This window comes from Leucopleurus acutus (assembly GCF_964270905.1).
Source record: "Leucopleurus acutus genome assembly, chromosome: 16".
NCBI classification, from domain to species: Eukaryota; Metazoa; Chordata; class Mammalia; order Artiodactyla; family Delphinidae; genus Leucopleurus; species Leucopleurus acutus.
This window is the reverse complement of record NC_139158.1, coordinates 21,470,716-21,573,186: the sequence shown is the minus strand read 5'-3', so window position 1 is coordinate 21,573,186 and position 102,471 is coordinate 21,470,716. Positions and strand designations below refer to the sequence as shown.

The 102,471-nt window shown below is 48.8% G+C and overlaps 2 protein-coding genes and 1 pseudogene across 4 annotated transcripts; all 3 read left to right on the top strand.

Annotated features, from left to right (window-relative positions):
* Nucleotides 1–5,692: 5,692 nt before the first annotated feature.
* On the top strand, nucleotides 5,693–23,203 carry SDR42E2 (short chain dehydrogenase/reductase family 42E, member 2; the record flags this gene model as incomplete). The annotated part of the gene is made up of 12 exons (XM_082856791.1): nucleotides 5,693–5,747; nucleotides 6,684–6,868; nucleotides 7,348–7,443; nucleotides 8,715–8,772; nucleotides 9,442–9,560; nucleotides 10,256–10,331; nucleotides 14,244–14,326; nucleotides 15,908–16,045; nucleotides 16,561–16,626; nucleotides 18,242–18,305; nucleotides 19,828–19,901; nucleotides 22,964–23,203. 12 exons carry the CDS (start codon nucleotides 5,693–5,695, stop codon nucleotides 23,201–23,203), a joined length of 1,254 nt encoding a protein of 417 aa, XP_082712917.1.
* Nucleotides 23,204–30,471: 7,268 nt separating this feature from the next.
* On the top strand, nucleotides 30,472–30,934 carry LOC309973674 (large ribosomal subunit protein eL22-like; annotated as a pseudogene). Its single transcript has one exon. The product of its transcript is annotated as a large ribosomal subunit protein eL22-like (transcript).
* Nucleotides 30,935–37,754: 6,820 nt separating this feature from the next.
* EEF2K (eukaryotic elongation factor 2 kinase) lies at nucleotides 37,755–100,750 on the top strand. 2 transcript variants are annotated; one of them, XM_082858166.1, is made up of 18 exons: nucleotides 37,755–37,851; nucleotides 52,126–52,438; nucleotides 66,985–67,085; nucleotides 70,429–70,489; nucleotides 71,798–71,835; nucleotides 72,213–72,384; nucleotides 75,895–76,044; nucleotides 76,276–76,408; nucleotides 76,667–76,794; nucleotides 77,510–77,711; nucleotides 79,521–79,588; nucleotides 82,771–82,848; nucleotides 83,706–83,768; nucleotides 85,223–85,357; nucleotides 85,491–85,679; nucleotides 91,185–91,309; nucleotides 95,234–95,412; nucleotides 97,148–100,750. In XM_082858166.1, exons 2-18 carry the CDS (start codon nucleotides 52,202–52,204, stop codon nucleotides 97,255–97,257), a joined length of 2,169 nt encoding a protein of 722 aa, XP_082714292.1. In that variant the 5' UTR covers nucleotides 37,755–37,851; nucleotides 52,126–52,201; the 3' UTR covers nucleotides 97,258–100,750. The 2 variants fall into 2 exon arrangements, with proteins under 2 accessions (XP_082714292.1, XP_082714293.1); XM_082858167.1 differs by lacking the exon at nucleotides 37,755–37,851 and adding an exon at nucleotides 38,247–38,351.
* The last annotated feature ends 1,721 nt before the right edge of the window (nucleotides 100,751–102,471 follow it).

Sequence of the window (102,471 nt, the reverse complement as noted above, 5' to 3'; positions counted from 1 at the left end):
TGTCCCCAACACACCCTACACTCCAGTCACAAGATTGTCACTTGCTGGAAGTCCTGCACTGAGCCCCCTGCTTGGAACCTCCTTCTGCCACCCTCTGCCTGGTGACTGCTTCTCGTCCATGAAGACACAGTGCAAGTGGCATCAGCTCCACTGTGAAGATGCCCCTGGGACCCATCAAGAGCTGGGAGATTCCGGTCTTCCCCCCAAAGCATCCTGACCACGCATCCCTCTTTATAGAGGTGACACTTAACTACACTTAGCACTCCACTATGCTTCCTTGCCCCCTTGTCTCTCCTCCTTGACTGCGAGCTCACTCAGGATGAGGCTGGTGTCCTAACCATCTCTGGGTCCCAAGAATCTGCCACGTGGCAGACACATAGTAAACAGTGAGCATGAAGATTAGTTGTGAGAGCCCAGCTCTGGAGACCAGCCAGATAAGATTGTTTCTGCCTCAGTCCTCTTGTTCTGTGCTTCCCCACCACCCTGATCCACAGGTGCGACGCAGACTCACCATCAGCCCCTCTTGGAGGAAGAAGAAACAAGTGAGCCTCACCACCACCCACCGCCCCTGCTCATCTGAACTGAACTGAAGTCTGCTCTGGACCCCAGTCCAGAGCGAATGCTCAGCTCAAGCATGTGACAATCGGGCTGGAGCTGCTGGGCCAGCCCTACTGTGTACATATGGAATGACTGTGTCATGTGTTATGTCAGCTGGGGTCATTTCTAAGACAGGAAAAATTGCTTTTATTTAATTAATAGGATCAAAGTTACTTTTAAATGGATGTGATCATTGGGGTGTGTGTGTGTGTCTCTGTGTAAATTTTTGGTGTGATAAAACTTTATTAAAAGACTCGTAAAAAAAAAATTAAAAAAAATAAAAAATAAAAAAAAAAAGACTCGTATCTAGGTATACGAAGAACTCTGAATCAATAAGAAAATGATAAACATCCTATTTTTAAAAATGGACAAAAGGCTCAGACAGGTATAAATGAACAAGAGGTGTATGAAAATAGGCACTCAACAGCCTTACCCATCAGTGAAATGCTAATTAAAACTACAGTGAGAACCACTACACACCCACCAGAGCGGCTAAAAATAAAGACTGGCAATATGAAGATAGGCAGCAGCTGGAACCCTCACGCGTTGCTGGAGTGGAGGGTGGAGCGGTGTAACTTGGTGCATCCACGCTGGAAAACCGTCTGCCAATTTTCACCGAAGTAGAACGTGTGCCTTCTCTCTGCCAGCAGTTCCACTCCAAGAGGAATGAGCGCCCACGTTCGACAAAAGACATACACAAGAATGTTTACAGCAACTTTATTCGTAAGAGTCAGAAAATGGAAGCTACTTAAATGCCCATCAATGGTCGAATGGACAAATAAATTGTGATACATCTGTGCAGTGGAATTCTACGCATCAATTTAAAAGAATGAACTACAGCTATATTCAACAAGCTGCATCAACTTTGTGAGGAATGTTGGGCAGAAGAAACCAGACACAAAAGAGCACATGCAGTATGATTCCAGTTATATGAGGGCCAAGAATAGGCAAAACTATTGTTGGTGACAGAAGTCAGAAGGGTGATTACCTTGTGTGTTGGGGCCACTACGGGGCTATACCTTGATCTGGCGGTGGTTACACTGGTATATACACAGGTAAAAATTCATCAGATTGTTTAAAAACACAGTTTACTGAGACTTGACAAGCCAGGGCTTTGGCCAGGCTCTGTACTGGCCCAGGGAGACAGCAGTGACCACAGCCCCCTCCACAGTGAGTCTCAGTCTGGTCACTGTCTTGGACAGCTGCCCTCTGCATCATCTCTATCCACGCCTGTGGTCGCTGCAGTACGTCACTCAGGCTGTCATCACAAAGTACCACAGACTGAGTGGCCAAAATAACACAAGTGTATTGTCTCCAGCTCTGGAGGCTGGAAGTCCGAGATCAAAGTACAGACAGGCCCATGCTCCATCCAAAGGCACCAGGAAAGGTCTGTTCCAGGCCTCTCTCCTGGCTTCTAGCAGTTCCTTGCTTCTGGCAGCATAACTCCAATCTTCCCATGATGCTCTCCTTGTGCACATGTCTGTGTCCAAATTTCCCCTTTTTATAAGGATGTCAGTCATACCGGATTAGGGCTCTACTCTAATATGACCTTATCTTTAATTACATCTGCAACGACTCTATTCCCAGCTAAGGTCGCATGCTGAGGTACTGGGGCTTAGGACTTCAACATATGAACTTGAGGGGGGCACAATTCAGCTATAACACTTGTGTTGTAAACTATGCTTCTCCTAATTAGATGACACCAGCCAGATGATTCTTGGGCCTGGGGAACAAGAGTTCACCAGCCCTGCTGGTGGGAGAGGTAGAGGCTGGTCTTTGTGAATGGAAGGACAGACCAGAGACGTGGTTTGCAAAGCAGCGAATCACAGGTACTGGGTTTGAATCCCAACCTCCTCTCATATAACGATGATAACAGCTACCGTTGGTTGAGCACCAACTGGGCAGGCATAATACTCAGCATTCTGCATATGGTACCTTGTGAGCCACAAGGCTTGCAACATCACAACTGTAAAGTACACACCAGTTCCTTTTAATGGATGAGGAAACCAAGCCTTGTAGCTGCCCAAGACACACAACAAGAAAGTGGCAGCGCCGAGATTTAAACCCAGGGCTGACCCCACGGCCTTTTCCCACTACACTCTGAGCCCCTTTTTATCTCTCTGAACCTGCTTCACTGTCTCTAAAATTGGGCTAAAACAGAGTTGTGAGGATTAAGCGAGATACCTTACCACCTGGCACATCGCATGTGCTGGCTGAAGTTTTTCTCTTCCCCGCACCCACCTATGTCCACAGAGGAGGTTCATTTAGGTGAAGCCTTTCCAGTAGCCCTCTTCAAACCGAAGTAACCAGCCCTTGGTGCTCTGCAGCTGTGCCCACTGTTGGGCATATGCCTGCCCTCTGCCACTGGCACTTGCAAATGAATTTTCCAGGGATGGTGCGATCCATCTGGGTCCCCAGTGCAAGGGAAAGGACAGCACTGAAGAATCCCCTATTAAATGTGGAATGATGGCATTGGAGAATGGCTAACCCAGAGGTGGGTGGCAGGATGTAAGAAAGGAAGGGTAGATAGAAGGGTGGAAGGCGGGACAGAAAGGTATGAAATGAACTGGATGGATGGAAGGCTTGATGGATAGATAGGTGGAAAGACAGAATAACGGGTGAATAGATGAATGGACAAAAACATAGTTTAAAATTGGTGGAAGGATGGATGAATAGACAAAGAGATGGATGGAAAAATAGGTGGGATAATGAATAGATGAAAGAGAGGAAGGAGGGAGGGCAGGAGGGCAGGAGGAAAGAAGGCAAGAGGCAGGCTGAACAGACGGGACCACGTGGGAGGGGACATGGATGGGTAGGTGGGTGGAGAAAGAAACACCGTTTCTTGGGGTTCTAGGCCGTCTATGCGGGCAGGACCCAGACCAGCACGCAGGACCTTCGCGCCCTTTCCCCACTAGCATCGTGGCCCATTTCACCCTTCGACCGGCCTCAGTTTCCCCTCTGGGAGAGCGTGCGTGTCCCCGCCTTAGAGACAACGGTTGCGGCGGAGGGGGTAGTGGGTGCAGCCGGGACGCAGGAAACCGGCGCGGGGCGGGCGCGGGGCGGTGCCAGGAGCCCCGGTCGGCCCCGCCCCGAGGAGGGGGGCAGCCCCGTAGCGCCGGGCTCTGCGCGGAGACTGACTGACGCGGGGTTGCAGCCGGGATCGCGTAGCGCCGCGGGAGCCGGGCCGGGTGAGCGCAGCCAGGGCGTGAGGCTAGGGACGTGGGGCGGGGGGCGCACGCGGCAGCAGGGAGGACCCGCCCCCGAGCTGCCAGGCGGCCACTCTCAGCTTGGGGGTCCGCTCCTGCCGCCCCATCGAGGGGGGCGCGCCCGCGCCCGGAGGGATCCCCGACTATCTTCCACAGATTCCTTTCACCCAACCCCGCTTTGGGTCCCCAGCGACCTGGATCCAGGGCCAGCCAATCACTGAGACTCCATCAGAGTTCGCAAATGTTCTCTGAGCCTCAGTTTCCCTCCCCGGATGATGGGAACAGTAGCCCCCGCCCCTGCACAGGACCGCCAGGAGGATTAAATGTGGCAGTGCCGGGGGGGTCAGCCGGGTGCTTGGCCCTAGGCCCCCTCCTGCAGAACAGTCCTGAGTGGCTTCATTCACTCAGCGGCTGTTTACTGACGGCCTGCTTTGTGCCAGGGTGCCACGCACACTACAGTGATCCAAGCCTTCTTGGAGCGCGCATGCCAGTGGTCTGTGAGGACGCTGCCATCTGTGAGAGTTATGGGGGTTCAGTTGACAGACGTGGATACCGAGGTGCAGTGAGGTTATAAGGACCTTGCCCAAGGGCACACCCAGCAAATGGGACCTGAGGCAGGGTCCCAGCCTTTGTCGCTGGAAGCAGCCCCATAGGCTAGAAAGACACTTCTGGGGCCACAAACCCTTCCCCAGGACAGAGTCCCCTGGGCCTGGGTAGAGGAGGGCTCCACTCTGTGGTTGTATTCCCCCCTCCCAGTGGAGGAATTAGACCCATCCCCTGTGACGACTAACATCTGGGGTGTCTCCCCTCCCTGTCACACCCATGAGTGTCAGTGCTTGTATGGGGCATGACTATATCCCTCACTCAGAACTTCGGAGAGCAGGGCAGTGACAGAGGAGACTAGAAGATGCTGTACAGCTGTTCCGGCCCCTGCCCTGTGACCACCACCAGCAACACCTGTGGGGCTCGTTACTCAGTCATTCGGTCACCCAGTTGCACCTGTTCTTTTTTTACAGCCCCTGTGTGTCACGCAGGGCAGAGTTTACCTCTCTCTGTATCCACGGGGCCTGGCGCACGGCAGGCTGACAGTACACAGTCGCTGCTGTCATTAATGATGATGATGGTGATCCGGCCTCTGGGCCAGCCTTGTCCTCGGGTGGAGCAGGAAGTGGGAGGCTGGGGTGAGACGATGGTAACAGGGACTGACAGCCTGGCTCGCTTTAAGTCTAGAGTGAGCAGGACGAGATCCTCAGTGCTGGCCCCCGAGACCCACAGAGCTGATCCTGAAGCCCGCAGGGGGCTTGGTAGGCCTTGTGGTACCAGCCATCTGCACTGCTGGGGGACCTGGGAGGACCAGAGGCAGCAGTTGCCAGGGCAGAGGCGGTGCAGCACTTGTGCAAGTTTCCAAGGCCCTCTGGATCCCATGTGGATTCCTCCCTTCTCTCCTTCTCCAGGAAGCCCTCCCCATTTCCCCGTCAGAAAGCAGTCACCCCCAAGTCAGGTGGGGTTCCCCTTGGCACGATTTGATCTGTCTCCCTCTGGTACTACATGGGAACCGGGATTTTAAGGAACTGGTGGAGAAGTCAGGAATTCTTGGTGTAAATCTCAGCCATGCAGCGTGACTTTGGGCCTTGGGCTCCTGAGCTGTGAAACCCAAGGCCTGGCTGCTTTGTCTCTGACTCTGAGGAAGGCAGCGGCCACCTTGGAAGTTCTCAAGATTCTGAAAGGGACAGCTTTGGGAACTCAGAGGGTCTCTAATTCCCACCAGGAGGTCTCCTGAGCCCCCAGGGGTCTGATAATCCGCATGAGTTGAGACAACTCTAGAACATACGTTCTTCTGTTTTTTCCTACAGGTGGACAGATCCCGGGTCCACATGGCTCAGTAGAAGATGAAGCCCAACCTGGCAGGCTCCTCCCCAGAGGCCTGCAAAGCTGCAGGGCAGGGCGAGCAGAGCTGCCCTGTCTGCCAGGCCTGGGCTGGGGTCTCAAGCCTGGGGTCTGAGGCAGGGCCTGGGCCGGGGCCTGCTGCTGCGTCCAGACCTGGGCCGGGGCCTGGTGCTGGGTCAGGACCTGGACCTGGGCCTGGTACTGTTCCAGGGCCTGGGCCGAGTCCTGGTGCTGCTCCGGGGCCTGGTGTGGTTCTAGAACCTGGATCAAGGCCTGGTGCTGCTTCAGGAGCTGGGCCAGGGGCTGGAGCAGTGTCAGGGCCTGGGAAGGAGCCTAGTGCTGTTCTGGGACCCAGACAAGGGTCTGGCACAGTGTTGGGGTCTGGACCGGGGCCTGGTGCTGCCTCGGGGCCTGGACCAGGGCCTGGTGCTCCTTCGGGGCCTGGACCAGGGCCTGGTGCTCCCTCGGGGCCTGGACCAGGGCCTGGTGCTCCTTCGGGGCCTGGACCAGGGCCTGGTGCTGCCTCGGGGCCTGGACCAGGGCCTGGTGCTCCTTCGGGGCCTGGACCAGGGCCTGGTGCTGCCTCGGGGCCTGGACCGGGACCTGGTGCTGCTTCGGGGCCTGGACCGGGGCCTGGTGCTGCTTTGGGGCCTGGACCGGGGTCTGGTGCTGCTTCGGGGCCTGGACCGGGGCCTGGTGCTGCTTCGGGGCCTGGACCGGGGCCTGGTGCTGCTTCGGGGCCTGGACCGGGGCCTGGACCAGGGTCTGGTGCTTCTTCGGGGCCTGGACCAGGGCCTGGTGCTTCTTTGGGGCCTGGACCAGGGCCTGGTACTGCTTCAGCACCTGGACAAGCTCTGGGGCCTGGGCCAGGAGCTGGGTCAGTACCTGGTTCAGGAGCTGCACCTTTATCTGGGTCAGGGGTAGGGCCCGGGCCCAGACGGGAATCAGGGGCTGGGCAGAAACCCAGTGAGCCAGTGATAGCCCCAGTGCCAGTACTGCAGCAGAAGACTCAGGCCACACCTGTGCAGGCCTCTAAGCAGAAGGTTCTGGTGACTGGAGGAGGAGGCTACCTGGGCTTTAGCCTGGGTTCCAGCCTGGCCAAGAGCGGCACTTCTGTCATCCTGCTCGACCTCCGCAGACCCCAGTGGGTGCTGTGCCCGGGGACCGAGTTCATCCAGGTGCAGTGATGGCGGGGGGCAGGCTGGTGGTGGAGGTCAGGGGATGGTGTCTGATGTGTAACCGGTGCCTGGCGTTGAAGAGCACAGGCTTCGGAGTCAGACTGTTTAAGCTCCAACTCCAGCTCCCAGCTGGGCAGCCTTGGCCACAGGGTCCCGCACCTCTGAGCCTCGCGTCTTCATCCACAGAAAGGGGACACTAACAATATCTGCCTCGCAAGGGTCTCGTGGGGAGTTGAGAAGACAGTGCATGTAAAACACTGAGCACAGCCTCTGTGACTTAGCTCCATACATGGGGCCGATGAGGATGAAGACGCCCAGTGGGATCATCTAGTAAATCCTGCCCCACAGCCTGTCTGGGCCCTGCAGGTGCTGGGCCCGGGGTGGGGAGAGGGGCCCGGCCCCGGGACCCAGCACAGCTGTTACCTCTGATTGCCTTGGACCCAGACCTCCTACCTCCATGTATTCCTTCTCTGTTTCAGGCTGATGTCCGCGATGCAGAAGCCCTGCACCGTGCCTTCGAAGGCGTGGACTGTGTGTTCCACATGGCCTCCTGCGGAATGTCTGGTGCCGAGCAGGTGAGCGCCTCCTACGCAAGGCTTAGGCCCTGGCTCTGCCCGCCCCCTTCATGCCCGGTGTTCATCAGGCTCCTCACCTACTCCAGGGGGGATTTGGGCTACACCCATGGGACCACATGCCAGTTCTGCCGTGTTCTAGCTGCCTGGCTAGGAGAGTTAACCTCTTTGAGCCTTTGTTTCTTCACCTGTAGAGTGAGGACACTATTGGTACTTATGTCACGACCTCCCCAGAGAGCAGTATAACAGCATCTATCAAAGCACGCAATACCCTTTGACTCAGAAACTACACTTACTTATGTATTTGTAGCATTGTTTTTAATAACAAAACAGGAAATAACTGAAATGCCCATCCATTGGAGATTATATAAATAAATTGTGATATAGCTAAACGATGAAATTCCAGGCAGCCATTCAAAAGAATGAGGTAACTCGATATGTACTGATAACAGGACAATGTCCAAGGTACGAAAACAGTGTTTGACACTGTTTTTTTTTTTTTTTAAAAAAAGCTATATACTCACACATTGTGTGCGCTGATATTAATGTGTCGATTATCTCTAGAAATACAGAGACTGGTAACAGTCTGGGGAGGGAAAAGGGAGACTTGGAATCAGGATTGGGAGGGAAATTTCCTCTTCATTGCATTCTTGTTTTACTGTTTGAGTTATTTTTAACCTTGTGACTGTGTTACCTATTGAAAACAACCACAACAAGAATAAATATAGTTTGAAAATCAATAGGGAACCCACCTGTCATGTGGTTGTAGGGATTAAATGAGATGTAAAGCCTTCGCCCAATCCCTGGCGCACAAGCAGCTCTCACTGCAGCCCAGTTGTTTTTATTTTTCAAAGCCCAGCCCTCTCACTTGGGTAGGGACAGTATTACTTGTCCGTCTTACGGATAAGGAAGCTGAGATTTCTAGAGCCAGGAAACAATCCAACACATCTGAGGCTCTTCTCTGTGTCAAGCCCTGTACCGTGTCCTCTCATGGGGCTTATTCAATCCTGCTGACCACCCAAGGGGGTCTTCCCTCACTTCATAGATGAGGGAGCTGATGGCCAGAGGGGTGGGTAGAACCTCCCCTGTGGCCCAGGCATATGGGGACGGAAAAGGGCACTAGAGCCCAGGGCCCCCGCACTGCCCATGGGCCCCTCGGGGTCCCTGCCTCTGAGCTGCAGCCCCCCGCCCTGCCACCGAAGCCCAGCCTCATGGCCTCAGCTACAAGGCATGAGACAGCACCCCGACTCTCCCACCTACATCTTGTCTTTTAGCTGCAAAAAGAGCAGATTGAGTCTATAAATGTTGGAGGCACCAAACTAGTGATTGATGGTAGGCGCTCAGAGCAGAGTGTGACCTGCTGTGTGTTTGTGCTTCTCTCCTCACCCCTGCGCAGGCCCGGCTCTGGGGGACAGGGCAGGGGGACAAAGGTGGGAGCCTCCCCCCGACCCCCGCCCTCCCCAGTAGAGGGCCTGTGGGCAGCACATCCTTCCTGTTCTGCAGGCCTGCCCAGGCCCCGGCATGGGGCTCAGCGTGGCCTCAGTGTGTCTGGGGACGCGGGGAGTGGAGTTTGCACAGAGGGATTAGGGGTTGCGGGTGAGAAAAGTTGCTGGAGCACCAAATTAGAAAACTCACACCTGGGCTCTCTGGGCACGTCCTGCCTTGTCCTGCATTTTTCTCTTTGATTCTAGAGTGTGTTTTCCCTATGTCCCCACTGAGTGAGACTTTCTTCTGACCTGTCCCTGGCAAGATAGCTAAGGGGCCGCAGCCACACTGAGAAGGAAGAATGAGCCAGCCCGGCCCCCAAGGGCCCAGGGAGCGGGGACTTGACCCCTCCCCAAGTTAAGGGAAGGAGGCTCTTCCATCCCGAGCCAGGATGTGTGCAAGAGGCTGGGTGGAAGATTTGCCCAAGGAGGTCCCCATGGGTTCCTCCTCAACCAGCTCCCTGCTCACATCAACTGTGTGTGTGTGTGTGTGTTGCCGTGTGACCTGTCACTGTAGTTTGTGTCCACCGGCGGGTTCCAAGGCTTGTCTACACCAGCACCGTCAATGTCGCATTCGGCGGGAAGCCCATAGAACAGGGCGATGAGGACTCTGTGCCATATTTCCCACTGGAGAAGGTACCTGGCTTCCAGGAGAGGTGGGCGGGGCCAATGGACTTGGAACCCACAGTCCAAAGGGTAGGGATGGGAGGAGCCAGGGTCAATTTCACAATTCAGGGCGAGACCCAGGAAGAAAGGGTCCCCAAAACGGCGTGGCGCCAAAGCCTTCTCCTATTTTGGCTGGTCGTGCCAGTAGGAGCTTTGAAATCACATAGACCTGGCCTTGAACCAGCAAAGCCACTTTCTACTGTGGAACCCTGAGCAAACCGCTTCACTTGGAGGCTCCCCTTCTTTGTCTGGGTGTGATAGCACCACCCTATGGGGACGTGGAGACCAGGAAATGAGTTGATGTATGTGAAAATGCCCCGTGAGCGCTAAAGGCCTCCATGTGAAAAATCCATCCACTCACGTCCAGCATTCACATCCCAGAGCAGGCACTATGGCTCGCAGGAGCCTCCCCGAATCAGGGAGCCCCTGGTCGTTTTTACTGCTCTGAACTCTCCTGTTCCTGTGGCTCCCACCCAGAGGGAGAGGAAGGGGAGTGGGGCTCAGGGCCTGGCCATTTCCCAGTGGGGGTCCCAGAAGTGAACCCCCATGTGGTCTGAAGCAGAGGTACAGCCCTGGGGCCAGGAGGGCTGGGTGGGCCGGGCAGGTGTGGCCAGCAGTGTCTCTGACCCCCGTTCGGTGGCTCTGTGCTTCCTGTTCTCTGATAGCACGTGGACCACTACTCCCGAACCAAAGCCATTGCTGACCAGTTGATCCTCATGGCCAACGGGACGCCTCTCCCAGGTGAGTACTGGGAGTCCCTGCTCACAGCCAACGTGCATGCCCACTGCTCCCTCCCTGAAGCACATGTGCGATTCTAGCTTATAGCTGGTATGTTCCCAGCTTCCTTCCAAAGAACCCTTCCCCAGGGCCTTGGACATTCGTCATCCAACAGATTCTGAGCACTCACACTCCACCAGGGATACAGCCCGGAAAACGTCAGGCCCAATCTCTGCCCTCACATTGTTCATGTCCTGGTGGGGAGACACTTGAGCTAGTCCACGTCTAGCTCTCTTTTCTGCCATATAGGAGAGCATCCAGTTTTGGGGACCCTCTTTATAAGAGTACAAACTTATGAATATGCATGAAAGATAGCGCTTTGGAAGGGCTGTGCAAGTGAGGAGCCCTTCAGTAACTCCCAGAAAAATTGGCCTTGGCTGCCTTACTGGATTGCCTCTTCTTACTGTATTTTGATAGAGAAATAATAGTAGATTAAGGACAGGTGGCAGCATGGCACAGTGGCTAAGCACCCACGTACTGGCATCAGACTGAAATGAGTTCAAATCCAAGCTCCACCGCCTCTCAGCTATGTGATCTTGGGCAATGCACTTACCCTCTCCCAGCCTCAGATTCCTCACCTATGAAAAAACGGATAGTGGAATTTACCTCAAAGAGCTTGAGTGAGAACAAAATAATGATGGGCACTGTTAAAAAAAAAAAAAACACTAACATGGACATTTTGTGTTTATTGAGTGCTTACTACATGCCAAGCCCTATTTTACACACTGATTTTACCTGCAAAAGTCTCAATACATCTTCATAGCATCCATGTGAGGTAAGAACCTTAGCTACCCCTTGCTTTCCAAACTCAGGAGTCAAATATCAATAGATTCAGATAAATTCCTGCTATCTAAATTATCATTATTTGCTTTCTGAAATTCAGAAACTAAAAAGAAACAGAAAACCTGGTTTCCCTCACTGTCTAAACTCAGGAGCCAAGTGGATCTGGAGAACAAAGGTTGTTTGAAATTATAATCCCCAATTTTACAGGAAAGAAAACTGAGGCTAAGAGGTTAACTGACTTAGCTCAAGGTCACATAGCTCTTAGGTGGCAGAGGTGGGATTTGAAAACCCCCTCTCCCCCTAGGGGAGTCTAAAACCAGAGCCTGGGGCTTAACCATTGTGCTCCACTGTAGCTATGGCTGAGTGAGTCTCTGAGCATGAAATCTTTTCCCTAAAAGCCTCCCCACCCCACCCTCTCACCCTGGGCCTGTCAAGCCTCAACCCCTTATCCCAGTGGGAACATCCATCTGTGTTTCCCAGGAGTTTGACCCTCGGCAGTTGAATTCTCTTCTCTACCAGGGCCTCCCCTGGCTGGACCGGCAGCCTACAAGCCAGACACCTAATCCTCTGGCTGAGAATTATTTATACAAGCATCCCCAGCTTTCCATGGTCAGGAGAGTCATGGATACCCTGGGCGCAGTCCCTCTGTGACGTGGCCGCCCAGCGCCCCACTGGCCAGTGTCAGCTGTAGCCCAACCAACCTCCCCGCACCATGCCCAGGTGACCCAGAGTTTAAAATTAGCTGCAGGCTGTTTACAGAAAAGCTCACCTGATACCTGCCTTGCAGGAGCCCAGCCACGTCGCCCTGGGTGATTTCCAGTCCCTACTTACCCAAGCTGGTCCCTGAGACTCTGCCTCTAACCTGGCATGGAGCACCCTGGTCCCTGTAGCAGAGTCCTGAGGCATGCAGACCCCAGCTCCGTGTGAATGTGTCGTGTCCTCCTGTCTCTGGGTTCATTAGTGTCCTGGGGCCGCTGGCACAAATTACCACAAACCTGGTGGCTTAAAACAACAGAAATTTCTTCTCTCGCAGTTCCCACAGTTCGCAGTCAGATGTCTGAAATCAAAGTGTCATTTGGGCTGCGATCCCTCCAAAAGTGCGAGGGGAGAATCTTTCCTTGACTCTTGCGGCTTCTGATGGCCCCAGAAGCTTGGGGTCCTTCTTTGGTGTGTGGCTACGTCGCTCCAGTCTCCTCCTCTGTCTTCACATGGCCTCTCCTCTTCTCCATCTGTCTCTTCTCTGTGAGTCTCTTATAAGGATACCTGACATTGGATTTAGGGCTCGCCCAGATAACCCAGGATCATCTCGTTTTTAGGTCCTTAATTACATCCTCAAAGACCCCTTTTCCAAATAAAGTAGCATCCACGGGTTCCAGGACACCGACATATCTTTTGGGGGCCACTGTTCAACCCAATACACTGGGCCTCATTGTAAAGTGAGGGTTTTGGTGGGGGAGCAGTCAGGGTGTTTGGCTATGACCCGGAGACACTGACCCTGGCTAATTTATGGAGAAAATGGAATTTATACTGGGATAGCCTCTGGAAAATATATTCCAGAAAAATGACCACCAGGGCTTAGAAAGGACAGGGTCAGGGCAGTTCCAAGGACCTGGGAGACAGGAGCTGGTGATCAGTCTCTCAGGGTGAACCCACTCCTATGATTTTCGATCCCATGTCAGTAATGCACAGAGTCACATTCCTGGGTGAGAACGTGGCATTGGCCCAGCCTGGGTCCCGTGGCTGCCATCTCAGGGAAGAGAGGTGCATCTGGACTGACAGTCCCCCGCTAGACCTGGTGCAAAGGGGAAGGGGCCCCCAAAGGAAGGTGGGCTTCCGGTCCCAGAGGATGGCATACACTAGGCTCCCCAAACTGGAGGCACAGCTGCTTGGGAAACCTGAGCCTTGGAGGAGTGAAACATCTTCCAGGAGACTCCATCTCAGTTAAGGAGTTGGGGTTGGGGATCGAATAATTTACAAATAGTAATTTAAAAAAATTGTAATCTTAAACACAAATGAATTATGAGAATAAATTGAAATTTTGTAGGTCCTCTTAAGACTTAAAAAGAATATGTTTGGAGCAGCCCTTCAGGCTGTACCCCCAGACTTCCCCTGGGGAGACATGCTCCCACTTCCACCAGTGGGGGCCCCTCAGCAGAGAATTTGGGAAGCCCTGGACCAAGCTTTGTCTTGGTCTGGGGACTCTGCTGGCACAGAGCAGTGAGAGTTAGGGGAACAGACCCCCAGCTCTCATGCTGATGGCTCTAGTCTTTTCATTTCTCCATTGGTTGTCTGGAAAGTATAACTGCTACCACCAGTTACAAAGCACCCATTTTCCAGGTAAGGAGACCCAGGCTGAGAGAGCTGAGGGCCTGTTTGTTAGTACTTTATCACCAGAGGTATTAGTGGAAAGTGCCTGGACTTTGGTCCCCATCTCAGCTCCGCGAGGCTGAGCTGTGTGCCCTTAGGCAAATCACATCCCTTCTCTGAGCCTTGGTTCTTTTATCCATAAAACAGGAATAATAACAGCTCCCACCTCATAGGGTTGCTTTGAGGGAAAAATTCCAGGCTTACCAGAGCACCAGACACATAGTAGGACCTCTCTGAGAGCCATCGTGATCCTTATCTGATGACCAGAAAAAGTAAAGTACTATAGCTATTGGCAGGAGGACGTGTGGGTCTGTGCGCATCTGTAAAATGGACACAGTAGGACTCTGGGAGTTGAAGGAGATCATGTCTGTCAAGTGCTGGTTAGACTCTCACGGGCCATGCAGATACCTACATCTAGGTCTTGCCTCTGTTACTGGTCTGAGAGCACTGTGAGGGCAGGGACCATTTCTTGGTCATCCTTGGATTCTTCACAGCATCATCCCAGGGCCCAGTGCTGAGGGGGGTGGGGAATGTTTCTGAACAGTGTTTGTTGAATGACTGACTGATCGACTGAGAGAATAATTAATTGAATGAGGAAATCCCAAGGCCCTGCCTTCCCCACTAACCTTTCCGGGTAAGAACCAGGAGATGCGGACAGCATTTCTGTCCCTCTCCCTGCTCATCCACCCCTCCCCAGGCCCCTGACTGCCCTCCCCTGTGTTGTAGGAGGAGGCGCTCTGCGGACATGTGTGCTCCGGCCCCCAGGGATCTACGGCCCCGAAGAGCAGAGGCACCTGCCCCGTGTGGCGGTATGTTGTCCCAGCCCCAGGCTGGAGGCACAGGAGGAGCCTGGCTGATATGTGTGTGAATGGGGACCCACGGTCATCGCGTCAGTCTTAGGGCAGTGTCCCGAGCGGGGGACCCTCAGTTCTGGGAGAAGTTCTGCCCCCATGAGGCCCACCAGGAACAGAGCTCTCGGGGTGCGCCAGCCAGACCTGGGTACCGGTAGAGGAGACGTGGAGCTATGACCCCAAAGAAGCAGAGGAAACTATTGCCCTGCTCAGATGTGAGCTCCCTAAGGGCCAGATGGCTCATCTCATGCTGCCAGCCCCAGGCTTTTCACACAGAAAACCTGTCTCCAGAGAAGGCTGGTTGCCAGGGATATAGCTACAAGGGGCTCTAGATCCTGTCCTCAAATTTCTCACAGCCTAGTCAGGGAGACAGACTCCACAGTCACAGATTCAGGGTGGTAAGGGCTGTGTAGAGGTGAGAGGAAGAAGATGGGACCACAGCAGAGAGGGCCTGGCAGGGGAGGTCCAGGAGGGCTTCCTGGAGGAAGTGATGGCTGTGCTGTTTGGATACAGAAGGAGCTAACCAAGGAAATGGGGTGGTAGAGAGAAAGTGGTCCAAATAGAGGAGACAGCTTGGGCACAAAGCTGGAAATGAAAAACTGTTCCAGGTTTGGGGACAGGTCAGTGAACAAAACAGATGATTCCCGCCCCTGTGGGGTTTATATTCTCACAGGAGGAGAGAGAGAGAATAAACATGATACAATACAAGGAAAGTTTGAAGGTGGCAGGGACTATGGAGAAAGAGGAAAAGTGGAGTGGGGTTGGGGGAAGCTGGGGGTGCCGGCAGTCGGGGAGCCTCTTCAAGCAGGGATATTGAGCAACTTGAAGGAGGTGACCAGGTGCATCACACAGCTATCTGGAGGAAGATCCTTCCAGACAGAGGGAACGGCTAGTCCGAAGCCCTGAGGTGGGGCCCTGCTGGCCCGTTCCAGGAGGCCGAGTAGCTCGTGCAGAGTGAGCAAAAGGGTCAGTGGGAGACACGTCAGAGAGTAGCTGGGGCCAGAGCAGAAGGGGCCTCCTCTGCCACCCGGCGCCTGGAAGTTTCTGAGCAGAAGAGACACGATCTGACTTAGGATTCAAAAGGATCCCCCAGCTGCACGGAGAACAGGCCACAGCGGCGGGGGGGTGGAAGCAGGGGACCAGTTAGGAGGCTCTTTCAGTGTCCAGGTGAGAGATGAGGGTGGAAGTCAGTACAGTGAGGAGTGGCCGAATTCTGGACAGATTGTAATGGCTGAGACGACTGGGTTTGCAGACGGGTTGGGCGTGGAGAGTGAGAGAGGGGACAGCCAAAGCTGGCTGCAGGCTTTAGGCCTGAGCCCTGGGTGCTGTGGGCTGGGGGTGGGGGGCGGCCAAATGGGAATAAGGTGCTCACAGGACAGGACAAGTCTGCCTTGTCTATCGGGCAGCCAAGTGGAGACTTCCGGAAGGCATGTGGGGCTGGGACAGAGGAGTCTGGCCTGGGAGCCTTCTGCATGTGGATGGAATTTAAAGCCACTCCAGGCTAGGTCTGTGTTTCCCGCCCTCTCCCCCCACCACCAGAGCCACATCAAGAAGAGACTGTTCATGTTCCGATTTGGGGACCGCAGGACGAGGATGAACTGGGTCCACGTGTGCAACCTGGTGCAGGCACACGTGCTAGCAGCCGAGGCCCTCACCGCCAGCAAGGGCTACGTGGCCGTGAGTCTCCTGCAGTGCTCCCCCGACCTTACCCCTCGGGCTGCAGGCGGGTCCCCCATCCCTCGGGGATTCCTGGCTCACACACGACATAGCTCCCCAGTTCAAGCTGCCTGAGGGGGTGGGGGGAAAGCGGCCTTTCAGAGCATCCTTAGCTCCTTGAAATGACCCTGTGAGGTAGGTGTTGTTGAGCCCGGAACTACAGTCCCCGAATGCTAAGCGTTTTACATATATTGTCACCTGCACCTTTACAACAGCCCAAGGGGGAGATGCCATTATTATGCTCCCATTTCTCAGATGAGGAGACTGAGGTACAGAGAGGTTAAGTGACTCCACTGAGGTCATACAGCTAGTCAGTTGGCAGCCCCGGAACTCAGAGGGACTTGTTCAGGTCCGTCTCCAGGGCTGCTCAGCAGAAGTGGGGAGTTGGGGCAGCTGCTGGGAGCCATCGGAGAGGGTGGGGTCAGGCGGCGGCGGGCATGTGCCTGACCGTCCCCCTCCCCGCGTGTCCCCCTCAGAGTGGGCAGGCGTACTACATCAATGACGGGGAGAGTGTCAACATCTTCGAGTGGATGGCCCCACTGGTAGGTGCCCGGACACCGCCCCCATCCCAAGTGAGAATTCAGGGATCCCCATGTCTTCTTTCCCTGTCACCTTTTCCCAAAAAATCAGAGGATTTCACATTAAAAACCAGCTCTGGCAACAGTGTCCACTGAGCAACATTGGAACTGGCTGGAGCTGGGTAGTGGCTGCCCCTTTGGGGGGCTGTGCGCTTCCCCAGTTTGCCATAGTCCCTCCCAGCCTGCTTCCTGATTTATGTCGATGTCCTGCCCTGTGGGATTTTGCTTGTGGCCCCCGTACTATATGGCGAGGCCCTGAAAGAGGTAAGTAGAAGGTAGGCAAAGCACAAAGGGAGGTGTTTGCCCTCGGGCCCCTACGCTGCAGCCCCTCTGAGAGTCCTGGCCTCCTCTCGCAGCAGCCTACAGACTCCAGGAAGGGGTAGACCAGAAACCCCGCGCTGGAGGATACATCCTGGGGGCATTCAGGCCCTTTGCATGTCAACTCTTAACAGCTTTATTGAGATATAATTTATAGACCATACAGTTCACCTATTGAAAGTGTACAAGTCGATGGTTTTTAGTATGAGTTGTGCGACCATCAGTAAAACACATTTTAGAACATTTTGTCACCTTCCCAGAAAAGAACCTCCCCAAACCATACCTTTTAGCTGTCACTTCTATTTACCTCTCACCCCACCCCACCCCTAGCCATAGGCAACCACTAAGCTACTTCCTGCTTCTGTAGATTTGCCTGTTCCGGACATTTCCTATGAATGGAATCATACAGTATGTGGGCTTTGTGTTAAGTTTCTTTCATTTAGCATGTTTTCAAGGTTCATCCATGTTGTGGATGTGTCATAAAGTACTTCATTCTTTTTTATTGCCAGAAAGATATTTCATTCAATCACTGTGCCACATTTTATTAATCCGTTCATCAATTGATAGAAATTTGGGTTTTCCATTTTGGGCCTGTTATCAGTAATGCTGTATGAACATTCGTGTGTAAATAGTTGTGTGGACATATTTTCTCATTTCTGTTGGGTATATACCTAGGAGTGGAATTGCTGGATCATACAGTAACTCTATGTTTAACCTTTTGAGTTACTGCCAGACTGTTTTCCAAAATGGCTGCACTATTTTACATTCCCACCAGCAGTGTAAGAGGGTTCCAGTTTCTCCACATCCTGTCAACACTTGTTATCTTTTTGACCTGGAGGGTTTTCATACAAGTGAAGACCTCAGTTCATCCTATGCCAGCCCATCTCTTCACACTTCTCCCACCACCCTCCACACGTATGCTTTTTTTTTTTTAATTTAATAGCAGAAAAGCAGATTCTAGAAAATAATCAGAGTCTATATAAGTGCCTTAGAGTGTCTTTGGGTGTATGCAGATGTAAAAAATAACTAAATGATGGGACTGCACCCTATGCAGTCAGTTCCTACTTAGTTTTCCAGGTCACAGTGCGGGCTTCATTTAAAGACTGGTGTAAACTTGGGGCTGGCTGTGGGGTCTGCCCCCTTTGGTGGGCAGCTGAGGAGGGGCCAGGAGGTGCTCTGCTGGCCCTGGGGTAAAGGCAACACGTGGCCTATACCAGCCCCCCAAGGATCTTTTCTCACCTCAAGCCATGTTTCCTTGCAGTTTGAGAAGCTGGGGTACAGCAAGCCCTGGATCCAGGTTCCTACTTCCTGGGTTTACCTGTCAGGTGAGGAAAGGAGTGTGCATGTGAAAGCCCTCCATGTGCCAGATGTACACGCATTCCCTCATTTTAAACCCAGAGCCAGGACCTGGCTGAGGTGAGTGGGGCACTGAGAGCACAAAATTTAAGGAAACCCTCACTCGCAGGAGTCAAATGCTCCAAGCCCCACCTGCACTTGCCCAGCCCTGAGAGCAAGTGCCTCCTTAAATTTTGCACTCGAGGCACCTCACTCCCCTCACCCTAGTCCTGGCCCTGTTTAAACCCTATCCCACTTGCCAGGTGGGTGGGGTTAGGCCCATTGTAAAGATGAGGCAACTGAGGCTCTGAGAGGTTAGCTACCTGCCCATGGTGCCCCAGTGAGAAAGTGGGAGAGGCAGGATCCCCACTGGGCTCCGCTGACTGCGCAGCCCACGCCCAGTCCTGCTGCCTGTGCTGGAATGCCCCATCCCCCAAGGTCGCCCTGGAGTTAAGGCTGCTTTTGGACATGTGAGGGTTCTGTTTGACCCTAGAGTCTCCTCCTCACCCTGAAGGTCAGTCTCCACTCTCACACCCCAGCTTCCCTATGCTGGCCTCCTTCCAGCTGGAATGAGCACGGGCTTCAGGCTTGGAGTGATCAGCCCGAGGGGGCAGGTGGCCCCCAAGTCACAGATAACTGTGTTCCTGGAAAACCTCAGCTGGATCTCTTGCACTTTAAATGCATTGGGGGACTTCCCTGGTGGTCCGGTGGTTAAGACTCCGCATTTCCAATGCAGAGGATGTGGGATCGATCCCTGGTCTGGGAACTAAGATCCCACGTGCTGCACAGTGCAGGCAAAAAAAAATAATAATAAGGCATTGGGATGCCCGCCATTTAAAGCAGGGGTTTGCACATTTTTGTCCCCCAAGGTGCCCACACAGGATGACTTCCCCTGCACAGCATCACCACCAGGACTGATACTCCTTGACCCCCAGCTGAGAAAAGTTCAACCGCAGGTCCTGGCGGTTTTGGAGACTGTCTATAAATTCCCAATTCCCAGTGAGCTGACTGTAAACTCAGTGCTTCTTAACTTTAGCTGCACAGTAGAATCACCTGGGAGCTTTTAAAAATGCCTCAGCCACACCCCCAGACCAATTACCTCAGCATCCGCAGGAAGCAAGGGGGTGGGGGAAGAAGGAACATTTTAAAAAGTGCAGCCCAGGCTGGGTTGAACCACCGTTCCCACTTCTTTCTCCCTGACTCGAGAGAGCATATCGGGATAGAAGTGTGTGAGAGAGACGTGATTGTAGAGATCACTTTGAATCTGCTCAGATTTATTTTAAAATGTCAGTCTTTTAATATTAATAATAACTTACTTGTGACATATTTCACAGCCAAACAAGGCACCCCAGGACTGCTGATTTAAAGGAATCCAAGGACAGGAAAACTTGGCAACGTGAAGATTCCCCCTAGCAAAGCAAATAATGCCCCCAACTGACTTGTCTCTGACGACCTCCCTGGAGTTTGCCTAGAGCAGGCCCCCTGGTCACTGGTCCCTCTCTCCCCACACAGCCACGGTGATGGAGTATTTGCACCTGGCCCTGAAGCCCATCTGCAGCCTCCCGCCGCTGCTCACCCGGAGTGAGGTAAGTGGGCTGCTGTGAGGGGAGCCCCTGTGTCCTGGTGCCCCTCACTTGCCTTCCTGCCCCTTCTCCACTGCCACAAACCCTCACCTTTTGACCCGTAACTGGATGCTTGCCTGAGGTCTCAGAACCTACCATGTGGGCTCAAATCTAGGGCCAGCTCCTGTATAACATCCCAACCTCTGAGCTTCTGCTGAGGCTGTGCTCTCTTGGTCTTAAGGGCAACAGCTCCAAGCCCATCCTTTTTTTTTTTTTTTTTTTTTTTGTGGTACGCGGGCCTCTCACTGTTGTGGCCTCTCCCGTTGCGGAGCACAGGCTCCAGACGCGCAGGCTCAGCGGCCACGGCTCACGGGCCTAACCGCTCCGCGGCATGTGGGATCTTCCCGGACCGGGGCACGAACCCGTGTCCCCTGCATCGGCAGGCGGACTCTCAACCACTGCGCCACCAGGGAAGCCCAAGCCCATCCTTTATCACTGTCACTTCATTCATAAGCAGTTTGTCTTCCCAGCCAGACTGGAGGCTCCCAAAGGCAGGTTCCATGAAATTCACTTTTTGGAATGTCACTCCTCCCAATAACTGTCAATACACACACACACACACACACACACACACACACACACACACACACACACACACACACCCTGTTGATTCGAGGCTCACAGTTCCTGCTCACTGAATAATAAGTATATATTAAGTACCTACTGTGTTAAGAACACTGTTCTCAAATAATGATGATGCAGTTTTCTATTTGCATATACAGTTTAAAAGAGAGGGTGTTTTAATGCAGGTTGTAAACAGTAAAGCAACAAGTGGTGTTCGGTGTTATTTGCAAAATCCTTCCAGTCCACTCTCTCATTTGATTGTCCCTGATGCTCTGTTAAGTTAGGAGGGGCAAAAAGATTATGATCTCATTTAATGGTGAGAAACTGAGCACTAGAGAAATAAGTGATTTGTCCAAGCTCCCACCATTCTGGAATTGGCTTCACATTCCAAGCTCAGTGCTCTCCACCTCAGAGAATCGAGAATGGGCCACAGAATGGGCCACAGAAAGACGCAGTTCCCTATGGTCTCTCATTTGAACCGTCTGGACTAGCAGAGGAAAGAGAATAATGAAAATAGGGACCATCTATAGAGTGTGAAATGCCAGGCACTGTGTTTATCTCATTTAATCTTCACAACTACTATACACTGTGGATTCTGTTATTATCACCTCCATGTACAGAGAAGGAAATGAAACACTCAGCGGGGGGAGGGGGAGGGGGTGAAATAACCTGGCTCATGACCATTCCCTTATGTAGCAGCATCGAGATTTGAACCCAGAGGAGACCTAAATGATTTCAAGCTTAACCACTAGCTTGTGAAATGTCAGGAATCATAGTCACATAAAATAGCTGCCAGAGTGCTGCTGAGTTGTGGTCTGGTAGGGAGCCGGCTCCCCTCTCTCTCCACTCACTGGTGGGTTTCCTTGTTCAACTCGGGGCGGGGCGGGGCAAAGGATCCCTAGTTAGTTGGGAAGTTTCTGGGCACTGTAGCGCGGGCGCCCTCTTCTGGTCAGTCTATGACACACCAACTAGCCCTCTAGTTTGACTTCATAGCCTTTTTCCATTCATTTGACATGTATTGAGCACCTAATGTAGGCCAGGCACTGTGCTGAGGAGTGGAGGCAAGGCAGTCCTTGCTTTCTATTCGCACATACAGTTTAAAAGAGAGGATGTTTTAAAGCAGATTGTAAACAGTAAAGCAACAAGTGGTGTTTGGTGTTATTTGCAAAATCCTTCCAGTCCACTCTCTCATTTGATTGTCCCTGATGCTTTGCTAAGTTAGGAGGGGCAAAAAGATTATGATCTCATTTAATGGTGAGCTCACAGTCCAAAGGGGAAGACAGCCCAGCAAGGGCTATACTGGGGGAAATAATGAGGAACTTCAGAGTACACAGAAGGGGCACCTAAGCCAATTCTGAGGAAGTTAAGGAGGCTTCCCAAAGGAGGTGACATCTAAGCCTGACATCTGAGAATGCTGTGTCCCAGGACCCTGCCTATCTAGTTCACAGCTGTACCCGCCAAAGCCCTGAATTTACTAGCTGAGGCAAAAAAGGACAAGAACTGGCCTCTCTCCCTCTCTCCTCACACAAGCATCCAAGACCAGGGGCTTGACCCCAAAGGCTGTTTCAGGGCCACGGCAGAATCAAGCAGCTAGTGGACTCCTTCCCAGTGTCCAGCTGAGGAACAAAAGGCGAAGAAATGAGTCAGGTGAGAGGGTATCTTCTCAATCCTAGCATAGCTGGGAAGGGCATGAGCTAGAGTTTGGCTTCTCTGTGTGACCCTGGGCTAGTCACTTAACCTCTCTGATCTTCAATTTTCAAAAGAGGAGATGGTGGTGTTACCACTTCAGAAGATTAAATGAGATATGGCCTAGAGAGAATTTAGCGCATGACAGGCACAGAGTGCTTACTCAGTAATTGTTGTTGTCAGCACTACCTTTGAAGCCTGTGGGACCCAGGCCATCTGGCATCAGGAAACGCAGCTTCAAACCCTGGAGAGAGTAATCACTTATGCATAATTGAATTCCTCTCTTAGGGAAGCTCAGTTAATCAGCCAGGGCGTGAAGCTTGCACCCTGGAGCCTGCCGGCCCAGACTCCATCTGGGGCTGTGGGCTGAAAAGTGAAGGATGTTTCCTGGAGACAAGTTTTCCGGATAGCTGCACTCAGGCCACAGGCAGAATGTATCAGGGCCTCCTGAGCCCCGGCATCGTGCTAGGGCCGGGGAAGGGGAGTGCAGAGGTGGGGCCTTTACTTTTGGGGGACTGAGGAGTTCAGTAGGGTGGGGAGATGCAGAAAATGTATCCTGGAGGCGGCCCCCCCCCCGAGGAAAATGGAGGTGGAAGAGAGACAGGAAGTCCTCCCCATGAGGGCGTCGCAGACGCAAGATCCAGCATAGAGGTCCTTTTAAATCTCTGTGCGACGGAAGGGAAATCCCTACCCTCTCTTATCCGAGGGAAACATGGTAGAGGTTGCTCCCCACGCCCACAAGTCCCGTCCCTCGGCTGCCCCGCCTCTCCCCGCAGGTGCGCAGCGTGGCCGTGACGCACACCTTCCAGATCGCTAAGGCCCGCGCTCAGCTTGGCTACGTGCCCGACAAGTTCAGCTTCGCAGACGCCGTGGAGCGATACGTGCAGTCGACGGGCCAGGGAACCCGCGGCTCCACAGCGCGGACGCTCCTGCGGCTGCTGCTCGGGCTGCTGCTGCTCCTTGGCCTGCTCGTGCTGGCCCTGCACTTCCTAGGCCCGCGGCCGTTCGTCGTCTGACCATCGTCGCCGGCCTGTCCCTGCCCCTGCTTCGCCTTCAGGACTTGGACCAGACCCTGCTCCGCCCTCCGGACTTGGGCGCTCCATTGAGTCCTGGGCTTGTCCCTGCCCCACCCTCTGGGCTTGGATCTGTCTAGCAGGTCTTCCGCTTGGTTATTCCGGCGTTCTAACCCCGCCCCTGTCCCGCCCTCTGGGTTTCGACGTACCCCTGCCCCGCCTCTTGAGCCCTGACCACGCCCCTTCCCCTCCCTCCGGCCTTGGTCTCCCTCTGACCTGGCCGGGATGCCTACGAGAAGGTCCTATCTCCACAGCCTGCTCCGCCTTCCAGGCCTTCTCCCCGCCCCTGCCCAGGCCCGGCCCGCCCCCGCGTTCTCCCCTGCTCTGGTCCGCCCCGTTTCTGGCTCTAGCCGAACGCCAGAATCCTCGCCTTGGTTTCTCCTTTGGTAACTAGACTTGCTCATCCCTCTTGGTCGGTCCCTCTCCTCTCCTGTTTGTGATTCAGCCTTAGCCCCCTCCCCTCCCGTCTGGCTCCACTCCTAGGGGCCTAGCTGCAGCCGCTCGTGCAGCTGGGCTGACGTTTGCAAGTTTTCGCTGGCTGCTGCTACCTCTCTAGGGACACGGACCCTCCTCGCTGCCCGAGCTTCTCTGTGCTTGTCCTGAGATCTTCTCGGGATCTTGGATTAGACCCCTTCTAGGAGCACTGGGTTTGATCAGCTGCTATGCTTATGTTTTGGGTTCGCTCACTCATGCAGGTCTCCCTGTGTGTTGATAGACAGGGTTGGAAGGACACCTGAGACCCAGGCTTCTGCCCAGCCCAACTTGGCCTTTTTGAGTCTGGGGATGACTCAGTAAGCACAGACTTCAATACCAGAAGGGACATCAAAAAAGGAAAATTAAAAAAAAATTTTTAGGGTGGTCAAAAGATACAAACTTCCAGTTAGTTATAAAGTAAATAAATTATGGGGGTGAAATGTACAGCCTGGTAACTATAGTTAATAATACAGTATTGTATAAATGAACGTTGCTGAGAGTAGATCTTACGTTTTCATCACAAGGAAAATAATTGGAACTCTGTGTGGTGATGGAATTTAACTAGACATTGTGATCATTTCACAATATATATATATATATGGCAAATAATTATGTTGTACAGCTGAAACTAATGTAATGTTACATGTCAATTAAGTCTCAAAAAAAAAAACCTTTAAAAAAATTGGATCTCTCTAAAAAGTACCAATATAGTAATAATGGGAATTATTAGAAATTAGTTGGTCATATTTTTTGTTTTACTATCGCTTCAATTTGTTAATGAGGGGGCCAGTAGTGATCACCATAATCTTTAATGTTTAAACCACAAAATTTCTTAATCCAGCGCTGCTCTCCACAGAAACAGTGCCTCCCTATCATCTTGGTATCAATTGTGAATACCAAAATATTAGTGTGTAAATACATCTGTATATATATATCATAATATGCACACGTGGAATTGGCTGATAAAACTATGGATCCTAGCAGAGAAGAAAACCATCACAAGCCTAAAGAAATCTGTGACGGGGTCAGGGGGAGCAAATGTGTTAGGGCCAACGTGGCCATCGCCCGGCGTGGGCATCAGCAGTATGTCCTCTGCTGAACAATTAAGAAAGTTCGTGAAGCAGTTCAAAAATGTGTGCTCCTGTTTGCTATGTTGAATTTGCATGTGTGTATATAATTTTTAAAAGCTCAATAATAATCCTTTATGCTTTGTTTATGCTTTATCCTTTATGTTTAATGCTTGACAGTTTGAAAGAGCTTGCATCTGTATGCTCGTACTTAATTCTCAGGCCCACCCTTACATAGAGCTTATTATTCTTATTTTATAAATAAGGAAACTGGGGTTGCCTAACTTCAAAGAGTAGAGGAGGGTGGGCGTCACTTCTCTACAGGCGGGGTAATTTGAAGGACCTGCCCAAGGCCCATTGGCCTAAACACGACACATGGTTATTTCTGCTTTTCTGCACCTTAGCCACGTCAGGGCTTGGGTTGAGCTCTGGGATCTTTCTCAGTCTCAGATCCACAAACGTCAGGCCATTTGGGGCTTTCTTTCTTCTCAGTAACATGCTTGCATGTAAACTCACCTTCTCCTCTGACTTTCGCTACCAGTCCTGAGAAATCTGTCCTTAGGGCAGGGAAAACAGGTTTACACTGTTCACATAATCTTCTAGATCTTTTGTCTACAGCCGAACCTCAGCTTGTGAAACCCAAAAGCAAAATCGATTTCTTTGTTTTCTGGATTTCTCTAATCTCTTCCCCTGAAAGTAGACTGTCTAAACCCTGGGCATGGGGCCAGCATGGGTCACTATGCCAGAAAGCTTCCTTCCTCTCAAGTGTCTTCACCCAATGGGAAACGAGGTAGCACTTCCACCCAGCAGAGGAACCAAGTGCCCATGAGGGTTTTAGAGGCTGCCCAGATAACCCACCCTCCGTGAGGTTCTTTTTTTTTTTCTTGTATACCTTCTCATAGATATTTTATTTTAAATTTTTATTGGAAATAGTTGATTTACAGTGTTGTGTTAGTTTCAGGTGTACAGCAAAGTGAATCAGTTATACATATACATATATCCATGCTTTTTTAGATTCTTTTCCTATATAGGTCATTACAGAGTATTGAGTAGTTGCCTGTGTTATACATAGGTCCTTATTAGTTATCCATTTTATATATAGTAGTGTGTATGTGTCAATCCCAATCTCCCAATTTATCCCCGCCCTTTCCCTCCTGGTAACCGTAAGTTTGTTTTCTACAGCCATGAAAACTCCAGTAAGTTCATGTGTACATTTTTTAGATTCCACATATTAGTGATAGCATATGATATTTGTATTTGTCTGACTTACTTCACTCAGTATGACAATCTCTAGGTCTATCCATGTTGTTGCAAATGGCATTATTTCATTCTTTTTTATGACTGAGTAATATTCAATTGCATATATGTACCATATCTTCTTTATCCATTCCTCTGTCTATGGACATTTAGGTTGCTTCCATGTCCTGGCTATCGTAAATTGTGCTGCAATGAACACTGGGGTGCGTGTATCTTTTCAAATTAAGGTTTTCTCCAGATATATGGCCAGGAGTGGGATTGCTGGATCATATGGTAGCTCTATTTTTAGGGGTTTTTTTTTGTTTTTTTTTTTTTTTTTGCGGTACGCGGGCCTCCCACTGTTGTGGCCTCTCGCGTTGCAGAGCACAGGCTCCGGACGCACAGGCTCAGCGGCCATGGCTCACGGGCCCAGCTGCTCCGCAATATGTGGGATCTTCCCGGACCGGGGCACGAACCCGTGTGCCCTGTATCGGCAGGCGGACTCTCAACCACTGCGCCACCAGGGAAGCCCTTATTTTTAGTTTTTTAAGGAACCTCCATACTGTTCTCCATAGTGGCTGTACCAATTTACATTCCCACCAACAGTGCAGGAGGATTCCCTTTTCTCCACACCCTCTCCAGCATTCATTGTTTGTAGATTTTTTGATGATGGTCATTCTGACTGGTGTGAGGTGATAGCTCACTGTAGTTTTGATTTGCATTTCTCCAATAATGAGTGATGTTAAGCATCTTTTCATGTGCTTTTTGACCATCTGTATGTCTTCTTTGGAGAAATGTCTATTTAGATCTTCTGCCCATTTTTTGATTGGGTTGTTTGTTTTTTTGATATTGAGCTGCGTGAGCTGTTTTTATATTTTGGAAATTAATCCCTTGTCAGTTGTTTCATTTGCAACTATTTTCTCCCATTCTGTAGGTTGTCTTTTCATCTTGTTTATGGTTTCCTTTGCTGTGCAAAGGCTTCTAAGTTTAATTAGTTCCCATTTGTTTATTTTTATTTTCATTACTCTAGGAGGTGGATTAAAAAAGATCTTGCTGCAATTTATGTCAGAGAGTGTTCTGCCTATGTTTTCCTCTAAGGGTTTTATAGTATGCGGCCTTACATTTAGGTCTTTAATCTGTTTTGAGTTTATTTTAGTGTATAGTGTCAGGGAGTGTTCTAATTTTGAGACAGCAAGTAGGAAGTGGTCCTAGCTTTCTTGGAGACACTAAGCAGAAGCATTATAAACGCAGAAAACAGAGTCATTACTGTGGGCAGCTCAACGTGAAATAGCCAATCAGGATGGACCATTAAGGCTAATTCATAAACTTTCCATTACGGGTGATGGAGCTATTCCCCTTTGTAGACCCAATGCCAGGCGTCTAAAACATCATCTGGTCTCTCTCATCTTAAAAATGTTTCTCTTGGGCTTCCCTGGTGGCGCAGTGGTTGAGAGTCCGCCTGCCGATGCAGGAGACGCGGATTTGTGACCCGGTCCGGGAAGATTCCACGTGCCGCAGAGCGGCTGGGCCCGTGAGCCATGGCCGCTGAGCCTGCGCGTCCGGAGCCTGTGCTCCGCAACGGGAGAGGCCACAACAGTGAGAGGCCCGCGTATCGCCAAAAAAAAAAAAAATTCTCTTGACTCCCCATTCCCCCTCCCGCTACTGCTACCATCACTCATCAAATTTCATGATGAGATGTTCACACTTATGTTTCCATTTCTTCTCTTCAACTCACACCAAAATGGCTTTAATCAAGGTCATCAATGACCTTGTCCATAAATCATAAAACCAAAGAATATTTTTCAGTCTTTATTCTGCCAAGTCTCTTCTGCATAGTTGGCTACTCCCTCCTTCTTGCCATAATCTTCTTGACAACAATCTATATGACAACACACCTGTCTTCCACTTGTGTCTCCAGTCCTTCTTTATCTCCTTCACTGGCTTCTTTTCCATTGCATTCCCTTTAGGATGATGGTCCTCAGGACTCCATATTGGTCCCTCTACTTCCTCTGCATGCTCTTCCTGGGCAAGTTCATCCATTCCCATGACCTCAGTCTCCAATGCCTCCCAAATCTGTATCAGTTACTCAGAGTGTTCTCTTGGCCTCCAGACTTCTATGTCCAATCTCAACCCCATGTCCTAAATCTCAAACTCAGTGTGGATCAGAGTGAAATCATCTTTTCCACAAATGTCCTCTTCATCCCGTGTTCCCTCCTAGGGAGACGAGAGGCACTGCCAGCCATCCAGTGGCTCAAGCCCAAAACCTGGTCATCACTTTCGATGTGTTCTTCTCTTTCATGTCTTCGTCATTGAGTTCTGTCAGATCCACCTCCAAAATGTCTCCCTGTGCAACACACTGTCACAACCATGGTACAAGCCACTCTCCTTTGTCCTACACAACTACAGTAGGCTTTGAATGGAACCTCCTATTCCTACTGCCAGAGGCAACATCCAAAATTGGAACATGCCACCCTCCGGCTTAAAACCTTTCCGTGGTTTCGCATGCCCTCAGGGCCAAGTTCAAAGCCTTAACTTGGCATTCATGGCCCTGCTTGCCTAACACTTCAGTCTCATCTCTAGCCATGTCCAGCTGCTCTCTGTCCAGCTGCCCTGAATTACCTTCCCAGCATCTCAGACTCACCAGGCTCTCCTTTGCCTCTAGGATATTCCACATGCTGTTCCCTCTTCCTGGAACTCCCCTCTCCCACCTTCACTAGCTAATCTCTCAATTTCAAGTCCAAGCTAAAAGTCACTTGTTCCGTTGTCCCTGGGTCGGCTTCCGCATTCTGCATGACACTCCTCACAGGTCTAATTAAAGAAATTACAGTGGCTGTGAACTCTGTGAGGCCCAAAACATGTCTCCTGTTTTGCTCTGTAGCCTCAGGTTGATCTTGATTTCTGGCACATAGTAGGCCCTTCATAAATGGTTGTTGAATGAGTAAATAAACAAGCAGGAAGTGGATCAATGAAGCTGGGACCTCAAGGCTGATACACCTGGGGGGAAGGGGCAGGGCTCCTGATACCCCAGACCCTCCATAAAGTCACCTGACACAGTTTCTACCAACAGTGATTTATGGAGTCAGCCTGAGCTCTCTGCTGACACAGAGCGGGCCAGAAAGGGACCCTTCCTAATTGACGTCTTGATTAAAATCACCTCCACCTAATCTTTGTCCTTGGGAGGTAAAGGGGCCGACTCCCAGTGGCCTCAGGCCTTGAAGCATTAAATTAAAGGCGCAGACAGACTGTTGAGAGCTTTTCAAGGTATCTCAGGATGCTTTCCCATGGAAACAGGGAGACGTTTTTGTTTCCGTTTTTTAAGGTAGCGGGATTGGTGGGTTTGTGTAGTAGGCTAGGGAGTGAGGTGGATTGTCCTGCAGTTTCCTTCTTTTCCCTTCCCTTCCCCATTCCATTAAAAAAAAAAAAAAGGCTGAACTGGAAGAAATAACTTTTACAGGTTGAAATTCCTGTGTAAGGAGAAAGTGAATGAAATGAAGGATCCCTCTGAGGATTTTCTACTGTGGGGGAAAAAAAAAAAAACGTCAGAAGGCAGAAAAAGTGAAGAGTAATTGGGAGAGGATATGGAAGTTGAAGGATGGAAAAGTGAGACCCCTGAAGGTGTGGCAGCGGTGGGATTCGAACCCACGCCATCGAAATGACTGGAGCCTAAATCCAGCGCCTTAGACCACTCGGCCACGCTACCGCCCAGTCGCAATCTTTTTCGTTCATACTATATTAGTCTAGTGACGCGGCGCCTCATGTTCTCTAAGCCCCACCCTCATCGGTTTACGCATGCCCGATATCAGCCTGACGCTTCACGCGCCAGTTACAGCATATTAACCCCCGGCTTCCTCCTGGGCTTTGGAGTCAAAGTGCTCTTGTAATCGGCAGTAGTAAGTTCAGTTGGGACGCAGCATTAAAAAGGAAAACAAAGTTCCCAATTGTTAATATTAATAGTCACTCGTCATGTATGTTTGCATTTGATTTTCCACGAGCGTGGCATACTGCCTACGGCCACGTGGGGGCAGTGTCTCGCTGCCGCTTGCTCCTGGCTGGGCTGCGGGTCCCGCCGGGTTTGCGCGGAGACGGCCGAGTCCCCATCTTGTTTGGACTCTCTAGCCCTACTTCAGGGAACCTCTGCAGCCTCGGGTGGCCCCATGGCCGGCCCCTGCCACCGCGATGTAAAAATCATGGGTCCAGGAAGGAAAATCATTGAACGTTTTTACAGATCCTTGCCTTATGTAGGCTCCCTCAATCATCACTCGTATCTACTTTTTACAGAGGGGGAAACTGAGGCTCAGACTGGCAAAGTAACTTGTGTTAGCTACCCCCAGGCAGAGTCAGGATTCCCTAGCCTCCCAAAACCCAGTGTTCTTCTATGTAGACTATTTCAGTGTGTTTTAAAATGCAGTAACCCTTTCTGCCTTCGCTGCGTCCATGGCGCCCGTGAAAAAGTTTGTGGGAAGGGGAGCAAAATAAAAGCAGGTCCCGAATTTTACCCTTGACTGTGCCCACCCTATGGAAGATGGAATCATAGATGCTGCCAATTTTGAACAGTTTCTTCAGGAGAGAATCAAAATGAATGGAAAAGCTGGGAATCTTGGTGGAGTGTTGTAACAACCGAAAGAAGCAAAAACAAGATTACTGTAACCTCTGAGGTGCCTTTTTCCAAAAGGTATTCGAAATACCTCACCAAAAAATATTTGAAGAATAATCTACATGATTGGTTACGCGTAGTTGCTAACAGCAAAGAGAGTTACGAATTGCGTTACTTCCAGATTAATCAAGATGAAGAAGAGGATGAAGATGATTAAAACTCAATTATCTGGAATATGTTGTGTGAGTTCTTGAATAAAACTTGGGAACCAAAATGGTGGTTTTCCTTGTAAAAAAAAAATAACATAAAAACAAAATGCAGTAAATTCAGAGCAAATGCATATCAATAAATACATAACAAACTTCCATTTTCTGCCACCGAGAATTAATTGTATTCAGCTCTTCTGAGATATCACCCCCTGCGGCCACAAGAAGGAAGCAGAGATCTCTTTGAGTCATCCCCCCACAAATGACTCAAAGCATTCTCCAGTAGTTTGCATCATTTGTTAACAGCAACTATAACAGAGAAGAAGAAACCTGACTCCATGCTGAATCTATTCCTTTAGCTCTAACCTTTGTGCTCTGTTGCCTGTGCTTAGTCATGCTGGCTCTGCACAGTTTGTGAAAGATTGTTGCCTGTAGTCTGAAACATACAGGATACCCCCTTCTCAAGGCTCTGACCTTTAAACTTAACACTTTTCCATTCTTATAGAGAGAAAAAGTTGCAGAACAGAAAAGAACATTTGTCTTGTTGGAGGTTTACAGGAACATGGTGACCTGACCTATGTGGACAGCTGCGAGAACAAAGGATTCCAGCACCAAGAAGTTTACAACAACTAACCACACCCCCTCCCCTTTTAATATAAAAGCCTGAGTTCTAACATGGGGAAGATGGTTCTTTGGGACAGCAGTCTACCACCTTCTCACTCTGCTGGCTTTCCAAATAAAGTTGCTATTCCTTGCCCCAATACCTCGTCTCTCAATTTATTGGCCTGTCGTGTGACGAGCAGTGCGAGCTTGAACTCTCATGTGACCTTTCCCCTCCCAACTCTCTCTGTTTCTAATAATTTAATTCAAGTAAACATTTATCCAACACCTACTAGGCCAGATCAGGCAAAAATCAGTTCTTTCGGGAGAAGCAGAGCTGCTCAGAACTTGCATGACAAAGGTGCTTCACCAGATCAAAAATCCAGTGGAAGTAAGGCCATGAGCTCGTCTGCTCCAGTGAGCAGGCCTGTCTCCCTGCAGACTTCTGCAGTAGTGCTGACTCGGCTTTCCTGGTGATTTATGCCTTAAGGTTGAGGCTGGGAGGGCAGTTCCTATGCAAAACCTAGGCCCAGGCAGGCAAGGGTGGGGAGGCTACAGAAACCAGGGCAACTAGGCTCTGTTTAGTTTTTGTTCTTTTCTTTTTAAGTAACAGTTAAAAATAACTTTTGCTAAAATAATAAATACATGTTCCTTGTTGAAACTCCAAGCTAAGAAAGAAAAGCACAAATAAGAGAATAAAATCACCTTTAATTTCTCCACCCAGTTAAGCTCTGTCAACACTTTGGTAAAGGAAGGTGCTTCTTTGTCTTTTTAGATTTGAAATATAATGTAATGCATGCTCATTATAAATTTTTTTTTCAAATGTCAAACCTTCTGTATAAAGTTAAAGGGAAGTTCTCTTCCTCACCACCTTCCTCCTTCACAGCTGAATCCCACAACTCATTATAATGAGTAACAGGTTAGCTGTATCCTTCCAGATCTTTCCCTATGCAGACGTAGGGGCAACTAGAGGCCCACACATACCCCACCCTAATCCTGGGGTTTGCCTTGTGCAAGAGAAAGGAAGAAAGACACTATCCAAAAGACAGAAGAGTGGTCATTTCATTGCTTCTGTGAGTCTTTCTGTAGCTACAGGTGGGTCATTGAATGGCCCTGTGATGGCTTTGTGCCCAGTAGGCCCTGGACCTCCTGAGCCAAGGAGCCAAGGAGGACTTTCAAGGACTTTTTTTTTTTTAAACATCTTTATTGCAGTATAATTGCTTTACAATAGTGTGTTAGTTTCTGCTGTATAAAAAAGTGAATCAGCTATACACATACACACGTTCCCATACAAGGACTTCTTTTAAAGCTTCTTAAAAACATCCCGCTGTGGTTCCCAGGGATCGAGGGGGATGCAGCAGATGAATAGGTGAAACACAGGATTTTTAGGGTAGTGGGACTGCTGTGTATGTTACTGTAACAGTTGATGCATATTATTATAAGTTAGGTCAAACCCACAGATCGTACACCACCACGAGTGAACTTTTTTTTTTTTTTTTTTGCTGTACGCGGGCCTCTCACTGTTGTGGCCTCTCCCGTTGCGGAGCACAGGCTCTGGACACGCAGGCTCAGCGGCCATGGCTCACAGGCCTAGCCGCTCCGCGGCATGTGGGATCCTCCTGGACCGGGGCACGAACCCGCGTCCGCTGTATCGGCAGGCGGACTCTCAACCACTGTGCCACAAGGGAAGCCCAAGAGTGAACTTTAATATAAACTGTGGACTCTAGGTGATTATGATGTGTCAGTGTAGGTTTGTTAATTGTAACCCATGCACTACTCTGGTGGGAGATGTTGATCATGGGGGAGGCTATTCTTGTGTGGAGGCAGGAAGGATATGGGAAATCTCCAAACCTTCCACTCAACTCTGCTGTGAACCTAAAACTGCCTTAAACTCCCATGGTCACGGCTTCCTGTGGACAGGGAATCTGAGCAGGTAGCACTTGAGAAGCATTTCACTCCCATGGCATATGTGTCTAGAGCAGTTCTCCAACCCTCTCTGAGCCCGCGGAAGGATTGCACCCATCCCTTGAAGCTGGGAGCGGCCACATACCTAGACTGGGCTAGAGCACCATTCCCGGTGACCTCTCTTCTGCTGCCGCACCCTGAAGCACCGTGAGGATACCAGGAGCCCTTTTCTGAGGGTAACAGCTTTATCGTGATTTAATTCACATACCATACAAGACACCCCTTTAAAGTGTATAGTTCATTGTTTTTTAGTACCTTCACAGAATTGTGCAGCCCTCCTCACAATCAATTTTAGAATATCTTCATGCCCCCAAAAAGGAATACCATACCTTTAGTAGTCACTCTCCATTACCCCCAGACTCCCTTCCTAGCTGTGGGCCACCACTAATCTACTTTCTGTCTCTAAGGATTTCCCTATTCTGGACATTTCATATAAATGAAATCATATAATCTGCTGCCTTTTGTGTCTGGCTCCTTTCACTTAACATACTGTTTTTAAGGTTTATCCATGTTTTAGCAGTTATCAGTGCCTCATTCCTTTTTATTGCTGAGTAATATTCCATTGTATGGGTATAACACATTTTAATTATCCATTTATCAGTTGATGGATATTTGGTTTTTTTTCACCTTTTGCCTATTATGAATAATGCTGCTATGAACATTTGTGCATATGTTTTTGTGCAGACATGTTTTCATTTCTCTTGGATATATACCTGGGAGTGGGATTGCTAGGTTGTATGGTAACCCCATATTTAAGTTTTTGAGAAACCACCAAACTGTTTTCCATTTTCCATTCCTGCTTGCAGTGTATGAGTGTTCCAATTTCTCCACACTCTTGCCAATACTTGTTATTATCTGACTTTTGATCATAGCCATCCTAGTGGATGTAGTTTTGATTTGCATTTTTCTAATGACTAATAATGTTGAGTATCTTTTCATGTGCTTATTGGCCATTTATATATCTTCTTTGGAGAACTGTCTGTTCAAATCTTTAGCCCATTTTGAAATTGAGTTATCTTTTTATTATTTGAGTTATAAGAGCTCTCTATATTTTGTAAATATTAAAATGGAAAAGAATGTGAGAAAGAATATATATATCTATCTTTGCTGCACACCCGAAACTAACACAACCGTTACAGAAAGTGCACACAAAGTGATTCAGTTATACATATACATACATATTATTTTTCTGATTCTTTTCCATTATAGGTTATTACAAGATGCTGAATAAAGTTCTGTGTGCTATACAGTAGGTCCTTGCTGTTTATCTATTTTATATATAGTAGTGTGTATCTTTTAATCCCAAATTCCTAATTTTTCCCTTCCCCCCCTTTCCCCTTTGGTAACCTTAAGTTTGTTTTCTATGTCTGTGAGTATATTTCTGTTTTGTAAATAAGTTCATTTCTATCATTTCTTTTTACATTCCACATATAAGTGATATCATATGATGTTTGTCTTTGTCTGACTTACTTCACTTAGTATTATAATCTCTAGGTCCCTCCATATTACTGCAAATGGTGTTATTTCATTATTTTTTATGGCTGAGTAATATTCCATTATATATATATATATATACACATACACACACACACACACACACACACATATATGTATATATGTATACCACATCTTCTTTATCCATTCATCTGCTGATAGACATTTAGGTTGCTTCCAAGAGATTCTCTTTTTAAATGGTTTCTATAAAAGAACCAGATTAGTATCTCATTGGCTTGGCTTTGGTTACATACTCATCCCAGCACCAATGAATGGGGCAAAAGGGATGGAATATGCTGATTGGCCAGGTCTAATCATATGTCCAATCTTAGAGCAGGAAGAGTGTGGAGGGCAGTTTTCATGAACTGAGAATAGGGTGGACTGGCTCCTTGAAGACAAATCAAGATGCTTATGCACGGAAGAGATTAAAGAGGAAAAGAGAAGCTAAATAACTTGCGCAGGGTCACAGAGCTATAAGTAGAACAGTCGTTTTTTGTTTTTTTTTTTTGTCTGGCTTTGGGCTTGGACAGACTAGCTCAGACTCTTTGTCCTTGCCCAACTTTCCCACGGTCAAAATTTCAGGTGCAATTTTGTTTTTTGCCAAAAGCCAGAGGAGTTTTCTCAAGGTGACTAAAGGAGCCAATACTTCAAACCAAAATGATTATATCTTCTAGATCTTGTATTGATATTTTCTGAAACTTGTAGTACAGAGGCCAAAAACTTAAAACACTCAATGATGGGTTTCAGGACTATTTCTTTTTTTTCATTCCCCTCACCACCTTATGAGATGCTGCCTGAATGTCACCCACTCCCCAAGCCTCATAAACTTGAACCTTCTCCCTGCAGGGGCCGTTGCAGCTGGTGAGCTGAAGGACTTCACTCTCCCTACGGGATCTGAATTTTTAGGGGCCACAAAAACTGAAGAGGCAAGGCTTATAGACAGGACATTAAAGGGGTCAGTATATACCTAGACCTGGGTCAAATTCTGCAACTTACTATGTAAACTTGGGAGAGTCACTTAACCGGCCTCCTTCTTTCTGTGTATGAAGTGAGGAGAGTAAGAGGGTTGGGATGAGAATTAAAAGAGATAATGTCTGTAAAGCAGTTACCACAGTACCTGACACAAAATAAATGCCCCGTAAATATCAGCTTTTACCACAACCCCAAAAAGGCTCATCAAAGAAGGCATTACAAGTGACAGGTCGCCCTTGACCACAGGGGTGGTCAACATGTTTACAAACTAGTGTTGAGTAGAAAGGAGAAATAGATGAGTCCACTCTTGTTAGGAAAAATGTATGTATTCCCATATGCATACCCAGATAACCGTGTCTGTCTCTGGCCTGCCTGCACACACCTGTTTCTCTGTGTTTGCCTGGGGCTCACCTGGACACTCAGCCCTCCCTCCAGTTCCATGGGAGAACTTGGTCACATACACCATTCCAGTCCAAGGAGGCTTTGACTGAAGAACTCTTTGGGGCAGAGGTAAGTGGTTAGGTCACAAACCCCACCACGAACTATTTAAACAGCCCCCACTAGGCTTCGCCCTACTGGAAGCCTTTCCTTTCCTCATCCTTCCCACAGCCCCTGGCAGCCCCTGCCTGGCTCCTGCACTCCTCTCACCTGCGGGGGTCCTTCAAATTCCTCTCCCCTTTTTTACTACACAGAGTGACTCAGCAGACCCCAAACCAGCAGGAGCCCTGTAATATAGATAGATGCCCTTTGCCAAGAGGAAGAAGCCACCTTGTAAATCTTCTGGGCAAGCGTATCTCTATAAGCCTCAGTTTTATGATCTGTGAAGTAGCGGTACTAGCGTTGGTGTGAAGATGGAATGCGATAAATAGCTTGATAAATATTACTGTTATTACTTATATCTTTTATTTATTTATTTTTTGGCCACACCGCACTGACTGCCAGGTAAGTCCCTTACTTTTATTTCTAAAATAAGTGTTGTGAAATTTTTAAAATTTCACTAGAAAAAATATCTGGAAGAATATAATATGAACATGTTCACAGTAGTTATCATTAGTTTTATTTCCTTTTCTTCTTTATACCTTCCATATTTAGTCATTCATTTTACAGGTATTTATTAAAGCACTTACTATGTGCCAGGCTGTGCGCTGAGTTAGGAATACAGCAACGTATTACACAAATAAGAATTGCCACAGTCATAAGTGCCTGTTTTCACAAAGCAGAAATCCGGAGGGAAAAAAAAAGCAATTTCTGATAAAACTATTGCAAGGTTATGCATAGAGATGTACAATGAGATCCGATCACTACTGATTTTGGAAAGGACTCGAATACAAGAACTAGGCGGGCATCGGATGGAGAATGGGAAGGTGCGGTGGGCGAGGGACGGGTTAGCTGCCCCCTTTTAAATTACCCGCTGGGAGGGCGCCCCCTTCGCTGGTAGGTGCCAGGCCGGCCCCACGCGTTAGATCCGGACGCTGTGTATTCAGCCGGCTGGGGAGTCGCAGACGCAGCGCCGGGAGATCCAAGCGGCGGCTGCAGGAGCGGTGATAGTCATTGCCCGCGGCCACGTGAGCGCCGCGCCGAGCTTACGCCCGCCCGCCCGCCCGCGGCCCCGCCCCTGCCCGCAGTCTCCTGCCCCAGCCACAGCCCCAGCTCGGCGAGTGTCCGGATACGCCGTCCGAACGCCGCGCGCTGCAGCTGCCCCAGGCCAGCCGACGGTCGCCGGCGCCCTTGCCCTTGGAACGCGCCCCCAGCGCCCCGGAATCGTTCTAGCGGCTCCGTGCGCCCCTCGCGCCCCGGGATCGTTCCGGCGGACGCCCCTGCCTCCCCGGAGCGCCAGCCCGCGCTCCCCGCTCGCCGCTCCCCGGCACTCTCGGGGGGCCCGCCCGCCCTGCACCCTGGAGCACCGGGCCTCGAGCCTCTGCCAGCTCCTCTGGATCCTCGCGGCCGTGGGCAGCGGCTGCCGTGCCTCTCCGCCCGAGACAGGTAGGTAGGGCGGCGGTTGGCCTGGGGGGCCGGGATCCGGCGCTGCAAGCCTGTGCTCCCCGGTGCAGCCGGCGCCCGGAGCGCGGAGTGTCTGGGGCTTAAAAGTGGGGCCGCAGGCGGAAGGAGAGCGTGGGGGTTAAGCTCCTCGGGTTTCAGTGTTTGCTTCTGTAAAATGGGGGAGTCGTGCCGAATATCGGCAGTGTCTATTGGTAAAATACTTGGCACGTGACGGTCGGGGAGCGGCAGCTTGGGGCCTCCGCCCGCGGCTCCTGGAGGCCCGCAGAGGGTGGGGGCAGCGCTGCCTTTCTTCCCCTGCAGGGCCTGCATCCCCCACCCCGGCCCCTGAACGAGAGGCCCAAGTTCCGGGAACCTCGAGGACCGTGTAGACGCGCCCTTGCTGCATTGTTGACTGCAGGAGTTCGGGTGTTGGCAGGCTCCGTGGACCTGTGCGCCAAGGGGCCGGGCGTTAATATGCGTGTGGCGGGGCTGGGGCCTACCGGGTGAGTCCCGGCCTAGATTCGCCGCACCTGCCTGGGGGATTGCGGGAAACCGGCCCAGCTGCGCCCCGCGTGAGACAGATGGGCTGCTGGCAGGGGGGCGCTGCTCCGTCTGCCTTGTGGGGACGCTCTATGGGAGCCTGACTTCTGGGTCCTCGGCCCTGGAAGCTGCCTGCCTTGGGGCAGCTCAGCCAGGAAATTGTCTACCCCTCTGATTTTACAGAGGAGGAGACAGATCCAGAGTGGTCTACCGGCAGATACTAATAAGCAAGATGGACTAAGTTTGGGACTACAGAGCAAGCAGGTGGAGCTGATAATGCCCACTCGGGGGTGGGGGGTGGGGGGGACGGAGGGTTATTGGAGAAGGCTTCCTGGAGGAGGTGATGGACAGGATGCCAGTGGTAGGAGGTAGGGTTTAGGAGATAGAATTTGGCAGGCGTTATCCTTCTCTGGCCTCCACAGCACCTTACGGTCATTGTTTGGTCGATGCATTTATTCAGCAAATACAATAAAGCTGCTTGATGATGGGAAATTAGCTGTAACATGGTTGAGATTGCCATCCTCCCTCCTCTCCTGGTCTTAAAGAGGGTGTGTCGGCTGGGATCCCAAGTTCTTATCTTTTGCAGGGGGCGGGGAAGCAGGAAGTCAGGGCCTGACCATCCCTTGAAATAGTTTCAGTTTACATATGATCACTTGTGTATGTTCTGTGATTTGTGGAGGGTATTGTGTGTGTGTGTGTGTGTGTGTGTGTGTGTGTGTGTGTGTGCGCTTTTGGTGACAGAACAGTACTTTCTGGCCGACTACTAAGGATATATCACTGATATGATTTTAAAACATTTTTAATAAATTGTGTGGCAGAGATGGCTGTTGGTCACGCATGTCCTCTTCTTCTTGGGGTATCACCTGGATATATTTTCTGGGCTCCCTTACAGTTTGGTGGGCCACATGACTGAGTTTTGGCTGATGGAATGTGAGCAGAGAGAGTGTGTGCTCCCGTCAAGCTTGGACCCTAAAAACCTCCCCACTTTCCTCATTTACCAGCAGAGTTGAGAGGACTCTGGGGGCCTGGAGAAGGGCAGAGCCACAAGCTGGAAGGAACCTGGGCCTCTGAATGACTGTGGAGCAGAGCCTCTCCTTTCCCCCTCTCTGGGGTGTGGCTGTCCACTGAAGAGTATGGGGCTCCAGGAAGCTCTTCGGAAGGCCTTTGGGTATGAAAGAGGCTGGCTGGCTGTGGCCTTCCCCTCAGGGTGATCTAACTGGGCTGTTCCACAGGGGAAGGGTATCTTTAGGCCTTTTTTCTCACACTGGTCAGATTCCCCAAAGAAGTCTTGTCCAGTCTTTGGCAGGATTGGCATCCAGTTGCCAGGACACTGAGAGCAGCGTGGAAGAAAGCTGAGGGTCACCAGCAGAAACTTGGATTTGTTCAAGCTCATTCTCTAGGATTTACTCTTTCTGGCCCTGTTCCTAAAGCTGATACAGGAAAAGTTGATGATCGGGACTGCATTCAAAGTAATAGTGGCTGGCTGGACTGATTAAAAAATAAACATTTCTGTGTTGGGGAGATCAGTTTTGCTGACCAAGAAACTGCAGACTTAATCCCCGTGAACTGAGAATGTTCTAGAAGAAAGTGGTTATAGTGACCACCACAGGATAAAAGTAGCTTGGATTAGACTCTTGCAGGCAAGGCTGATGGGCACAAGAAGAAGGCTTCAAATGAAGGAAGGAGTGAGTCACTAACAGGCTGATGACGAAGTAGAAGATGACATTCTCTGGGTCCCCAAAGTCCCAGGGCTGTGGAACACCCAGAGAAGCATTTCAGAGGGCTGGAAAGTCAGAGGGCGGCCATTGTTCCGTTCTCCAGCTGTGATGCTTTCTGGACCTGGCAAGGACCCCACAGGGTGTGGCTGAAAGGCAGGAGGCTCAGCTGGAGAACGTTCTCTCCGCCATTGGTTCTTGAACTTTAGTGAACATTGGTACCACCTGGAGGGCTTGTTTAACCATGGCTTGCTGGGCCCACCCCCAGAGTTTTCTTTAGCAGGACTGGAGTGAGGCCCCAGAATTTGCACCTGTGACAAGTTTTCAGGTGAGGCTGCTCCTGCTGCTAGTGGTCCAAGGATCACACTTTAAAAGTGGTTTAGCAGGGCTTCCCTGGTGGCGCAGTGGTTGAGAGTCCGCCTGCCGATTCAGGGGACGCGGGTTCGTGCCCCGGTCCGGGAAGATCCCACATGTTGCGGAGCGGCTGGGCCCGTGAGCCATGGCCGCTGAGCCTGCGCGTCCGGAGCCTGTGCTCCGCAATGGGAGAGGCCACGGCAGTGAGAGTCCCGCGTACTGCAAAAAAAAAAAAAAAAAAAAAACCCCAAAAAAGTGGTTTAGCAAGTGATGGCTGAGTGAAGCCCTGGATAGACCTGCACTGGCTTCAGACCCACCTCCCTCACCTTCTAGCCATGTGATTTGGGGCAAGTCACTTAACTTCTCTGTTCCTCAGTTTCCTCATCTGTAGGATGGAGCCAGTGGTGCGTATCTCCTGGGGTTCAGGGGAGGCTTCCTGGAGGAGGTGACATCTATCTAACTTGAGACCTGAGGGATGAGCAGAGTTGGCCAGGGGACAGGTAGGGAGAGCAGGCTAGAGCATGTGCCAAGCAGATGGCACAGTGTGGGTGAGCCAAGGGAGGAGGCAACGCTTGTCCTCCAAGGAGCTGAGAGGAGTGATGGAGCAAGAGCTTTATAAGTGGTGCTGAAATGCCATGAATCTGTTCTGGGCTACATGTCTCAGGGCCAGATTGCAGTGGAGGGGAGGCTGACCAGGTCATGGAAAATGGGCCTTGGGGATGGGAGGGCCTGAAAGCAGTGCAGGTTACTTCTGTCCACATCCCATTGGCTCAAATGTAGTCGCATGGCCCCACCTAGATGCAAAAGGATTTGGTAGGGGAGAACAGATCCATAGTGGACAGTTGGCTTCTGTGCCACAGACCAGTTCTCTCACCTCTTCTTCGCCTTGCTCACTCTGCCCCACTTTGGTGGATGAGTGAATTTTATAGATGAGGAAACTGAGGTTCAGAGAGGTTAGGTAATTTGCCCAACATCACTCAGCTAGTGGCAGAGCCGGGACTTGAACACAGATCTGTTCATCCCAAGAGACTTGTTGGGCCCGATCCTGGTCTTGGCTGCTTTTTGAGGGCCTCCCCATGACCCAGGCTTTCCCACTCGGGATCTCAGCTGCGTCTCTGGGCTAAGTAACCCCCAGATGCCTTGTAATTCTAACCCGATAGTCCCTCCATTCCTCCATGCCTACAATGCTCATTATACCCGCAGAAATTGCCCACTTTTGTTCAGTTATTCATTCATGTAGCCTGCGTTTACAGGGAACCTGGTGTGTGCCAGGCATTGTGCTCTGGGCTGGTAGCTAGAAGGACTAAGACATGGCCCCTTTTGTTCCAGACGCTCACGTGGTCTGGCCACCGAGAGGCTGTGTAAACACAGAGTTGCCCTGAGAAGTGAACCACACTGTCTCTCTGATCTGACCCACCAGGAGGACAGAGTATCCTGGGAACATGAGAAGGGTGCAAACGATTAAAAATTAAAGTTCAAGCCCTCTTGTGCATTTTGTCAGTTGTAGCTGTAATTATATTATTGTGCTTTGTATTCTAAGGTGTATTTTTCTGATTTTTAAAACAGTAAAGTAGACTTTGCACCTTAACAGCTTTATATGAATGAAGGACGGTGAATGGCAACGATGAGCTTTAGCAGAGTCAATGTTGACTTGTCTCTCTGGGTCCAGCTGTGGGTTGCTGTTCTCATCAGCGAGTAAGCTAATTCCTCTGTCTCGTATGCGTGGGGATGTGTTTTTAAAGAGGAGATGAGGGAGGGTGGATTGGGGGAAGTCTCCTTGGAATCCACCAGAGTCATTCTAGAACAGGGTTTCTCAACCTCAGCACTGCTGACAGTTTGGCTGGACAGTTCTTTGTTGTGGGGTGCTGTGCTGTGCATTGTAGGATGCTGGCAGCATCCCTGGCCTCTACCCACTAGATGCCGGTTGCACTCCCAGAGGCGTGACAACGAAAGGTGTCTCCAGACATTGCCAAGTGTCCCCTGAGGGGGCAAAATTACCCACTGTTCTGGACTATATTTGTTTCCTACTGCCACTGTAACAAATTACCACAGACTTAGTGGCTTAAAGCAACACAAATTTCTTTTCTTTTTTTTTTTTTTTTTTTTGTGGTACGCGGGCCTCTCACTGCTGTGGCCTCCCCCGTCGTGGAGCACAGGCTCCGGACGCGCAGGCTCAGTGGCCATGGCTCACGGGCCCAGCCGCTCCACGGCATGTGGGATCTTCCCAGACCGGGGCACGAACCCGTGTCTCCTGCATCGGCAGGCGGACTCTCAACCATTGCGCCACCAGGGAAGCCCAAATTTCTTTTCTTATGGTACTGGAGATGAGAAGTTCAAAGGCCAAGGTGTCAGCAGGGCCATGTTCTTTCTGAAGGCTGTAGGGAAAATCTGTTGCCATGCTTTTCCAGTTTCTGTAGGCCACCTGCATTCCTTGACTCGTGGCCCCTTCCTCCATCTTCCAGGCCAGCTGCATAGCATCTTCAAAATTTCTCTATGACCCCTGCTTCCATTGTCACATCTCTTCCTCTGACTCTGACCCTCCTGCCTCCTTTTTATAAGGACTCACTGGATAATCCAGGATACTGTCCCATTTCAAGATCCTTAATCACACCTGCAAAGTCGCTTTTGCCACATAAGGGAACATGTTCACAGGCTTTGGGAATTACGATGTGGGCATCTATGGAGCGGCATTATTCTGCCCGTGACATAGACTGTTGGGTCTCTGGGTATGATGGAAATGCTTACGGAGGGCCTGGGAGGAGGGAAGTGACTTAGGAATTGGGGAGTGGGGTATGGTCAGAGCGTAATAGCAGCTGGTGCTTTTGAGGACAGTTCCCTGTCAGGCCTCATGGGCCTGATCTCACTACCAATTCCAGGGGTTAGCTGTCCCCTGTTTTACAGACTGGAAACCACCCAGAGAAGGCTTTCCGGAGTGGGTAAAAATTTGAGCTGGATTTTGAAGGGAACAGAGGGGTTTGGCAGCAGGTGGGAGAGGCATGCCAGAAAGAGTGTCCTTAGGGTGCAGGGGCAGGGAAGTGAGAACTTGGTTGTGAATGGGGACTGGTTCTTGGGTGGGGACATCTGTAAATCAGTCCTTTTTCTCTGACATGAACTGTATTATTTCTTGAAATAGTTTTAATAAATGTTTATTCATGAGCACCTCCACATCCTGGGGGTATATATGTTAATAAGTCACTGACCTGAACTCTTAGCTGGAGGCTTGACTTAGTAACTCCTGATGTCACACCTTGTTACCCTCCGCACCGGCAGCAAATTAATGAAACTCAGCCTGGGAAGGTATTTGATTAGCACTTTATAAGCCCTGCTCAGTGCCAGGCGCCGTGCAGGTAGAGACTCAAGGAAGTCCCAGCCTGCCACATGGAGTCTGTTATTTCAGGCTCCTAGCTGGGTAGCCAGGATTCAAACTGGGCCCTGTGACGGCAGAACACCGTGTCTCGGGCACTACACTGAGCTTTGGTTTTTGTTTCTTTTATTTTCACCAACTTTTTTTTTTATTGATGTATAGCTGATTTGCAATATTATAGTAGGTTCAGGTGTACAGCATAGTGATTCAGTGTTTTTATAGATTATACTCTATTAAAAGTTATTACAAGATAATGGCTGTAATTCCCTGTTCTATAAATATATCCTTGTTGCTTATTTATTTTATACATAGTAGCGCATATATCTTGACTTGCCCCTCCCTTTATCCCTGTCCACACTACTTTTGGTTTCTGTATCTATGAGTCCCAGGCATGTTTGGATTCAGAATCTCAAATGACGTCATCACTGTTCATTTTTCTCTTCATCTCTTGTTCTGCTCTTCACCAAAAGTCAGCTTTGTTCTCTGGTGGCCTCAGCCCCTGTCTCAGATTAACAGCCTGCAGGAAAGGACTGACCTTCTCTTCCAGTTGCTCACGCTAAAGCCCCAGGCTTACCTGAGATTAGGCCATCGTGGTTTGACTTGAGTCACATGCCCATCTCTGAGCCAATCACTATGGCCAGGTGCCCAGTGCTGTGATTGGCTTAGTGGGGTCATGTGACACACCCCATTACCTGGGGGTGGATCCCCAACCCCAACCCCATGACTGGAGAGTGGGGGAGAAGCAGATCCCCAAACAGAAACAGGTGCGTGACACGAGGTGGTCCATAAGTCACCTGGTCCATTGTGGTTGCAGTTGAAGACCATTGAGTTCTGCCGTGCTGGCCATATACTAGTGTGTGTACTGGTGGCCCAGCACAGCCCGTGTTGGCTCTGGGGTGCTGGCTCCCAGGAGTGGTGGGTGGGAGATTCCAGATCATTTCTGCATCAGGAAGGCAGCTCCTGGGGGTGAGGGGAGCCCCAAGGAGGGCCGGTGGTCACTGTGGCTTGGCCCACAGGCCTTGACCTAGGCACTGCAATCATTGTTTCCTGCCCCAGTGGCTGCCAGAGAAGCCCTTTACTGCAAGACGCAGTGAGAGCAGGGGTTCAGTGGCCAGAGCCAAAGACAGCCTGTTCCCTGAGGACCCCTGAAGAAGCTTGGCATGGCTACTAACCAGGCGTCCAGGTCACCAGCCTGGCTGGGACCCAGGATTCAGCCCCCTTTATTGATGGTACTAAAAATGATGATGATAATTATAGTCTTAGTGCTTGTTCTGTGCCGGCACTCTCAGGTTAGTGGGGTGGGTACAACTCTGCATCCCAGGTTATAATGCGGAACCCGAGGCCAAGAGGTAAAGTCACACACCTGGTAAGTGGCAGAGTTGGGGCTTGAACTTGGGTCTGACTCAGAACTCTGCTCAGCTGCCTCTCCATAGAAATATCTTCCCAGGATGTGTCAGGGCCTGGGAGGGGAAGATGTGGATGCCTGAGTGAGGGCAGAGGAGAGCTTCTCGAGAATCCTGATGTCTTGGGAACTGGGATTCTGCTCCTGGTCTCAGTCTCTCTGCTTACAGAGAGGCCCTCTGTGGTCCGGGCAAAGCCCAGGTTAGATGGAGATTCCTAAGAGGCTGGTATTGGAACAGGCATCATGGGGCTGAGTTATGGGCCCGTGAGGGCTCCTTGCCTGTCTAGGGGAATCCACCATCCTCCAGGTGTCCGGTCTTTATGGGCAGATGTGGAAGCAGCTACAAGTTAGGTCTCTGGATTGAGACCACAGTTTTCCTAGGCTGACGTGCCCAGGCATCAGCTTGTCATAAGAGATATGATGTGACTTTTTATGACATGGGAGAGAAGGGGCACTGGACCAGATAGAATTAGCAAGTAGTAGGAAAAAAAGAAAATTATAGTCTATTATGTAAGTTTAGATAGCAAACTCTGAAGATTGTGAGTCCAGGATAATTATGGTGCCCCATGATGTAAGATTATGCTGCCCCAGGCTCTCTCTGTTGCATGGCTCTGCCATCCTTGGCACATGGCTTCCTTCTCATGAATAAATTTAGCTGCTTGAGCTCCAGCCATCACACCAGCATTCCAGCCAGCAGGAAGGAGAGAGAGCAGAAGGGTACACTCCCTCTTTTTGAAAACCATTCCCTAGATAAACAACAAGGTCCTACCGTATAGCACAGGGAACTATATTCAATATCCTGTGATAAGCCATAATGGAAAAGAATATGAAAAAGAATGTATGTATAACTGAATCACTTTGCTGTACAGCAGAAATTAACACAACATTGTAAATCAACTACACTTGAATAAAATAAATTGAAAAAAAAAAAACCCTTCCTAAAGTTGCATAGAACCCTTCTGCTCATATCCCCTTGGCCAGAACTTGGTCACATGGTCACGCCTAATTGCAAAGTAATCTGGGAAACGTAGACCTTATTATGAGTGGCCGCATGCTTAGCTAAAAAGCAGTGGTTCTGTTATTAATAAGGAGAGAATAGCTGTCGGGGGACAGTTAGCAGGCGTTGCCACAGCTGCCTTTTCAAAGCAAATGTATGACAACTGAAAAGCCGTGAAACAGATCCCCCTCACTCAGTTCTGGAAAACATATCAAGTGCCTGCCGGGTACAAGGCACTGTGCCAACTAGGGTCACAGCTGCTTGTCTGCAGCTCATTTTGTTTCCCAGGGCCCAGGAAAATGTCAGGTCTGTGGTGGGACGTGGCCAAGGGCTGGGGTTCTGGTCCTAATTCCCCTGTGAACTCCTGTGGAGCCTCAGTCAGGCCACTTTCCCGCTCAGCTCCCCTCACAAATGGGGAAATTGGCGAGATGAACTAATTTAGTCAAGGTCACCAGTAGCACAGCTAGGATTTGCACCCTTTGGCAGCCTGGCTCCTGAGCCCGGGCTCTTAACTGCTGGGCAACACTGCCTGGAGCTCCGTAGCTGAAGCTGTGGCTCCGACCCCTCTCCTGGCACCAGCGCAGCCCCAGAGACCAGTAACCTGGCTGGGCTGCTGGCAGCTCCAGGCAACCGTGTCTCTTGGTCAGCAGGGACTCTGGCCAGGGGCTGACCAGGGCAGAGTAGGCATTGGGGCTGGGAGCAGCCGAGGGTGGGGAGAAGTGGGCACAGGGCCCGGGGACGATTTTGGTAACAAGCAAGATCAGGTGGCTTTGGCATCGGATCCAGGCGATGACTGTATTGCCCAGAGGGTCAGAAGCAAACTCGGAGGTTGACACCCAGAGCAGCAATTTTCACACTGAGTTGAATAATCAGTGTGGGTGGTGCATTAAAGATAAAGAGTAAAAAAGAAAGAAAAACAAGTGGAATCGAAAATAGCAGAGGGCATTGTACAAAGTAAGGCTAAGTACAGTTTCCTGAAATTTTAACTTACATTTTGTAGGTGGGTACTGGGTTAGGATATAAATATATTTCTTGCTCTGATGACTGTCAAGAAAGTGCTGAAGCCTCAGGTCTAGAAAACTGCCTCCCGATGGAAACAGCTGTTAAGAATAATTGGAATTAGTTGATTTAAAAATTTTTTAAGTTTTTTCACTTTTTAATTTTTTTTATATTGAAAGCAACCAGCTTTGTAAAAACTTAAAACAGGGCTTCACTGGTGGCACAGTGGTTGAGAGTCTGCCTGCCAATGCGGGGGATACGGGTTCGAGCCCCGGTCTGGGAAGATACCGCATGCCGTGGAGCAACTAAGCCCGTGCGCCACAACTACTGAAGCCCGCGTGCCTAGAGCCTGTGCTCCGCAACAAGAGAGGCCACCGCCATGGGAGGCCCGCGCACCGCAGCGAAGAGTAGCCCCGGCTCGCTGCAACCAGAGAGGGCCAGTGCGCAGCAATGGAGACCCAATGCAGCCAAAAATAAATGAATAAATTTTAAAAAAACCACTTAAAACAGTACAGAAGTGTACAAAATGTTAAAAACTTCCCTCCACCCCCCAGCTCCCAGTCCCACTGCCCATCGCAGTGCTGGCAGCACTCTTGTGGGCCCTTCAGGGACGTACCTTTTCTTTTAGCACAGATGGGATCACCATAATGTAACTGCTCTTGTGCAACTTGCTTTTTTTAAATTTATTTTTTTAATTATTATTTTTAATTATTATTATTATTTTTTTGCTGTACGGGGGCCACTCACTGTTGTGGCCTCTCCCCTTGTGGAGCACAGGCTCCGGACGCGCAGGCCCAGCGGCCATGGCTCACGGGCCCAGCCACTCCGCAGCATGTGGGATCTTCCTGGACTGGGGCATGAACCCGTGTCCCCTGCATTGCCAGGCAGACTCTCAACCACTGCGCCACCAGGGAAGCCCGAACTTGCTTTTTAAATGTAACGGTTTTTCTTGTCTTTTCTTTTTTTCTTTTTTTTATTATTATTTTTAATCTTTTTAAAAAACATTTATTTATTTTATTTTTGACTGCATTGGGTCTCTGTTGCTGCCTTCAGGCTTTCTCTAGTTGCAGCGAGCCGGGGCTACTCTTCATTGTGGTGCACGGGCTTCTCATTGTGGTGGCTTCTCTTGTTGCGGAGCACGGGCTCTAGGTGTGCGGACTTCAGTAGCTGTGGCAGGTGGGCTCAGTAGTTGTGGCTTGTGGGCTCTAGAGCGCAGGCTCAGTAGTTGTGGCACATGGGCTTAGTTGCTCCACCACAGGTGGGATCTTCCCAGACCAGTGATCGAACCCGTGTCCCTTGCATTGTCAGGTGGATTCTTAACCACTGTGCCACCAGGGAAGTCCCACGTCTTTTATTTTTTTAAACATTAGGTTATTGAAGTATATTCACAAACCTACCAATCCACTTATTTAAGGTGGATTTAATATAGTCAGTGTTTTTTTAATGTATTAACAGAGTCATGCAACCAACACAGTCGGTTTTAGAACATTTTCATCTATTCAGAAGAAACCCTTTAGTGATTGTTCCCCATTTCCCCCCGACTCTCCCCTCCCCCCATCCCTAGGCAACCACTCACGTACTTTCTTATAGAGTTGCCTTCTCTGGACTTTTCACATAAATGGAATTGTTCAATATATGGTCTTTTTTGAACTGTCTTCTTTCACTTAGCATCAGTACTTCATTCCTTTTTGTGGCTGAAGAGCATTCCGTTGTATATATAGACCACATTTTGCTTATCCATTCATCAGTTAACGGGTGTTTGGATGTTTCCCCTTTTGGCTATTGCGTGTAATACTACTATGAACCATATGTCACAAGTTTTTGTTGTGGACATGTTTGGGTATATACCTAAGAGTATAGTTGCTGGATCATATAGTAATTCTGTGTTTAACTTTTTGAGAAACTGCCAGGCTGTTTTCCAAAGTGACTGCACCATTTTACATTTCCATTAATAGTGTATGAGGGGGCTTCCCTGGTGGCACAGTGGTTGAGAGTCCGCCTGCTGATGCAGGGGACGCGGGTTCGTGCCCCGGTCCAGGAAGATCCCACATGTCGCGGAGCGGCTGGGCCCGCGAGCCATGGCCGCTGAGCCTGCGAGTCTGGAGCCTGTGCTCCTCAACGTGAGAGGCCACAACAGTGAGAGGCTCGCGTATCGCAAAAAAAAAAAAAAAATAGTGTATGAGGGTTTCCAATGTCTCCCCATCCTCACCAACACTTGTCATTTTCCACTTTTAAAATTCTATCCTAGTGGGTGTGGCTTTGATTTGTATTTCCCTAATGTCTAATGATGTTGAGTATCTTTTCATGTGTTTACTGGCCATGTGTATCTTCTTTAGAGAAACGTCTGTCCAAATCCTTTGCCTTTTTTTTTTTTGGCTGTGCTGCGTGGCATGTGGGGTGTTAGATCCCTGACCAGGGATCAAACCCGTGCCCCTGCAGTGGAAGCGTGGGGTCTTAACCACTGGACTGCCAGGGAACTCCCCCTTTGCCCATTTTTTATTTGGGTTATTTGTCTTTTTATTGTTAAGTAGTATGAGTCCGTTACATAGTCCCTTATCAGACATGATTTGCAAAAATTTTCTCCCATTCTGTGAGCTATCTCTCCACTCTCATGGTGGTGTCCTTTGAAGCACAAAAGTTTTTAATTTTGATGATGTCCAGTGTATCTATTCTTTTGTTGCTTGTGTTTTTGGTGTCCTATCTAAGGCTTTGCCTAATTCAGTGTCACAAAGATTTTCTCTTATATTTTCTTCTGAGAGTGTTAGAGTTTTACTCTTATATTTAAACCTTTGATCCATTTTGAGTTAGTTTTTTTGGTCACACTGCGCAGCTTGGGGATCTTAGTTCCCCAACCAGGGATCAAACCCGTGACCCCTGCAGTGGAAGCACGGATTCTTAACCACCAGACCTCCAGGGAAGTCCCCATTTTGAGTTAATCTTTGTATATAATGTAGGAAGGTGTTCAACTTCATCCTTTTGCGTGTGTATATTCACTTGTCCTGGCACCATTTATTGAAAAGAGTATTCTTTCCGCATTGAATTGTCTTGGTACCCCTTTCAGAAGTCGATTGGCTGTAAATGTGAGGGTTCATTTTTGGACTCTCAGTTCTGTGTCTATCCTCATGCCACTATCACCTGTCTTAATTACTTTAGCTTTGTAGTAAGTTTTGAATTCAGGAAGTGTGATTCTTGTAACTTTTACAAGATTCTTTCGGCTATTCTGGGTCCCTTGAATTTCCGTGTGAACTTTAGGACCAGTTTGTTAATTTATTCAGTGAAGCCACTGGGATTCTGATAGTGATTGGGTTGAATCTGTAGATCAGTTTTGGGAATATTGCCACCTTAGCTATGTTAAATTTTCTGATCTATGAACACGGGATATCTTTACACTTATTTCGGTCTTCTTTCACTTCTTCTGACACGTTTTGTTTCTCACTGTACAAGTCAAGCACTTCTTTTGTTAGCCAAGATGTTTTATTTTATTTTTTTTGGCCGCATGATTTGTGGGATCTTAGTTCTCCGATCAGGGATTGAACCCGTGTCCCCTGCCATGGAAGCGTGGAGTCCTAACCACTGGACCTCCATGGAATTCCCTAGCCAAGTTTTTTTTTGTGTGTGTGTGGTGCACGGGCCTCTCACCGCTGTGGCCTCTCCCGCTGCAGAGCACAGGCTCTGGACGCGCAGGCCCAGCGGCCATGGCTCACGGACCCAGCCGCTCCGCGACATGTGGGATCCTCCCCGACCGGGGCACGAACCCGTGTCCCCTGCATCGGCAGGCGGACTCTCCACCACTGCGCCACCAGGGAAGCCCCCTGGCCAAGTTTTTTTATTATTTTTGATGCTATTATAGATAAAATTGTTTTCTTAATTTCATTTTTGGATTTTTTCATTGATAGTATATGGAAATACTATTGATTTTTGTATCCTACAATGTTGCTGAACTCTTTCTTGACTATCTTCGCATGTCTTTGTGTATCTAGAGCTTCCTTTTTCTTTGTAAGAGTCACACAGTATTTCATGGTGTAGAAAAACTGTAGTTTATATAACAGGCCTCCATTGACGGTCATTGTGGGCTCTTCCCTCTTTTTACTGTTACTGATGTGCTACAGAGAACGCTCTTCAGGCCACTCATCCATTCCGGGGACGTGTGTTGAGTGCCTGCTCTATGCCAGGCATTCTTAAGGCAACAGGGCTACAGATGATAAAGAAGTTAAATGAGATGATTTTGGCTTGCTTGGGAAAATCTCTTTGAAGAAAATAAAACAGGGTGATGTGCTAGGGAGTGACTGGGTGTGTGTTTGAGAGGGGTTCTTTGAATTGAATCAGAGAAGATTTCTCTGGAGAGATGACTTTTGAGCTGGGATCCAAATGATAAGGACCCACTGTTGGGAGATTGGGAAGGTTGTTCCAGGCACAGGGAACACAACAAGTACAAAGGCCCCGAGGTGGAAAATGGGCCCCCAGTGTTCACGGAACACAAAGAAAGCCCATGGGCCTGGAGAGCTGCCAAGGCCGGAGGAGAGGTGGACAGGGGCCAGACTAACACAGGCCTGGTAGCCTTAAAAGGCGTTTGGATTTTGTTAAGAATGTGAAGAGAAGCTGCTGGAGAGTGTCAAGCAGAGAAATGATTTGATCTAATTTATGTTCTAAAAAGATCAGCCTTGTGGCTTAAGAAGCATTTATTTTCTGTTTCAAGTGCTGAGTTCCTCCAAGTGGAATTACCGGGTGGAGGGGTTTGTACATTTAAAATGTTCCTAGACACTGCCTGCCAGTGTCTCCCCTAAAGGTGGAAGTAGTTTTCACTCTGAGGGTACCCGCTCCTTCCGTGACAGGGGCATTCGAGGTGAGGTGCCCTGCAAGCTCTCAGCCCCTGGACCCCAGCACCCATTCTCTTTCTTCCTTGCAGGACCCTCACTGCTGCATTTGCCCAGTAACTCTGGCTGTGCCGCCCAGCCCTTGGGTAAGACGGGCGTCCCGGGAACATGGCAGAGGAAGACCTCATCTTCCGCCTGGAAGGCGTGGATGGCGGCCCGACCTCCCGGGCTGGTGATTCAGATGCAGACAGCGATGGTGAGGAGGGTTACTTCATCTGCCCCATCACTGATGATCCGGGGGCACACCAGAATGTTAATTCCAAGGTTAATAACTACTACAGCAACCTAGCCAAAAGCGAGCGCTACGGCTCCAGCGGGTCCCCGGCCATCTCCTTCCATTTCAAGGTGAGTGGTCCCCCCTCCCCCCACTCCCCCTGCCCAGCTCACCTGCCGTAGGGATGGGAGGTTGGGGTCGCTGGTTGAGGTTGTTTCCAAACTCTTGCCAGTGCGTAAATCCTGGATCTGAGGCTATGCCTATTAACCTGGGAAGATTTGGTTGTTTTAATATAACTTTCATTACTTTAGAACAGTGTTTTACGAATAGCTGCTCTGTACCCACTAGTGGGTTGTGGAAACCTTGGCCAGTTTTTTAAGACCCGGAACAGAACAGAATAGACTAGAAAATATTGGAGAGGGAGGTGGGAGGGGGAAAAAATATCAGAGAGCACTGACAGTCGTAAAGATATTTTAGGGACACGTACACACACGTTTACACACTCACATGCAGTGACCAAATTGGTTGTTGGTGACCAGGTTCTCCGACAGAGCGGTTGTGAAGTATTTTTATTTCATCCCTGCATTTGTGTGTATGAGGGTCTAGAGAAAGGATGTAAAATGTAGTTTTTCATGTTGGTTGTGGTCAAAAGAGCCACTGCTTAGAGTTGGGCATCCTTCTTCTGGATTGAGGAAGAGGGGACTTATTTTGTTAGGAATTTGTGTTCATACCATGGCAAAGCTGGTAAAGAGAAGAGGCAGAAAGGCGAACGTTATTGGACTTTTGTATAATAACTGGTGGTGAAAAAAAATTTTTAATGCAGTAATGTTATCCTTATTTAAGTTAATCCTCACAAACAGTAAGTATCCGTTTGTACTGTAACGAAAATGCCTATTACCACTTTGGGATTTGAAATTGAAGTCATTCTTCTCTAACTGCAGAATTAATCTGTTTTTAGAAAATTAATAATTCTAGTTCTCAGACAGTTGTATATTTTTCCTTTTAAGTCAGAGTTCTAGCTTAGCTCTCTCGGGCAGGCAGCTCCAAAAATAGGCCTGTGGGTCCCCTCTGAGGTTGGGGGGCCCCTGAAGGGTCAGGTTGCGGCTTGCCCTGCTTTCCTGTCCTAAGGTGGCTTCTGAAACACACACTCTGCCCCTCAGAGGGCAGCGTGGGAAGACAGGGGAGCAGCCTGGCGCTCCTGTCTGTTCCAGTAAGTCAGGAAGGCTCGCGGAAACGTGGATTCCTGCAGCCTCGTGTACCACGTGTGAGGAGATCCAGGTGCCAGAGGGGGCCGGAGGGGTCAGAGCTTGTGAAACACAAACCAACTCATGCTAACTCAAGTGAAAAAAAAAAAGGGAAATTTATTCTAGCAGGCAAGAAGTGTTTCTTGAGACCCACAGGCAGAAACAATGTCTGGCCTCTCAGGGGACAGATGCAGGAAGCTGGAAGGCCACAGGACTGTCTCTCTCTGTCTCATCCCTCAACTCTCTTTGCCTATTCTTTATTCTTCTCTGCACCTCAGTCTACATAGTGGGAAAATGGATCCTCCCAGCCCCAGGGTCCCCTCATTACAGACGGAGCCACATGCAAAGACAGATCTGACCTTCTTCCATCCCAGCTGTAAGAGGAGAAAAATCTAATCTGCTTGGCCCAGCCCGAGTCAGGCATCCTCTGTCTCTGGTCCAGTCAGTCACCTCTGGCCAGGGCACAGCATGGTGGGGCGCCGGGGATCACAGAACGGGGGCTGCTTCCAGAGAAGGAGGATCCTGGAGGCCTCCTAGTGGGGCAGACCCCTTAGAAGGGCTCCACCCACAGCTGCCTGTTCAGAGGAGCCATGAGCCTGGTTTGGCCTTTTGGCAAACACTGAGTGGGTCCAGGAGCTGGAGGGTCTCAGACAGGGAGGGATGGACACAGTCTCTGACCACAAAACTCAGTATGGTAAATCCTTTAAAGGAAACACAGACGGAGTGATCCAGCAAAGGGAAGTTTGTCTATAAGTCTGGCTTAGGACGTGAGCTTCATGAGGGCAGGACCCTGTGGCCTCATCATTCATCCCCAGTGCCGTGCACACAGCAGGTGCTTTATTCGGAATCAGGAGAGGGATGAGTGCTGAGCTCACTTCACTGGGTGCTATCTTGCTAAAGGACAGATAGGGACAGATAGTCGGTATTTACATAAAACAGAAACCACTGTGGACCTCTTGACAATAGTTATTAAAGTAAAAAATACTTATACCTCAGAGTTATAATTAACATAGACTATTACATTAGTTTCAGGTGGGGACAATTCTTTATTTGGTGGGACTGTCCCTTATATTGTAGGACATTCAGCATGTCTGACCCCTGCTCATTAAATGCCATATTCTCCCCTACTCATCATGACAACCCAAAATGTTCCCCACCATATATTTGCAAAGCTCGCATGAGGAGGTACTGCCCTCAGTTGAGAACAAGTAACAAAACATTTGTACAGGGCTTCCCTGGTGGCGCAGTGGTTGAGAGTCCGCCTGCTGATGCAGGGGACACGGGTTCGTGCCCTGGTCCGGGAAGATCCCACATGCCGCGGAGCGGCTGGGCCGTGAGCCATGGCCGCTGAGCCTGCGCGTCCTGAGCCTGTGCTCCGCAACGGGAGAGGCCACAACAGTGAGAGGCCCGCGTACTGCAAAAAAACCCCCAAAAAACAAAAAAAAACACACATTTGTACAAGTGTTCGGATTTACATATTCAAAGATGTGCTTTGCAGTATTGTTTGTAATAAAGGAAAAATGGAAACAGCTCAAAAGTTCCATTGAGAGGGGCCTGTTTAATTATAGACCATGGTCCTAACAGAATGCTGTATTTACATTCAAACAAAAATGTTTCTATGTGAATTGACTTCAAAACAGTGCCAAGAGGGGCTTCCCTGGTGGCGCATTGGTTGAGAGTCCGCCTGCCGATGCAGGGGACACGGGTTCGTGCCCCGGTCCGGGAAGATCCCACATCCCGCGGAGCGGCTGGGCCCGTGAGCCATGGCCGCTGAGCCTGTGCGTCCGGAGCCTGTGCTCCGCAACGGGAGAGGCCATAACAGTGAGAGGCCCGCGTGCCGCAAAACAAAAAAAAACAGTGCCAAGATATACACAAGATATATTTTTTGTGGGGAGAAAACAAAATCCATGAAAAGCTCTTGGGAAAGTGCTGGTCCATAATAAGGACAAACAAAAATTAGTTATTTTTATTTTTATGTGCTGTGAAGTAAAAAGCAAGTTGAAATATGATCCCACTTGTATCAAAAAAACATAGATATACATATATTAGTATTTGCATAGCAAAAACTCATATAATGTTATAAAACAATTTAAAAATTACTAACGAGAAAAAGAAGGAATTTGCATCCAACAGTTAATGGTGATTCTCTCTGGGGGAGAGGGTGGCATTAAGGGGGACTTTGATTATCTACATGGTATATATTTTTAAACATTGGAACTTTTAAAACTACACGTATGTATTACTTCTGTGTGCAAAAGGATGTTTTTAGCAGAAGAAAAATAAAGCAGCACAGCCAGGTAACCGCCCCTCCCCTAAACAAACATTAGTAATTGGCTGTCCTTGGGCTTGCCTGGTGGCACAGTGGTTGGGAATCCACCTGCCAATTCAGGGGACACGGGTTCAATCCTTGGTCTGGGACGATCCCACATGCTGTGGAGCAGCTGAGCCCGTGAGCCACAACTACTGAGCCTGTGCTCTAGAGCCCACAAGCCACAACTACTGAGCCCACATGCCTAGAGCCAGTGCTCTGCAACAAGAGAAGGTGCCGCAGTGAGAAGCCCGCGCATTGCAACGAAGACCCAACGCAGCCAAAAATAAACAAATAAATGAATTTATAAAATAATTGGCTGTCTTTAAAACTCATCGATTCTGCAAGAGAAAGTTCAAAATCCTCACTGACGATGGTAGCTCATGGTCCGCAGGGCCCCACACCTCTCCCTGCTCCTGCAGCTGGCTTCTCTGTTTTTTTCTGCGGTATGTGGACCTCTCACTGCTGTGGCCTCTCCCGTTGCGGAGCACAGGCTCTGGACGCGCAGGCCCAGTGGCCATGGCTCACCGGCCTAGCTGCTCCGCGGCATGTGGGATCTTCCCGGACCGAGGCACAAACCCGTGTCCCCTGCATTGGCAGGTGGACTCTCAACCACTGCGCCACCAGGGAAGCCCCAGGCTTCTCTTTTCACGCCTCTTCCTGAAACCTCTTTCAGTTGGGTCTGTTAAAATGATTGTTCAGCCTCCCTAGACGCCCTGCCCTGGCTATCGCCTTGGCATTCCTTGGGGCTCGTAGCAGATCTTTCTGTGCATCTGTCATTCTTGAATGCCATTCTGTTTATGAGTCAGCCCCTGACCTCAAGGCCAGGGGCTGTGTCCCATCGCACTTCATCCCCAGTACTCAGAGGAAGGGCTGTTTAAGGATGAGATGTAGCTCTTGGCTGCCCACCGTCCTAGGTGATCGAAGGGAGGCTCTATGGGGTTCTTGTTGCCAGTGGTGACTTCAGGGGGAGATGGCAGCTCAGTTTTCCAGACCTCACTCTCCCTGGCACTCAACAAACTGAATGTGTTTTTTCATTTATTGTCGACATGGCAACTGAGTTGTTTAACCAAAATGGCTACCTGGCATTCCTCCAAGGTGGCGTCACCCTGGCAGGTACCAGGCGTGTATTGTGAACTGTTGAGTTTGTCACTGTCAAGGCCAGGGCGTTTTGCCTGAGTTCCCAGGGGGATGGTGGCAGAATCGTTCAGGGGGCCACGCCCTGGGTAGCATGTCAGGCAGCCAACCAGAGGATGTTTATACAGTTTCTCATAACGTGGGAAAGTGCTTCTGTTCTGGAGTTAATTTTAAAGAGCAAAATATAGAGTATGATTTAGTTCTGTAAACACACACACGTGCACACACACACACACACACACACAAAACAAAACCCTAAAAGGAAGTACATCAACACGCCAACAGAGATTGTCTTAGGATAGGATCATTTTTTTTCTACTTCTGTGCCATGTCTACATTTTCTAGAATAAGTATATATTTTCAAGTTTTTAATAAAGTGGAAAATTTTATTTAAAAGAATTGTTTTCCTGGTCTGAGAATATCTTGGGGATCATTCCAATTAGCACATATAGAGCACCTGTTTTTTAAGTGAATTAAGTTGTATTCCATCACAAGATGTACATGGGTTTATCTAGCCAGTCCCCCTCTTTTTAAAAAAAAAAAAATTATTTGGCTGTACCGAGTCTTAGTTGCAGCACCTGGGATCTTTGTTGCGGTGTGTGGGATCTAGTTCCCTGACCAGGGATCGAACCTGGGCCGCCTGCATTGGGAGCGTGGAGTCTTAACCACTGGACCACCAGGGAAATCCCTAGCCAGTTCCTCCTCTTGAGGGACACTTGGGTTGTTTCCTTTTTTTCCTATTACAAACAGTGCTGTAATAAATCTATACACATATCTAAACAAACTTTAAAATACATGTATTTTATAATATGTAAATAATATACCTACACGGTAGAAAGAATTCAACCTGTACAAATGGTAAACAGTGAAAAGTAATCCTCCCACCTCTGATCCCTGTTTCCCTGGGGGATGCCCTTCCAGAAATGTTCCTTGTGAGTATAAGCATATGTACGTACGTGACTCTCTTCCTTTCCTTTTTCGCAGAAATGTTAGTTGACCGCAAACCTGTTTTGCACTCCTGTGCTGTCTTCCCATATTGGCACATATGAACTGACATCAGCTAGAACTTACATAACCGGCACTGTGGATCAGGCAGGCCCGCCTTACATGTTTTACTCATATCAACTCATTGAATCTGCACAGCAGTCCTATGAGGATTGGTGTTTTGACAGATAGTAAAACTGAGGCTCTGAGAGCTTAATTGCTTGATGCTTCCTGAGTGCAGTATGTTGTCTTGCTTATTTTGTTTTGTTTCTCTAATGGCCGAATATCATGGCATTATCTGGAAGCACTGTAATATATTTAGCCAGTCCCTCATGGGTGGGTGTGAACGTCGTTTCCAGTCTTTTGCTACCACAAACCGCTTCCGTAAGCATCTCTTACGTGTGTCTCTTACGTGTGCGTGTGTCCTGGTGCCCACTTGGGGGTGCGCCTGCCAGGTAAATCCCCAGAGGTGGAATGGCTGGAGCAAAATGTTTGTGGGTTTAAAACTTGGCTAAGCATTGCCCATTGCCCTTCAAAGAGGTTGCACCGGCATTGGTGCTCCCATGACGCATGGGCATGCCTGCTTCCCACGCCCTTCTTGGTAGACTTTGGTGATTAAACTGATACTTTCAACCCGCCCAGGGTGGCTCTAGCAGCTTGGTCAAAGTACAGCAATCGCCCCAGAATGAAGTGGATGAGCGTCTGATGACTCACTGGGAAAAGAGGCGTCCCTGCCCACCCGAGCCCGGGGAGACCCCAGCCTCGCATCTTTGGGCTTCTGCCCCTGCCCACTGACCACAGGAAACTCTGTGCATACGCAGAGGTGGTGACCATTTTGGTACTTCGCCCAGTGCTCTGGGAATGCAGAGTGGGAAAGAGAAGCTTAGGTGTCCTGGGTCCAAAAAGCTTTGGACCTCCATCAAAATAAGGGCCTGCTGGGCGGATGAAGGAAAAAGATGTTGCATATGGCATTGGGCAGGAAGCCGTCAGTGACCTGGTGTCTGGAAAACAGGAGGAGACTGAAGAGAGTCAAGCCTGGCTGGAGGGACTCATCTTTATGAAGCACGTGGTCCTTTATGGAATATGCTAGATATTCATTAACAGGGGTTCCCCTTCTTTAATTTTATTTTGTAAATTTTTTAGCAGCTTTATTGAAATATAATTTACATACCATACAATTTAGCCGTTTAAAATGTACAATTCAGTAGCTTTTAGTGTATTCATAAAATTATGCATTTGCATCACCACAACCAATTTTAGCTTATTTTCATTACCCTAAAAGAAGCCCCATACCTCTTAGCCATCACCCTCAGTATCCCCATCCCACCCAGACCCTAACACCCACTAACGTTATTTTCAGTCTCTATGGATTTGCCTCCTCCAGACAGTTCATGTAAGTAGAATTATACAATATGTGGCCTTTTGTGTCTGACTTCTTTCACTTAGCACAGTGTTTTCAAGGCACATCCATGTTGAAGTGTGTGCCAGTACTTCATTCCTTTTTATTTTTTATTTATTTATTTATTTTCAGTATGCGGGCCTCTCACTGTTGTGGCCTCTCCCGTTGCGGAGCACAGGCTCCGGACGCGTAGGCTCAGTGGCCATGGCTCACGGGCCCAGCCGCCCCACGGCATGTGGGATCTTCCCGGACCGGGGCACGAACCCGTGTCCCCTGCATCGGCAGGCGGACTCTCAACCACTGCGCCACCAGGGAAGCCCCATTCCTTTTTACTGATGATGGATGTACCAATTTCGTTTATCCATCAGTTGATGCACATTTGGGTTGTTTCTGCATTTTGGCTGTTTTGAATAATGCTACACAAGTCTTTGTGTGACCATGTTTTCCTTTCTCTTAGGTAGGTACTTGGGAGTGGAATTGCTGGGTCATATGGTAACTCTGTGTTTGGTCCACATTCTTGAGTCCTGGGTCTTCCATTTCATGGTTGCTGTAGATCTGAAGGCAAATCACCTCCTCACTTTCTGAGCCTTGGGTACCTCGTCAGTGGACTGGGAACTATCCTACCTGCTTGTCCATCCTTGGCAAGGTTACCGTGAGGTGCCGGCCAGGATGCTGTCTGAGGAAAGACTTCCAGGAGACAGGGCGCTTTGTCATCCTAGGGAATGTTATTGCTTTGCTGGTTATTGTTCCCATCCTTCTCTTCCTGTCCTCTCTAGCCGTGACTCTGAATCCCACTGATCAGGGAAGATGACCTGCAGCTACTGTTTTCAACAGAGAGAGATTTCTTGAGGATTTTTAACTTTGTTTCCTTTATAATTATTTTATTGCTTATAGAAGTAATGTATGCTCCTTGCAGAAGACAACTTTGAAAGTGCAGATACAATTGCTGTTAAGGTCTTGGTGTGTATTTCCGTATAAATACAGACACGACTAAATAAACAGGGACTTTTCCTTACAATAACAGGATTTTGCTATATACGTTCTCTAATAACCAGTTTTTCCTCAGCAATCAAGAAATGGCGGGCTTCCCTGGTACCTGGTACGCTTGCCCGCGTACCGCAAAAAAAAAAAATAGAAAAAAGAAATGGTGTGTATCTTTCCACATCAGTAAATGTGGATCTAGTCCATCATTTTTTTAGTGGCCCCATGGCAGCCCGTTGTATAGATATGCCACAGTTTCTTTAAGTATTTCCTTTTGTGGGATCCTTAGGAAGTTTCCAGGTTTTTGCTATTATATTCCGTGCTGGGTTCCATGGAAATTGCACGAAACCTCTAAATGCGTGTGGCCCAGAGTGGGGCAGCCACGCAGTGGTGCGGCCTCTTTCCATCCCAGAGCGTGATGTGCATCTCCACTTCTTCCCACTTCTTTTACTTGTCCTTGGCTGTGGTTTAAGCCCTTTACTGTCGGTCAGGAGGGGTAAGTAGGGCTGACTTAGGGCTATAGTTCTTAAATTCTACAGAAGTGATGATGGGGAAAACATATTTTATAACATCTGCTTACTGAATGTAACAGTTGATGTTTCAAGAAGGAAGCTTCGGGCTTCCTTGGTGGTGCAGGGGTTAAGAATCTGCCTGCCAATGCAGGGGGCACAGGTTCGAGCCCTAGCCCGGGAAGATCCCATGTGCCGCAGAGCAACTAAGCCCGTGTGCCGCAACTACTGAGCCTGCGCTCTAGAGCCCGCCTGCCACAGCTACTGAGCCTGTGTGCCACAACTACTGAAGCCTGCATGCCTAGAGCCCGTGCTCCGCAATAAGAAGCCACTGTGATGAGAAGCCTGCGCACCGCAATGAAGAGTAGGCCCTGCTCACTGCAACCAGAGAAAGCCTGCGCGCAGCAACGAAGACCCAACGCAGCCAAAAATAAAAATAAATAAAATAAATTAATTTTAAAAAAGAAGGAAGCTTCAAGGAGCTACTGGATGCTTCATGTAAGATCCAGAGGCTTTGATTGCTGTGATAGTAGTAATAAGAATAGTGATATAAAACGGCAGCAGTAGCTGATAACATCATATGTGCCAAAGAGATTGCAAACACATTAGCCACACATCTGGTCTCACTCCTGGCATATTTCAGGAAATTTACTATTATTATTAATTAATTATTTAGTTAGTTTTATTTTATACTCTCAGGCTCTGAGGAACCAAAGCCATTCTGTTCTCTTCCCAGGATTATGTTTTCCTCTTTGTGAAACCGCCTGTTTTATGTAAGAATAATTAGTCCACTCACCTGAGTTTTAGGCTCTTTGAAGCTAGAGAATGTTAGAGCTGTCAGGGCCTTAAGGTCATCTAACCCAGTGATCTTTGTTTAATAGCGTTGACTTACACATGCAACGCCTGAAGACATTCTCATAGTAAAAAAATGAGTGTAGATGAAGATGAAGTCACCTTGATCAGCCTCTTATCTTCTTCTATTCCCAGAGATAACCATTGTGTCAGTTTCGAATAATCACTTTCAGACCTTTTACATTTATTTTTACCTTTAATTTTTATTGAAGTATAGCTGATTTACAACATTATATTAGTTTCAGGTGTAGAACATAGTGATTCAGTATTTTCAAGGATTATACTCCATTGAAAATCATTATCGGGGCTTCTCTGGTGGAGCAGTGGTTAGGAATCCTCCTGCAATGCAGGGGACACGGGTTAAAGCCCTGGTCTGGGAAGATCCCACATGCCGCGGAGTAACTAAGCCCAGGTGCCACAACTACTGAGCCTGCACTCTCGAGCCCGCGAGCCACAATTACTGAAGCCCGCACACCTAGAGCCCGTGCTCTGCAACAGGAGAAGCCACCGCAATGAGAAGCCCGTGCACCGCAACAAAGAGTAGCCCCCGCTCTCTGCAACTAGAGAAAAGCCTGCGCGCAGCAACAAAGACCCAACGCAGCCAAAAATAAAATAAATAAATAAATTTATTTAAAAAATTAAATCATTATAAATATTGGCTATATTCCCTGTGCTGTAAAATTTTCAGACCTTTTAAGATGTATTTATGTATAAATGTACATTTATGCATATATCTACAGACACACATATCCTTAGAAATCTATGGTATTTTTTTCATGTATATATTTGTTGAAGTAGAGTTGATTTACAATGCTGTGCCAATGTCTGCTATACAGGAAAGTGACTCAGTTACACACATATAGACATTCTTTTTATATTCTTTTCCATTATGGTTTATCCCAGGAGATTGGATATAGTTCCCTGTGCTATACAGTAGGACCTTGTTGTTTATCCATTCTAAATGTAATAGTTTGCATCTACCAACCCCAATCTCCCATTCCACCCATCTACCCCCCCATCCCGCTTGGCAACCACAGGTCTGATCTCTGTCTGTGAGTCTAAGAAATCTATAGTACTGATTTGTGGGTTTCCTCCACCAGTAAATGGTGTCATGCTGTTTGCTTTATTCAGCACCTTGCTTTTTACCCCCAGACAGTAGGCCTTAGAGATTGCCCATATCAGCATCGTCATCTTTTTAACGGCTGCATGCAAGTATGCCAAGTGTACCTAATCATCCCGCTGTGGACTGGCAGGTTGTTTGTAATGCTTGCCTGTTACATAGCGTTACGAGCACCGACCTGAGCACACCTGGGTAGGTGATCAGAATGGCTGGGTCAGAAGTCAGTGAAGAAGGTTCATAACCACTGGCCGACCATCTGGCATAACCAGATGGCCCTCAAAGGTGGTAGTACCTGCTTCCACTCTCCTCACAGTGTCTGAGAGCACTCACTTCCCGGTCCTCCGTAACCACCTATTTTTCCTAACCTGCTGGATAAAATAGTACCAGTGCTTTAAGTTTAGCTGAGGTTGTTCAACTGTAATGAGCACTGTGTGCTCAGTGAGCCACTGTTTCTAGTGGGAGCATGTCTGCCCCACGGGTGGGGACAGAAAGAAGTTGACCACCAGTAGTCAAAATATTCTTCATCGTCTTTTGTAAATGAGGAAATAGAGGTTCCCCAAGTTTGTCAGCAGTGGGCCGGAACCAGAGCTGAGGGAACTGAATCATAGTACAGGACTTTTTTTTTTTTTTTTTTTGTGGTACGTGGGCCTCTCACTGTTGTGGCCTCTCCCGTTGCAGAGCACAGGCTCTGGACGCGCAGGCTCAGTGGCCATGGCTCACGGGCCCAGCCACTCCGTGGCATATGGGATCTTCCCAGACTGGGGCACAAACCTGCGTCCTTTGCATCGGCAGGCGGACTCTCAACCACTGCGCCACCAGGGAAGCCCAGTACAGGACTTTTTATATTGTGCTTAAAAAAAAAAAGTCACTTGCATTAAACCCACCTGTTGCCAGTAAGGTGTGGCTTGATTTTTTTTCTGGGTTTGTAAAAAAAGGTAATTCTGAGCCTGTGAAATAACATGCCCTCTAATTCTGAAATACTTTTTTCCTTGACTGTTTTTTCTGGTTGCTGCCGTAGCATCCAGCCAGCAGGTAATTTCTGTCGATAATCCTCACTGAATGGGGGGCCCTGTCTTTGGTTGCTTAGGGCGCGTCTTAGTCACCGGTTGAGAGAGGTACATTGAGAAAGTCATGTGTCTCAGGCAGAGAACAGGGCGCTTGTACAGACATGCTCAGAAGGGCGGCCTGCTGACTACTCAGAACTCAGCGGGCTCCTTGACAGGTGGGGGTCAGAAGGCCATTCCTGCCATTCGCAGCAGCTGGAATACAAGAGGGAACTGTGGCACTTTTTTAAAGTACAGAAATCCAACAACTGCTTTTTTTAACATGTCTACTGCAGGGTTATGTGTAACAGGGAAAAGGCAGTGACAAGCTCGGAGTCTCACTGTGGAGAACCACAGGTGAACAGTTAAGTCAATAATGATAAACCCATGCAGTGGATTGTTACACAGCTGTTACAGCTAACTTGTAAATTCATGATGTGATGTTTGTGTCAAAAAATTGGAGTGATTTGTTCTTTGCTTCTTGGAGTGTAACCTAGGAGAATCTTTTTGGAGGAGAACTCCAAATTTCTAAACTTTGTGATCCAGTGATTACACTTCCAAGAAGTATGTCCTACTGAGCTCTTGCACAGGTGCACAGAGATTAGATACAAGGATGGTCCCTTTAGCACTGTTTATACAAGGGATTATTAGAGAGAATATAAATAACCATCAACTGAGCTCTGAGAAACAGCTTAAGGTACATTTATACAATTGTGTATCCTACAACCATGGAAGGGAAACGAGGTCGATCCAGCCTGTCTGTACGTATGACAGGGAAAGGCTGGGTCCAGAATCCTGTGTCAAGTGGAGAAACGTAAGATGCAGAACACAATACGGTCCCAGTGCTCTTAAATTCATGTGTGTGTTAACAAATGCATAGGAGGAAACCTGCAGAATATCCAAATCAACTGTCAGCTGAGGTTTTCAGAGGAGTAGAGGTTAGAAAGGACTGCTGCTTTCTAATTCAGAATTCTGTAGTACTTGTACTTTTTTGTAATAAGCAGATCAAACATTTGGAATCAGGAAAAAAAATCAAGATCACTAAATAAAGAACCAAGTCCCATTGACCCACTCTCCTGAAAAGCTGTAAGTTATATTTGCAGTGTGATTCCAATTTTATTTAAAAATGCACGTAAGGGATCTGGAAAATAACTAGTCCAAAGCATTGATGATAGTTGCTCTGGTGGACGGCACGTGGCAGATTTGAATTTTCTTTGTCTTCTGTATTTTCCAAGTGTTTTCATTAAGCATGAATTACCTCCAAATAGGAAGCAAAAAATTACGGGCTTCATTTTTAGACTTTGCAGAGATTAGAAAGCCCCAGTAAGGGAGCCCTGGGCCGTGTGCGTGCATGTGTGTGTGTGCCTCATCTCCTCTGAGCAGGCTCCCAGGGATGGAGCCTAGGCCGGGGGCATGCGCTGGGAGCTGTCCTGTTTGGACCCAAGTCCTTGGAAGAGCTCCTAAGAGCTGGTCCAGGAGGCTGAGGGATGCCATTGTGGGGTGGGGAGGTCTGGAATCTGCCAGGCCCAGACAGTGGCCAGCCCACGATCCGGACCCTCCCTGTGGCTCAGGCCTGTGGCCTGGAAGGGAGGTTTGGTCTCACTGATTCCTCTGTAGAGGCTGTCGGGCAAAGGTTCAAGCTCTACAGGAAAAGATGGAGAGGGTATTGCTACCCAGTGTGAGAGTCGGAGTGTTTGTTTGGAGGGGACAAGAAAGGAGTCCACCTTGGGATTATAAAAACAGTAAAATGAGCTGCTTTTTTTTTTTAATATTTATTTATTTGGCTGTGCGGATCTTTGTTGCGGCACTCGGGATCTTTGTTGTGGCATGTGAACTCTTAGTTGTGGCATGTGGGATCTAGTTCCCTGACCAGGGATCGAACCTGGGCCTCCTGCATTGGGAGCGTGGAGTCTTAGCCACTGGACCACCAGGGAAGTCCCAAATGAGCTTCTTAAAACAAAAAACTGGGGTCGTACTATGATGCTGTTGAGAATCAGCATGTTCTCTCCATAACGTGCCTTGGTCATCTTTCCCAGTTAGTACCCTTGAAGCCCCGTTCTTAACAGGGTTTGAACGTTTGGGGACATGTTTTCGGGCAGCACAACGATGGAAGGCACTGAGGCACCAAATGGGTGGAAGGCAGGGATGCTGAACCTGCAACGTGCAGAGCAGATCTGCACAAGGAATTGTCCTGCACCCCCAGGACCTTGGAACATCTCATGGGAATCTGTTCATAATTAACTGAGAACTTAGCACTTTGTTAATGTAAAGGCAACATATCTTTTGCATAGTTTGATATACTCTTGAGTTTAAGAAGGTTAAATTGTCTATGAATTTCATTTAGGGCAGTAAAATGGGGTGTATTTATGATTTATACAATATTTATGAAAAGGTGACATTGGGCCTGATAGAGTCCAGAATTCCCACCATAAGGCGGTTTAGCATTTTAAATGAATAGAATCAAAGTGTATTAACCACTCCCCACAGACGTTTGGGATGAATTCAGTTTTGCACAATCACAGTGATACCGCTTGTACACATATGTTTGCACACTTATGTTTGTATTTCTAGAGGATACATTCCTAGATGTAGAATTGCTGGGTCAAAATAAAGGAATACAGTTTTTCCATTTTAGTACATTGCCAGATTGCCTTTAGAAGAGGTTTATACCCACTGACAGTACGTGAGAACACCTGTTTCCCCACATCCTGGTCAGACTCATCATTACCAGCTGTGAAAATGTTTGCCAGTCTGAACAAGGTGGGATGGGGGAATATCATCTTATTTTCATTCTCAACTTTTTGATAACAAGTGAAGCAGTATGTGTTTTCTATACATATTATGTTTCTTCTTCGGTTTTGTAGTTAAGACAGGTCACTTCTGGCGGTGGGAAAGCTGGGCCCATGTGAGCTGTGCCCATGTGAGGTCTTTTGGGAACTATGTTCCTACAAGGATAATAGATGGGAGTGATTCTCTCTGACTGATGCTGTCTGCCTCCCCAGAGGTCGGAGACACTGGGAAATCACAGGGTGAGAGGAGCTGCCCTGCACTGTCCCAGAAGCCCCTGGTCTGGACCTAACACTCCCCTTTGCTTCTGCAGGAAGCTTGGAAGCATGCAATCGAGAAGGCCAAGCACATGCCTGACCCCTGGGCCGAGTTCCACCTGGAGGACATTGCCACGGAATGCGCCACACGTCACAGGTCAGTACCTCGTCTACAGACACTCTATGACCCCAGTCCACAAGGAGTCCTTGTGGGGTTTGGGTCTTCCTTCTGCTTAAAATCAGTGAGGCTTAAGTACCCTTGGAGATCAAGGAAAAGGGAATATAATAATAATAATATCAGCCAGTATTTGAGTATTTACGCATGCTTAAGGCATTGTGCATGATCTCATTTAATCCTTACTGTGTGTATTTAATCCTGTAAAGTGTGTATTCTACAGGCTAGGCTGAGCTATGCTGCAAGTACAAATACCCCAAGGGCTTTATGCAACAAAGGTGCATTTCTTGCTCATATGAAGTTGGGTGAGAGTTGAGTAACTCTTCAGGGCATCTCAGGGATCCAGGCTACTTTTGTCTTGTGGCTCCATCATCTCAACACATGACCCCACAATTGCTATCAAAGGGAAAGAAAGCAGACCAGCCTTTCAGTGCCTTGGCCCCAGGAAGATTCACAAAACAGAGCTGGGAGGGTCTAGATTTCCTATTTGAAAAGGCAGAAGGAAGGAGGAGTGTTTTCAGGGGGTTTCAGGAAGAAAAATAAAAACAACAAAACACTACCACCAACATAGTAATAAGGAGGACTATGGTGATGATGATGGGGTCCTTATTTACTGAATTTTCCATCTGCGAGGTACTGTTTACGCACTCTATACGTATTTACTCATTAAATAAAGTCTGGAGTCGTTGTGTCAAGCCTTCGGCACTCCTTTGAGGATCTGATGAAGCCATCTCAGAACGTTGCACACATATGTCTTATTTGACTCATAATTTTAGAAGACGCATGGATCTGCCCTGGGGCCTGTCCTGTGTCCTGTGACCTCTGTAGACCCCTCCAGCTCTGACTCATCCAGGTGAACCCCGTGAGTTCCCTCAGTTGCCCCAGTGGAGAGAGAGGTTTGAACAGGGTCACCCAGGTAGTTAATAAGATAACTTTCTGACTCAGTTCAGTGTCTGTGAATTAGTCAGGACTCTTTTTCAAATGCAAGTGACAGAAACCCAGTTCGCAGTGGCTTAAGCATAGAAAGGAATGGTTGACTCATCTACGTGGGCTTCGCGTATGGCTAGTCACAGCTGCTCCAAGGGTGCTTTTGGCTCTGACCCCAGATAGACTGTCTTACATCAGTGGCACACATGGCTTCTAGGAGCCCCACATTTCATCTCACTCAGTGGGAAAGGATCTTTCTTTCTCGATTTTTTTTAAAAACAAAAGTCCCACATTTGAATCTCATTGGCCTGGCCTTGGTTATAGGCCGGTTACTGAACCAGTCATTGTGCCAGGAGCTTTGCTCTCACTGGCCAGGTCTAGATCACATACCACAAGCAAGAAGGCGCTGGGGGATCAGCTTCACCCAGTCCATATGTTCTGAAAATGGAGGATGGGGGTTTTCCAAAGGAAAATTGGGGTGCTGTTACCAGAAGAAAGGGGAGCAGTTGCTAGGCAGGCAGAAACAGTGGAGCCCTCTCCACCTTTCTGCAATGTGTTCCTGCTCCCACCTTGTGAGGAGATGGGTTAGAACCTAGTGTGCACCTTTCCCCATTTCGGAGGCTGACCTCCTAGTGGGCTCTGGGGTCTGTGCCGGCAGCTGAGGTCAGCATCGTCGGGGCCCCAGAAGGCCAGGTTGCGGACTCTGTTCCTTCCTGCCTATAAATGCAGCGTGGTGGCTGGTCGGTGACATCTGGCCTCCAGGCTGAGGACACCAGGCTACCAGGGAGGCCCTTGGAAAAGCAGGACTCACGTGCTGGGCTGGTTCTGTGTGTCCCTGAGCTCCTTGGGGGCCAGGGACCAGGGGCTGCGCCGAATTGTGTTTATTTCCTAACCATAGTAGCTGATTTCACCTGCCCTGGCTGCCAGCAGAGGGAGGTCAGGCACAGAATGTCCAGAGATTTCTAAATTGGAAGCTTCCACCTCTATTGCTGGTTTTTAAAGAGCTCTGCTGCAAGCCAGCCCTTTACTGGGACAGATTTCCTGTTCACGTGGGTTGTACCCAGGCTGGTTAGGAGCAAGGTTCTGTTTGAAACAGACCTGGGTTTGAATCTTGGCTCTCAGGAAGGTTTTTTCACCTCTCTGAACCTTGGTTTCCCCATCTGGAAAGTGGGCACAATATTTGTACGGATCTCCAAGGGCTGAGTGACGGTTGATGGAGGAGTTCCGTGTAAGCACTCAGCATACAGTGAATGCTCAGTGAACTTAGAGCAGCTCTGTCCTCTGTAAGGTTAGTGACTGTGAAGGACAGTTAAGACCCTTCCAGTGTTGCATGTCTCTGCCCTCCCCCAACTTCTGGGCGCCTCTCAGCTTTCAGTCTGTTTGGAAGTGAGGGAAGATGACTTCCTTTACCTTGGCCTCTACATAGTAGTACTAACAATGATTGCTGTTATTTATTGGCACAGCACTGCCATGGGCTGGTGCCAGCAGGTGTGTGGCTCTGACAAGCCTTCCTCCCCACCCTGGGCCTGGGGTGGGTTAACCGCCAGGCCTCTGCTTGTTTTTCAGGCTCTGAAAAGGCTGTTCCCACGAGCTGGGAGGTTCTGGAGTCTGTCGCCCCTGAGGGAGGGCCAGGGAGGCATCTGCTAGAGCTAAGAACACCTCAGCCCTGGGGGAGGTTTAAGATTTTAGGGATTTACTGAGCCAAGGAGCTTCCTACCAGGCAAACCTGTTAAGGCCCAGCCAGGCCTAGGGGCAGATTTGCTCTGGAAAAGAGGATCCTTGGGAAAAGAGAGATGAAAATGTTCTGGAACCCTCTCCATCCCTCTCTGCCTTGGGTGTGTATCCAGCAGCCCCTTTCCTGGTTGGACTCAGAGGCAGGACCCTCCCCCCAGCCTGCCTGCACCGGGACCTGGGCTGGGCCTCACACGGGCAAGACCAAGGACGCTGCCACCTCCCATCCTGGGACACGCCATTCATTATCTAGGCCAGTTATAACAAGGATATTTACTTATTCAACTGTTCATCCACCATGCGTTTATTAAGCCTCCCCTGTACCAGGTCCTGTTCACTGGCCTGCCTTTGTGGAGTTACAGTCTGGTGGGGGAGCCAGATAGGTAGGGAGCAAGGCCGCCCACTGCACAACTGTAAGCGCTGGGGGACATGGTGGAGAGGGAATAGCTGCCTTTGACGAAGGGGCAGGAGGCCAGTGTGGTGGGGACCTGGGAGGGAGGGGGAGTGTCCACAGACCCAACCCAGGAGGTCGGGTGGGCCTGTGGGTAGAGAGAAGATTTGATCCCGAGGGCATTGGGCAGCCCAGAAAAGTCTTCTGCCTTCAGCTAGTGAGTGACAGGATCAGGTAATGGACGCTGCGCCCTGGGGTGGGTTCTGGTCTCTGCAGGTACAACGCTGTCACCGGGGAGTGGCTGGAGGATGAAGTTCTGATCAAGATGGCGTCTCAGGTGAGCAGAGCCTCGAGCCCAGTGTAATCAGGGATTGCTTCCTCTCCTCCACACCCACTCTATTTTATTTTTTTAACTTTGGGGGAGTCTTTATAGTACGGTATATTTATTTTATTTTTTACAACAGCTTTATTGAGATATAATTCACACACCATACCCCATACCCATTTAAAGTGTACAGTTCAGTGGTTTTTAGTAGTCACAGAGTTATGCAACCATCACCACGATCAGTCCCAGAACATTTTCACCATCTCTAGAAGAAACCCCGTACCTACCCATTAGCAGTCAGTCTCCAATTCCCTTATCTGCCCTAGCCATGGGCAACCACTAATTTATCTTCTGTCCCTGTATATTTACCTATTCTGGGCATTTCATGTATTAATCATATATATCAAAAGATTCTTCTTGACACTCTTCTTGAAAATCGGTGAACCGTGAATGTGTATATCCGTTTTCAAAACTTGCAGGTCACCACCTATTACTTTTCATCTAACAAGGTGAACTCAGTGGGTTGCAAGAAAAAGGAATCAACTAGAAAATAGAGAACTTCCTGCATAGTAAGGGGCAGGATCGATCTGTGAAACATTTTGTAGTGTATCACACACTCAGAAAAGTGTGTAGCTTGAGGAGTTTCACCAAGTGAACATGTGTTTAACTATCACCCAGATCAAGACACAGAATATCACCGGCGCCCCCAGAAGCCCCTCTCAGCCCCACTTACTCCTCCTTTACCCCCAAGGGTAAGCACTACCCTGAATTCTATCACCCGAGATTGGTTTTGCTTCTTTTTGTGCTCCCTGTAAGTGGAACCATACCGTATATGTATAGCTCAACATTTTGTCCATGAGGTTTTGTACATGTTTTTTCTAGAACTGTAATTTGTTCATTCTCATTGCTGTATAATATTTTGTCAAGCAAATAGACCTGATTGATCAATCCATTATACTGTCGATGGACATTTGGGTGGTTTTGCTTTTTTTCTGTTACAGGGCTACAAAAAACATCCTTTGACATGTACTGTCTCTACCCCCACCCCGTCACCCCCATAATATCTTCACCCCCTGAGAGTCTTCTGCTCAGCTAGGCGGGGAGTAGGGTGGTCTCGTCAGTCCTGCAGCCTCCAGGCTGGAAGTTCTATGAGGCCTTGGTGCTGCAGTAAAGGAAGGAGGGCCCGGGGATTTTAGGGTTGAGATGAGGTCCAGGGCATCGATTTGGTGGGTGACGTCCAAGGGGAAAATCTCCTCCTGGCTCAGGGTAGCCTCTGGGTGGGGTGTGGGGACTGATAACCCGCTGTGTGATGTCTTTCAGCCCTTCGGCCGGGGAGCAATGAGGGAGTGCTTCAGGACGTAAGTGACTCAGCCTGCCTCTCGGGGCCCTGCCCAGACTCCCTCAGGCTCCTGAGAGCAGGGGCACTGTGACATTTCCAGTCAAGAAATGGAGACAGTGGCTTCTCTTCTTGTAGCCCAAGCTCCTCTCCATCTGGTCTCCGTTGGACCACACGTTGGGACCGGCTGTGGGGATGGGCTGGAGGAGAACAGGAAGTATGTCCCTTAAGCCCCCTTCGCAGCTCTTTGAAGGATGCTGTGGGGTGGGGAAGCCCCTCCCACCTCTTGCATTTTGTTCCTGGCTCTAGCCAGCCGGGTCAGGCAGGGTCTTCCCATCCTGGGGACTAGGGCTGGGATCCAGAACACCCAGGCGGGCCCCCTGATGCCTCTCCCCTCAGGAAGAAGCTTTCCAACTTCCTGCACACTCAGCAGTGGAAGGGGGCCTCCAACTACGTGGCAAAGCGCTACATCGAGTCCGTGGACAGGGACGTGTACTTTGAGGATGTGCGTCTACAGATGGAAGCCAAGCTCTGGGGAGAGGAGTATAATCGGCACAAGCCCCCTAAGCAGGTGTGTGGCACCCCTATCTGCCGCCCTCCAACACCAGGACGTATCTGGAGATGAGGATGATGGAGGTGCCTGTCACAGGCTTCCTTTTTCACCATCTTAGCAGCCGCTAATAACAACCATCATGTATTGAGCCTGATATGTCAAGTACTCTACATGCCAAGAGTTATTTATTTCTGAAAACAGAGGTCTGAGGTTGTTTGAGGTCGGAATGTTTTTATTCCATTTACAGATGGGATCTATTAGTCAGGATTTTTGCTTGCAAATGACAGAAACCCACTCAAACGGGCTTAATCCAAAAAGGGAATTTATTGCCTCCTATAACTGAGAAATAGTGCTGGCTACAGGTGTAGCTAGATCCAGGACCAAACTGAAGTTGTTGGGAATCTTCCTCCAGCTCTAGTCTCACTGTTCTGTGTTGGCGTCACTCTCAGGCGGCTTTTCAACTTGTGGTGACATGTTAGTCCCAGTAGCTGCAGGCTCCCTTTCCGTTTCTCGGCAACCTTGATGGAATGACATGTTTTCCCGCAAGTTTCAATGAGTCTGGGTTTTTTGTTTTTTTTTTCTTTTTCTTTTTTTGGCCATACCGCACGGCGTGTGGGGTCTTAGTTCCCCAACCAGGGTTCAAACCCGCGTTCCCTTTGTTGGAAGCACGGAGTCTTAACCACTGGACTGTCAGGGAAGTCCCATGGGTTTCATTGGCTTGATTAGTTCAGGTGCCTATCACTGAGCCAATCACGATGGCCAGGGTGTGGGAATATGCAGATTAGGCAGGCCTGAGCCTTGTACCCACCAGCAGTATGGGTTCTTCCACCCAGACTAGGTGGACTGAGATTGGTGGCTCCCAAGGAAAAGCAGGAGAGGGAGTGGGGAATGGATTCCTTCCTTATCTGCCCCTGGGGAACCTAGGGCACAAAGGGGTTAAGTGTCTTGCCCAAATGGGCAGGGATGGAGCCAGGGCTCAAATCCAGGCTTTCCAAGCCCCTGCTCTTGCCTTCTTCACTTGAGCCCCCAGGGTATTGGTGACCTGAAGCCAAGCAGAACTTCCTGTTGCCTGCAGGCATTTGAGGAAATAGCACCCCGGGCCTCTGCCCTGCTTAAATTCACAGCTCAGCTCTCCTACTGTTTGTGCACCTGCTAGCTATAAGGTACCATCTTCTGAGTGCCTAGGAGAGCCACACTTCCAGGTAGCCAGCAGAATTTATTGAGTGCCTACTGTTTGCAGAGCCCTTGATTAAGTGTCCTTGGTGTGGATACAAAAAGCCACACTCCCACCCTCGGGGGTTGTGTCCTCTTTAGTAATTCAGTACACTCAGGCCTGGCCACTTTTTCCTTCCTCCCTAAGCTTGTTTCTGCCTCAGGACCTTTGCACTGTTCCTGCAAGGCTGCATCACTGCATCTCCTCAATCCTGCTCACGGTTCAGGTCTCAGCTCATGTCACCTCCTCAGCTAGGCTGTGCTAGACCGTCCTAAATGAAGTAACCCAACGCTGCACCCTCTGTCATGTCACTTTGTTTTGGTTTCTTTTTATTTCAGAGCAGTTGGCACCATCTGAAAGGGTCTTATTCATGTAGTTAATATTTCAGTTGCTTCTCTCCCCCGAGGGCAGGGATTTTATCTGTCTTGTTCAACTCTGTCCGAGTGCCTAGGTGCTCAGTGAATAATAACGTGGTTGAATTGATGAAGGGAGAGGAATGTGGTTGTTCGAGGAGGACCTGGCTGTCCCCTTGAGGATGTATCCTTGCCACTGACCCTCACCCAGTTGCCTTCTGCTCAAGCAGGTGGCCCTGCAGCAGGCTTCCTGGTAGACATGGAGCCAACTTTTGGAACAGGAACCCTCTGGGAACCAGCCGCTCCTTCCCCCCTGTCTGGTTCTCAAAACTGAGGCCACATTTGGGGAGGTTCTCAGCTCTCAGCTCTGGGCCCCTTTGGCCTCTGCAGTTGTTGTCTGCCTGTCTGGTGACTCAGACAAGCAGTTTCCTGGGTGGTCATTTCCTTGGGAAACCCAGGCCTGGCTCCTGTTGTGGGTGGCGTCAAGGGAACAGGGTGCCGTGGGTATGATCTTGTGTAACAGATAATGAGTTAGAGTTTCAGGTTTTCCCTGCTCTACTTTACAAACATACTCAGTACTTACATGTTTTCTTCTGAGTACAAAGTTAAACATGTACTTGGTGCAAAATTTAGCAAGGAATGTCTGAGTTCCCTGTGAGTCCCCTTTGCAGGGAAAGAACCACTCTTACGGTTTGGTATGTATCACTCTAGAATTGTGTCTGCTGATAATAATGACATCGGCAAACGTTGACTGCCTCTTCCCTGTGCCAACAGATTTCATCCTCTTACCCGTTCCACAGGTGAAGAAACTCAGGCACAGAATGGTGAAATAACTTGAGCAAATTCACTGTATTAGCATAAGGCACAGGTTGAGTTGCTTAACAGACAGACCCACAGTTGTGTGCTAACTCGAAATGGTTCCCTTTTGTCTCATCTAACAATCCCGCTTTGGTGGGGTCTCAGGGTGGGCTGGTGCTTTGCCTGCTCAAGTCATCCAGAGGCCTGGTTCCTTCTGTCTTGTTGCTCTGCCACCTGCCGGGAGTTGCCCTGGACTACATGGTCAGATCCGGCTCACTGGCAGATGTCCACCTTACAGCCTCAGGAAGGCCAGAGGAGGAGAGGGCAGGCTGGAGTTGCATCATCACTGCTGCTTGCTTCCTATTGGCCAGGCTTAGTCACATGGCCACACTTAGCATCCAAGGGAAGCCAAGCGATGCCATCCCTACCGAATGGCTGTGCATCCTGTTAAAGCTCAGGGATGGGGGGTTGTCTTAGTCCATTTGGGCTGCTGTAACAAAATACCACAGAATGGGTAACTCAAAAACCACAGAAATTTGTTAAGTCCAAGATCAAGGTGCCAGCATGGTCACGTTCTGGTGAGGGCCCTCTTCCTCGTTCATAGCTGGAATCTTCTTGCTGTGTCCTCACATGGTGGACAGAGTGAGGGAGCTCTATGGGGTCTCTCTCTCTCTCTTTTTTTTTTTTTTTTGCGGTACGCGAGCCTCTCACTGTTGTGGCCTCTCCCATTGCGGAGCACAGGCTCCGGACGCGCAGGCTCAGTGGCCATGGCTCACGGGCCCAGCCACTCAGCGGCACGTGGCATCTTCCTGGACCGGGGCACGAACCCGTGTCCCCTGCATCGGCAGGCAGACTCGCAACCACTGCGCCACCAGGGAAGCCCTATGGGGTCTCTTTTATAAGGGCACTAATCCCATTCTCTCTCATGACCTTATCACCTCCCAAAGGCCCCACCTCCTAATACCATCACCTTTGAGGGTTGAGATTTCAACCTATGAAATTTGGGGAGATACATTGAGGCCGTAGCAGGGGTTTTCATTCTCAAAGGAAAAGGGGAGTGGATTCTGGGGACAGTCAGCAGTTTCAGCCTTTCTGCTCCAGCCTCTTATCAGAGGAGGGTTCCGCTGGGCCCTCCCTCTGACCCCCCTCCCACCTTCCCGCCAGGTGGACATCATGCAGATGTGCATCATAGAGCTGAAGGAAAGGCAGGGCCGGCCTCTCTTCCACCTAGAGCACTACATCGAGGGCAAGTACATCAAGTACAACTCCAACTCAGGCTTCGTCCGCGATGACAACATGCGCCTGACACCGCAGGTGAGGCCCCTGCAGACGCCCGTGCCCCATCTCAGCAGACCTCGGGTCCCTCCGAATTAGGCAGGGCTCCTTCCTTTGTCTTTGCCTCTGTACAACTCCTCCCTGCAGATAAAGGCCCCCAACATGGGCAGAGGTGGGGTGTTGAAACCTCTCAGAGCACTGCCTGCCAGCGTTTGTGCAGCCCACAGCCTGGTCTCTTGTGGTCACCTTTTCTTTCATGTCACCCCACAGGCCTTCAGCCACTTCACTTTTGAGCGTTCCGGCCACCAGCTGATTGTGGTGGACGTCCAGGGTGTGGGTGACCTCTACACCGACCCACAGATCCACACCGAGAGGGGCACTGACTTTGGAGATGGCAACCTAGGTAGGCAGGGAAAGCCAGCGTGTCCACGGAGACCACACTCCCCACAAAATCTCTGGGCTCTTTGTTCACCCAAGAAAGCAGGCCGAGGTGAATATGGGGCGCCCCAAGATTGTGGAGGTGGGAGCCTGGGGCCTCTGGCTCCTGCCAGTTTAGCATGTTTTACACCTGCCCCTGCCGCATTTAGGGTGCTCAGTACCGTCCTGCCCCCACCCCAAAGCAGAGCAGTGCTCCAGAACCCCTGCTCTGTTGTGTCCGCAGGTGTCCGCGGGATGGCTCTCTTCTTCCACTCTCATGCCTGCAACCGGATTTGCAAGAGCATGGGCCTCACTCCTTTTGACCTCTCCCCAAGAGAGAGGGACGCGGTGACTCAGAACATCAAGCTACTGGTGGGTACCCAGCGTGAACCTGCTCGGACTGGCAGGGCCCTTCTTGCTGCCAGGACCCGCAAACTGTGTTTTCTGTGTGCTGGTGGCTCAGGCCTTGCAATGCTTAATTCAAGAGTACTGGGGCTGGAAGACTCTTAGTCCTGTCTGTGTCCCTCGTCCCTCTTGAGCCAATGCACACAGCCCTCCTGAATATCCCCACTAATAGAGGAACTGGGGTCTGCTTGATATAGGCCCATTTTTGCCCAGAGTGAGGGGACCAGGTATGTACAGATAGTGAGTGGAGTGTGTGGAATGTGGTTCGTGTGATGTGTTGACAAACGGCTGGACTAGACTTGGACCTGGCTCACTGAGTACCTCGCCGTGTCCAGGATGTACCCCCATCCCCACCCCCACTGCATGGACCAGATCTAAGACAATATTGTCAAAGAGCAGCTTGGGATTCTGGAATGTATCCCCCAGCTCAGGGCTGTAAAGCGTGGGCAGCGCTTCTGGGAATGCTGGCCCTCTGAGCTCCTGTTCCGGATGCCCCTTCTTAGAGGCCTTTGGGTTAAGCCCCCACTGATTCGTTTTAGGTTTTCTGCCAGTCCCTTAATAGGCACAGGTGGGTGCTGTGGCTGAAAGGGCCTCAGGTTTTGAGGGAACAACAGGCAACAGGAAGAGCCCCACTTTCCCAGAGGGTGCCTGTGTGACGTGCATGTCCCTGTTAATTCTCCAGCAATCAGCGCAGACCATCTTGAGGGGGACAGAGGAAAAGTGCGGGAGCCCCCGGGTGAGGACCCTCTCGGGGAGCCGGCCCCCCCTGCTCCTTCGCCTCTCAGAGAACTCTGGAGATGAGAACATGAGTGACATAACCTTTGACTCTCTCCCTTCCTCGCCATCTTCTGCCACGCCGCACAGCCAGAAACTGGACCACCTTCGTGAGTGATGGTTTGGCCCCTGGGCGTTGTGATTGGAGGGGACGAGCACAGGTAAAACAGGGCTAAACTGGCTTTCACTTATGTTAGAAAATCAGACATGCCAACCAAAAAGATTGAGGGCCCAGGTGGTTTTACGGGTGAGTTCTTTTTAATAAACTTTCAAGATGCAGTCATCCAAACGCTGTAAAAACAGTCTTTGTTGTAGAAAACAAGGTAACATTTTTCAGAGTGTTTTATGAAATTAGCGAAAACTTTTATACCAAAATTTGACAAAACACCAAAAAAGAAAACCATATCCCAACCTCAGGTATAAATATACAAGGCAGGGTTTCCCTGGTGACGTCGTGGTTGGGAGTCCGCCTGCCAATGCAGGGGACACGGGTTCGAGCCCTGGCCTGGGAAGATCCCACGTGCTGTGGAGCAGCCAAGCCCGTGCGCCACAACTACTGAGCCTGCGTTCTAGAGCCCGCGAGCCACAACTACTGAGCCTGCGCTCTAGGACCCGCGAGCCCGCGCACAGCAACGAGGACCCAATGCAGCCAAAAATAAATTTAAAATTTAAAAATAAATAGATATACAAGACAAAAATTCTAAATAAAGTATTAACAAATAAAAACTAGTATATTAGGGAATTCCCTGGCGATCCAGTGGTTAGGACTCCTCACTTCCACTGTAGGGGGCGTGGGTTCAATCCCTGATCAGGGGGAAAAAAAAAAAGACTAGTACCTTAAAAGAATAGTCTGTCACAGCCAAATAGGGTTTTTGCAGGAATCTGAAAGTTGTTCAGTGTTCAGAAACCAATTAACATCATATGAACAGGTCAAAGGAGAAAAATGGGCATCATTATTTCCGAAGTTGAAGTAACAGAGTTTGCTCGTGATATGGACACGGGGTCTGCAGGAAAGACGGGAGGCAAGGCTGGCTCCATGGTTTTGATCTGAAGAACTGGCAGGATGATGGGGCCATTTATTCAGCTGGAGGAGGCCCCAGGGAAGCAGGAGAGGAGGATTTTAATGTCAGATATTAAAGACGCCTGTAAATCACCACTGGAAGGCCTGGGGAATAGTCTGAAGCAAGAGTTGACAAACCTTTTCTTAAAAGGCCAGAGAGTAATAAATATTTTAGACTTTGTAGGCCATGTGGTCTCTGCACTTGCAGCATAAACGCAGCCACTGACAATACTTCAAACAAATAGATGCGGCTCTGTTCCAGTAAAACTCTATGGACACTGAATTTTAAATTTCATATAATTTTCACATATCACAAAATATTGTTCTCCTTTTGACTTTTTTCAACCATTTAAAAAATGTAAAAAGCATTCTTAAAAACCATATGAGAATAGGAGACAAGCCAGATTTGGCTAGTGGCAGCTTAGGACAGGAGATAGACTGGGATGGTTGGTTTTTAAGCCATCTAAGGCTTCTCCCATTTGTAGCTGCTCATGGGGCCCCAGATATACAAATGGCTTTCCTTCCTTCACAACTGCGCCTCACTGAGGTTTGACCATAGGTCAAGCACGTGGTGCTTATCAATACATGACACAATTGTGTTTACATTATGACAACCCAAGGAGGCACAGCTGTTAAGCTGCTCGCTCAGGACCCCACAGCTGGCGAGTAGAGACTCTGGGTAAGTTCTCGAGGAAGAACTGTGTCCCCCCAGGTGCTGACAACATACATTCTTCACCCATTTTTGTACTTTATAAATTTAAAATAAAAAAGGCTTGGTGGCAGCTGTAGGCTGTAGGTGGGTCTTGTGAACTGTTCCAGCGATGGAGCTGGTGCCTTCCTCCATTTTCTCCCTGCTCAGATTGGCCTGTGTTCAGCGACCTCGATAACTTGGCACCCCGAGACCACGACCCTCTGGACAACCACCGGGTGAGTAGAGGGGCTGGAGGACCAGGGCGGGGAGGAGGGGCCTCCCTCCCCCAGGAACTGAGGATGAGACCTCAGATTCAGAGGTGGGTAACCCAGGTCTGCTCCGGACACTGGCAGCAGGATACAGGGGCACAGCGGGGAGGGAATCCCAGCCTCCTGCCCAGGGCAGCATTTTGTCTGGGAAGAGCTGGGTCTATTCCAGTTCCTGGAGATGGTTAAAGCGGAGAGAATCCAAGTCAGCAATAATGCAACCTTCTGGTACATGCTGGGCTTGGCCCTGGGTTTGGTTTGGCCGCACGTTGTGCGGCCAAGCTATCTTGGGGGACAGGGGGCTATGTTGGGTCTCCGATGTGTAACTTATAGCAGAGGTAGCTGTGATGCTCACAACTTGGATAAGCAGAACAGGTTTCCTGCAGCCTCTGCGTGACTAGCAGTAAGAAGCTGTAGGTGACATCTTTGCATTCAGACAAACATATATTATGGTGTCAAATTAAAAATTCATTGGAATGTTTTAAACAGACTTCACAGACACATCACACTTGCACAGGCCACAGCATCTTAAGCGGCACTCTCAGCTCCAAAGGTTCAACTTCGCTCCTGACGGCTTTTCAGAGTTCTTGAGTGGGAACAAAAAATAGGAATAGCTGACACATATGGAATCATCACTACGGGCAGACACTGTTTTAAGAGCTTGGTAGATAATTCTCATCTAATCCTCACAACAACTTATGAGATAAGTAGATAATAGTTTTTATTCCTTTTAGAATAGGTTTTATGTTTTACTCTAGGGCTAGGATGAATTTTAGAATTTCAGCGTAGGTTGAAAAGGAAAAGATTCAGAAAATTACAAGGTGAAAAGTCTCCCTCCCACCTGTCCCCTCAGCCACCTGCTTATCCCCAGCATTAGCAGCTGCTTAGACAGTGCCCTCATTATCCCTGATTTAGAGACGGGGAAACTGAGGCACAGAAAGGTAAACCACTTGCTCATGGTCACTCAGTGATGGAGCCAGTGTTCAAACCCAGGCCATCTGGCCTCGAACCCACCCTCTGTACTGCTGCCCTTTGCTTCTATTCTCTACCATTTCTCAGATGAGTACACTGAGGTTTGGAGAGGTTAGCTGCCTTGCTCAAGGTCTACCTGGGGAGTGCAGAGCTGGGGTTTCAGTGAGGCTCTCTGTTGCCCGGCTTGGGAGTAGTTCCCAAGGGTGGGACACGGGGCCCAAGGTCATGCAGAGAGTGGGTGCGAGGAGGGGGCTGCCCGGAGCTTTTAGGTATAGCCTGTAATCCAGTTTCAAAAAAAGCCTTTCACTCAGCACACTGAACACTTCAGTTTGGTTGTCTGTAAATTATACCTCAATTTAAAAAATTGAAATAGTTAAGCTATTTGGCTCACACAGAACAAAGACCTGGGAGAGGGCGGTAGGAAGCCTGTGGTGCTTCTAGAAACCAGGGCAGGGGCCTTTTTAGAATAACGCATCTCCTTTGGGTGGAGTGGATCCTGGCCAGACCAGAGGCCAAGGATTCCATTGTGTATGTTCCATGGTGCCCATCTGTCTAGGAGACTGATCCAGGTTTTACATTTATGGTAGTGATACCAAGCTTCTTTTAAAAATATATTGACTTAAGGGCTTCCCTGGTGGCGCAGTGGTTGAGAGTCCGCCTGCCGATGCAGGGGACACGGGTTCGTGCCCCGGTCCGGGAAGATCCCACATGCCGTGGAGCGGCTGGACCCGTGAGCCATGGCCGCTGAGCCTGCACGTCTGGAGCCTGTGCTCCGTCCGCAACGGGAGAGGCCACAACAGTGAGAGGCCCGCGTACCGCAAAAAAAAAAAAAAAAAAAAAAAAAAAAAAATATATATATATATATATATATATATATAGACTTAAGTAAAATAAAGTGGTTTATTTAAAGAAAAATAATAAAAGAGAAGTATGAATTCATGAGAAGAGTTTTATCTGGAGGAGGAAGAGAATGGGATGCGGAGGGGACTCATAAGAGGTCTAAATTTTAACAGCAGTGTTTTAACTTTTAGAAATAAAAGATCTAAAGTAACTAAGGCCTAGTGTTAAGAGTTGACAAAACTTGGCAACAGGTGCACAGGAGTTCATTTTAGGATTCTCTGTTCTTATTTGTGTGTTTGAAATGTTTCTCGGTGGAATGAAGGAGGAAAAAAATAGAAGTTTTAGCCGAACAGTGATGCAGGTGACATGCGGATATGGCCAGAGCTCAACGTTGGTAGACAAATGACTGAAGTTTTAGAGATTCTAAATTATACCAGGTTCCTTTTCACAACAGAACTCAGATCTAGAAGAATAAAACATATGCCCAGGTGATGTGTGCGGTTTTGGCAGAGGGCTTAGTTGTAGTAAATAATTGTTCCCAGTGCTGCATTTTTTTTTAAGCATCTTTATTGGAGGATAATTGCTTTACAATGGTGTGTTAGTTTCTGCTTTATAACAAAGTTAATCAGCTATACATACATATACATATGTCCCCATATCTCCTCCCTCTTGCGTCTCCCTCCCTCCCACCCTCCCATCTCACTCCTCTAGGTGGTCACAAAGCACTGAGCTGATCTCCCTGTGCTATGCGGCTGCTTCCCACTAGCTATCTATTTTACATTTGGTAGTGTATATATGTCCATGCCACTCTCTTACTTTGTCCCAGCATACCCTTCCCCCTCCCCGTGTCCTCAAGTCCATTCTCTAGTAGGTCTGCGTCTCCAATGCTACATTTTTATCCATGGGTCATATCCTTTAAGCCAGGCTTTGTTTTTCTGCCTGTGAAATGGGTGAGTCACTCTTAACAATGGCACTTACTACGATCCACACTCTGAGTGTGACATCTCATTGCATCCTCACAGCCGCTTGATGTAGGTAGCTATAATGAATCCCCATAGCTAGGGAAACCAAAGCTCAGAGAGGCTGAGCAGCTCTCCAGAGTCATAGCTGGTGAGTTACAGAGCTCGGATTTGAGCCTAGGCAGTCTGGCTCCAGAGCCCACATTCTTCGCCACTATTTTTTTACCGCTCCCTTGTCACCCAACCAGCAAGGGTAGGAGGAAGAGAATGTTGTGGGATGATGGGACAAAGGAGAGAAAGCAAATGGCTGGGATTCCAGATATCACCACCACCAGGTACTCAGAGGACCACTGAGACCCTAGGGCCATCTTTTCTCCACAGGACTCTGAGAACAGTGGAGACAGCGGATACCCCAGTGAGAAGCGGAGTGAGCTGGACGACCCAGAGCCCCGAGAACATGTAAGGAACCCCAAGGAAATGAGAACAGAGTCCCCTCTTGCCTAGTTGTCCAGGAGGATAGAGAGCTGGGGCCGAGGGGGGAATGTGAATGGGTGGTAAGAGCATAAATTAAATTAATAAATAAATCATTTCAGATAAAGATAATTGCAGGGCAGAAGATAAAACGGTAATGTGGAGTAGTAAGTTTAGTAAGGGGACAAGCATGGGGGATTAGACACAGGGTTGAATATGGCGGACGCATCTTACTGTGAAGCTGGACCTCTGGTTGCTAAGCAAAGAGGATGCTGGGCAGTGGGCCAGAATGGTGCTGGTAGGTGGGAGGGCCCAGCTCAAAGGCACGGGATTCCAGCAGTCCCTCGGGAAGGCTCCAGAGGATGAAAGATGCCTTACGGTATCTTTTCAGCAGCATCCTGGTGAGGGTGGTCTTAGGCAGTATCAGCCATTGAGAGGTTTTGCCAAGTGCCAAAATGGCGCATGCGCATTACAGGCAGTCTTGCCGGGAGCTTTTGGTCTCGGCTTTGTTACTGCGAACATATAGAGACAGGCGATGGGGGCTTTGGCTAAGCGAAGCACTTGGCTCAGTTTTCTTGGTGCCTGTCTGCTGGGATCCTGTGCCTTTGAGTCGGTTCCGTCCGTGCACATGGTGAGAGCGAGAGGGAGGCTGCGGCTGCCCCAGCACATCAGTCCTGCCTGTTACCCAGCATCCTCTCTGCCTGGCAGACGGAGGTGTCAGCTTCCTGAGGCGCCGAGCCAGTTCCCTGAGGAGGGTCCCCTGGGAGGGCTGGACCAGTTCCCCAGGAGGAGGTTCTTGGGAGGAAGGCTGCTCTTTGGATCACTCTAATCTATGTCTCCATCAGGGCCACTCAAACGGTAACCGGAGGTATGAGTCGGACGAAGACAGCCTGGGCAGCTCCGGACGGGTAATGTGCCCCCAGGAATCCTCATCGTGGCTGCGTGCTTGCCTTTTTCAGACTCTGTTTCTGTTTCTTCCCCCTCACGTCATGTCACTTCTGCCTGCCCAGGTGCTCCACATGTCTCCTAAAGGACGATTTTGCAAAGGAGCCAATCCCCTCGGCAAATACTTTTTGAGCTCCTGGGTGTGACGCTGCGGGATCAGCGGGGAGAATTAGAGAAGATCAGGACGGCCTGTCCTGGAGGCTTCAGCTCACAGCGCCTTCCAGTATACGTTAATTTACGTCTAGGGAGTTCCCTGGTGGCCTAGTGGTTAGAATTCCGGGCTTTCATTGCCGTGGCCCGGGTTCAATCCCTGGTTGGGGAAGTTCGCACAAGCTGCGTGGTGCAGCCCCCAAAAATTTAATTTTTGCAGCCACCCACTGAGACAGGCTAATGTTATTCATCCTCTTTTGATGTATGAGAAAAAGGGAGTCTTAAGCGACTCTTCCCAGGTTACCCGGCTAATAGTTGGAAGAAGTATCTCAGGTGATTATCATCAGGCCGGTGTGGGAAAGACCACGCTCCTAAATGCTCTTCTCTAGCTGACTCGGAACCACATTTTGAACCTCTCACCCTCCAGCCTTTGCTAAGGCGAGTCTCTCTCCTGCCTGCAAGTACCTTCCTCCCCTGTGGTCATACCTCCTCAGGCCTGTCTGCTCTCCCAGGCTGGACCCCAGTGGCACCTTCTCCAGGAGGCTTCCCTGATCCCCGGGGCAGGCTTGACTCCTGCTGCTTCCAGAACACAGATTATTCATCACGCAGTATTTCCTTACCACAGGGTATTTCTCAGTCGGGTCAAGGCCACAGCGTGGTGCGGAGGCAGGGTCGTTCGATCCCAGCACCACTGACATTCTGGGCTGGGTCATTCTTTTTTGTGGAGGATGCCCTGTGCATGGTAGGCTGTTTAGTGTGCGTACACACAGACATACACACACAGCAGCCTGGCTCTGTCCTGCGAGAACTTTGGACAGGGGTGTTTTTAGCTGGGAGACGTGGTGTGTTTTCTAAGCCCGTCTCCTGAAGCACCCTGTGGATGCACAGGGAAAGCACAGTGGATTTGCTGCCAGGTCTGAAGTGAGGCTCTTCTGGTGCCTTGTGTGGGGAGCTGGCAGAGGAGCAGCTCAGGGTCGAAACTCCCCGACCTAAGTCAGATGGATAAGTGAGGAGACACTTCTTCGAACTGCTGCAGTGCAGTGTGCTAGCCTTTGTGTCCTGTTGCTACCTGTTGCTTGTGACCCTCAGTGCCCACAAGCTGGCATAATTCAAGTGACTGGAAATGGAGCCGGGTTTGTCCAGGAAAACTTGACACCACACAGGTCCGCGCCCCTTAACTCGCCAGGCCGACTTTCACAGCTGGGAGGGTGCGTCCATCCCCAGCCCCTCGCTTCTCTGGCCTGTAAATGCCCGGTCCTCCCTTCAGGTCTGTGTGGAGAAGTGGAATCTCCTCAACTCCTCCCGTCTCCACCTGTCGAGGCCTTCAGCCGTGGCCCTGGAAGTGCAGAGGCTCAACGCTCTGGACCTTGAGAAGAGAATCGGGAAGTCCATTTTGGGGAAGGTATGGTGATGCCCTCTCTGCATTAACCCGGCGCCTCCCCCAAGAGTCACTCCCTCCCCCAGGCTGGCTGGGAGGCCCTCGGCCACGCCCGCGGCCTCCAGGCAGCCGGGCCTACCTGCCGTCTGTGTGGCAGGTCCATCTGGCCATGGTGCGCTACCATGAGGGCGGGCGCTTCTGCAAGAAGGACGAGGAGTGGGACCAGGCGTCGGCGATCTTCCACCTGGAGCAGGCGGCCGACCTCGGCGAGCTGGAGGCCATCGCGGGCCTGGGACTCATGTACTCGCAGTTGCCCCACCACATCCTGGCGGACGTCTCTCTGAAGGTGAGGGGGGGCGGGGGCTCAGGCAACCCATCACCCTTCGCTCCCTGGGTTTACGCCTCAGAAATTTCCCGAACATCAGTTTGGGACCAGGCACTTCCAAGTTAGTTGACGCTGATAGAATTGGTCTCCGGCCTTGGGGACTGAGTGGAAGGTGACAGTCACATTCCCAGGCAATTGTGACGTGGTGCGGCGGGAGAAGCAGAAGATGCTACTGCAGATAAATGAGGAAGGGCCGTAGCTGGGGTTTCTTGATTGGCAGTTGCAGCTCTGTCCCTAGTGGCTAGAACAGACCTGGCACACACTAGATAATCAGCATTTGTTTGTGGAAAGAATGAATGAAGTGATCCCTAAGGTAGACCTGCGGGCCCAGTGGAGTCAGCCAGGCAGAGTGTGGGAGGGGGAGTGTGGGCAGAGGGGACAGCGCGGGCCCAGGCCCTGGGGAGACAGGAGGCGATCAGTGCGGCTGGAGTGTGGAGCGTGAAGACAAGGTGCAGGAGATGAGGCTGGAGAGGGGCCCGGACAGGACGGGTGTGATGGGAATCCGTGAGGGTGTCTGCTCTCTCATCACTCCCCTGGTCCGTGGGCACAGCGGACAGGACCTGACGTGGCCTAGGGAGTGTGATCCTTTCCTTAGAGAAGTTGAGAGGCCCCTGGTGTGCACGTGCTCCCAGCATAAAAGTCTCCAGCTCTCTGTCACGTGGGCCAGGCTTGCAGCCAGACGAGGCTGGGCTTGGTGTGGGCACAGGGCACCAGCCCTGCTCTGTGAGCCTCACCATGGCCCAGCAGGTTGGGGGGGTCTCAGACTGGAAGAGAGTGTGGGAAGGCACCCAAAAGTCCTTGATTTTTTTAAAAATAGTTAATACAGTCATGTGACTAAAAGTTTTTTTAATGTGAAAAGGTTTACAGTGAAAAAATCTCCCTCCCACCTTTTCCTCCACCTTCTCATTCTCCTGCTAACAGGTAACCATCATTATTTGGTTCTCACATGTAATTCCAAGAGGGTATTCATTTCCTAGGGCTGCCATAACTAAGAACCACAAACTGGGGGGCTTAAAACGACAGAAATTCATTCTCACGGTTCTAGAGGCTAGAAGTCCAAAATCAGTGTGTTGACAGGCCATGATCTTCTAGCTTCTAGTGACTGGAGGCAATCTTGGGTGTTCCTTGGTCTGTAGGTACATCACTCCAATCTTTCCATCTTCACATGGCCTTTTTTCTGTGTGTGTGTGTCTCTGTGTCTCTTTTCTTACGAAGACACCAGTCCTATGGAGTTTAGGGCCCACCCTACCCCAGTCTGCCCTCATCTTAACTAGTTACGTCTGTCTGTTTGGAAAGACCCTATTTCTGCAGTGTCCTGCAGACTTTTTCCCTCAGTGCTGTAGAGACAGCTTCCTCATTCTTTCTGACAGCTGAGTAACATTCCATTGTACAGGTACTTTATTTAACCTGTGCCCTGTTGATGGACACTTGGGTTGGTTCCATTCTTATGATATCTCAAAAATTGCTGCAGTGACCAGACTTGGACATATTAAGTTGAACCGTTTTTGTAGGTCATGAGGGTAGAATATTGGCAGTTTCATACGGTTCAGTCAGATACATCCTTCGGCGTGCGGTCAGGGATAACTTACAGCCATTTTTATTTCCTGTTTTAGATGGTGAAGGGCAGGCTTGGTTGGGGGAGGGGATTTTGACAGGCAGATGATTTGTTCCTCTTTCTCTCGTCTCCGTGCTCCCTGAGGAGTGGACTGAATATATCTCATTTAGCCAGTGGTGTGCTGATAAATGCTTAACAACTGGCTCTTGCAGGTGGGGAGGGAATGTTTGCACATATATGTATGTACGTTTATTATACATCTACTTGTAAGTTTATTATACATTTACTGATATAAGGAATGTGGAGCATACAGTTTACAAATCATAAAACTATTGTGAATTCTATATAGTCGATAGATCCTCACAGACTTCCGTTGCTAATTTTTGTGGAACTCATGTCTGTAGCCCAGCTTTGGTTGCAGCTGATGGAGGCGTGAAGTTCTGACGTTAGATACTGGTTGATACTTTCACTTACTTTAGTGAGGAAGATGAAAGTGAAATAAGCAAGTCCTTTGTCAGAGTTGGAACTTCATTTATTTGCTGCTGATACGAGCAACTTCTTTGCTGAATCAGACGATAGTTTTAAATACTGAAGAATGTTTCTCCAGTTTCTTGTGCTAGTCACAATGTAATGGCTGCAGACACGGCACACTTGCAAATTAGTCTGCATTATTAATATTTTTTGCCATCTCGTGGTATAACTGCTTCTACCATGGCCAATGTGCAAGCACTAAGATGACATCGCCGAGCACGGAGTTGGAGGAAATGCACCACAGCACACCATTTCCACATAACATTTCCATCATGAAGATTCCACAGACTGGTGGTTCTCCACGAGTCATTTTGCCTCCCCCTTCTCCAGGGGACCCTTGGCAGTGTCTGGAGACATCTTTGGTTGTCACAGCTCTGGGAGCGCAACTGGCATCTAGTGGGTAGAGGGCAGGCATGCTGCCAAACATCTACAACGCACAGGACAGTCCCTGCAACACAGAATTATGTCATCTAAGAGGCCAGTAGTGCCAGGGTTGAGAAGCCCTGCAATAGATATAAATAACCTCAAGAGGACAGACAACAGTAAAACATAGTAAAATAGTTAGGAAGTGATGAGCTTTGGGTATTTGTTACCTTTCATTTAATTGTAAGTTTACGTAATTTAATTTCTAATAATGGCTGTGTTTTACGACTGGCTTGCTTTCACATCGGTTCTCACAAGCCTGCAGAGCCGGCTCCAGCGTACCCACTGCGTTTGGCCTGTTCTCCCAGCATCTGGCACAGAGAGGACACTCAGAAGGGTTTGAGGCCTGAATAAAGGAATGCCAGGGTCCAGGGTGAGTGGTTAGGGGCCAGGACTGGGGAGACCACTCTCGCTGAGACTCCCTGGTAACTCTCCCTGTGATCTCAGGCTGTTTGCACCAGCTGCACCCGAGCACCTTTGTAAAGGGATGTAGAAGCTATTTCGGTTTTCTCATCTGCAGGTGTCCCAAAGGCCTTTCCCTCCAGGACAGAATCTGGCAGCAAAGAAAACCATGGCCACATGCCCTGAAAGGCTGCTGGCCCATCTCCCGCTTTCCCCAAAGCCCCCATTCTTAGGACCTTTTCCTGTTGTCTTGCTAAGACATTCGTTTATCCAGCACATGCTTTTTGAGTATCTCCTACGCTCTGGGCACCGTCCTAGGTTCTTATTCACAACAGCAAACTTTTCAGGCAGATAAGGTTGTAATACAGATAATAATTAACAAATGAAAATATTTCCAACAGAAGTAAAAATAACTGACCTTTATTGAGCACTGCCTGTGCCAAGCATTGTTCTTAAGTGCTGGGGGGAAATTGTGACAGGGAGTGAGATCAGGAGGAACTGGATACGGGCTTCCCTGGTGGCGCAGGGGTTAAGAGTCTGCCTGCCAGTGCAGGGGACACGGGTTCGAGCCCTGGTCCAAGAAGATCCCACATGCCATGGAGCAACTAAGCCCCTGTGCCACAACTACTGAGCCTGCGCTCTAGAGCCCACGAGCCACAACTGCTAAGCCCGTGCACCACAACTACTGAAGCCCACGTGCCTGGAGCCCATGCCCCACAACAAGAGAAGCCACCACAATGAGAAGCCCGCGCACCGCAAGGAAGACCCAACACAGCCAAAAATAAAAACAAATAAATTTAAGAAAAAAGAGTGGATAGGCCTCTTGTTATTAGGATGCTGATTCCAGCTGCAAGAGAGACTGGGAAATGTAGTTTTTAGCTGGTTAGCCATGTGCCAGCAAAAATATGGCAGAGGAGAACGGATATGGCAGACAACTGGTAGTCCCAGCCACACTTCTTGAATCCTGAAGGTTGAGAAGGGCCTCATAGGCTGATAGGAGGGCTTTGGATTTGTCTCCGAGTGAGATAGGAAGTCTTAGAGCAGCTTTGGTAGAGTAACATGACCTGACCTGGGCTTAAAGCATCTCTCTGGATGGATATCGGAGAAGCAGGATGGAAGCGGGTGGGAATGTAGAGTAGTGCAGCCACTGTGGGAAACAGCTCCTCAAAAGGCTAAACATAGAGTTATATGGGACCCAGCAATTCTACTCCTAGGTATATATATCCCCCCAAAAAAAAAACATACATCCATACAAAAACTATGCACACAGATGTTCATAGCAGCATTATTCATAATAGCCAAACAGTGGAAACAACCCAGATAGCCGTCACCTGATGACTGATGAACAGATAAACAAATTGTGAGACATTCACACGATGGAATGTTATTTGGCCATAAAAGAGAATGAAACACTGATAGAAGCTGTATGAATGAACCTTGAAAACTTTATCCCAGGGCTTCCCTGGTGGCACAGTGGTTAAGAATCCGCCTGCCAATGCAGGGGACACGGGTTCGAGCCCTTGTCTGGGAAGATTTTCACATGCCGCAGAGCAACTAAGCCTGTGCGCGGCAACTACTGAGCCTGCGCTCTACAGCCCGCGTGCCTAGAGCCCGTGCTCTGCAACAAGAGAAGCCACTGCAATGAGAAGCCCACGAACCGCAACAAAGAGTAGCCCCCGCTTGCTGCAACTAGAGGAAGCCCGCGCGCAGCAGCGAAGACCCAATGCAGCCAAAAATAAATAAAATAAATAAATTTATTTTAAAAAAGTTTACGCCAAGTGAAAAAAGCCAGTCACACTAAACCACATGTTTTTTGTTTTGTTTTGTTTTTTGGCTGAGCCAAGCGGCATGTGAGATCCTAGTTCCCTGACCAGGGATCGGACCTGCGCCCCTTGCAAGGGAAGTGCAGATTCTTATCCCCTGAACTGCCAGGGAAGTCCATAGACCACAAGTTATATGATTACATTTATATAAAATGTCCAGAATAGGGAAATCTCTAGAAACAGCATGTAGAGTAGTGGTTGCCTAGGGCTGGGCGGGATGGAACAATTGGGAGGTAATGGTTAGGGGTATGGTGTTTTGAATCCTTCTTGGCTTGATGAAAATATTCTGAAATTGATTATGGTGCGGGTTGCACAATCTGTGATTATACTAAGAACTATTGAGTTGTACACTTTAAATGAGTGAGTTGTATGTTATGTGAATTATATCTCAATAAAGGTGCTAAAAAATGTAAAAAGAATTGGAAGCAGGGAGCCCCTGCTGGAGGCGAGAGATGATGTGGTCTCTGGAGGAATCAGAGCAGATAGAGCGAAAGCTAGCGGGAGTGAGCTAAGCTTCCATTTCTCCCTGCCTGATGGGAACCCCCAGGAGCTCTTTGCAGCAGGGGAAGCCCTGTTCTCTTTCTCACGATGCGCAATTCTACAGCAGCCCCAGCCTGGAGCTCTCCAAACAATTCAAGAAACAGGGAAAAGATTGATGAGTGAGATCCTGGCAGCCCCTCCCGTGTAAGCCTCATTTCCTTTTCTCTCCCTGTCTTTGGTTTGTGTTAACAGGAGACAGAAGAGAATAAAACCAAAGGATTTAATTACTTACTGAAGGCAGCTGAAGCTGGCGACAGACAGTCCATGATCTTGGTGGCACGAGCCTTTGACACTGGCCAGAACCTCAGCCCAGACAGGTACTGTGGCCATGGCTCAGGTGACACTGGTGGGAACCTGGGCTGCAGGTGGGAGCTTCCCCTCCGGTGTTAGGACAGACCTGAGTTCCAGATGTGGCTCCCCTGAGTACCAGCCCAGTGACCATGGGCAAGTAGTTTTACCTCCTTGGCCTCAGTTTCTTCACTGTGTAAAATGGGAACGATTATAGAACCTGCATCCTAGGGTGGTTGTGTCTCATTGTGTGAGGGTTAAATGAGATGCTGCCTTTAATCCTCACTGTGCCTGGCACATAAAGTGAGAGATAAATGGCATCTTAGCCATTTCATGTAAAGATTTGCCTGAGAAAGAGTTTGAAAGGGTATGTAGCATCAGGTCCAGAGTGGTGGTCCTTAGATGTTAGAATTAGGGGTGATTTTAATTGATTCTTCCTACTTTTGTTTTTATTCTTACTATTTTTCACTTCTGAGAGGGAGGGGAGGGAAGGGAGCGAGCTTCAGGGGAGTTCAAGCCTGGTGTGAGTTTTCCAGAGCGGTTTCAAGACTCCTGATGGCTACAGCCCTGCAGGTGTCAACAGCTTTTCGGTTATCCCTCTGGCAGGGGTGCCAGGACTGGACTCTGCGGTGGGAAGAGAGGAGAATGGCAGCTTCATCTCGGCTCTTTGGCTTGGCCAGTGGGAGGTCCCAGAAGTCCAGGAGCAGAGGACGGTTGGGGGAATTGAACTCTTAGCGGGACCCATTGCTCACCCTCTGTGGCTCCCAGTGGATCTCGGCTTCCCCCTGTTGTCCTCAGGCGCAGGGAGCAGGGTGGGCACATTCATTGTCTAAACCTCCAGGATGGGGGCGGTTTGGCAGTTCCCTCCTCTGTGGGTCAAGTTTTCATGTCCCTCTCACTGGGTTTAGAAGGAAAGTCAGGGCTGTGGGTCTGTCATCTCGAGCTCTCAGGGTCTAAAACGTCTGGATACATGACATCCTGCCTGAATTACATGTCATGCAAACATTTGTCGGCTACCTACTGTGTTGTAACAGTAATGCTCCCCTATATTTGGATGCACTTTCATATCTGTGATTTTATTTCGCCGAGAACTAGAATTGGGTCTCCTGCATCTCTTCAGGCCCAGTGCTTAGTGCAGGGCCCGGCTCAGTAGTTGTTTGAATGAATGAACCAACACATCTCTTTGACGCAGACAGGGCAGGCATTTGGGGGCTTATGTTATGGATGAGTAAACTGTAGTTCTGAGAAGTGAAGGGGCTTGTCCATAGTCAAGTAGCCAGTAAGTAGTGGAGCCACAACTTAGGCCTTTTCACCTCTCCTCCAGCGGACTGTACATTAGCCTGCTTCTTAGGGATCCAGAATTACACTGGCGTGGAGGGGAGGTAAACAAAACAGACACGACACAATTGTGTCCGATCAAATGCCAACATCTGTGGTGCCCATTGAGTGCAGTGGGGAAGCACCACCGCATGGGTGTGGGGAGCTGGAGCTGGGCATTGAATATCTGTATCTGAGGCCCTTAAAAAAAATCTTTGCTGTATGTGTTTTCTCTTTATGTCCTCTGTCTACTTTCTCTTTTTAATTTGAGACAATAGGTTTTTTGGTTTTGATTTGTAAGAATTATATATATATATATATATATATATATATATATATATATATATGTATGTATGTATTCCCCCCACCCCCACCACCATGTGGCATGCAGGATCTTAGTTCCCCAACCAGGGATTGAACTCATGCCCCCCTGCAGTGGAAGCGTGGAGTCCTAACCACTGGACCACCAGGGAATTCCCTGTTAAAATTTTTAATATATTAAGACTGTTAACTCTGGTATATGAGTTGGCTTTTTAAAAATTTTCTGAGATGGCTACCAAAAAAAAAAAAAAAAAGATAGTGTTAAATTTAAAAAAAAAAGGCTTCCCTGGTGGTCCTTTGGTTAAGATTCCGCGCTTCCACTGCAGGGAGCATGGGTTCGATCCTCGGTGTGGGAAGTTCCGCATGCCGCAAGGTGTGGCCAAAAAAAAAGAGAGCTGGCTATCATAGATTTGGGGGGGCAGGGGATGGCACATGTGCCACACAATGACCATTGTTTATTGGGTCTGGGGACATGCTGGTTTTTAATATTTTGTAGTTAAATCTATCAAGATTTTCTTCTATAGCTTCTGCTATAGTCTTTTTCTTACTCTTCTTCCTCATTCCAACCAGCTCCAGCCTCTTCCATTCAGGGAGCATTAATTGAGGGTCAGCTATTTGCATTTTAAGGGGTTTTGACCTGCTTAGAAGTTACCATCTAATAGGACAAGGAAAAGTCATTGGAAATTGGAAGGCAGGGTAGACATGCTAATAACCGCTGGGTGCAGAGCTGGGTAGGGGTGGTTGGGGAGAGAGTAGGCCCTTTCCCTCCTTTTACATTTAATGTGTTGGGGGGATTCTGCCTTGCCCTTCAAGACTGGGGAGGGTCAAAGCTGAAAGAAGTGAGATCATGTAGTTCAGTGGCTTCCAATCCACTGTTAAAACCCTGGTTTTTTGGGTGTGTCACCAGTAATTTTCAAATAACTTCCCTTTTTTATAAAATAAAATGGAGTCAGGGTTATCTCCTGACACCATCCTAGCCAGCCACTTCAACAGACATTTAGAGAGGCTGTGCTGTTTGCCAGGCCCTGGGAATGCAGCAGCGAATAGAACAGACAAGGTCCCTACCTTCCTGGGGCTTATGTTCTAGTCAGGGAAACCATAATAAGCAAGTAAGTAGGTAAACAGGAGATGAACAGATTGAGGTAATTATAAGAAATAGGGTGTTTGGGGACAGCATCTCTGAAGAAGGTGAGCTGAGGTTGGAGAGGTGAGGAGCCAGGTATGGGAAGAGTTGAAGGAAGGACGTTCTAAGCAGAGGGAGCAGCAGGCACAAAAGCCGACAGGAGCTGGCGCGTTCGGGGAGGAGAACGCGACCCAACGAGCCGGGCACGGGAGGAGGTTGGCAGGAGCTAAGACCGGAGGGTAGAGCCAGGTCCATATATATATATATATAGCTGTTGCTCCTGGAACGTTTCATGAGGCCCATAGACCTTCTTCTCCGTGTCTCTCTTTGCTCCTTCCTGATGCACTCTAAATAGTTCCTCACATGTTTGGTAATATGCGTTAGTACACCCCAAGGAAAAGAGCCCACTGCCCTGTTTGCTCCTTATTCTGTATTGTTCAGATTCAGCTGGAACTTGAATTCAGCATACGCCCTTGGTGGTTTGGCCATTCATGTGCTGCAGTAGGAGAAAGGGTTGAGGGTAGAGGGCAGAGCCGGAAGAGGGAAGTCAGCTCTTCCGGGTAAACTCTGCATTTGCTGGAGTAGAGCTAGAGGTGGCCGGAAGAGGCAGAGCAGAAGATGGGGCTGAATGACTGCTGTGAGAAGGTTCTGGAGGCCTCGACAAAGAGTCCCCCCACCCACCTTCTCTCCTGTGTGAGTCACAGGGCAAATTGGCTGGGATACCAGCCACTGCTAATGCAAAAATCACCCATACGGTGATTTTTTTTTAAATTTTTGCCTCACCATGCGGCTTTCAGGACCTTAGTTCCACGACCAGAGACTGAACCTGGGCCACGGCAGTGAAAACGCTGAGTCCTAATCACTGGACCACCAGGGAATTCCCATAGGGTGATTTTGTGCAAATGAGGAAAATGTTCCCCTTCTTAAAGATGCTCTACTTCCATCTGTTGGAAAATTGTTGTACTATCCCAATTTGTTTAGGGAAAACTGCTTGACCACTATTGTAATAAATATGTAAATCTACAATGTAAATGACACCCTTTAGATGTGGTGGCATTGGGTCCTGTGGGTCCTGAGTCAGAGGTGGTGACCCCATAGGGATTCCTGACTTACCCTTCCTGCTGATGGGCCTCCTCCTTCCTGCCTTGCTGCTATGGTAACTTCCCTCTTTTCCTCTGTGTCTCTTGGCAAGGTCCCAAAGCTGGCCAGAGGCTCTACTCTGGTACAACACTGCCCTGGAGACAACTGACTGTGATGAAGGTGGGGAGTATGATGGGATGCACGATGAGCCCCGGTACCTGCTGCTGGCCAGGGAGGCAGAGATGCTGTTCACAGGCGGCTGCGGGCTGGAGAAGAACCCGCAGAGATCAGGTAGGGCCTGGCAGACCTGCCCCTGGGGTGGGACGGTGCTAGACAGTGAGAGACGTAATTCCTGTCTCGCTGGGAGTTACAACAACATGCAAGACTGAGTCTCTTCTTTCAGTTCTGGTTGGGAGAAAGATTTGTACTGGCCTTGCATTTTTGCCAGGCTGGATACCCATATAATGCTGGCTTAGAAGGGGGCTTTATGCAGTTGGTATGCAGATGAACATTTTTATATTTTAATAGTCAAATATTAGGAGTTTGGGAGGTTTGTTTTCAATTCACAAATTGAGCTGACGTTTTCATAACATAAAATTCAACATTTTAAAGTGTAAAGTTCAGTGGGTTTTAGTATATTCACAGTATGATGCCATCATCAGCACTACCTAATTCCAGAACATTGCCATTACGCCAGAACGAAGCCTGGTACCTGTTAGCAGCGACTTCCTATTTCCCCCTCCCTCCATCCCTGGCAACCACTAGCCTACTTTTCATCTTCATAGATTTACTTATTCTGGTCATTTCATATAAATGGGATCGTATAATAGGTGACCTTTTGTGTCTTGGCTTCTTTCAAGGTTCATTCATGTTGTAGCATGTATCAGTACTTTATTCCTTTTTATTGCTGAATAATCTTCCATTGTATAGATACTACATTTTGTTTATACATTCATCAGTTGATTCACACTTTTATATATATATGAAATATACATATGTGTATTTATTTTTTAATTTTTTTATTTTGGGGCTGCATTGGGTCTTCGTTGCTGCATGTGGGCTTTCTCTAGTTACGATGAGCGGGGGCTACTCTTCCTTGCAACGCGTGGGCTTCTCGTTGCGGTGGCTTCTCTTGTTGCAGAGCACAGGCTCTAGGGACGCGGGCTTCAGTAGTTGCAGCACGCGGGCTCAGTAGTTGTGGTGTGCGGGCTCTAGGGTGCGTGGACTTCAGTAGTTGTGGCGTGCAGGCTCAGTAGTTGTGGCTCGCGGACTCTAGAGTGCAGGCTCGGTAGTTGTGCATGGGCTTAGTTGCTCCACGGCATGTGGGATCTCCCCAGACCAGGGATTGAACCCGTGTCCCCTGCATTGGCAGGTGGATTCTTAACCACTGCACCACCAGGGAAGTCCCTATATGTATTTTTTTAAATAACATGATAGACATACTGAGCTCCTGATTTCACAGGTATAGGATGAGGCTAAGTTTAAAAGCTATTTTTTAAGGTGGTGTAACAAAATCAAGCAAATAATACTGCAACTCTACAATCCTTTATTTGAAACTTCTAAATCCAAAAAGCTCTGAAAACCAAGTGTTTTTATATGTTTTGCACAAATTCATTTGGTGGCAAAACCTGTCCAGAACTGACGTGAGGTTGTTCATAATTTTTATTTCTTATACTTTATCTTTTCTACTTTCATATGTTCCCAATTTGCCCTGTAAAAGCCCTCAGCCTGATTCTCATTGGCTCAGTTGGAATCCCCTACCCATCCCTAAACCAATCACTGTGCTTATTGAGATGGCTTACTCTGATTGGCTGTGCCTAAATGTGGACCACTCCCTGTGGCCTGGTGGGGAATGAGAAAGTGCTTTGATTGGCCAGGCTTGAATCACATGCCCACCCAGAGCCCCAACCAAGTTATGTGGAGGGAGAGGCAAGAAAGGGTAACCTCAGGGCGATCTTCTAGAGAGGGGGTCGGGGACACTGGGTGGCAAAAATAACAGGTGCTTCACCCCTTCACTTTCTTTCAGGCGACTTGTACACCAAGGCAGCCGAGGCAGCAATGGAAGCCATGAAGGGCCGGCTGGCCAACCAGTACTACGAGAAAGCCGAGGAGGCCTGGGCACAGATGGAGGAATAGCTTGCTGGAAAAATCACTGCCAGCCAGTCGCAAGCTAAAGGGCTAGGAGTGGGGGAAAGAAAAAGACTTCTTTACTTATTTAGGGTTGTTTTGGAGCCGGAGGAGGCAAATATTTTTAGTGTGTTGTAAATCAACTTTTGTATTTTATTGTTGACTCTTGAAAATGTCTTTGCTACCAGTGGAGACACTGCAGCTGTCCCCTAGGGCAGCATTTTGGGGGAGGGGGATTGAAAAAGCAGCCTAATGAACCAACATATCTCTCTGAGGTTCTTCTTCTGTGTTTTGTTGTTGTTATTGTTGGTTTTTGTCATGAGATGTAAGAAAATGTATCTTTTCTCCCCGGATGGAAAATACTAAGGCTTTGCTCATCAGCCTTTTCAGGCTGGGCTGAAATCTCAGGACCACAGAGCCTGTGTTTCCTGAGTAAGGATGCAATGGGGTACAGGAGAGCTGCACGTTAACTTTCCATGGGGCATGTAGTGTCGTGACTTAGTGCCAAGCCTTCTTAGAGCATTTGGAAGTGTGCTGGCGTTTTCTGGTGGATGTGAGACTGTACATCACCCAGGCCCCCTTCTACCATGGGGGAAGACCCGCACACTGTTTTATTTTTGGGGGGGGAATCTTAGTTCCCCAACCAGGAATTGAACCCCAGCCCTCAGCAGTGAAAGTGCCGTGTCCTAACCACTGGCCCGCCAGGGAATTCCCATGTTTTCTAATCTTTTAGTTTAATGTCCTTCCTGAAATGCAGCTTATTTTCTGGAATACAGCCAAATTCCATTCTGAAGCATGCTGTCTACAGTGGGCTTTACAAAACAGGTTTGACTTTTATATGCACACTTTTACTACCTCTAACTCCTGCATCAGCTACTGTGCACCTTTCTGGGTGCATCTCAGAGCTTTTACATGTAAGGACAGTGGCTGGGAAACTTGGAGCCTGTCCTCCAAGCGGACATGTACCCTGCATTTCAGTGGCAGCATCCACAATATACTGAAGTACCCTTTGTACCGTATTCCTCCGTATTTTCTTAGCACCTGGTGTTCTCATGAAGAATCCGCTCCCCAGCCCCTGTCCTTGGCATTTTCTGCTTGAAGCTTTTGGTGATTTTCTTGTTTTTTGCAGCAGGATGCTTTCAGCAGCAGTCCCTTGAGATTTGTCTAAGCTGTTGGAGAATGAAAGGGCAAGAACTATAAACACTCATTAATTCCAGTGGTTTCCCCAGGGCCAGGCTATGGCTATCTGTATTTAATGAGCGTTCTCTTTAGAAGGAATTCAGATTTAACACCAGTTTGATTCCAGTTGGTGTTTCAAATAGCAAAGAAAACAGACTGCTTTGATCAACCCCAAGTGCTACTAAAGCAGCCTCTCTTCCTTTGTTTAAAAATGAAAACATAAAAAAAACAGAGCGTAACATACAAACCATTCTTTTTTTTTTTTTTTTTTTTTGTCCGCACCACTCGGCTTGTGGGAACTTAGTTCCCCGACCAGGGATTGAATCCGGTTCCTCCTGCAGTGGAAGCTCAGGGTCCTAACCACTGGACCTCCAGGGAATTTCCATACAAACCATTCTTACCTGTTCATTAAGACAGGTGCTTTAGCATGTTAGTGTTAAGTACTGTGAAGTCATGACCCTGTGCATGCATTAGGTTCCAAAGTTCAGAGTGTGCCCTAAAGGAAGAATCAGGCAGAGTCAAAATTACCCTTGAAAAATCCTGTAGAGCACCTGTAAATGACAGTATCCCTGCTTTTGTATTTGGACTCATCACAACCAGTTTCCTTTAGAAGTTGGAACTGATCCCTTTTTCCGTTTCCACAGATCAAGTGGTTGGCTTGCCTTAAGTTGTTTGTGTGTTTTAAACCAGTGCATATAGTTAATTTGCATTTTAGAAGCAACTTTATTTTGACTTATCTCTTCAAAGGTGTCAAGCTTCATAAAATTCGTGCTTTTGTTAGTTCAACCAGCCTCCTTGCTCTTTGAGATTTTATTGTGCAAATCATTTATGTTCCCTGACTACCTGTCTCATTTCTTAGTTATATGTCAGTGCTTTCCTCTAACGCAGGTATCGGCAACTTTTTTTAAAGGGCAAGATAGTAAATATTTTAGGCTTTGCGGGCCATATGGTCTCTGTTGCAACTACTTAGCCCTGCTGTTGTAGTGCAGAAACATCGGTGACCGATACCTAAACGAATGAGCATGGCTGGCGTTCCAATAAAACTTTATTGACAAAACAGCCTGCCTGGGCTATAGTTTGCCAACCCCTGCTCTAATCCTGACTTAAGAGCTACTATATTAAACCCTGAGGGCAAGAGTCATCTCAATTTTTATTTTGGTCTCCAGTGCTTAAAAACAGTGCCTTAGCACAGAGTAGGCACTCAGTAAATTCATGAACAATGGAGAACCCGCCCTAGTCACAGCACTCACTCTTTGTGGCTCTGGTTCCTCCAACCGGTTAATGATTCCTTGTCTGGATTGGCTTGACCGGTCACCCCTGTAATTCCACCCACTCACATGGCCTTAATGTCAGGGCAGTCCCCTTCTGCAGGAGGCTGGGATAGCTAGGCAAATGCTTCTTTAAGGACCATTGAGAGCAAAATGATCTGCAAAATACTGAGATCCTTCTGAGCCAGCAGAACTTACTCCACTTTAAAAAGCTAGTTCTGTGCCTTCTGAAGCTGGTTAGGACATCTTCTTTTTCCACAAATGCTAGGCATGCCAAAAAAAAAAAAGCAAAAAAACCCCAGGATATTCCAGCCCAACTGGGGAGCCATCAGAGACTCTTTTCAGGTGCAAGAAACAGGGGACGGTCCAGGAGATTAGCAGAGTCGGGGATGTAATTTGCATCTTCAATCACAGATAGAGAATCCACGATTCTGAAAGGTAGACTCTTTCCAAGTACCCTGCTGGTTAGAAGCTAAGCTGGAGCTAGGATTTGAGAGCTGCTTTTATTTAGAGGATCCTGGGAATAAAATTTAAAGTTCAACTGCAGTGTAATGTCTCTTTCAGTTTTGCTGTAGGTTTAAAAAGAAAAAGAGCAGCCTTTATGGATGTAAGTAGGAAAAAATCCATAACCCCTGTGCACCTGGATATCCTTATCCCCTCCTCCTCACTTGAGGCCCTGTGGGAATTTATCATCAAATACGACCTTGATGAACCAAGCCAGGTAAATTACTGTTGTTGCTGTTGTAGTGACTTCATTTCCTTTCATCCCAGCACATTTGTCTGCAGTACTAGACATGTTTTACAAATCAAAAATGTTTACACGAGTATATGCAGCTTGTGTGGGGGAAAGGAGACAAAATATGCATATTCTCTGCATTTGTGCCTGTTACTCACTTTTCTCATCTCTGCGGTACCCCTTTAACCTAGACAAGGTGGACACTGGGTGGACCCAGAGAAGTGGCTTGCATTATAGATTTATTTTTGCATATATATTGAGTTCCATTTTGCCTTTCCAAATAAAGTGGTTTCTTTCTTTCTGGCCTCAAATTCAAATGTCTCCTGGTGGGCTTCCCTGGTGGCGCAGTGGTTGAGAGTCCGCCTGCCGATGCAGGGGACACGGGTTCGTGCCCCGGTCTGGGAAGATCCCACGTGCCGCGGAGCGGCTGGCCCCGTGAGCCATGGCCGCTGAGCCTGCGCGTCCGGAGCCTGTGCTCCGCAACGGGAGAGGCCACAACAGTGAGAGGCTCGCGTACCGCAAAACAAAACAAAACAAATGTCTCCTGGTAACGCATGAGTGAAGTAGCTGGGTGGAGGTGGGGTGAATTGGAGGGCTCAGCCCCACCTGAAAGAGGCAGCCCAGATTCAGCTCCAAATGGTTGTCCCCATGGGGAGTGTGGGCCCAGTGTTGCCCCATTTTCCAATTTTTCAAGCTGCTGAAAATTGGATTTTTTTATGCAAGGTTTCTTGATTTTTAACATTTCTAATAAATTCTTATTAAAAAAAGTCTAGATTTGGCACATACGTTTTCTGTTTGCTTTAAATAAAGGATGTATACCTCTCGTTTTTCTTGGTTTTTCTTATCTATAAAACAAATCTTTACCATTACATAGTTGTCATCAGTTTCAAAGAAAATGCATGTTAAAGATGCTTTGTGATCTAAAACTTAAGAAAATCTTCGTTACTGGTATGAGAATTTCTTTAAAAATTTTAATAATTTTTAGAAATTTGAACAATATACCGTAACTACATGGTATATTGAACACATATTTAGGTGCATTTGCTCCGAAGTCTCCAATAAAATGACAGGAAAGAGATTTTCTTAATGGCATAAGCCCATGAGGGTGAAAAGGAAGAGTCATCAACAGTAACAAAATTTTGGATGCTGGAAAGCAGATAGACTGTGATTGAGTTAGCAGACCCAAGAAGGCTGGATCCTAGGTCAGCAGTAGGAAAATCTAAGAACCCAGTTTTCATCATTGAAGACACCCCCACCCCCGCCAAAGGCTGAAGAATTGGCACAAGGAACCTCTGGAAGGGGGAGTGAAATGGGGCTAAAAATGTAGGTTCAGTTGAAAGACAAAGCATCAGACTTCTAGACCCACTCAGCTCCCCTGTGTAGCCAGCCAGCTGCCCCTCCATCACCCTGCAGAAGCCTAGGACACCAGGCACAGTAGAGAGTGAGGCTACTGTACTGAAAGGAAGGTTGGTGGAAGTTTCTGTATTGGCTGTAGAGTGTCCACCAGCCTTCTTTCCCCCTGTGCTCCCAGACACTGGCAGCTGACTTTGTCCCTTCTGGCGGAAGGCAGACAATTGAAGAAATTTCTTGGGAATCTGACTAGCCTAAAATAAAAGACTTAAGGTACTTCCCCCTAATGAAACAGGCTGGCCGGAACACCTCACAAAAAAAGCCTCACCCACCAAGTCCCACCCACACCTACAGAAATTCCCAGATAACATTAGAGCCCTGTTCTTAAACTTGAACAGGCACCCAAAGATCCATATGTAAGGAAGGCATTTCATATAACAGACAAATAGAACCAAGAGCAGACAGCATCTGGGAGGAAACAATATGCCTGGAGAAGAAAACTTCAAGTAATAAAAAACTATCAATATCCTAAGATAAAATAACGTGTCCATGAAAAAAGGATCAAGATGCGATTCTAAGAATTCACACAGTTTTCTCAGCACCACTTATTGAAGAGGCTGTCTTTTCTCCAGTGTATATTCTTAACTCCTTTATCAAAGATAAGGTGACCATATGTGCATGGGTTCATTT

Coding starts and splice junctions, on each gene's coding strand:
- EEF2K (XM_082858166.1), top strand. CDS start 52,202: ATGGCAGAGGAAGACCTCATCTTCCGCCTGGAAGGCGTGGATGGCGGC. Junction 52,439..66,984: donor CCATCTCCTTCCATTTCAAG/GTGAGTGGTCCC, acceptor TTGCTTCTGCAG/GAAGCTTGGAAGCATGCAAT. Junction 76,795..77,509: donor CTCAGAACATCAAGCTACTG/GTGGGTACCCAG, acceptor TTAATTCTCCAG/CAATCAGCGCAGACCATCTT.